Below are 103,797 nucleotides of genomic sequence, written 5' to 3' on the forward strand. Positions count from 1 at the left end.
ACATTAGGACAATCAATTATTATGCGACCCAATATGGACCCAAATATATATATATTTACAAATAAGATCGTGTAAGATATTTTCGAGGCCTTCGTTGTGTAACATATTATTGCAGGTAGGTGAGACACGTACCGCGTATATTTCGCCATGTTCGTAAAACGGAACTAGATTCTGGTACACTGCCATTTGCAGGTATATGCCATCGCGGCAATGTCGACCAAATTTTCTAAATTTCCGATTTAATTTAATACGCGCTTAATTACACTAGTACACATATTATTGCGCACGATACTTTGGACACTGACGTATTTTTAATTTTATCTACGATTACAGCAAAGGATATAAATCTAGTGACTAGAGTTAAACCTAGAATTGTCTGCAAAGATTTTAACGTCAAACTTCTATGAAATTACGACGCATAAATAACACTGGCACTGCTGTGTGCTGTCAAAATCTCTGCAGACTTTTCTTGGAACTCTATGTCAAAAATATGGGGGGACCGGAGGTGAGAAATATAAATTATCATATGTTGTAAGATGCCTGAATGTTACAGTCAAGGTTTTAAATATTGATACGGACAAAGTGCCAAAAATATGTAACAATTTTTCAATTTTTTATTTATTTTCGTGTCGATACATAATACCTTGACTGTACATACTTTCTTATGATGAGCATTCCCTACAATCGGACATCTAAAAATTTTGACTTATCTACTGTGGTAACATTATGAATTTTAAATACTAAAAGCGTTAGTTCACACCGTCACGCTTCATGAACCTAATTATAACTGCCTAATACCGCGATAACACTATTTATTCGTATACGTAATCCTTACATTACTGTGTCGGAAGCCATTATGATGGAGTACTGATTTGATATGCGTTATAACGTTATATACCGGGTGTGGCCTGTAATAAGAGCAAAAAATTAAACTGTAAGCTGTACTCCTCATACTGAACAACATTTGTTCAGCGACTTTTAAAAATAACTTATTGTTGGATTTTTAATACACTTTAAAGTTTATTCTAAGACGCAATGTATTGCGAATTTTGTTATGTTTAAGGCGTGACAAGCAAAGTCAATCACAATGATATGGCGTGGCGATGGCGTCCATTGAAGATAATATTAATTTTTTATGAAAAATAAAGATTCAAAATACTTCATAATTTTTAAAAGTTGCAGACCAAAAGTGTCACCGTTTGAGGAGTACAATCTATGTTTTAATTATTTGCCCATGTTACAGGCCACACCCGGTATTATGTAACCGGCGTTTAACAATAACAACAACACCAACAAATGACCGGAGCAATGGCCAAAGAGAATTATCAAAAATTGCAAAGTTCCCTTGAAAAGTTATCGATATTTTTTTCTGCACGATTAAGGATGACTCACGCTAGACTGGGCCGGGGCCGTGCTGGAGCTTCCGGCGCTACGTTTTCTATGGAAAGCACCACGCTACTACTATTTATCTTAAAATAAAACCAATACACGTGAGGTAATGTGGAGGTAGCCAAATACCTCACCAAATATCACCAAGGGGGAGGAGGGGTCGAAAAGTAGCCGAAAACACCTGTGATTTGTGCACAACCCCTTAGTGAACTCGGCGCCGTCGACTGGACAGAAACGGCTTTGGACAGAGTAGCATGGCGGTCTTTGGTGTCGGACGCAAAGATCCACTTCGGGTCATTGCGCCACAGCAGTAAGTAAGTTTACAATCGCTCACGTTTTATTGGTGCATTGGTGCATATATGCGACATGATGTGAAAGTCGTAGCTATGTGAATTATGCGACAATCACCAAAATGAGCGTCAAGGTCGCATCAAAACTATATCAAGTTGTCAAATTTGAACCAGCCCCATGACACTGCCACTTGTTATGCAATCACACCATTAGGTACCTATGTACAATTCTGAATTTTAAGTCTAAATGAAGAATTAAAATTAAGAATTCAGTCCAATTTTCTCATGAAAAGACATCCAGTATTATGGCGGCACTGGCGGCCAACTAAAACTTTAAAATATACTTAATCTTTATCAGTTATTGGTATGGATAATACCATATCAGTATACGGACGGGATGAACAGATCATATCATATATTAATCCCGTCCGTACTTATTTAAGATGCACAGATTTAGATGAGATTTTCAATCTCGGATACGACTGGACTTATGGACCAAGTTGTCCAAGAGACGTATCCGTTCATTAAAAAAATAGAAGAGCCAATTAAGAGAGCCATGAAAAGTTAAATTTATTCCATAAAAAAAATTCAAAAACCAACTTTTTTTTAGGAATAACAATTCAAGATAATATCCACCTTATAGCTTGGTCCTAATTAAAAGAGTTCCTCACCATGAAAACCGGAACCGCCGCCATCTTTAATCTTGAGATCACAAATCACATGAGTTACCAACCGTCCCGATCTAGTAACGAAATAAAATGTTGCACCGCCTTACCCGACCCGCTTATATACCCAGGCACATAGCACGCTATATGGTCATCGAATTAGCAATTAAGTATATGATTTGATTCATTGCAACATGTCCGGTGGACGTTTTGGGGATTTAAATATTTAGTTCGATTCGGTGGTTTTCTGGTCAATTAGAGCAAGATGCCCATTCATTTCCCTGTAAGGTCTGAACTTAAATAACGTGAATATATCAATAATTTAACGATAATTTACTTGCGTTTACATTTAGGTGTTACTGTTTGTCACATGAAATTTTTAGGGATTGTGGACTATTTGTTCGCCACGGGCACACTTACTCCTGCCTTTTTTGTGGTCGTTGTTGCCGCTCCCGAAATGGCTTATAGCTACAGCCATGAAAAACGTAGTCGCTCTGCCTGACACTGTATCTATAGTCTGCAATAGACTGAAAGGCCTATGATGATGATGATGTGGATCAAATAATATTAGTTGTTACTGCCTGCTATGGTTACATTTCACTGTTTAAAACTATTTGTAAAGATCTATATCGGGATTCCTAAAGATTTTTCTCCTATTTTTGCATTCCCTAATATTTTTTGGCCTAAGCTGGCAATTCTAGCGTGTTCCGGTTAGCGTGAGTCATCTGATCATTTGTCCTAACACTCATATGCCCTAGTTAAGCAGAAATTCTGATAGAAACGTCCTTATTGCAGATGAAGCATATTAAGGACGAAAAGTCACAGTTGTCCTAATATCCATGTGACCTAACATCGTTTAATTTTCTGGCAACAGTTCGGTGTCGTAGGGAACGCAGTTCTCATACCTAACCCACTTAGAAGAACTTTAGAAGAACTCTTGCCCCGAGACTAATCATACTCATACTCATATATTTTATTGCGCTACAATATTTATGATATACTTATACTCCTCCCCTTCGTCTTACCCCTCCTGACCTTCGCCGATATTTTTTTGGGGGTTTTGGAATTGTATACTATACGCGGGCCTGGGTTGCGGCGTGATGCGGAGGGAGGTAATGGCCAACTTGAAGCGAACGTCTATAACATCAACATGCTATGGAGTGGTTGCAGCCAGTGCTAAGCCTGTTCCCACCAATCACGGAACAGAGCACGTCACTAACACGTGCAATACGCAAAAGTTAAGGTGCAGTGGATCCGCCGCTTTTTCAAGCTTTTATTTAGTTTCACCTGACCGTTGTCTGTCTGTCTGTCTGTCTGTCTGTAATCAAATCTTGCAAGTTAAATTTGATACACTTCCCGGTTTCCGATTGAGCTGAAATTTTGCATGCATGTAAATCGGATGACAATGCAATATTATGGTACCATCAAGCTGATCTGAGGATGGAGGTGGCCATAGGAACTTTGTGATGATACAACGTAACCTAATTGTGTTAGGGGTTTTTAGAATTGTCTCGATGAGTATTAGTTGTCTGTCGTAAGAACAGGCCGCGTAGCCAAGATGCCAATCGCTTACGCTCCGTAGCGATCGAAACGCTAATGTCACTGTCGCACTAATATGGAAGAGTGACAGAGCGACATAATACTTTTCGTTGTCGAAGCGATAGCGATTGTAACCTTGGCTAGGCCGGCTGTACAGTCAGCGATAAAAGCTTGTACCAAAAATGAAATTTTTGTCACAAACTTATTTAGATCATACTTAATATCGGCTGCCAAAAAATATGAATTAGAATCTGAAAGGAGATGGCGGGAGGACTTGGACACATTCTACGCGGAATGGTGGGAACATACTCGTACCATTGACAGGGTCGAGTGGAAGAAACGAGCGAAGGCCTTTGCCCAGGAGTAAGACACTAAATAGTGTCCTATTTACGACACTTTATGTATCCCATCGTGGTATTCGTGATATTTTTCTTACCCCCCTAAACGATCACATGATTTCTGGACGACCCCTAACGTCAAATTGATATTGTAATGCCGCGCCTTTTGCGATAATTAAGAGGTTATAGGGACTTTTAGTGTGTGTCATTTATATGACCCGTTTTTCGAAGTCAAAAATACCATAGCTATATTTGACGGACCGATAAACGTATCATGGACACACGCCCCAGACGAAGGTATCCCAATCATTGCCCGCGCAACATATTTCGCGACAAATCAATCAATAATGCACGCAGGATTCCAGCGGCCGCCATTTTTGCCGGCGCGGTGACCAGCACGTCAGGGATTTTTTGGACCGTCTCGTTGGATAACGTGCCTTGTGCAGACGTTTTGCATAATCATTCATGATTTGAGGAAGTTACCTGTCCTTTTTACTTTTCAGTAGGCTTGGCCGGTCGAAATATTTTACAAATAGCGAAATTTTACTTTTTTTTTTAATTTTTCCTACAGATATATGCTTTTCAAACTCGAAGGGTAGGATGACCTGTCATTTCAATACTGCGAGATTTGGCGTTTTTAGGTTACCTATGTTATAAATTATATGGAGATGAAAGATCATCTTACGGCACGATTCGGGAAATGAATTAAAAATTGACTAGATACGATATTATTATAGTAAAGATAATAACTTTACTATTTCATATCTAGTGAATCTCTAATTCATTTCCCGAATCAAGCCATTACCCTTCGAGTTTGAAAAATATTTACAGTGACATATTCTTTCTTTTTTTTTTGAGTTTAAAGGGCTAGTTTAAAGGATGACTCACGTTCTAGACCGGGCCGTGTCCGGGCCGGAGCTTCCGGCGCATCGTTTTCTATGGAAAACATCACGTGATCACCTGTCATGTCATAGATAAGTAAGCGCTGGAAGTTCCGACACGGCCCGGTCTAACGTGAGTCATCCTTAAGTCAAATCTCATAGAACAAAACTAGAGACGGGCTACCTATTTATAAAACCCTTTAAGAGTCTCATGTGCGGATTGGAGAACACCTTAGTTTGTGAATTGTTAATAATGTTGGTATACCGTTTATGGAACTTGATTTGACTAGCTTGCTTAATTCATAGAAATTACAGCATCGCACAGCCGCGCTCCTGCCGACAGCTAATCGGTAGGTTTTAGTAAGTGCATAGGTAGTAATACAAGTATGTAGTTAATTTATTAGTGTTTAAGTACTCTAGTATAGTAGCTTGGTGTGTTAACTATTTAAGGTATCTATCATAGCTCGATATAGTGTTTAGATGACAGAGGTGTGATGTTAAATGATTGATTAATATAGCAAATATGGCATAGCTGCCTTACTTTTGCATTTCCTAGTCAAACCGTGGACTAATTGTATCTATGTGGCAGCGCATACCTACTATATACTGCATCTTTGAGCGGCAACGAGAGATTATTTAACCCTTTGAATGCCACGCGTATTATATTCTACTCGCCATTTTGAATCTTATTAGAAAGCAAGAAGGTTAATATTAAATTGAAACCGTGCGCGTTTGTGCAAAAGGTTAACTCTGAATTCTGATTCTGTGTGAAATCATAAAACCCTTTTACCGATCCCTGGGATATTTCGGGTAGGGTAGATACCTAGGTACGTATCTGCTAAAATTCAATTCATTGATTCTTAATTTTCGAAAATACATAAGATACATATTGTTTAGGGTTCCGTACGTACCCAAAGGGTATAGACGGGACCCTATTACTAAGACTCCACTGTCCATCTGTCCGTCTGTCTGTCACCAGGCTATATCTCGTGAACCGTGATAGCTATAGTTCGTTTTTTTTAGCATTAGAAAGAACTCCGCAGAAGTGAGCGTGCAGTTTTTATCAGGCTCGTTAATTGTTAATAATTATTGAATTATCTAATGTAGCATGGTTAATACATATAATTTACTTCAAATTGTTACCGCTAAAAGTGCCAAATTTAGAACCACAAGTGAACTTCTGCGAAGTTCTTTCTAATGCTAAAAAAAACGGACTATAGACAGTTGAAATTTTCACAGATGTTGTATTTCTGTTGTCGCTATAACAACAAATACTAAAAAGTACAAAACCCTTCGGTGGGCGACTCCGACTCGCACTTGTCTGGTTTTTTTGTTTCTATGCCCCCTACGTTGTAAGTGCTGCTAAAACTGTCAACGCACTGTCACCCTACTTTATCAGCGATCTTTGAGTAATGCCCAACATTTAGCACTCGCATTGTCAAACTCGTAAAAACCGTTCGATATTGCAAAATGCCGACGACCTAAAAAGGGCTTTATTGCCTTCTGTGTAAGCCTAATACAGATTAGGACAAATTATAAACGTTCCGAACGGCACAGGAATCGTCGTCATGTGCAAACTGCATTTACGCAATGGAGTTTCAAATATTTTGATCATAGCTTCATTAAAATTATTATTCGCGCATTAATATTTATAGAGAAGGGTAGATGTAGAGCAGCTTAGTTTGGAGATATATTAACCTGAATAGTATGATTGGATTCAGTCGCAACAGATCACCTTACGATTTTAAAATTTCAGGTTTATTAAGGTACGCACGTTTTTTTTATTTATAAAAGTTAAATGGGTCAAACAGAAAACTGTGTTACGTCTTTCCTGTAGACATACACAAAAGTTAAGGGCTATAAAGGTTAATTTTCTTATCTAACCCTTATCCAAATGAAAAGGTCCTCCGTTTATATACAGAACTGTTAACTATTGCCCAAAGGAGAGAAAACTAGTGTGTTCGCACGAACTGTACGTTTTTCTCTCCTGTGTGGCAATTAGTTAATTGCTTGTGGGCATGTAAGTAATGATTTTATCATAGTTCTCTAAATAAAAGGAGGACCTTTTCATTTGGATAAGGGTTAAATAAGAAAATTAACCTTTATAGCCCTTAATTCTTGTGTATGTCTACATGAAAGACGTAACACAGTTTTCGTTTTGACCTAAATCTATGTATAAAAGCATCTAAAGTATCATCTGACAAAGTATCAAACGGGAGGCGATGACTGACGATATTTTCTCCTGGCCCGCCGTCTAATAGTTTTCGGGTTCAGAACCCTAAAATGGAGGAAATTTATAACAAAAACAATGTTTCAAAACATTTCACACTTGTTTATTATTTATATTTAATCCTAGAAATAAATAACTTAATACTAATTACTTACAACGAACACACAGTCATGTTTTCACAATAAATAAGTACTTACCTACTCATAAACTAAACAAATCATACTAGCAATCAAATTATTCATAATTTCAAATTTACGTTTCAAACTAAGTAAATAAATAATCAATTTATGTAATTATTTAATTAAATAAATATGTAAGTCAGTCAGTTCTTTCGAGAATATCCTAGTATGTAGCTATGGTAGGTATAATTTCTATTGTCTTTCGGCAAACTAAAATAATATTATATATTATTTTAGTTATTATATTATATTATACATACTTTAGTCAAAATTCGATTTTACTCGTACTCCTTCAATAAGTACCCAGTATCATATCGCGTCGGCAGAAAACTACCTCTGCCTCCCAAAAAAAATTTATAATTTTTCTTTTTCGCTTTGCAATAAATGAATTATTATGAAATTTAAAAGTATTGTCAAGGAATATAATTTGTAATAATGTGCCACTTCGTACCCAGAAGTAATAACAATTAGAAAGCCGATAACATGTTAACATGCCTATTAACATGTTAACAGCTGTTGGATCTCCGAATAGTAATAAATAAATAAATAAGTCCATCCAAGGTAACTCTACACCAATTTGTACAGAGCAAAGTGTGAAAGTGTCGATAAAAGTCATATTCTTTCAAAAATACATTTATGATGACAGTTTCACTTTGTCATTGCTAATGTCATGTATCTACAGTGAGCTTGGTCCTATTATAGAGATTTCATTGCATTTGTAACAAGGTGCGAAGCGGCACAGAACAATGGGGTTGGCCGGTTGAAGTATTTTACAGATTGCGCCAGCATAGCTTGCCCTGTCAATCCCTAGAGTTGTGTCAAATTTTAGTATTTTCTTTTTTTTAATTTTATTACCTGGATGCCAGTTAAGCCAAAACAAGACTAGAGAAACGAAAGGGGCAAGCTATGGTGGCGCTATCTATGCAAACCTTTGACAGTTGCCAACCTCATACCTAGTTTTGCAAAGATGATGAATATGATGATGAGAAGTTTATGATCTACGTTTTTTAATGATGATGACTACTCAGTCTCATTTTCCTCACTAGGCTCCTTCGTGAGCTCCGTGGTAGTTTCCGTGGAAGTTTCCGTGACCTCCGTGGAGTTTGCAGCCTCGGCTACGGGCGTGGTCATGCTGTCAGGCAGGTTCTCGCACTGCCGGCCGCTGATGCCGGCGGGGCAGGAGCAGCGGAAGTAACCGTCTCCAGATTCTAGAGATTGGCATTTGCCGCCGTTCTTGCAGGTGTCTGGGTTCTTCTCGCAGTAGTTTAGCTCTGAAAATTAAATATATTTATTTAGTTTATTGTTTAGGGTTTTTTGAGGAGAATTGTTGCAGTAGGTAAATACTTTATTAAGAGCTGACCCTGAGATAATAAAATTCAGTAGAAGGACACGCCTAGGCGGCTTAGGACGAATTCTGTCCTGTACTGAGGGCCTACCGCGAACCACGTTCGGCGAGTTGTCTCTCTGTCGCTTTGTACGTAAATTCGTACGTAAGTGTGACAGGGAGGCAGCACGTCGAACGTGGTTTGCGGTAGGCCCTCTGTCCTACCTAGTTTTATAATCCTGCCATCGTTTGGAACTTTAGTTTACACTCAATTCGGAAAATAACACTGTCTCTGCAAAGTTCCAGGTTAGGAATAAAAATGCCGGCCAAAGGTTTCCTAATTGGTTTTAAGGATTAGCGGCTTTTGGATCTTCAAACTTCCAGTACGGATATGATGCGTGTCTCATTTTCTATCCCACGGTGTTCAAAGTGACCGTTATTTTATCATGTGGACAAAGACATCCGTAATACGCCTGCTGGATGCACAAACGTGTAACATTTTGTTATATAGATAACCCACCTTCATCGCAAAGCATGCCGCCCCAACCAGGTTCACAGGCGCACTCCCAAGGTCTGCTGCAGGTGCCGTGGACGCAGCCAGGGTAGGGGTGGCATTGGGCGCACGTGGGTCCAGTCCAGCCGACTTTGCAGCGGCACTCGCCGGGCCGGCGGCAGTAGCCGCGCTCGCTGTGGCAGCCCGCTGAGCATATCGCTGGACGGAAGAGAAGGACTAAGGTTAGGCAATTGTTTTGTCTTAATTTGTTTATTACTCATGAAAAGAAACATTGGTAACTAATCATTTGGTAATAATCTAAGTATATCTCCCTTTTGTCGCCATCGTCTCTGGTGATCGTTCACGCGGCCCTCATGTTAAAAAAAGGCCGGCGTTCAGGGCGAGCTATTTGCACCCCAGCGCCTTCATGCTCATAGATTGAGTAATGCCCCACGTTCGATGCTCTTAAAAAGTCAAGCAAAATCCGAAGCTCAGGGTGCGCTGCGTGCACTTTAGTAGCGGTGCCCTCATAGTAAAAAGTCAGGTGAATCCCGACTATCCGGGCGCTCTGCGTGCGCTCCAATGACAGGCTCCTCTGGCACCCTCATGCTAATTCTGCGGCGGCGGGACAAGTGGGGATACTCACGCGTCTGACACAAGAGTCCCGTGTAGCCAGGCAGGCACTTGCACTCGAGCGGCTTGTCACAGTAGCCGTGCTGGCAGCCGGGCAGCGGCTGGCAGGCGCGGCAGGTGGGCCCCGACCAGCCCAGCCGGCAGCGGCACTCGCCCGGCGACTCGCAGAAGCCGCGGGTCTTATGCTAATTCTGCTGGAAGGCACGGCAAATAGATACTCACGCGTCTGACACAAGAGTCCCGTGTAGCCAGGCAGGCACTTGCACTCGAGCGGCTTGTCACAGTAGCCGTGCTGGCAGCCGGGCAGCGGCTGGCAGGCGCGGCAGGTGGGCCCCGACCAGCCCAGCCGGCAGCGGCACTCGCCCGGCGACTCGCAGAAGCCGCGGGTCTTATGCTAATTCTGCTGGAAGGCACGGCAAATAGATACTCACGCGTCTGACACAAGAGTCCCGTGTAGCCAGGCAGGCACTTGCACTCGAGCGGCTTGTCACAGTAGCCGTGCTGGCAGCCGGGCAGCGGCTGGCAAGCGCGGCAGGTGGGCCCGGACCAGCCCAGCCGGCAGCGGCACTCGCCCGGCGACTCGCAGAAGCCGCGGGTCTGGTGGCAGTCCGAGCGGCAGATCGCTGGAAATAACACATACTAGGTATTTATTTAATTTTACGGTTTAATTGGCGTACCTATTTTTAGTCGTTTGTGCGACATGTGGGTTCAAACAATTTATAAGCAGAATCTGAAAGCGTGACTCTTTTTATTGGCAAATAATTATTGTATCTTTTTAAATTCATCATCATCATCATATCAGCCAGAGGACGTCCACTGCTGGACATAGGCCTCCCCCAAAGAGTGCCACAATGACCGGTCTTGCGCCACCCGCATCCAGCGATTCTTTTTGAAATTAAGTAAATAGAAATCTAAGAAGAATAAGAGTTACTTTTCTAATTCAAATAGATACCTATTTAAAATGTAACTTAAATAGTTATACAAGACTTACGGCGCGATTCGGGAAATGAATTAGAGATTCACTAGAAATGAAACAGCAAAGATATGTGACGTTCCACGGCAAAAGGTACCTTATAGCGGCTGGCGCTTACTCTATTTTTAACGCCGCTCCAATATTCAGCCCTTTTGCCGTGGAACGTCACATATCTTTACTATTTCATATCTAGTGAATCTCTAAATCATTTCCCGAATCGCGCCGTTAGAGCCATGGAAATTGACAGTAGAAAAGACGCCGTAAGGTATGTTTAATTCAAAGAGGGTACAGTTAATACGACTTTCGCTTTCGTACAACGCGTTCTTTATTTCTTTAAGTCACGTTCCTGAGTGATGGAGTGAGCCCATTTGAGTCCTAGTGTCGAAAGTATTACGTGTCAAAAGTTTCGGTTTTGAGGACCAGTTACGGGTAACAGGTTGTCAGTGACTCATGGTACTCGGACCAACCTGACATAATTATGTTACGCCAAAGAATAAATAATAGTATAATAGTACTAGGTAGGTACAGCTAAGACTCACTCTCTAACAAAACGCGTCTGTCACGATCAGCACAGATATGGCCGCTAGGTGGCGACCACAGATTATTAATATGTAGCTGTGGCGACAGCGCCACGCACGGCTTATGGCAAACCCCAAAATTGGGGTCGAACGGATGTACTTTTAGCTACCTGTAGTAAAGCGACGAAATCGCGAAGTGAGCCACGCCTGGTTACGCTAACGTCTACGTAGGTAATTTTACTTTCCATACATCCCGCTCGCACTAATTTCCGAGTCCGACTCGCACTGGGCCGGTTTTATATACATACCTACTTACTTATTAGGTTCGTAATTCTAACTGGGAATGGAAAGTAGGATAATTTTACACTTCAGTGGATTTTCTGAATTTACCTATTACGAAAAACTAGCAATGTAGTTCAGGCAGTTAAAGTATCAAATATAGGCATATCGCTTTTTATTAGTTAAATAAATAAAATAAATAAATATTATAGGACATTCTTACACAGATCGACTAAGTCCCACAGTAAGCTCAAAAAGGCTTGTGTTGTGGGTACTCAGACAACGATATATATAATATACAAATACTTAAATACATAGAAAACAACCATGACTCAGGAACAAATATCTGTATCATCATACAAATAAATGCCTAGTTATGTTGTTTTTGGACAATTTATTTATTTATGGAAAACTATCGACGGAAGTCTTTGTACTCTAGCAAGTAGAATGAACTCATATACCATTTTTTAAAGCATTAGTTTCACTAATAGTTATTTCACAGTTTTTGTTCTCATCACGCCTACGCCTCATGTCACGCAGTACTATCTAACTCGCATGCGTTCAACCATGCGTAGGTAATATATTATGATATTTATTGGTTTAAACGCAATTTCTAATAAGTTTTTATAAATACCAACTAATAATTAAGGAAATGAGTATTTAATAAATATGTAAGTGTTTTTTGTAATAATAAGGAAATTTGCCTTTTTATTTGTTTTGGAAACTTTTTAATAGGTATGTCAATCGTAATATTATCATAATTACCTACTTTGAAACTAGTAAAAATTATTAGGGAAGAATATATTATTCATAGAATTCTGTGTTACATTACAGCGGCTTATTTTTCTATTTGGGTGTTTTTTTTTTATTTAACAACAATACAAAGCTAATAGGTATTTATCCACCATTTCTTCCAACAAAGTTTATTAACAAAAGCTAGCTTGCAATCAGTGTAAAACCAGTTCAAATAGAAAAGACACGCATTAAAACAGATTATAACGGTGACATCGATCAACATCCTTTTATTGCTTTTAACAGTTTTAACCGTTTAGAGATCTCAAGAACGGGCCGCTAGTATGTAGGTCGATGCGCTGGACCAAGTTACTAAAGTAGATCTTGTTTCGGTGTAGTAAGATTGATATTTGAATGTATTATGTATGATAGTGGCTTGGCCGATAACAGATGCTTGAAACTTTGTTTGTCTTCTTCATTCCAAGATCAAGATTCATTTTATTTGTGTGCACTTTTCATGCAACGAGATTTCGTTGTGATTTCTTTTTTATTGTTTTTCAAATAATTATGTTTACATCCATTGATGGCGCTACTACGCCAAACACCCTTTTGGTACAAACCTAAAAATGCCACGTAGCTAGCGGTCTACCTCTTCCCCTTTTGCCTGTTGCTATGGAAAGGCTCTCCACGACATAATCGCCTGGTCGACGCATCACATACCACCATGATCTCTGCAAGTTCATCAGCAATCGGGGCGACTTTCAGGCTACCTCGAATATATTCATTGCGAACAGATCACATCGTGCATTAATGTTGCTTGTATTTCCGAACCACCACCACCAACTTCGTACCATCGCGCTCCGATTGTTACGCCATTTGTCCTAGCTAAATTGGTTGTTCCATACTTACGCTATGGAATGTCCAATTTAGCTAGAACCCTAGTCAATAAATAAAGGAAGAAACTCACGTTCAGAGCAGAAGAGTCCGTCCCATCCCTCCTTGCACACGCACTCGAAGGACACGTTACACGAGCCGTGCTGGCAGCCTGGTAGCGGGATGCACTTGTTGCACCGCTCGCCGTAGAAGCCGAGCTTGCACCGGCACTCGCCTGGCCGCTTGCAGTAACCTGATAAAGGATATGATTTTATTTTTCTATTTATGTACCTATAACATTAATGTCGATTTAGATGTTTAACTCCAATCGCATTTCAAGCTTTTCATTCAACAGACTGGCATTTGATCTCACGTTAGACCGGGCCGTGTCCGAGCCGGAGCTTCCGGCGCATCGTCTTCTATGGAAAGCATCACGTGATCGCTTGTCATGACATAGAAAAGTAAGCGCCGGAAGCTCCGGCCCGGACACGGCCCGGTCTAACGTGAGTCAACCTTTATAGTCTCTCGTTCTGTCACCCCCGATTGTCACTTAGGCTCGATCTAGTTCACAGTTTCACACACAGTGACTGTACCCCTAAAGGATGACTTACGCTAGACCAGGCCGGGCCGGGCCGAGGCTTCCGACATGTCATTTTCTATGAGGGCTCATCGGTGCTCACGTGGTGCTTTCCATAGAAAACGAAGCACCAGGAACTCCGGCCCGGACATCGTCAATCCCGTTATATTCATAATTTGTTAGGCACCTTGCAGAGGATCACATCCTTTCTTGCATATCGGCACGTCGCACAGGTCCCCTTGCCAACCGGGCAGACATTTTGGCTCGCCCTTCTCGTCGCACACGTAGTGACTGTGCTCGCTCTGCACGGCCGGCAGCTCGCATGCCTGCCAAATAAAAATAACACTGGTTAAAATACAATCAGCAGCGCTAATCCTTTTAATTGACATATTATATGGGTGTATCAACTTTTTCCTGCCGCTCGTTGCCGAGGTTACGTCCTCCTGGGTCTCCTATATGTATATACGCTAAATGCGCAAAAGAGATGTCATAATTTAAATAATATCTATGTACAACAAGAGACGACTGTTTGTCACTTGCGCGTCATAGTTAAAGTCCAAGGACTAAGAGCAAACTACCTACAAGCCTACAACCTACCTACAGTCTAAGTGCTTCTATTTTGGGGCGCCTAGAGCCGAATCTATTTATAGTTTTATAATATCAGTGCAAATTATTTCGAACGCCTGGCTCTGATCTAAAGGGTCCTACTGATTCCCAGTTCGCCGGACGATACCAGCCTGTCAGTTAAACGCAAAATTTGACAGCTCCGAACAACTGACAGGCATGATATCGTCCGGCGCACTGGTAATCTGTGGGCCCCTTAAGTAATATCAACCGGACTCTTCGAAAGCGCGCTTAGATATTATTGCCGCTTTGGCAACCTGAATATTTACTTTAAATACAAACCACGAGACAAGGAGCGTGTGTTTTGAATGAGTAGTGTTTTCACTCGGGTTTTCCTCGCGACCCGCTTTCATCTGCTTTCTCGCGTACATATTAGAAAGCCGCTGACTCACGAGATGCATCGCTCCTTTGCGGAGGATTTAAGGAGATATTAGCATCACTCACATATACATACCTACATACCTTTATTACTTGATTGCTTTGGATAATACTTTTTATTTGTATTCTTTGTATTTTATTAAGTTATTCCCTTTGAGCATTTCTGTTTTAATTTACCAGTGGAAACTGTTTTGGCTTGTGTATTAAATATTAATTCATATTGTGTAAGATTGAAAGCTGTTTGTTTCCCAATAAAAAAAAAACATAGGTGGTCCTATCAAAAGTCCTAAGTGTGAACAGATGGGACTAGTCCCGCGGTAAGCTCAATAAGAGTGACATTCCATTTCCAACTGCAGCTGCAATACTGTTCATTTTACTATGGAAACGCGTCGCTGTCATTGTCAATTGCCATAGAAAATGAACAGTATTGCAGCTGCAGTTGGAAATAGAATGTCACTTTAAGGCTTATTGTGTTGTTTGAAGATCTACACACAAAAAGAGTGACGACTGTGGCAACCGTAACCATAGCAACGAGTGTCAAGAAAAAGTTGGTTGACCCGGATAAGTATTACATTTTTTGCATAAATCTATTACAAAGTCAATGAGAACATTATGTGGAGTAAATGACTGCTTGTGAATTGGATCTCTAAGTCATATCCTGTGGAAATCGTTCAAGAGAACAAATCCAGACTCGCGCAAATGTCAAATTTGACGGGTTAGATATTAAACATATATCGTTATCGTATCTTGGTGACGTCTATAAGATATCTAATAGATGTCTATTTCAAAATCCGAATCGGGCCCACGATCTTATTTGTAGAGCCATTAAAGCGTTTCAGATTTTTCCGGCCTTCGAAGAGTACCTAACATAGTATTGCGGGTGACTGTACATTTCTATGTGTTTAAAACGAACGGCATCCCATAGGTACATTCACACTTCTCACGTTAATATGTCTAGGAACTGTATTTGTTTGATTCTACTTTATTAAAATTATTTATATTAGTTTACATTTATTCACATCAAATATTAATAATTTAAAGACTAGGTACTTATGTCAATAAATAAAACACATCTCAATAATATTTTTTCTGTTTGTTCAATACACAACACTAGATTAATACAAAATAGTAAAATTTTATCAGCAATATTTTTGTCAAATTTTTATACCTAAATATATTTGAGTTTAAAAACGAAAGTTTACCCGCGACTAGGGAATGCAATACCGGGATACCAGGATCCCGAAATACCGGGATCCCGCATGCAATTTGCGGGATTAATCCCGCTCGTAAATTAAGCGGGATCCCGCGGGATTTGCGGGATCGAAGAGCGACGTGGTTCTTACGTGTTACTACAAGGAACACAGGCTCGGGCACGTGCCTACTGGCGAAAATTCTTCACGGAGCCTAAATGCATCTATGGTGGAAAGGGGTAATGACATGGAAGAGCATTTTGCCCGAATTTGTCTATTTATTTCATCACACTTGCTCGTAAAAGTAAAAGGTGTTATTTTACGTAGGCGATGCGGTACGTTAAATCTTAAATTTGTACCCAGGGAATTTTGTTATGTAGGTACGTCCGAAATTAGGCATTTTTTTTATTGTTTTCCCTCTTTTTTCCTCACAGCTGTGATGAAAAACATTGTATGTGCCACGAGTGGTACAGGACTTACGAAATCGCGTTAATTAAGCCTTTACACACGTTCTTAAATTCTTGATTACTGTCATTATACCGTATTCTTTTAATACAAAATGTACTATTTCTAATTTTAGTTTACTTTTTGTTTTCAACCTTCAAATTTAGTACTAATTCGTAAAATTGTATACTAATTTGCGGGATCCCGCAAATACCGGGATCCCGCGGGACTTAAAATGGCAATCCCGCGGAATACCGGGATTGAGTTCCTCATGCGGGATTGCATTCCCTACCCGCGACGCACCACATTTATTTTTTCATTATGGAAATTTCTGGGGTACAATTTAGCAGGTTTAGAAATATGTATTTAAATTTCACAGAAAGTAAGTAGATTATTGACAATCTTATAAAAAATACGTAAAATAAAATAGGGTCTTTAAATAAGTAGGTAAGATAAATTTTAAAGTAGGTAGGTATATTATTTTTTAATTTGTGACTTGTTTCTTCTACTTTTGTTACCTTCTTAAGTTAGTTTAATTTACTTTTTAGTGCTTGGCTATTTTTTTTACATTTAATTATTCTTTCGTCTTTGAAATTTCGGCAAATATTTAGTTTTTTATTTAATAAAATTAATTTTCGTTTGAAAAAAAAATGAAAAATCGTTTATTGGTCACAATCATTGTGTTACAAATTGAGAAAAGGTTGGGACCTTCTAGTAAGTATATTAATACTCGTGACAGGAGCCCCGCTCTTCCAGCAGCAAGTTAAGAGTATACAAACCAGTACAAATATTCGTTATTTATGTAGGTACAAAAAGTAATACATTAAAATATAAAATTAGACTAAAGTTACTAAAGTAACAGTTGTAAACAAAACTTTAATAATGTACGTACCTGTTTCTTCCACTTGGGCATGTACTTGGCCGGCAGCACGGCCGGGGCCAGCGCGACCACACACAGCACCAGTGACAGCTTCATCGGTACTGCTGCCCGCGCGTCGCGGTGCCGCGTGTTGTTGAACTTGGACTTTCGCCGCGCACTGTCTTTTGGGGCCACTACACTAGCGGTATCGTCTTGAGTCCCATTCGTTTTTCGTCAAGTTCTTAAATTAGTCCTATTCTGCTTTCGTCGCCCATTCTACATTCGTCTCAATCGTCGGTGGCTTTTAATGTAGAATGAGTGACGAAAGCAGAATAGGACTAATTTAAGAACTTGACGAAAAACGAATGGGACGACCCAAGACGATACCATACTACGGTGGCGTTTTGATGTGAGGCGATTTTTTATACCACATTAGTGGCATGGAGAATCAAGAATCATCATAGGTAAGTATGCATAGATTTTAAAAATATTCTCATATGAAATTAACATGTCATAAATTTAATATTATTTGACTTCTATGAAGCGCAGAGCGCCCAGTAGTGTAAATATCGTATGCAGAAAACGAAACGAAACGCTAGTGTGTGATCAAGACCACTCTTCCAATAGGCGATAGAGGCAGCGTTTCATTTCGTTTTTCTGCGAATGATTGTCATGTTGACTAGGTCGATTTTCGCGGTTATAGCCCATTATGTCAGTTTTGTCCGTTTTTTTGTACGAGGGCGGCTTAAAGTTCTGGAACTCACACAGCTTATCCTTTCTAACGGGTGAGTAGAGTGACGGCACCAATCATGGACATGTTAAGCGCACTAAATTAGAATTTCGTTTAAAAATGGGATGTTTTTTGACGATACAAAAATGGTGATTTTTTTTTTCGGCACTCAAATACATGAGGAACATTTAAACAAAACCAAAAATTCTGTATGTTTAATACATAATTAATAAAAAATATATAAATTGAAATTTACGAAATCACCATTGATGGACATCAAAAATTCAGTAATGGACACCCAGTCATGGACATGGACCCAATTATGAACATCCATTAATGGACACTTTTGTATTGAACACATAAATGAAACAAATAATGTCACAAATCAACTTTTATTAACGCTATTTGAACTTTCATTTAGATTTCTAAGTTATACTATAAGAGTTCTAGGACTAATCCGGTTGCCGGCTGCATGAAACAAACCTGATCAAAAAATAGAATATACCTACCCTGTAGAGGTACCTGACATTTAGTACCTTCCAACGCACTTGGTCGGCCTAGGCTTAACCTGGCAGATTTTGTACAAATGGCAAAAACGTTGGACAAAAAAACATCAAAAAAATACCTCATCGAAAAATGGAATTAAACTTGTATGGTAGGATACCTGACCTTGGGGACAGTAAAAAAAAAAGTGGTCGGCCTCACCTTAGCCTGGCAGTTTTTGCAGTCCGACCAGATTTATTGGACCACATGACACCTACAATTTACCTCATAGCAAAATAGAATTGTTGACGTAAAGTCCATTCCAATAGAACTTGCAACCTATGTAAACAAACCGCCATATTGAAATTGTCTCTGAATGATGAATTTGCTAGTGATGGGCAAGAGTCTTACTTAGTCCTTTACTTAAGGCCCTAACACACTATCGCACTGCATCACGAACTTGGTGCGTCGCATCCATAAGTGAGAGCGAGAAACAGATATCTCTTAAATTCAATAACAAAGAAGTAAGATACGCGTACATGCCAAGAAAAACAGTGAACGAGTAAAATAATATTGAAACCGTCAATCATTCAACAGTCATTATTTTGTCAAATGTAGGGTAGATTTTTATTTATGAACAGTCCAAAACGACCAGTTATAATTTTCCGTAGTTTAAAAATAATGTTTAAAAATGGTGCGAAAGAATGGAAAAGGTTATTTAAAAAAAAGGAATTAAAACGATTAATCTGAGTTTACATATTTATTGAAATTAAAATTGTCAAACTACCGCGTAGTGTATATAACCGCGTTGGCAGGTACAGACCGTGAGTCGCGTAGTGTGTAGCGGCTTTACGAGTATATCACCAACTTTAGTCACAACACTACCCATCATAGACAATTGTAGAATGTAAAAGAAACAAAAACGTCATTACATCAGGGCCTAATAACCTAACTTATGAAACTATTTTAAACTTTTAATGAAATATCCAAGATACAGTTATATATTGTTGTATTTTACGGTAACGACCGCTTTAATAGTGTATAGTGTATGTGTTTCAATGGTGTTTGATGAGATGATGTGAAAATTCAAGGAGAAACAGTGACAAAACAAAGTTACGTATTTTGTTTACAAAGTTTGCAAGTTCTATTGGAATGGACTTTATGTCTTGGTCGGCCTCACCTTAACCTGACAGCTTTTGCAGTCCGACCAAATTTATAAAAAAAAAAACATGAAAAAGACCTATCGAAAAATCGTATGAAACTTGTATGGTACGATAGCTGCCTTTGAGGACAGTAAAACAAAATGGTCGGCCAAATCCTGTATTGGCCGGCCGATTGGCGATTGGGTCGATCAAATTTGTGGTACCACGTGAGAGCTACAATTTTCCTCATCAAGAAATAGAATTGGCAGTTTTTGCTGCCAGGCTACGAGTTTTTGCAGTCCAACCAAATTTGTGGTACCACGTGACAGCTACAATTTACCTATAGGATGAAAAAAACGGATTATAATAGCTAAAATAAACCTATTGACGTATGGCTTGGTCGGCCTCACCTTAGCCTGGCAGTTTTTGCAGTTCGACCAAATTTGTGGTACCACGTGACAGCTACAATCCCTACAATTTACCTCATCGAAAAATAGAATGAAAAAAACAGATTATCTTAGCTAAAATAAACCTGTTGACGTGTCTTGGTCGGTCTCACCATAACCAGTCAGTTTTTGCAGTCCGACCACAGTTTTAAAAAAATCATCAAAAAAATCTTATCGAAAAATCGTATGAAACTTGTATGGTACGATAGCTGCCTTTGAGGACAGTAAAAAAATGGTCGGCCAAATCCTGTATTGGCCGGCCGATTGGCGATTGGGTCGATCAAATTTGTGGTACCACGTGAGAGCTACAATTTACCTCATCAAGAAATAGAATTGGCAGTTTTTGCTGCCAGGCTACGAGTTTTTGCAGTCCAACCAAATTTGTGGTACCACGTGACAGCTACAATTTACCTATAGGATGAAAAAAACGGATTATAATAGCTAAAATAAACCTATTGACGTATGGCTTGGTCGGCCTCACCTTAGCCTGGCAGTTTTTGCAGTCCGACCACATTTATCCATCCATTTAAGACAAAACAAAGAGCCCAATTATGGACAACTAAAAATACCCAGTTATGGACATCGTCTATTATTGGAAAATAAAGAGCAATCACAAAATCAACCCAACTCAAATGTTTAGTGCAATAAATTAAATAATTTAACACAATAAACTAAAAAAGTAATAAAAAGCTTAAGCTTGGACACTTGTCCATTACTGAATTTCATAAAATATCGAATCCAGTAATGAACAAACCCCACAAAAAACTTATTGCTGTGATTAGACATATTCAACTTAGCTCAATTTACTTGCAATATAGTATTATTCAGTAAAAATAACATTAAATCTCATTACAACATAACACAAGATAACACCATGCACAAATATGTACTCACCTTCTTAACGATTTCAACAACAATAACGGATTTTTATGACCACCGCCCGCAACGAGATTTTACTTCGCAGCCATCTTAGAACAAAACGGCTGATTTTGGTGACATGTGTCAAAATGACAGCTCAAACGTCTATTGGTTATGCTTTAGTGTTGCCAGTTGAAAAATGTTGGGACAGTTGCTTAATAAATTCGATCAACGTAAAAAATGTCCATAATTGGTGCCGTGTCCATTACTGGTGCCGTCACCCTACCTAGAGTTTGCATGAGAGGAATAGGGATAATCGAACGTACAGCCTGGAAAAAAAAGTAGAAATTAAAAAGTGGCAACACTATAGTGTCGTCCCGTTTTCTTATATATTAAATTGGTTTGAAAGTGAGGACACTACAGTGTTGCTACTTTTTAATTTCTACTCTTTTTTGCCAAGCTGTAAAGTTGGCAAAATCAATATAAATTATTACCCGCTAGTTTTGTGGCCCCCGCTGGAAACTGGTATCGTGTGGCGGAACTCATCCTAGTCACGCTGCGTTTCAAGTGCGAACCCGTTCGTAAGGCGGTTATCCTCTAGCCGCCCATACGTCAAACCTTGCCAAGCAAAATGAAACTTTGATTTAGTCAACATAAAGTTTAAATTAGAATGGAACAGGAGACCTTTTCATAGGTCTCTGGGCGGCTAGAGGTTATCACACTGGTGCGGACCGCTATCGTCGGCTTGTGTGTGAACGAGACGGAGCTATGCACGTATAGGTAATTATTGCAATTCAAGTGCAGGCCGCGTAGCCAAGATGCCAATCGCTTACGCTCCGTAGCGCTCGAAACACAACTGTCACTGTCGCACTAATATACAACCTGTGTCTGACCATGGGGCTTTAAATCCAGGGCTTGATTTTACTCGCTAAACTGAGCTACTTTTACTATGGGACCGACCCTAAAATCGGGGAATTTTTTTTGGCTTTTCCATAGAAAACGTCGACATCTGATCAGCCAAAATATATGAAAAAGTAAAAAAATTTTTCGGGAATTCGTTGTTGGTGCCATAGTAAAAGTAGCTCAGTTTAGCAAGTAGAATCGAGCCCTGGATTTAAAGCCCTATGGTCAGACACATCCTGTAGAAGAGTTATAGAGAGACATAATGCTTTTCGTTGTCGAAGCGATAACGATTGTAACCTTGGCTAGGCCGGCAGGCCCGTTCGTAACGCCGTTATCACACTAATGTGGTCCGCACGCTGCTCGTGTGTGAATGTGACAGCACTATGCGCGTATTCAGGGTGTTTTTTCTACCCTTAGCCATATTTTTGAGTCTAAAACGTTCAAGAAAACCAATGTCTTTCCTGTGGACATTAGTTAACGATTTGTATATTTTTTTCTAATACTTACACAAATCATCATCATACAAATTATAGGAAATGGGTGGGGAAGCCTATAAATAAGGTACAGTGGAACCTCGCTAACTCGAACCTCGATAAGACGAAATCCTTGTTAACAAGAAATACAATGCCATTCCCGTCCCTTCAGAGCCTTTTTGGCCACCCTGTATAAGGATTAGGAAAAGTTGTATGGATCTTATTAACCAATAAAAACTAGGCAAGTAAATCATTTTTTTTATTTATATTACTTTCTTTCTGTCTTATGTACACTAGAACTATATACACACAATTTAGGTCCATGTTACACCACTTCAAAACTTTTATAAGCTCTGAACATATAATTCATTAAAATCGTTTACATTAAGAGCATTGGAATTTACAATCTTGTACGTATTAATAGATAAATAACTTACGTACAGTTTAACATATTATATATTACATATATAGTATATTACACACCTAGGGCAGTAAACTACGACATGTCTCAGATCACAGTCATGTATAGACCGACCGCTTAAATGAGTCCTCGCCTGCGCGGTACGGGGGCGACGGGGAGTGACGACTGCGGGCGGCGGGGAAGGTGCGGGCGGCAGGCAGACCGCGCAGGACTCATTTAAGCGGTCGGTCTATAATTGTCAGCCAAGGCGAAGCCGAGGTCGACAAACATGCGATCTGAGGCTTTTTTTACTGATCGAGGTGTGTATACTATTTTTCTGTTCGACGGAGCCGGAAAGCAGCAACTTCGTTTAAAGTGCCGAATGTTGACGCTTTCCGCACGGAGAACAGAAAAAATTATAATATCCACATAATAATTGATAAGATCCGTTCAGAGGATCCGGTCACCTACGGCCACTTTTTGTGACCGGCCACTTCCCGTGACCGGCCATTTCATCTATCGGCCATTTCCTTGAACGGCCACTTGTCTATCGGCTTCCTTGTACGGCCACTTCCCCATATGACCATCCATCGGCCATTTCCTTGAACGGCCACTTGTCTATCGGCTTCCTTGTACGGCCACTTCCCCATATGACCATCCATCGGCCATTTCCTTAAACGGCCACTTGTCTATCGGCTTCCTTGTACACCCACTTCTCCATATGACCACTTTGGATTCGTCAACTACGGCCACTCTACCCCTCTCCCCCTACTCCCACCTTCTCATCCCTCCTTCATTCCTTCTTTGCTTTCCTTTCCTTGAATGCCCACTTTTCTATAGCCTGCACCCACATTTCTTGAAAAGCCTGTCTTCTTCTCATTACCCCTTACCCTCCTACCGTTGCCATCAAGGATGACAAAATTAGGGTGAAGAGTTAAAATATGTATGTATGTACCTTTATTGTTTCTGCCTTAAGGTTTCACTGGAAAATAATACCTTCAGGCATTAGATCTGCCTTTTATGCTTTATGATTTTTCAGAATAAAGATTAAATAAATAAATATTATCAAGCATTATTCACGGTACAGTCAGCAGCAGAAGTAGCTAAGCGGTTCAGGTGCCCGTTTCTCGAAAGCTTGTAACTTGTATTACAAGCGGTAGTCTCTTTCTAACGAATAAAGTTAAAAAGAGACTTCCGCTTGTAATAAAAGTTATAAGCTTTTGAGAAACGGGCCCCAGGTGTGCAAATTGATCTACACGCGTTCTTTTTCTCTAGACAATAAAGGCGTGTTGACTTCATTCTGAACACCTCACCCACTTTTGCTGCTGACTGTACAACTATTAATTACTACCTAATCTACCTATTCGTTGTCGCCTACTTGAATGATGTGATAACTGGCCACTTAGACTTTCTACTTTGGAATTATATGGAAAATTGTCGTTATTTATTTGTTTATTCATTATGTCAAGCAGTAGTAATATGTAGTGTGAATATTATGATTTAATATGAATAGTGTTTAAATCCGTGAAAGGGACCCGAAAGTACTGAATTAAAATGGACGAACTCCAATTCACTACAAGCCGTAGAGGTAAACCTATAGCGTTTTACAAAGGGTACCGTTATAATTTACGCACGGGTAAGAAAAATAAAAATCATACAACTTTGTGGCGTTGTTCAGACAAAGACAATTGTTATGCTTCTATTTCTATCGATTCTAAAGGAAAAAATGTATTGCGAGAAAATAATAAACAGCATCAGTGCAGGCCTAATTATGTAAAAAAGGAAATCGAAATGTTATTAGATGACTGTAAGAAGGAGGTATGTACCAACTTCACATCTGTACAACAGATCTATGAAACTCACGTTGAAAGATTGATAAACAAGAAGGGACGAAAGTTCGCAAAACACATTCCCCACTTTTCCTCAATAAAAAACGGATTGTACGCCGCCCGGAAAAGATTTTTACATACGGATCGACTGAGCTTCAGAAAGTTAGAAGACGTTCACATTACAGGTACACTTGCTGACGATTTCTTAGTGTGCGAAGATGGCATTGACGACAAAATATTAATTTTTGCCACTGTCATGTGCAGAGACCTAATAAAAAACCTCGACGGTTCTTATTACGCAGACGGCACATTCCACGCAGCTCCACATCCTTTCTTTCAGTTATTTGCTCTCTCTCACTCGAGTGAAAATACAGTTAATATAGTTCCTGTGGTCTACGGATTACTACCGAATAAAGAAAAAAAAACATACACCCGATTTTTTCGTTTAGTGCAAGAAAAGCTTTTTGTGAATATAGTCCAATTCAAATGTGACTACGAGTTAGGCATACTGAATAGCGTTCGTGAAGTTTTCCCACACGCATTAATAACAGGCTGTCAATTCCACTACAGCACTGCAGTATGGAAAAAATCCAGGAAACTTAAGCTCAAGAGAACGCCGCATGGACGCACGTTGACCAGAAAAGCTGCTCATTTGGCATATCTGCCGGCAAACAAAATAAAAAAGACGTTGCTGGCCATTATACAAGACCACCCTCAAACGCCGATAGTAAAAAAATTCAAAAAGTACTTTGAAAGTTTCTGGTTCAAAAAAGTTACGATTGACACGTTTTGCTGTTCGACAGATAAGTTTTTTCGCACAAATAATGCCATCGAGGGATGGCATCATCGTCTGAACTCAATGCTACCAAAAACACCCAATATATTTCTGTTTTTGAAATGTTTAAAAAATGAAGCTAGACGAAGCGAAAACAAAATATTGCAACATATATTCCAAAATAAAAAGAATAGAAGGCAAGATATCATTGATTTCGATCGTAAATATAAGAGGCTTCTACAAAAACTGGACAATTCAGAAATTTCTGAAAACTCATTTTTAAATAAAGTCATTTATTGGAGACTGCTTTTAAAGCAAAAGAAAGAATAGACGACCTAGATATAAGCAATTATTCAATTTAAGTGGAACGTGTATTGTAACGAAGTGGAAACTAAAAAGTTAAGTTAATAAGTAGTAACGAGTGTTTTATGTTTTCTGTTCCTTATTTTAATTTTATTTCAATAATAATATATACATTTACTATACCATTTGTATAATTTACTTATACATATTGTAACCCTGATTCATTAGAATACAATAATCACAGTCCACTATGTCAGGGTTTTTGTTGAAACTAGCATTTGCCCGCGGGTTCGTATGGCCTTATTACTAAAAATAAAAATAAATAAATATTGGATGCTTCCATAAAATAAACCTTTTTTTACTGCTTTTTCTTAACCGTGGCTAATGTTGTTGTATAGTCTATGGTGCGGAACCATCCGTGCCCATTTATTTAAGTCTTTATGTAACCAAAAAATTAAGCAAAATCGTTAAAGTGATCGGTTTGTGTTGCAGCCTTTAATATTTTGCATTTTATGGTAAATACTGTCAAATGAAAACTGTTTATGTCATTTGAACCATCTTTCGGGGGCATTCCTAAGGTGTTTTGAATCGAACCACTAAAGTAGGCTGAATTTAGAATACTCCAGGTTTATATTTATATTTTTTTATGTACCGGAAGATTAGTACTTTCATTTTGGTATAACTCTCACCTTGCTACCGGAGATGAGGTAAATCAGACGACCCCTATTTTGGTACCCTTTGATCAGGCCGGATTCCGAAAGCTCCAGGTTTGGCTTATTAGGTTACAAAAAAATAATAACTTATATAGGAGCCGAATCTTGCTACCCGATGAGGTAGTGACTGGTATGCCGGCTCTCCGTCTTATGGTCTTTCGGGGAAACGGCTGAACTAGGAATTTGCACAGTGGTCTTTCGGGGAAATGGCCTTAGTAGGAATCTGCATTGTGGTCTTTCGGGGAAATGGCCTTAGTAGGAATCTGCATTGTGGTCCTTTGGGGAAATGGCCGTAGTAGGAATCTGCATTGTGGTCCTTTGGGGAAATGGCCGTAGTAGGAATCTGCATTGTGGTCCTTTGGGGAAATGACCGTAGTAGGAAAAGACCGAACAGGGATATGGCCGATGTAGAAATTTCCACGATGGCCGTAGAAGGAAGTGGCCGTAGGTGACCGGATCCGTTCAAGATATTTGCAGACAAATATTTAATCGGCAACTGATATAATGGAACTATGTAGATTATATTCCAGATACGAAAAAGTACCTCTCAGTCACAAGTTTCATACAAAATGTTTGAATGAAAAGTCAAAAACCCTTGTGACTTAGAGGTTTCTGAAAAGTGCTGGGATTTGAGGGGACACGGTGTCTAGAATATAATTATTGTTTTACAGACTTTGTACACCGAAAAGCACCCATTTACACGAAGGAAATATATACCTACTTAAAGATAAAAATCAACATATAACTTAAGATATTTTTTGAGAAATAAAACATAGTCAGGTGGGTTAAATATAAGACACGGATAAAAATAAGACGAAGTTATTAACATTGAAAAACTTATTCTATTTCATTCCTAACCCATTTAAAAAGAAGCCTTATTCATTTATTTAAAATTAATTGCACAAAAAAAGAAAAATTTACCTAAAAATGGCGGACTTAATGCCAAAAGGCATTCTCTACCAGTCAACCATTGGGTCAAACAGAGACATAAATGTTGGTGCAGGAGAGATTCATAAATTATAACGAGAAATTGAACCGAAAAGTCAAATATATATAAACATAATAAAACAAACCTACATAATTCAATACTAATACTTAGCCTTGTGTGTAGACTTCTTTTTAAATGGAATAGGAATGAAATATGTACCTATAATAAGTTTTTGAGTGTTAAAAATTTTGTTTTACATTTGCCCGTGTCTTGTTCACCCCTACCTAAATTTGTAAATAAATTTGAGCTCATACATAATTTCACTTTTTTCAGATCATATCAGATCGATAGACGAATAATCTCATATAATAGCATTCGGCCAACATAATAATGCATTCACACTTTGTTGCCAAGTTTTACATTGTGGCGTCTCCTGTCACTGGCCGTTGCCAAAATATTCTAACAGATGGCGTTAGCGCGTTCTAGATCGCGCTTACGAAATTCCGCATGTCAGTTACTCATGGTATAATAATATATTCCGCCTGGTACTCTCTTCCCGTCTTTTCCTTTCTGTGCGGCAATACTATTATTTATCCTGTGATAGAACTAAGATTTACAATACTTTACTTCATTAATTAATAAAATACAATTGTACAATATGCAACATATACATAGTATTTCACTCTCACTTTTCCAACATTATATTTAGTGAAAAATACTAAAACTTGAACATGTATACCTGGGGTTCTCTCACATTTAGTTAATAACAGTAAATAGGGAATATTCCTCAAAACTCTGCGTAGGGGGCGCCACTACCACAAACAGTAAACAAACCGCGTTAATGCTTCAATGTCATATAAATATGTATTAAATTTATTCGTAACAAACAATTTGTGAAAACTTGTCAAAAAATTGTTTGGCATAGTATGTATAAGTTGCTATGGTTCGCGGATTGTGCTAGTGCTGCCTCTGGTGACAAAACAATACCGTATTATTCCCTATTAGAAATAGAGAAAAGTTTAATACAATCATATTTCTCTTTTCATTACAGTCTTGATCAAATCAAATAAGAATGACTACCAGTACCGGACCAAAAATATGAAATTTGGAAGTTTCTTATAATCAAAACTAGATGGCGCTAGCTACAACACAGTTTTACGTCCAAATGGCGTTTATAGTACATTACGATACATGTGCGAAAAATAGGATATTCGCACATGTATCGTACAACGTTTTACAGTACATATGGCAATTTAAATATTCGAAATATGATGGTTACGTAATGTGACAATTATCGCACTAGTACAGTAAAGTAACACAATAATATATGTACTGTAAAAATCATTACTACTTTCTACATCTCATTCGTATTTCTACATTTTGTATACTTATCACCAAAGTAACGATATCGTAACATTTTTAAAGTCGACAGTTAGAAATTTAACCACATTCATAATTTTTGGTCACATATCGGTTTGATTCTTAGAGTGAAACCGAGAAAAATCTGCAGCGGTTTGGTAGGCCACGCAGTCCAAGTGTCATTTTAAACGTCAAATTTCTATGAAATTGGTGCAGACTTTTCTTGGTTTAACTCTATCCAGTTTAAAAATGCTTAAAATATGTACAAAGGAAACTATGGTAAGTAGATAAGATCTATGGAATTCCTATTGTATCACTTGGGGTCTTTTCTAGGCCTACGGTAAATATTGCACGAACAGATCATGTACACACTGTGTAACGTGAGGAAACCGAATAATTTTAACAGAGTATACCTGATCATATTTAGAGACAAAAATGTCCTATAAACTTTTTTTAAATTCGCCTGGTTTCAGAAATATTATTAATAAAAAAAAAGTTTTTATTGTTACAGTGTGAAAGGCCTTTTTGATGGTGATGTTGCTGCTATGGGACGTAGTCTAAATATCCTTATTGGTAGATGTCAAAAAGTGACAAGTAACACTTTGCAAAAAGTAGGTTCTACGAAAAAAAAATGTTAAATTCAATTTTAAGTGACAAGTTTACCAATAACATTTCTTTTTTATGTACAAATACATTCAAATTTTTGAAAAAACAAACCAAAAAAGATATTTTTTTTGACGAAATTGACTAAACTCATAGTACATTTTTTACTTCTTTTGACCTCAGAAATGCGTGGTTAAAATTATTCGGTTTCCTCATGTTACACCGTGTATTTGGGTAGGGTTAACATTGGAACAAGCCACATCACTACACCTTATAAAACCCCCGCTGCGTCTGACTGTTTGTATGTATCTATGCTATAAACACAAAAACTCCTGAACGGATTTTCATGCGGTTTTCACCTATCAATAGAGTGATTCTTGAGGAAGGTTTAGGTGTATAATTTGTTAAGGTTTACCCGTGCGAGTCGCTAGTAAGAACCTTTATAAGTTCCAAGAATTTAAAATTTGATAAATAAATAATATTTCTTTAATATTTGACCTAAATTAGGCGAGTGACCCGTTTTTAATGTTTTATCATATTGTTTCTAGCGCTTGTTTAATATTAAATTAAATTTGAGCCCATGAAAGTTAACGTTTTTGCCACATCTAGCGTGATCATCGCTTTAAGTTCCCACACCTTAGCAAATGGCTACTTGCGCGATTGTAGCGTCGTCCTGGCGGCATATTCTACATTAGAGATGGGCCGAATATGGACTTTGCCGAATATTCAGAACATAAAAAAAATTGTTTATTCGGTAAATATTCGGCAGTTCGAATCGAAAGTATTCGGCCGAATGAGAACATTGAAAAATATGCCGAATACCGAATAATTGCCAATTATTCGGCCCATCTGTATTTTACATATTATTTATTTGACAATTGACACATGTCAATTATTTAAAAAAATTGAGCCCTTTCATGTTCATATAATTTGTTAAGCAGTGCGTTTCGTATGAGTATAAATTCGTGAACCTAAATTCAACTTCTAACTCACTAACCGGTCTCTACGTCCCCACTGCTGGGCACAGCCCTTACTTTCTCCTAGTTTCGTGTCCCAATAATTTTATCGTAGAACATTCTTCAAATAAATATTTGACATAATTTTATTTACGAAAAATTCATAGTTATGCAAAACGCTATTTACCATTTGATTCACCCAAATGAAATTACTGTGGGTCTTTGTTTGGTGAGAATGCTTTCAATTTATTTGTGGATGGGATTTTAAAAAAATGTATACACGCATTGTATATTTTTTTTATTAAATTCCATCCGCAAAAATAATACCTTTTTATAATTTCTACTCAAAGTTACGAGCTCTTTTGATTTTTATGGGAGGAAAAATGTTCTAAGTCATCCATACATTTTTTATATGGGTTCATAGTCCACAGCAAAAAGGGGGGAGGGGGGAAGGTCATGCCAAGTGTGACCGTGCGTATTACATATCTATCTCTTTCCTTATCCTTGTTTCCTTTCTTTATGAAAAAGTGTGACAAGGGGGGAGGGGGTTCAATGATATCAGTTTATTTGATGAAACAACAGAAAAATGTACAAAAATAGGTTCTAAAAAAGAACATAAATTTAGATAAATAAAGAACATAAATTTACAAAAAAATAACAGAAGAATTCAAAAATATAAAAAATTATAAAAAGTAAACGTATTCTAAAAAAGGGGGTACTTAGTCAACAGGGGGTCTAAATATCTAAATTTTGTGTGATGTAATTAATGGATTAACCCTATCGTCCATTACGCTACCATCTTACTAACTATGATAAATGGTAACATAATTAAAAAAAGTTCAGATACATTTTCCTCTCATAAGGATCGGAAGAGCCCGTGTTTCTAAGTAGCTATAGAGACCGTGCGCGTTGCAGGGTCTGCTATCTTGTGGCCTGAATCGGAAACATATGTGCACATTGCCAAAGCAAGTGCTACCATCTACCGCTCTCGTCGGTACGTTTATTATGCAGTAGGTTCTGCCATCTTGTGGGCTACATCGGAAGCATAAACGACACATTTACGCCTCGCGCCAAAAATCTGACTGCTCAGATGCTGCCCCTTATAGTTCATGCACGGGGCCTATAACAAAAAAATAACGGATTGCACTCCGGGAGTGCCGGCAGAAGTGAAAACTCAATGACATTGTAACAGTTTTTCGATCAGGTCACGCGTCCGTCTTACGAAGCGTCTTACGTCTTACGCTCTCGCGAGTTTAACATTTTTTCCCCATCACAAAAAGTGCACAGCGCCGCTAAAGAAGTTTTCACTTCAAAAAAGTTGACATTTAAACCGTTTGGGCTATTAGGCTATTGAAATATGGCGGGGCCTATAAGTCCCCCTGCCTCGTGTCGTACAGGGGTACATGTTTGTACTCGGGGAAGGGGTACAGGACGAGGTGCTCCGCCGTCTTGTACCACGGGATCAGTCCGTTCTGAAACATTAAAAACATTGTTATATTTTTCACAAATTACGCGTCTTATTTGAACTAAACATATATGTGAACCTCCTGAGACATGTACATCTTTTAAATTTGACGATGCGTGTTGCGGATGACATATGTGAAAGTATGCATGTTATTTTGACGAAACCTGTGGTGGATGAGCTATCTGTATGGTGACGAAGCTTGCGCTGTGGATCTGAAGGTACCTATACTGTTATTATTACGTTTTTTTTGGGTCAATAAATTTCTGTATTATAAATTATAACTTTAATGTACATTACAATGTACATATTCGTGCAACATAATTTAAACCTTTCATAAACCAAATAAAGTAGCATTTCTTTTTCATTGCTTTTTTAAAACAAACGAAATTCGTTCTAATTTATTTACCGGATAAGGTTAAATTAAAAAATTGGTAATTTTATATGGTGGGTCTTAGGAGGTTAAACTAAAAATAAGCCCCCACAGTAGGGTAGTTGACTGCTTAGTCAAATCAGTTTCTTGTTTTGAACTGTCAAAACGATTAGCCACTATGGAATCTCTATGAAGTACAGAACAATGACGTCACGGTCACGTCACGCCACGGCCTATTCTTTATAGTTCTTTCGTATTTATTAAATAGAAATTGTGTCTGAAAAGTTAACAAGTACGTGTACTAGTGTCTTACCAAATTTGTTCTCTTATTAGTCCCCCGGCCGAAACCGTTCCAGTGGTTCCCGGCGATGCCTATTAGATCGCCGACCTGAAACGACATTTAATTCAACAATGAATGCAGATGTAGTGAACAATCCTTTGCCATCATATGTGACGCCCCACGGGCAAAGGTTACTTATGGCGGTTACGACGCGTAGCAGCGTATTCGTATAGGAGCGTCGTTAATAACAGCGTAAGCGCCTGCCGCCATAAGGTACTTTTTCCCGTGGAACGTCACAAATTGTCTCGGAAACGTTCGTATTTAGTAGTAGTAGTAGTAGTAAACTCTTTATTGTACAAAAAGACATTAAAAATAACATACAATTAACAAGAAGTACAAAGGCGAACTTATCCCTTTGAGGGATCTCTTCCAGTTAACCTTTGAGTAGATGAGAGGAGAGAGTGAAAAGAGGGTGACAAATGCAGCAAAATGTACAACAAGGTACCAGAAAGATAAAGGTAGATAGGTATTTATCATCCTACGAGGGTGGTCCCAGAAGTGACCGACCTGACACACTTAAAGAGGTTTTTATTTTGAGTAAATACTTTTTTAAAACAGAATACCTCTTTATAAAGTTTAAATTTGAAATTCGAACACATAGCGTCGTTTGTCTTTTGTTTAGTAGCCATCAATAGTGAACGCTGTGAACAAATTTTCCGACATGGAGAAAATTGGCCATCGTTATGTGATACAATACTTTCATTTGAAAGGTTTTAGTCCAACTAGTATTAAAACGGAGCTAGATTCTACTTTGGGGGAGTCTGCTCCATCGTTTACAACAGTAAAATATTGGGTGGCAGAGTTTAAACGAGGTCGCTCTAGTTGTGAAGATGAACATCGATGTGGTCGACCAAATGAAGTGACTACGCCAGAAACTGTAAAAAAAATCCAGAAAATGGTATTAGATGACCGTCGATTGAAAGTACGCGAGCTAGCAGACATGGCAGGTATTTCAAAAAGTGCTGTACATCGCATATTAACTGAAAATTTGGATATGAAAAAGATGTGCGCAAGGTGGGTGCCGCGATTGCTCACAGACGAACAAAAAATACATCGCGAAGATATTTCGACCGAGTGTTTGGCAAAATTTCACAACAATAAAGCGGAGTTTTTGCGGCGTTATATTACTATGGATGAAACGTGGGTGCATTATTTCACACCAGAGACGAAAGAACAGTCGAAGCAATGGACTCGAAGAGGAGAACCGGCCCCAAAGAAGGCTAAAACAGTTCCATCAGCAGGAAAGGTCATGGCCTCCGTTTTTTGGGATTGCCGTGGGATAATCTTCATAGATTATCTTCAGAAAGGAAAGACTATCAATGGCGAGTATTATGCCAACCTTTTGCATCAATTGAGTGAAAAAATCTGTCAAAAACGACCACATCTGGCGAAAAAAAAAATTTTGTTTCACCAAGACAATGCACCAGTACACACGTGTGCCAAGGCCATGACCAAAATCCGCGAGTTAAAGTTCGAATTACTTCCTCATGCACCCTATTCGCCTGATTTGGCCCCTTCCGATTATTTTTTGTTTCCTAATTTAAAAAAATGGCTTGGTGGTAAAAGATTTGCCAGCAATGATGAAGTGGAGGCTGCGGTTGATGGGTATTTTGAAGACCTCGACAAATCTCACTACAAACAAGGTGTTGAAGCTCTCGAACATCGCTGGGCTAAGTGCATGGAACTAAAAGGAGATTATGTAGAAAAATAATAAAAAAAAGTTTAGATTTTCTTTTGTTTTCTTTGTCAGGTCGGTCACTTCTGGGACTACCCTCGTACTTCAGTCTACCTCAGCACTTTATGTACCGAGACTGACTGAAATGGCGTAACACGTTCGTGCGTATCCGTGAAAATACGATGGTAAAGAATTTCACTACATCTGTAATAGAAGTTGACTAAAGTAAAATATAGATGGCGACTATTGTATATACGAGTAGATACTTTATGCATTAGTTTACCGAAATAAAATAAACTAGATTCTTTTTTACTAGCCTACTTTGGTGTCCCACTGCTGGGCAAAGGCCTCCCCTAGATAGTTACTGAAAATGGAACTCCCAAGAAATTGAAGTTCAAGCTTTATGACTTAGAGACACGTTGGTGTATTTTGTTCTACACAGTTAGTAAGTGTTGCATAATGAATATTATAGCTGTCTAAATCGTTATATATTAAACATTTCAAAATTCATAACAAAGTGTCATTCAAAACATAGACGTGTTGAAATAATTAGTCTGTACCTCTATAGCGATCTCCTGGTTGTTATTCGGTTCATGCGGCATGATGGCGGCACGATCGTGCGCGTTTTGGCCACCGAAGTAGTAGATGTCATCTAATGAGAAGAAACTGTTGGACGCGTCCACTCGGTTGGCCTGCATCATCTCGTACGCCACGCGGCCAACCTGGGAAAATAAATTTCGAAATTCATAGGACTGATAGAAAGTTTAAAGGGTAAATATGTACTACAGTGTAATGAATTTTTATTTAGCCAAATTAAACGAAAAGATAAACCTAATTGACAATAATTAACATTATTTCTAGTGGGTGGTTTGAAAATGTGATATCTACCCCAAACTTTTTCATACACTTTTAGTCGGGTCATTTGGCTGGGACATCAGTTAGCCGCGAGCACGGCCAGTGAAACCTGTGTCGAAACGTCGGTAAATAAAATAAATTCGCGATAGACCCGTCTATAAATGTGAGTTAATAAGTATTAGTAATAGTCAGTAATGTTGTTGTTTCTAGATGTCGCTAGTAGTGATTTAACCATGAACCGTGATACCTGACTACTGAAGGTGCACACGAGATAATCACACATGGCCAGCATGTGTAAATCCACCAAGAGTCCTGTGAGCGACACGGGGGTGTAGCGCCGGTGTGTGGCGGCAGTTTTGGCGATGGTCGGGTCGCCGAGGAGCTCGTATGAGGGGTATTAGTGTGTTGTATATTATACCTGACTACTGAAGGTGCACACGAGATAATCACACATGGCCAGCATGTGCAAATCCACCAAGAGTCCTGTGAGCGACACGGGGGTGTAGCGCCGGTGTGTGGCGGCAGTTTTGGCGATGGTCGGGTCGCCGAGGAGCTCGTATGAGGGGTATTAGTGTGTTGTATATTATACCTGACTACTGAAGGTGCATACGAGATAATCACACATGGCCAGCATGTGTAAATCCACCAAGAGTCCTGTGAGCGACACGGGGGTGTAGCGCCGGTGTGTGGCGGCAGTTTTGGCGATGGTCGGATCGCCGAGGAACTCGTACGACGGATATTTTTTTCGGGCGTCTTCTAGGACCTGTAAAAGAAAAATTGTTTCAAAATTGAATTGTCGACATATACATTATAAGAATAAAAACAATTAATCGGGACTTTCAAATATAATAACATGTAAATTCGGCAGAAAAATACAATAAGTATGCATTTAGAAATGAACCAAACACACCATAGCAGCCGGTGCTGGTCGACACAACACAAAGTTACATTATACAAACTGAAGAATATTGAAATAAAATAAAAGACAAGTGAGTCTCGTTTTTAGACCAGTTTTCTGACAAATCGGGGCAATCGAAATATCTTTTTGATATATGGGACATAAATAGAATAGAATAGAATATATTTTATTTGTATTAATTGTACATCGTCATATTCATAAATTATTTACAATTAGGGGAACAAACATATTATTATAATATTAAATGAATGTTACATTTATATACAAGTCAATTACGCTTCAATGCAAGTTAGATTAAATATAATGATTAATGAATTATACTAAACATAATTTCCAGCCAACATAATAGACTAAACTATACTAAATTATTCGCGTTGGTACTGTCAGTGGCAAGATAATTGCCATGTGTGGCTCGCTACCGTTCAGCCAACGGAGCGGCAGCTGACATACACGGGGTACTCACTTTGGCGTCGTCGGGTGCGAGGTATAGTTGAATCATCGAGAGCGTGGAATTGCATATGTAGTAGTATTGTTTGTTTACAGGCATTCTATATTTGAATTTTCTATTTTCTTGTACTATCAGCATACAAAGAGGTTGTTATATATATATCGAAGAACTAAAAACAAAAATAATGTCAGTGTGAAATTGTCAATATTATTTACGTTGTGCGTATATTTTTAACTCTGATTTGATTGTATTCTCAATTAATTATTGCGTCCGCCCGTACGACTACGAATAATTTTTATATTTTAAAAAAATATGGCTGTAAGTAATTTTGGTCCTATTGAGAGTCAAAGTAAGCAAATAATTTTCAACTGTTATAAATATTTTGAACTTGAACTGACGAAAAATTTAAACTTGCCTTACACCGCTGCCCAGTTAGTTGAAAAAGCTACAGGTGTTTGTCTCTCTACTGTTTATAACATTGTGACTGAGAGCAACAGCGAGAAATTCGCGACAACAAAGAAATTCACCTCCCCGAAGAATAAAAAGTTGCGTCCTTGTCCGTCATCAGCAGTAGACGATTTTGATCAGGAAGTCATCCGGAGAACTATATACAATTTTCATCTGTCCCATAAGCAATTTCCAACCTTAAAGGGACTCCACTCTGTGTTAAAATCCGATATAGATTACAAATTTGGCATTTCCACCTTACGAAAACACCGAAAAATATTAATGGAAAAACACAACATACGACTGCTAAGAATAAATTACCTTACCAAAATTGCGGAATATCGATCTCAAGATAGACCACTAGTTTATACTGATGAAACCTACATCCACACTTCACATGTGTCCGGAGAAGCTTGGACCGATGGAACAGAATTTGGTGTAAAAAAACAAATCAGTACAGGCCAGCGGTTAATAATAGTGCACGCAGGAGGAAAAGATGGTTTTATTCCCAACGCTTTGTTAATGTTTAAGGCAAACCAAAAAACGGGAGATTACCATGACCAGATGAACTTTGTCAACTACGAAAAATGGTTAAAAGAAAAATTAATACCGAACCTCAAACCGAATAGCGTACTTATCGTGGATAATGCGTCCTATCACAACAAACTTTTGAATCGTGCTCCAACGTCAAATTCTAATAAACAAGAAATGATGGATTGGTTGATAGAACACAACATTTCGTATAACCGGTTGATGTACAAAACCAGTTTGTATGAATTAATTAAACAAAATAAAGAGCGGTTTCGCGAGTACCACATAGATGCAATTTTAAAAGAACATGGCCACTCCGTATTACGATTGCCACCGTATCACCCGACATTCAATCCGATCGAAAATATTTGGTCCATGGTAAAAGGATATGTAGCAAAAAGAAACGTTTCATTAAACATGCAAGGCATTATGAGTTTAGCAACTGAACGAATGAATACCATCACTGCTGAGGACTGGGAAAAATATTTGCCACCACGTCGAAAGTGAAGAAAATAAATATCGATGTCAGGAAGGAGAAATGGATCAAATAACAGACAATTTTATTATCAATACTTGTGACAGCTCAGATGAAGAACATGATAGCGAATAAAAGAAAAAAACAGAGGACTACTACTTATTCCACTTCTTGGGTATGTCATTTTATTAAGTTAAGATAAAATTATTCTCCTTTTGTTGCAAACGGTACAACCACTACAAATGCAATTCCATCTTCTCGATAATTCAACTATACACCCGCCTGGTGCCGACATGTCGCGTCAGCTCGAGCCGGTCGTAGTAACTTATCACGTGCGACATGTACTCGTGTATGTGTTAAACACTGTTACATACTGGTACTAAAAAAATTAGTACCTAGTATGTAAAAGTGTTATATACTAAAATGCTACTTCTATTGGCCGTTCACGCATTGTTAATAAGTCTGCCCCATTCTAACTATATAGCGATTAGAGTGCGAGTAGTAGTGCCATCTCTGTCACTATATAGTAAATATAGCGACTAGAGCACGTGGTAATAGTGCTAATTTTGTCACTCTTGCGCGATTAGAACCTGATAGGTATACAGCCTAGGTAAATATATTTTTCAACAACAAATTTTTAATCAGGATATCTGACAAAGTTCTTCAACCCGCCAACGGAGCGGCAGCTGACGTACACGGGGTACTCACGTTGGCGTCGTCGGTGGCGAGGTACACCCGCCTGGTGCCGACATGTCGCGTCAGCTCCAGCCGGTCGTAGTAACTTATTACGTGCGACATGTACTCGTGTATGTGGTGGAAGGCGGCTTCAGTGCCAACTTTATCTGTTCTTCTTATGTGCACTCTGGAATAAAGGAAATATGATTTTAAAAACACAACGGGTTGCACTCCGGCAGTGCCGGCAAAAGTGAAAACTCAATGACATTTTAACAGTTTTTTGATCAGGGCACGTGTCCGTCTTACGAAGCGTCTTACGCTTTCACGAGTATATAATTTTTTCTCCATCACAAAAAGTGCACAGTGCCGCTAAAGAAGTTTTCACTTCAAAAATAGTACACGCCATTTTAAGATTTCTACAAAAAATTACCACGACGCATATTTCAGGATATGTTTACAAAAAAACTGTTTGACTTGGGTCTCAATTGTTTCTCATAAAGTTTTAAGTCATAATATATTGTTTGTCAGCGCATTTTCATTAGTCATAATTTGGTTTTTCTCAGAAACGCGTAACTTTTGAAGAAAACAAACCTGTTTTTTTTTGTTGATGGAGTGGTAAAATGCGTTACGCATTCCCCCGGCCTGGGGAGCCATGAGGGATATGTGGCACTCCCTCCTGCAGCCGCCCTCTCCTGTTGAGAGGGGGAGAGGAGGTATACCCACTAAAAGCCACTCCGACGAAGAAAACAAACCTAACCTAACCTATCTATAGGATTACCTTACGAAAATTCTGAAAAGATAACTGTTTCAGAATTATGACTAATGATTATCTGACAATCATTACATTATGACTTTCAATAATTATGTCAAACAAAGTGATCCGTTTTGAGTTTTACTAACGTTTGTTTTGGCGGAGCCATGGGTTTGCGAGGTCTACATCTACAGACCTCGCAAACCCATGGCTCCGCCAAAACAAACGTTAGTAAAACTCAAAACGGATCACTTTGTTTGAAATAATTATTGAAAGTCATAATGTAATGATTGTCAGATAATCATTAGTCATATTTCTGAAACCACTAGTATTGTTATTATAGTTGGTCAAACCAAACTTGTCGGTAAATGAGAACAAAATAATAAATAAATAAATAAATAGTATAGGACATTTTTACACAGATTGACTAAGTCCCACAGTAAGCTCAAGAAGGCTTGTGTTGTGGGTACCCAGACAACGATATATATAATATACAAATACATACTTAAATATATAGAAAACACCCATGACTCAGGAACAAACATCTGTATCATCATACAAATAAATGCCCTTACTGAGATTCGAACCCAGGACCATCGGCTTCATAGGCAGGGTCACTACCCACTAGGCCAGACCGGTCGTCAAAATTTTACCACTCCATCAACACAAAAAACTATGCTTATCCTTTTCTTGTGAAGATGGCCGATGGAGTCGAAAAGTTCTCGAGTGGAGACCACGGACTAGCAAGCGCAGCGTAGGACGTCCGCCCACAAGATGGACGGACGACCTTGTTAAGGTCGCCGGAAGACGCTGGATGCGGGTCGCTTCCAACCGGCACGTATGGAGGTCCAAGGGGGAGGCCTATGTTCAGCAGTGGACGTCTTATGGCTGAGATGATGATGATGATCCTTTTCTTTTGGGTGCTAGTACTAGTGTAAGACAAAGATAGTATGATTCTCTCTGTCTATATTTGAAATGAGACTGTCCTTTGACAAACTATATTTAGTATCCTGTGCCTTACCCGACTATGGGAGTATTGAAGTTCATCTTCGCGATGGTCTCGTTGACGGCTTTCTGCATGCTGAGCCGTGGTTTTAAGATGTATTTGAGTATTTGGCCGATCCACCATGATGACGGGTCGCCGTTGAAACGGATTATTCTGAAAATATACTGAATTTGTTAGAATTTAGAAGCAGTAAAAACATACACATGTAAACACTGTAATTTTTTAAATTGAAATTTCAATTTAAGACAATAATTCCAATGAATGGGACGTTATCACATTAAAAAACATTGTGTCGTAAATAGGAAGTAACATTCACTCAATGGGGTTGGCAACTGTCAAAGGTTTGCATAGATCTTGCTCCTTTTTCTATGAGATTTGGCTTAAAGAGCTGGCATCCAGGGCATTAAAAAAACAATTATTTGATACAATTCTACGGATTGACGGGGCAAGCTACGATGGCGCCATCTGCCTCATTCTTCGACCGGCCAACCCTATTAGAGTAATTCGCCAGTAACTGGCCACTGTTAGTATTGTTCTGTATGTGGTTATGTGTATTGGCCACCCTAAACTAAAAATGCATTCTATTCACCTATAAACAGAATTCATTTTAGTATAAGGCGGCTAATTATTGAAGGGCGGCCAGTTATTGAAACCTTATACTAAAATGAATTCTGTTTATACGTGAATATAATTCATTTGGTGGCCAATTACTAACAGTGGCCAGTTACTGGTGAATTACCCTAATTAAGATTAATTAGTCTTTGATAGTACACAATGACAATTAAAGGTTCAGATCCCGTGCTCCCAGGACTTTCGCCCTTCAAATCTACAAAAATAATACATCTTTTTATAACCCAATCGTTAGAATGTGTCGTCAGTACAATGATTTAGTTTCACAATATAGAGACATCGATATTTTCAACTCACGGCTAGCAGTTTTCAAGAGGCAAGTCATTAGTGTTCTTGGCCACCATACTACACAACAACAATAGTAAGCAATTTAACATGTTACGATCATTTCTGTAATTTAAAAATTTAGTATGTTTTAAGATATTTTGTGTTTTTTTTTTATAATTTTAGGATAGTTTTTGCTCGTTGTTACTTATTGTTCTTGCTGTGCTCACTAATTTTGGATGGCATTTTTATACAAAGCCTACCACTTTCATTGTAATCATGCATTGAATGTCGTCTGTATAGTGTGCCTTATGAATAAAATAAAATAAAATAAAGGTTAAATACGATAAATTAATTCTACTTACCTACCTATTATTTTGAAATGTGAACTCGTGCCTGATGGGCCCAAAACATGTCGCCAATAGCGATTGAAAATACGAGTGAATGTATAGTATGAATTATCTCAGGTGATTTTTTCGGGTTCGGACCCTAATCTGTTAAACAAAAGGTATTGTTTCCTTTAGGCAGTGGTTACAATGCTTACTGCTAATCGCCCCGACATAAGTAACGGGAACAAGCCCGTTTAAAAAGCAAACTTACCATTCTATTTATATGGTTCAAATTCATGAAACAGCCCATAACGGAGATAACCAACACGTTTTGTTATCTCCAAAAACAAGACCACCCTGATTGTTCTCTGAACAAGCTCTCATATGAATTTGAACCGTAATACACTATCACGATAGTTGCTTTTTAAAAGACATGGTTGCTTTGGCACGTGCTGTAGACCGCTCTTAAAAGAAACAAAGGCTTTTGTTTAACGGATTAGCAGCCTAACCCGAAAAAATCATCTTAGATAATTTATACTATAACCGTTATGTTCTAAATATTTTAAAGAAATGTCAATAACACACCTATGAGCGAGATCCTTAGGCACGGCTAGAGGTAGAAATTTAGGCTTCTGCGATATCGAATCTATGAACGGCAGCGATACCACTTTTGAGTCATGGGACACTGAAATAGAGAAATACACATTTTGTTAAAATAGCCGTAGAGTTACCAATCTGCCACGTATTGAAACTATAAGTCTTGGAACCTTATTTCATTCCATTACAGTTCAAAATTCGATTAGAATTCGTCCTTTTAAAAGGACATCGGGACTTAAGTGGATGTTTGTATAGGTAACTCTTGTTTTGGAAATGAAATCAGTGTTTCTAACAAAATAACTAAAGTCTGTCAAGCCCTTTCCGTCAGTAGAAAAGATCGGCAAATTTAAAAAATGTAGAGGCGAAGGGTTATCCCCATAGAAAATTTGAATTTCGCGCCCTTTCCTACTGACAAAGTTGTTTCACCGGCTATAGTTTAGACCAACGGCCGGCAATCTTTTAACAGGCAAGGGCCACATAGTTAACGAAGTTAACGCGGGCCGCACTTTGTTAATATTTATGACTTTATCAGACATTGTCGTTTGTCAATATTACATACAAAATAGCCAGGGAGGCTCGCGGGCCGCAAGTGTGAGGTTCGCGGGCCGCATGAGCTGTTGCCGACCGCTGGTTTAGACGCCTAACTAACAAGTATGCCGCCGAACGTTCATCTCAGCTTCAGTCACAAGAGCCCGCCTCTTCTCTCTGTCTCGCTCATTAAAGTACCATCCTTGTCTCACTCGCAGCTCACCCAGGTGCGCTTCTAAGACACCTCTCCAACCAATCACGGAACCTAGATTTGACACAAATGTTAATTCTATTATGAACTAGCCTAGATATTGGAAGCTATATAGATGGTTGGCAGTCTTCAAGTTTCAACCACAGTCTATAAAATAATATAGTCATTCGACGAAGCCGTCTAGACAGGGCAATCGTGCGGGGTGCGCGGGGCGAGGGGTGGGTCGCGTGCACCCGAGCTGCATACATCGCCATTGTTAGTAGCTCGGTACTATTACTCGGTACTCTGGGTACGCGGGGCTCCGTCGACTCAGGGAACGAGTCAAAGATTTTCACGTTTCCCGATATGCCTGATCTTACGATCGGCCGCCGACATATGCATTGCTTTGTTGTCCTGCATCGCATTTTGAGCAGCGCGCCATTTGTGTGGCCAATGATTATTATTTTACCTGTTACTATTAAGAGCCATCAAGTATACGTTTACATACTTAAGGGCTGACCATAAATTACTAATTTTTGACGATTTTTACCCCCCCCCCCCCCCTATAATCATCTAAAAATCATGCTTCAAATGACCCCATTTCCTCCTACTTCATGCTACCGTCATCCGATGTCCAGACCCCCCCCCCCTAATTTGAAATGACGTAATTAATGAATAGCCCCTTATTACAAGCACTCAATAGTTATTACGATTTTACCGATTTTATCAGTATATAACAATTTCTACAGCATCAATTATTCACTAGACCGTGTTTTAGATATTTATTACAAAAATAGCTTATATTTATTACCTATACAGATAATATACGTCCTTTGGGAATAATACGGTTGAAACACTGATTACAAAAAGAACTGTATTAAAAATTGGTCTTTAAACCGAAGGAGATAAGGTATGTTTTTAATTGACTGGCTCTTGCCGTAAAGAATAGACGAAATCATTAAGCAATGTTTTCATTTCATACGCGTAATATAGCATGGTTAAAGATTTTTCATTACCAGGTTTCTTATCACCTAATGACACATAATACACGAATAATGGGTTGATAGTGTTGATACTAATTAATCATGAAAGAGAACGGGTACGGTTAGTGTTGGTTAGGACTCTAGCCCTTTGAGTCCTCTGCTTCAAAATTCGACTCAGTTTTTCACTCTTAAAATTAAGCCTACTCGGACGGACTCCCAGCCCCTATTGTTGTATCGTCACCCCTTGGAGTCGAGAATTAGCGTCCGCTCCGTGGCGTACGCGAATATCAGGCAGTACACTATGTGGTGGGTGTTTACCTGACCACTGCACCACGGGGTCGTCGTACGAGCTGGTGCACGTGTCAGATATGGGGTGGAACACGGACTCCCAGCCCCTATTGTTGTATCGCCACCCCTTGGAGTTGAGAATCAGCGTGCGCTCCGTGGCGTACGCGAATATCAGGCAGTACACTATGTGGTGTTGTGTTTACCTGACCACTGCACCACGGGGTCGTCATACAAGCTGGTGCACGTGTCAGATATGGGGTGGAACACGGACTCCCAGCCCCTATTGTTGTATCGCCACCCCTTGGAGTTGAGAATTAGCGTCCGCTCCGTGGCGTACGCGAATATCAGGCAGTACACTATGTGGTGGGTGTTTACCTGACCACTGCACCACGGGGTCGTCGAACGAGCTGGTGCACGTGTCAGATATGGGGTGGAACACGGACTCCCAGCCAATATTTTTGTATCTCCACCCCTTGGAGTTGAGAATCAGCGTGCGCTCCGTGGCGTACGCGAATATCAGGCAGTACACTATGTGGTGTTGTGTTTACCTGACCACTGCACCACGGGGTCGTCGTACGAGCTGGTGCACGTGTCAGATATGGGGTGGAACACGGACTCCCAGCCCCTATTGTTGTATCGCCACCCCTTGGAGTTGAGAATTAGCGTCCGCTCCGTGGCGTACGCGAATATCAGGCAGTACACTATGTGGTGGGTGTTTACCTGACCACTGCACCACGGGGTCGTCGTACGAGCTGGTGCACGTGTCAGATATGGGGTGGAACACGGACTCCCAGCCAATATTTTTGTATCTCCACCCCTTGGAGTTGAGAATCAGCGTGCGCTCCGTGGCGTACGCGAATATCAGGCAGTACACTATGTGGTGTTGTGTTTACCTGACCACTGCACCACGGGGTCGTCGTACGAGCTGGTGCACGTGTCAGATATGGGGTGGAACACGGACTCCCAGCCCCTATTGTTGTATCGCCACCCCTTGGAGTTGAGAATTAGCTTCCGCTCCGTGGCGTACGCGAATATCAGGCAGTACACTATGTGGTGTTGTGTTTACCTGACCACTGCACCACGGGGTCGTCATACAAGCTGGTGCACGTGTCAGATATGGGGTGGAACACGGACTCCCAGCCCCTATTGTTGTATCGCCACCCCTTGGAGTTGAGAATTAGCGTCCGCTCCGTGGCGTACGCGAATATCAGGCAGTACACTATGTGGTGGGTGTTTACCTAACCACTGCACCACGGGGTCGTCGTACGAGCTGGTGCACGTGTCAGATATGGGGTGGAACACGGACTCCCAGCCAATATTTTTGTATCTCCACCCCTTGGAGTTGAGAATCAGCGTGCGCTCCGTGGCGTACGCGAATATCAGGCAGTATACTATGTGGTGTTGTGTTTACCTGACCACTGCACCACGGGGTCGTCGTACGAGCTGGTGCAGGTGTCAGATATGGGGTGGAACACGGACTCCCAGCCCCTATTGTTGTAGCGCCACCCCTTGGAGTTGAGAATTAGCGTCCCCTCCGTGGCGTACGCGAATATCAGGCAGTACACTATGTGGTGGGTGTTTACCTGACCACTGCACCACGGGGTCGTCGTACGAGCTGGTGCACGTGTCAGATATGGGGTGGAACACGAACTCCCAGCCCCTATTGTTGTATCGCCACCCCTTGGAGTTGAGAATTAGCGTCCGCTCCGTGGCGTACGCGAATATCAGGCAGTACACTATGTGGTGGGTGTTTACCTGACCACTGCACCACGGGGTCGTCGTACGAGCTGGTGCACGTGTCAGATATGGGGTGGAACACGGACTCCCAGCCAATATTTTTGTATCTCCACCCCTTGGAGTTGAGAATCAGCGTGCGCTCCGTGGCGTACGCGAATATCAGGCAGTACACTATGTGGTGTTGTGTTTACCTGACCACTGCACCACGGGGTCGTCATACAAGCTGGTGCACGTGTCAGATATGGGGTGGAACACGGACTCCCAGCCCCTATTGTTGTATCGCCACCCCTTGGAGTTGAGAATTAGCGTCCGCTCCGTGGCGTACGCGAATATCAGGCAGTACACTATGTGGTGGGTGTTTACCTGACCACTGCACCACGGGGTCGTCGTACGAGCTGGTGCACGTGTCAGATATGGGGTGGAACACGGACTCCCAGCCAATATTTTTGTATCTCCACCCCTTGGAGTTGAGAATCAGCGTGCGCTCCGTGGCGTACGCGAATATCAGGCAGTATACTATGTGGTGTTGTGTTTACCTGACCACTGCACCACGGGGTCGTCGTACGAGCTGGTGCAGGTGTCAGATATGGGGTGGAACACGGACTCCCAGCCCCTATTGTTGTAGCGCCACCCCTTGGAGTTGAGAATTAGCGTCCGCTCCGTGGCGTACGCGAATATCAGGCAGTACACTATGTGGTGGGTGTTTACCTGACCACTGCACCACGGGGTCGTCGTACGAGCTGGTGCACGTGTCAGATATGGGGTGGAACACGGACTCCCAGCCCCTGTTGTTGTATCGCCACCCCTTGGAGTTGAGAATTAGCGTCCGCTCCGTGGCGTACGCGAATATTAGGCAATACACTATGTGGTGGAGTTGACAGCCGAAGCCGCAGCCCTGGAAAGAAAAAAGAGAATACGTTTTTTTATTTCTTATGAAAAAGAATATCGCGTTAGTTTGTTAAAAGTTTTAATTGTTATTATAACATAATAAAACTGTGATGTTCCTCACATATCGCCTGGTTTTCCTGTTACTTTAAGGCAATTAAGGCCATACATCTCATAGCGCTTTGTTCTTTTTCTTTAATAATTGGAGTCTTACCAAACATTTACATGAAAATGTTTTGGTGGGATTTTGCCCCGTTTAGATTGTAAACAGTAAACACTAGCTATATATGACACGTCATAAAGTCAGATAACACACGAGTTGTTTTTTTAATCAGTTGTATTTTTACCTAAAGTGACGTTTGTACTAGTTAAAATTAATTGCCCTAATTCAGGGACCATTGGCGCTTTTTGGGAGCCGAATTAGCAGACTTCCGGGCCAAATTTGGAATAATGCTGATGCACTAATTTCATACATCGATCCATTTTTATTATTTCATATTATTATTGCCTATTATTATCTTGCCTATATTTCATATTATTCATATAAAACTCGTCGACATATGTATTCTGCCTGTCCTAACCTACGGTGCCCAAACTTGGTCATTAACAGAAGCCCAAAAGTCCCGACTCAAGATTTGCCAGCGAGTAATGGAGCGCAGTATACTCGGGAGTCCTTAGAATCGATCGGGTAAGGAACACAGAGCTACGCTCCAAAACTGGAATCGCAGATGTGGGTGTGAAGGCCGCCAAGCTCAAGATGGGAATGGGCGGGACATATCTGTCGGATGCACCCGGACAGATGGGCCAAAATAGCGACCAAATGGGCACCGCAGATCACCCGAGGCAGAGGCAGACCAAAAATGAGATGGCGAAACGACCTGGACTCATTTTGTGGCGACTGGCGGGAGCATGCACAAAGCCGTGACGAGTGGCGAAAGACAGGGGAGGCCTTTGCCCAGCAGTGGGACACAATATAGGCTATACAAAAAAATATTATTGCCATACGCGATAAATATAAACCACGTAGTTTACAAAATACGAGGAAAATAAACCGGAACTTAAAGTCACTCACAGACTATCGCTGTAGTGAACGTGTTAATATGTATACTAAACGTTATAAATTGTAACAATGTAGTAAACCGCGTCAATATTATCCGGTTTGATATCAGTAAACGTAGTAACTATAGTATTAAAGATAAATTAGTCATAGAACTCATAGATAACAGACGAATTTGTAAACAGGGGTCAGGGTTCAAATTGTGATGATGTAAACTAAAGCTTGAACACAGTAAAATGTGGGCACAAGTAAATGCTTATATATTTTTATTTATACAATATGGAAACTTCTTAGTATTATAAATAAAAACTATTTGATATCCTGAATAAAAACTATTATGACAGCATTCCACTTTGATCATTTGTTTTCACGATGGCGAGCTCTGAACACAAGAAACGTGAAATTATTTTGCGCAAACATACTGAAAATCCTCATTTAAGTTATAGGGCATTAGCAAAACTTTTAAAATTACCGCAATCTTCCGTATGTTTAGTAGACGACCGGTCTGGCTTAGTGGGTAGTGACCCTGCCTGCGAAGCCGATGGTCCTGGGTTCGAATCCCAGTAAGGGCATTTATTTGTATGATGATACAGATATTTGTTCCTGAGTCATGGGTGTTTTCTATGTATTTAAGTATTTGTATATTATATATATCGTTGTCTGAGTACCCACAACACAAGCCTTCTTGAGCTTACTGTGGGACTTAGTCAGTTTGTGTAAGAATGTCCTATAATGTCCTATAATAATATTTAGTTTTAAAAAGGTTCCGAGAACGATTGACAGTAGATCGCAAGCCGGGAAGTGCAGGTAAGCAAGGCGCAAAGGATAAAAAAAAAGAAGCCCATGTCTTGCGACTTTTTACAGCGAATCCGAAGTTATCGTCCCGTGATGTCGCAAAAAAGGTCAAAATGTCGCAGTCATATGTACAGAAAACTAAGTCAAGAGCTGGATTAAAGTCGTTCAAAGCACAAGCTGCACCCAATCGCGACGCTAAGCAAAATCTGTCTGCAAAACAGAGATCACGAAAGTTGTACGACAATTACTTGACAAAATTTGGATGCGTTGTATTGGGTGATGAAACGTACATCAAAGCAGACTTCAAGCAGATACCGGGGCAAGAATTTTATACTTCTAAGAATCGTAAGGATGCCCCAGAAGATTGCAAGATAAAAAAGAGATCGAAGTTTCCAAAAAAATTTCTTTTATGGCAAGCTATTTGTAGTTGTGGTAAAAGAAGTCGTTCATTCGTAACAACAGGCACAGTAAACGGTGAAATCTACAAAAAAGAATGTTTGCAAAAGCGTCTACTGCCCTTTTTACGCAGTCATAGCTCACAGCCATTATTTTGGCCAGACCTTGCGAGCTGTCACTACTCTAAAGCAGTAGTTGAGTGGTATAAACATAACGATGTCGCAGTGGTACCTAAAGAGTGCAATCCTCCAAATTGTCCTGAACTGAGGCCGATTGAAGAATATTGGTCAATTATGAAAGGGATTCTAAAAAAAGGAGGCGGAGAAGTTAAATCGGCAGCTGAATTGCAAAACAAATGGAAATGGGCTTGCAAAAGATATCCTGATAGTGCTGTGCAAGACTTAATGAGCCGGATTCGACGCAAAGCACGCAGTATGGCATATAGAAAGCAAATTTAATAATTGTATATATTTGTAAAAATGGTTATTAGTCTAGTAAATAAATGCAATAAAAATTTCCTTGAAATATGTTCAATAACATTTTTATTTTTGTTACTTTATGTGCCCATGTTTTACTGTGTTCAAGCTTTAATTTTATAACAAGCATATTGGCACTAGCCTGTGACCGCGACTTCGGAATAAACTAAAGAAGCAAATAATTATGGGCCTCCCACACTAGCGTGTTTTGAGCGTTAGCGTCTAGTCAGCGCTATGGAAAATGGCGTCGCTGCGCTGATGCGGCAACGTTTCGTCGAGCAGCAGCCATAGAGTCGACTAGACGCCAACGCTCAAAAGGGGTCATCCATTAATTACATCACACGTTTAGGGGGAGGGAGGGGGTCAAGAAAATGTGACATATTGTGACATGGGGGAGGGGGGACACAAACTTTGTGACGTCACTTTAACTTCATCAGTAACCGAAAATTTATTTAAATTAATTTATTTAGTCTGTGGCCATGAGTAAGCCCATTCATAAAAAAAAAATATTTTATTCGCTGTACATTTAAATAACAAGTTTTTAAAACGATAATCTTTTTATTCGTTTAATTTTCTTTCCTAAGCAGTTTTGGGTTATAAAATTACTAATATTTATATCATCAAAAATATTTTGATAAAATATTAATAATACTTAGGTACTTACTTAATTCGACTTGGCGATTTCGTAGAAAAAAATGTGACGTCACACTAGGGGGGAGGGGTTTGCCAAATGTGACCAAGTGTGACAAGGAGGGGGGAGGGGTCAAAAAACCTAGAAATACGTGTGACGTAATTAATGGATGACCCCGAAGACGCTATTACCCTGTTTGTATGTCTGTTACTTCTTCACGCTTAAACCGCTCTAATGAGTATGGAGATATATTGAGGCCCGAGAAATTACATAATTTTTATCAAACATCATCATCATCATCATTCCACGGTTGCAGGCTGAAGTCCAGATATAATTATATTTAATTTAATTTTAGCTATTGTACCAATCACAGTTGTAGTGAAAAGCTATACAAGCAAACTACGAGATTTGTTTTTTCCACGTATCCATAAACAATTCTTAAAAATATTTATAATGTGTTCACCAGAACTGATTCACACTATTGTGTTAATAAGGTTACCCGCCGACAATACCGACATGTGATGTGTCGAAACCGACGAATCATGTCGACACAGCGGGGACAATGACCCGAGCAGGTGCATTGATAGTGTAATTATAGCTGTGGGGCTAAAAATAGACTTGTTTATAAGTTAATTTGACGGCCGAGATGATTATGGAAGTTAATGTGAATGGGATAGGGAGATGAATGAAAGATTGTACTATAGTGCGATGTACTACGATGGCTCAAAAATAACTGCATTCCCGTTGCCAGGGAGGTTTTGGGATTATACTGAGCAACTTTTACTATGGGACCGACCCCGAAATAGCGAAAAAAACCCTCACATAGAAAATGGACCAAACAAAATGTATGAAACAGCCAAATATTTTTTCGCTATTTCGGGGTTGGTTCCATAGTAAAAGTTGCTCAGTATAATCCCAAAAGCTCCCTGGTAACGGGATTGCAGTTATTTATTAGCCACCCTGTATTCTAGACCAGGCGGCCTAGCCAAGGTGACAATCGCGTGCGCTACGTCACCGAATCGCTTTGTGTATCTCTATCGCTCTTCCATATTAGAGTGGAAATGACAGTTGCGTTTCATTCGCTACGGAGCCTTAGCGATTGGCATGTTGTCTACGGAGCCAGGACCTTTAACCGCGTAAGACCCGAGCCAATTTTTGCGCTTTAGAATTTGGAACTTTATTTTAATTCTATAAGAGTTCATAACTTGGTACAAGTACAAGTACGCGGGGATTTACGAGGCTAGAATTGTGCCATATGCATCATTATTATTTGTATGTCTTTCCATATCTCGGGACCATGTGGTCCCGGACCTTTGGGAGGCATGCGTGGGGCCGAAGCCAACAGCACAGAGGCCCTTTAAGACAAGTTTGATGTTATGTAATACACCAGCCAGAACCCATTCACGGGTACAAATAGATACCCGGTCCCAGCTGGCATAGGAGCTATTGTAAATGCAGTGGAGAAGAGTGCCGGTTATGGTGTTGAAGTTTGGCTGGTCAAAAGATTGGGCTATTGCCGAGAGGTCATTATTATTATTATTAGACAGATATAATTATTTCTTAGGCACGCTCTGAATTAATCGATAAACTAATTGTTTTACCGTTTTTATTGCCGTTTTCACGAGCACTTACATTCCGTAAACAAATAGCCGTTGCCGAACAGCTATAAAAACGGTTTTTACGATTTTCTCGACTACATATAAGCGATTGATATCAGAACTCAGCCATACAACGAATGGGCATTTGAAAATAATTAATGCATAATTTTAATAGTACATTACTACAGAGGCCGGGACGAAAGGGGTTGCCGGCCGAAGACATATAGACGGCCGAGCGAAGCGAAGCCGGATAGGTCTGAGCGCGGGCAACCCCATTTCCCGCCGAGGTATGTATAGTGCTTTTCTCAAACATGCAATGAAATAAATAAAATAAAAAATCCACGAAACTTAAGTTTTATTTATAGAAAAAACTAAAAGTAAACTACACCCAAAATATAACCAACACGTACCTATAACATTATCACGCATATGTTTTACACGAGTCGTGTATTTTTACTACCCGTATATTTTCATGTAGGTATCTTTGATTTTTTCGCCTTGTATCCGTCTGACTGTCGTTTTCGTCACATAAGTTTACATAGTCTTTCATGTTGATATCATGTTTCACATACATCGTTGCTTTATGCATGGAGTAAATAAGTATAATTTCCACAGTGTTGACGAATTTGTAGTTACATTCATTTAAAATATGCCACAAAACTGTTTCTAATAAACTGTAAGTCATTTTTCTTAGTTTCTCAAATAATAAAATTGCCATAAGCAACCATATACATACTTCGTCTTTGACTTGGCGGCAGAGGCAGCAAGTTATTTAAAATCAATTCTGCTTACGCTGCCAATTCCAACACCTACGATTACAATTAATATTAATTTCATTATTTCGTCGGAACTCATATTAAAGTAAAAAAATCAAGAACGCACCATAAATCCAATAAAACAGAATGAAAATTTTTCAACTTTACCTCTATAACAATAAAAAAAAAAACTACGTGTGTTTGAGTAGACCTTTTTACCGCTAACGTTTAGATGAAATATTTTAAATGTTTTTATTTGTGTAGTTAAATTTATAATTTAAAATTATAGAATTTGGTTAATAATGTATTATTTATTAAGTTCATGTTGATTTTATAAAATTACAACTGCAAATTATAGCAAACATTGTTTTTGTTTTTTTTTTTATAGGCGTAGTGGCAGAGTGTCATTACGAACCATAAAGCAAATACTGCCTCTAGTTTTTTTTTAATGGATGAATGCCAAGATGCCGTGTCACAATTATCTGTGAAATGAAAAATAAAAAAGAGGACTTTGCCGGCCTAGGCCTGCAAGATTTGTATGAAATTCCATTAACTACCTTTTGTCCTAGCCGCACCTGAAACGTCATACTTCGCAGCCTATTATAAGGAACATAACATCAATATTTCATTGCATGTTTGAGAAAATAATAATTCAGTCCAGAATCTCACCCTATTTAGACGGTTCAAGAACTTGCATGCGATTTTCGTTACATTGCGGTATTTAATCGACTGTACGGATATGATGGTCGTTCTTGTGATAAAACGGTGTCCGTCACTTTCTATCCCACGATGTTAAAAAGTGACAGTTATTTTATCACGTGGATAAAGATGGATAAAGCCATCCATAATACGCCGGTTGAATTCATTGTAGGTATAGTTGTTCGATTTTTAGCTGGCCGCGCCGTTTTACTTAATCCTTAGTCAAAAGGATTGTCCGTTCGGGGCCAGCTAGAAATCGAACGACTATACCTACTCTGTAATGTATCGAATATTGCATGCAAATTCTCGGTCCATCTAAATGGGGCTTAATGACTGCGTTTTACAGGACTTTTTAACCTAAAACATACCTTATTCAAATTACAGATAACTTTCCTCGCATCCTTGCAATCTGGTGTTGGAGGTGATACAACCTCCTCTGTATGAGGTCACTGACGTTAGCCGCCTCCGTTTTCCGCCATTCGTGGTAGCCGTCCAGCTCAGGAAGCTTCTCCTGGTCTGATAGGAGGGAGCTGAAGAGTTTTCTTAGGTTAAACATACCTTATTTAGATTACAGATGACTTTCCTAGCATCCTTGCAATCTGGCGGGTTCTGGAGGTGATACAACCTCCTCTGTATGAGGTCACTGACGTTAGCCGCCTCCGTTTTCCGCCATTCGTGGTAGCCGTCCAGCTCAGGAAGCTTCTCCTGGTCTGATAGGAGGGAGCTGAAGAGTTTTCTTAGGTTAAACATACCTTATTTAGATTACAGATGACTATCCTAGCATCCTTGCAATCTGGCGGGTTCTGGAGGTGATACAACCTCCTCTGCATGAGGTCACTGACGTTAGCCGCCTCCGTTTTCCGCCATTCGTGGTAGCCGTCCAGCTCTGGTAGCTTCTCCTGGTCTGATAGAAGAGAGCTGAAGAGTTTTCTTAGGTTAAACATACCTTATTTAGATTACAGATGACTTTCCTGGCATCCTTGCAATCTGGCGGGTTCTGGAGGTGATACAACCTCCTCTGTATGAGGTCACTGACGTTGGCCGCCTCCGTTTTCCGCCATTCGTGGTAGCCGTCCAGCTCTGGAAGCTTCTCCTGGTCTGATATGAGGGAGCTGAAAAGGAATGTTTTTTGATAGGTGGTAAATATAGGATAACCATAAGGGTTGGGACCAAGCTAACTCTGCGCGGCATATGCAACAGTGTGTGATAAAGTAATTATTATGTTTTTCTATGAAAATATGACGATTATAATGACACTGTTTCACTTTGTTCTATTCAAGTCGGCGAGATTTCTCAATAGTATGTATATTGTGTGTAAATTCAGGTCACAAGTAAAATACACGTGTACACGAAAACAACAGCTCGCTACAACAATATTTGCATAATATAAGCTAGTATTCAAAATACATGCACAGAGTTATTGTTTATTACTATACTATAGTTCGTTTATTTAGCATTAGAAAAATACTACGCGATCTTGACGCGTCTTTTAATTGAAGAACGCTTTTTAAAAATCAGTAACTATTACTTATGAAAGAAGACAGACAGACGGACAGCGGAGTCTTAGTAATAGGGTCCCGTTTTTACCCTTTAGGTAAGGAACCCTAAAAAAGAAAGTTACTTTCGCAATTACAATATTAGTACTGCTTGTTTACGTGTATTATTTCTTAGAATGCTCTAACGTATGGCGCCGAGTGCTGGCCCCTCAAAAAACAACAAGAGGATAGACTACATGCCGCTGAAATGAGGATGTTGCGCTGGGCTGGAGGTGTAACGCTGTTAGATCGCATCCGTGGTAGCTTCAGGGTAAAACCAATCCAAGAGAAGCTAGTGGAAAGTCGACTTAGATGGTACGGGCATGTAATGCGTCTCCCACCCGAGCACATGACCCGACAAGTACTTGAACTGTTTCCGGCGCCAAAAAGACGAAGAGGAAGACCCCGCCAAACATGGATATCCACCATAAATAAAGACATGAAAGATGCAAATGTCACATCTGAGACAACCCAGGACAGAGCGTCCTGGCGAAGAAGGACTAGGAGAGCCGACCCCAAATGATGGGATAAGGCTAGACGAAGAGAGAGAGAGATTTCTTAGAATACCCACGAATTAAAAGGTCATAATGATACAAACTATACTCTATATCTTTATTTTTAAGTACATATTTAAATAAAAGTAAACAAATAATTTGTACCTTTTCAGGTAGTTATAACATTTTTAGGCTAACCAACCAAATACAAAACCACCTGGATCAGTCACTGAACGACTTGATTTTAACCTACATTATTTGATCATGTAATGTTTTCATCTACTAATAGCAGGCGTGTCTCCGCGATTTCGTCGCTTTCCTACAGGTAGCTAAAAGTACATCCGTTCGGCCCCGAATTTGGGGTTTGCCATAAGCTGCGCGTGGCGCTGTCGCCACCTAGCGGCCATATCTGTGCTGATCGTAACAGACGCGTTTTGTTAGAGAGTGAGTCTTCTGTACTTAGTACTATTATTTATTCTGTGCTAATGGCTCATTAACCCCGTTGAGGGTAGATTATGTTTACTTTTATTTAAATACCTAAAGAAACAGACTATAAAAGGAATTGCGTAAATAAACAACGATTTTGCAGAAATGTAAACACATCTGGGCTTCGAGGAATCCTTAACGAAAGATTGATGGTATGCGATGCTTTGGTTCAATCGATTCTCGGTATTATCTGAGATTCAGCTGAATTGCGGGATCACACAGATATTTCATCTGAAGAATCTTAAGGTAAAAACCGCCTGTTATAATTATTTTGATAAAAAAAAAATACTATCATTCACAAAAATCTTATTCGATTAAATTCGAGTATCTACATAATACCAACCTTTGTCTATCATAAATCTAAGTTTAGTTTGATAAGTCTAATAAATATGTAATTAGATAATTTTATGGATATGTATGTCTGAATTAAATAAAGTGAATTTAATTAGACTAGCTTTTCTTCTATATTCCATGCACAGCTCTTTAGAGTTGTATAATATTCAGCTGATATTCTTATCTTCAAGGGTAAAAAAACGATAAAAAGTAATACAAACCTCTGTCTTTCATTTATCTGCTCCATAATAGCAAGTAACTTCTCTTCCCTATTCTCACTGCTTTTCATAACATTATTCAGCTCATGGCTTATATAGTACCCCAACTCTTTAGTGTTGGAGTGTATACGACGTCTGAGATTCTCGTCTTCAAGGGTAAAAAAACGATAGTAAAAAGTAATACAAACCTCTGTCTTTCATTAATCTGCTCCATAATAGCAAGTAACTTCTCTTCCCTATTCTCACTGCTTTTCATAACATTATTCAGCTCATGGCTTATATAGTACCCCAGCTCTTTAGTGTTGGAGTGTATTCGACGTCTGAGATTCTCGTATTCTTCGGTTGGGCCCTGACCTGAGTCTAGGAGCAGACTAGGGTCTAGGTCTTTGAGATTGCTGCGTAACCTGGAACAAGGGAGAGAAATAAAAAAAGGTAAGACCTTATTTCTAATATTTTAAATTTTTTTTGAGGCATTTTATACGATATTTAAAAAAAACTGATTTTTACGCGAATACGGGAAGGGTTACAGTTTTAGCATTTATGTACAAACGGCAATACTCTTTTAACTGTACATCGGTGGACCTTATTACATTAGTCATAAGGTGGACATTAAACAGTGCGGGGGATGGTACATTTGTTTGTGCCGTGTACGCGCAATTATGAACTTATATGATTTTAACTGAAATATTTGACTTAAAGGGTCTAGCCGCAATCCCATAGTGAAACTGCCCCTGGCTGAAATGTATACCTTTCTTAGGCGCGTTTATTTGTCTTATTATAGGATATCGTTTTACCAAATTTCAGGCCTAGAATCCCCTTGGTTTGGCATATAATTTTTTTTTAGATTGTTTACGAGTTTCAAAAAAATAAAAACGATTTATATAAAATAATAATTGACAAACCAAAAATTCTAGGCTTGAAATTTGGTGAAACGATATCTTATAATAAGACAAATAAACGCGCCTAAGAAAGGTATACATTTCAGCCCGGGGCAGTTTCACTATGGGATTGCGGCTAGACCCTTTACTGTATATAATTGATTATTATAATATTAAGTATATTTGCATGAAATAAGGTATTTTAATAGGTATGTGTATACCTAATCTCAAATTTGTATGCCTATCGGCGAAACATACTGTTTGTGCCAACACTGTTACCTATGTTTACAGATAAATCATTTGACTTTGACTTTGTACCGCAGCGTCGCAACTGCTGAGCCAATTTTGATTAATGAAATGAGGATCGATCTTTATATACAGCGGGGATGGTATTTTAATATTTTTGAACCGACGTTCAATCAAATAAGTTTGCGATTTCAAATTTAGTAATGTCCCTGCTGCTCTGCCGAACTGAATATTTCATTAAAATACATCTACTGCTTAACCTCGTAAGTCCCCGCGTACAGTCACCTGCAATAATATGTTACTCTTCGAAGGCCGCAAAAATATGTGACACGCTCTTATTTGTAGAGCCATAAGAGCGTGTCAGATATTTTTGCGGCCTTCGAAGAGTAACATATTATTGCAGGTGACTGTACTTGTACAAGTACCAATTAAATTCGAGTTATGAACTCTTAAGCCCACTTGCACCAATCCAGTAACCCGGGTTAACCGGTTAAACCTGGAGTTACCATGGTTACCAGTACAATTTGGCAGTGGGTTAACGGTTTAACCAGTTAACCCCGGGTTAGTGGAATGGTGCAAGTGGGCCTTATAGAAATAAAAGAAAGTTCCAAATTCAAAAGCGCTAGAATGACTTGGGTCTTATATTACGATGCTAATAGTTACAGTCGCCATCAGATATATTGAAGCGGCCAAGGTGCTCACAATATTTGAACACGCTTCTATTGTCAAGGCGTTAGAATGCGTGTTCAGATATTTTCCAGCACCTTGGCCGCTCGGATATATCTGATGGCAATTGTACCTACGCTTATAAATTAACGCTTATAATTGGGATCAAATCGATAAATTGGGTTCAATCGTAAGAGTAGTGAAGTTCAGTAATTGACAGGAGGATAAACAATGTTTCATGTAGACTAAACATAATCTAGGACAAACAGGATGTTTTTCCCTTAAAAGTAATATTGTATCTTTCAGGGAAGAAACACTCAAGAGTATTGAATACATTAAATAATTATATTACAGAAAACAACTTCAGATTCAACTCAATTTTCACTACAATTTCAAAATAATTAAATAAAAAAAAACGAACCAGCACACGAAATGAAATACGCGAAGTTAAGGACGGTAGATATTAAGTGGCATTATCACTTTAAATCGAATTTAATTGTTAAGTATTCCAAGTGTCGATAACAAGTATATATATTACCCGGACTGAAATAGGTGCTTTTAATTACTGTTGTTTAAGAAAGCACTTACAAATGCTAACAGCTCACAAAAGAGCAGCCTTATAACAGCACTCAATGAAATATTAAGTGAAACGTCTTTAGTATTCGTTTGTTATGCTTTATTTATTTGATAAATCGTTTCCACATGGCAACAATACGTTTTGTTCTGGCATTTTTGTAAATATGAAAAAAGTTTTTGGCAAAAATTTCATTTTTGGTACAAGCTTTTATCGCTGACTGTACTTTTCTTACGACAGGCAACTAATACTCATCGAGACAATTCTAAAAACCCCTAACACAATTAGGTTGCGTTGTTTCATCACAGAGTTCATATGGCCACCTCCTGTCTCCATCATCAGATCAGCTCGATGGTACCATAATATTGCATTGTCATCCGATTATATATTATACATGCATGCAAAATTTCAGCTCAATCGGAAACCGGGAAGTGGATCAAATTTAACTTACAAGATTTGATTACACACAGACAGACAGATAGACAGACAGACAGACAGACAACGGTCAGGTGAAACTAAATAAAAGCTTGTAATAAAACCGGCTAAGTACGAATCGGGCTCGAACATCATATTTTTACAGATAGGTATAACGGACGGACGGACGAACGTTTTTAAGAGCCAACAGGAGAGGTCATTTCTCCATACAAACGTAGTCCTAGTTTTCCTCCGTGGTTTTTGAAGCTAAAGCAATGGTTTTTTCAACACAGATTAATATTGTCAATATCTGTGTCGGACCGTTTTGCTTTTTTTGATATTTTTGTTTTTTAAGGCGCTAGAGCCCTTCAAAAATGGCCAAAATGGTCTAATTGACTATGCCGCAATGAGAGGCGTGGCATTCAAAACTGATGTCAATTAGCCAAAAAAGCAAAACGGTCCGACACAGATAATTTCATAATCATTTAGATTTCCAAATTTGGTTACGATTGGTTAAGTTTTGGAGGAGGAAACAGAGGAGTACGAAACCTCGATTTTTGAGATTTTTACGCAGGATTTTTCGCCTTGTCCTTATCGCACTACTTTTAGGTGCCGCTTCCGTTAGCGAGACGGGAATATTTACCTAAAATATATAAAACTCAGCTCCTGTTTCGTCTTAAGGATGTTTGAATGTTTTAATTTTTCCATAAGAGGTATCTTATCTTTCAGTTCGTGACATAATCTCCTGAAGCAGGGGTCTGGGGACCCGAAATACGGCCCGCGAGCCCTTCCATGCCGGGCCGAGAAAAAAGTAGCGGTAGAGACCCTTTAGTAAAGTTTGGACTGCTCTGAAACGGGCTAAAATGAAGGGTATACAAGTATGTACTCGTATTAAAGCTGCGTATAAAATCCAGTTTACCTATATCATGTATAAATTGATCTGCCCTGACAGGCTTTAATTTACTACCTACCTATTGAACATACAATCAGCAGCAGAAGTCGCTAAGCGGGCCAGGTGTTCAAAATGAGCTTGACGCGACTTTATTGTTAAGAGCATAAGAGCGTGTCACGTAGTTTTGAACACCTTGCCCGCTTAGCAACTTTTGCTGTTGACTGTACAAGCATATGGTATAGGTCCGGTTTAATGTCAGCCACCTAGTAACACCTGTCCTGTCCTACCTATATATTTACGTGATACAACTAGGTCGATAGCGCCATGTTCCAAGGTTAGCATCAATTATTCAGAGCTTGATAACGATATCGGTTGGAGGCTTTTATTGTTACCAATTGTAATGGGTATTTTTTAATTGCAGTAATTATGTAAAGGTTCATTTATATGTATAGCTCATGCCGCTGCTCGAGGTTGCGAGATGATTTTTTAAGGCGACATTTTTTAAAAATAAAAATGTCAGTAAAATATTTGCATTCAGCTCTTAGCGAAGTTTAAGTTACTTATTGATCTGGAAAAAGTTCTTAATAAAAATTGACCTTGTATATTTCTGGACGATTCTAAATTTAAATTCACATATAAAATGTATTTTCTATGTCAGAAAAAGTAAGTGCTAGAAAAAAAAACAACGGGTTGCACTCCGGGGATGCCGACAGAAGTGAAAACTCAATGACTAGTCCAAAATTTCTGCAGCACTATGTATAATTGACCCATCCTCCTTTCTATTGAAAAACTTTAGTTCCGAAATTGCTGGCCAGTGAGCTTAAATTTGTAGCGTTAATTGTTTAAAATTCGAATAGAAATTGTAAAGTTACCTTGCAGACCTCGCATCTAAATATATTTTCATGTCATGATATTTCGAGTTTTATTCACCAGTACTAGAGTTCACTTTTATTAGCGATTTCATCAAGATGTAGCTTTATTGAATTATATTGGAGTGATATAAAGTTATGTAACTGTGAGATCCTCGTATTTCAGCCCGTACAAGATTAGAACATTGAGCTTTATTGCTTAATATAAAAGTCCAGGTTGTATAATTGACCTGATTATGTGACTTTATGACTAAAGTTCTTTTGTGAATAACATTGTTCGTCACACATGACGTCAGCGCGCTACGCGTTACGCTGTCTCGAGTTTATCATTTTTTTCCCCACCTCAAAAACTGCTCAGCGCCGCAAAAGAAGTTTTCACTTCAAAAATATGGTCTTAGTGTTATATGACCATCTTGAAGAGCTAACTTTGCGTTGCCAATGGCACTAAGTTTAAGGCCGTTTTTTGTAAGCCTAGTGCGTTATTGGCGCGACAGTATCTCGCGGCGATAGACTTTTTCTAATTATGTTAATTAAAGAGGGATTAGGGAGGGACGGTCGTCTATCTCGCCGCGAAATATTGTCGCGCCAATCGTGTGCTAGCCCGGCAGCCAATCTATCACCGCGAGAGTGTGATGTAATGCAATTCAAGGTGCATAGCAGTTAACTTTTATGGAATAACTACGGAGCAACACTGCAACAGTAACTAGGAAAGTTATCTATCTAATGTTGCTCCACAAAAGTAAACTGCGGTGTTGATGCACCTTCAAAAAGAGGTGGAGAGTAGGGTTTCTGCTCGAGAATTCCCGAGGCGAGAAATCTCGAGAAATTTGTCCTAAGTCGAGACGGGAAAAAAATATTCAATGCCTCGAGAACTCGAGAAATAAATCTCTTGTGATAAGTAAAAAGATAACACGCGTATAACACATGATGTGTCTATAATGTATTTCTTTAGGTAGTTAAATAAATATGAACATTGTTTTTTTTTTACGTTTACATGTAGGAATCTACTTAAAACATTTATTACCAACCAAATAAAAACTACCTTGATCCGTCCCCTATTGTTCTAGCTTTAACCGATTTGAATGTTTTGAAACTTTTGAACTATCATGATTCATGACATTCATGTAGTGTCTTTTTATTGAAAAATGCTTTTAAAAATTTGTAACGAATTATAGGACCATGTAATACCTAAGTGTAATAACAAATATTACAAAACTAAATTACTATTGATAAATCGTCGCGAGACAAGCAAAAGTCACTAAGTACTTTAAAAAAATAAAAGTAACAATGCACTTTATTACACTTGTAACACGGTTTATTGTACAATAATTTCAATGGTGTTAGTTAGTGACTTTTGCTTGTCACCCGACGAAATCAAATCATCCCGATATATTCCTATTAGCAAAATATTACAATTTTAGCAGCTTTATTGTTACGTTGAGTAAGTACGAGTAATTAATATTACGTAGTAAAACTTCTGTAAGTTTTGTCACATCGAGTTAAATTTATTGACTTGAATATTGCTGCCTTATAAAATACCATATTGTAGTTTGTTTACATTTTGTTTAATACCTAAAGAAATACACTATAGCATAACACATCGCCGGTGCGCACTCCTGCACCTATAGTTCTTTTTGTTGTTGTATTTTTGATTATTAAATGCAATTTATGGTGACTAAAATGTACCATATGTTTGATTATTGATCTCACCTACGATTCCTACGAGTCTGATTTGTAAAATAGCAAAAAAATGTAAATAACATGGTGTTATTCGGAGCTTTCAAAATTTCTCGAGATACTCGAGAAACTCGAGAAATCTTGGTCGAGAATTCCCGTGCCTCGAGAAATTAAAAAGGTCGAGAAACCAGAAACCCTAGTGGAGAGTAGATACCTACCTACTTATGAGGTAAAAACAATGAAATTATATCGCGGCAGACCCGTTTGTGTAATTAAATATGTGTACAAAACGCGAGAGTACATTTTTATTCTGTTTAGTCGGAAAATTTGATAGATTACCAGTGACATCACCGCCATTTCATCAAATACGTTATTCAGCAAAACACTTCACCTAATACTATCTTGGATATACAAACAGTCATATGTGGTTACTTATATGATGTACTCAGTAATGATGGAGTACCCACTTGTATAATATCATTGACACAATTAACTGGTCAGTTCTGAACCTTATTTCTTTGAGATAAAATCGACAAATGATTATTTATTCTAAGTGTTGTTGTTATAGTATTGGCCATGACGAATTACAATTATTTATCACCTAAGTGTTATTTGTTAAATGTCTTTAGCTTCTACGTTGTGTAATTATGCAAATTATTAATGAAATGCAGACGCCTAAAGTTATATGTACCTAAATACTCGTATCAATGTTTGAATGCAAGTTTACGAAGAAGGTACCTTACCTAATGTACCTGGTTTGGTTACAATGTTATTTCGTCACTGAAATGCGACTTGCAAAATATTTGGCTTTTCACAACCCTAAATAGTCGAAAGGGATATTGCCATACGTTAGAAAGGTATATCATGATTCGACCCTGATCACCCTGAATCGCTGCCAAACTTCGATTTTGTAGGAAGTGTTCTTTTTGTACTATTAGTTATTCTGTGGTAGCGCTACGAGCGTAGTTCAGCAATATGAATGAATTAAACTTACCCCGGCGACTTCTTGATCTGCGCTATAAGGTTATTGTGCTGCTGTTTCAGCGACTCCAGCTGCGAGGACACCCTCTTCAGCCTCTGCTGGAACTCCGACACTTCGTCTGTGTTACCTGTGCACCTGAAACACAGCCTTATTTAATTCTGGTGCTCGTAAAAGGTATCGTCTTGGGTCGTCCCATTCGTTTTTCGTCAAGTTCTTAAATTGGTCCTATTCTGCTTTCGTCACTCATTCTACATTCGTCACAATCGTCGGTGGCTTTCAATGTAGAATGAGTGACGAAAGCAGAATAGGACTAATTTAAGAACTTGACGAAAAACGAATGGGACGACCCAAGACGATACCTCGTAAAATTGGGTTATTATTACTATAGAGAAGCCATACCAAACAATGACATTGTCACAATCACAACATATACCACTCGACTAAAACGTCGTAAGCGCCGTGAATTTCATTGCGCTTACGCGTTTAGGTCGTGAGATTCACGCGCCGCTTCTATGGTTTGTTGTCAAAACAACGTCAATTCATGGCGCAAAATACTCTGGTTCTCTGTGCCGGTTCTATACGTTAGTAATAAATAATCTTAGAGAATATAACCAACGGACAGGCGTTCCCGTCTGTCGAAAATAGGCGGCCACTGGTCAACGACATGTCAACCACATGTATGGACTGACGTTTAACTGACATGGCTATGTTTACGTTACGTATACATTTGATGTGCCCCTCCCCCGCAAAAAACGGCAGACTATTTTGTACCGAAAATTATAGACATGGCGTCTCCGTTTGTTATATCCTCTAAGTAAATAATAGTTCAATGGCTCGTAAAATTTGTCTTTATGCAGAGATCGGAGAAACAAGGGTCTTTAGATGTACAATCAAGATTATTTTAGCATTACAAAAAGTACATAAATAGGTAAGTATATTTTTTTAATAGTCAAAATTTCGTCGATGTTTGAGATGTCCATTCGAATATATAACCACATCCCCCAGTATGTAAAAAATGAAAATAAATATGATAACTTTGTAAATAAGCTCAAGACTTACCTTTTAACCGAATGCCCATACACTCTGCAAGAGTTTATGGACAGTTAAATAGATAAGTTATGTGTAATAAATTGCAACATAGCATATTGTGACCTACGTATTAATTAGTTTAATTAGATTAGAAGATTTATTTCATGAAAGACAATTACATAATAAGTTTGCATATGTCAAAAATATAAGAATTTCTATCATGTTTGAATCTAGATAGATAGACAGTCAAACAAGTTTGTCCGTAGAAAAAGGCAAAAAAAAATTGAGATGAGAACTCTTCGCGCCTAGATTTTTTTTAAACTTACCGCTCTTTTCTACTGATGGAAATGGCTTGACAGATTATACATAGGGTACATCGCCAATTATTAGCCAGTTTTCAATTACTGGCCACCTATACTAAAATGAATTCTGTGTATAGGTGAATAGAACTCATTTTTGTAAGAGGCGGCCAGTTATTGAACGAGTGGGTTGTGGATAAATTTCAGTTACTGGCCATTTTCCTTATACTGAAAATGAGTTTTATTTATCTGTAAATAGAATTCATTTTTGGAATAGGTGGCCAGTAATTGAAAACTGGCTAATAATTGGATTTTCGTACCTTATATACTAAAATGAACTTTGTTCACCTATAAATAGAAATCAAATTAAGTGGCCAGTAATTGGGGGGTGGCTAGTAATTGGCGATGTACCCTACATGCATAAATTTTAAATATCTGCTTTTTCTATTTGTATTATATCCTATTTATTATATGCCATAGAAAATTGTGTACCCTATGTACGTATAATATGTTGCCACGCCCTTGTAGGGTCCACGCTGTACTCAATTAAACTTAAAACATCTGTGCTGCCCTGCTAAGCCGAGTGGCGCTATCTCAAAAGAAAATGCATTGCTAATTTATACTTTAGTTTCTATAACTGAGAGTTCCATTTTCAAAATCATTTGTTTTTGAGATAGCGCTTTTCGGCTTAGGAGGGCAGTGTAATACCATGGATTGCGACGAATAAGGGCTGATTTAGACATTGCGAGAACTCCCAAGCGAGTTTCATACCATTGCGGGTTTTGATCGGTCGGTTAAATTGGACGTAACCAACAGTCCGCAATGTAGCTAAAATCGCATGAAAGTTCGCACGCCGTCTAAATCAGCCTTAAATAACTATGATTTAGTAGGTAATACAGGTTGGATTCTCAAAAAATTGGCTAAACCTACTATAGCTAATGAAGTATATAGTGAAGTTAGCCAAAGGCGCCTCTTAGAATCCAAAGGCCTACCGCGAACACCGAAATTCCCAAAATGAGGGCACGATTCTGTCACTCTAATTACGCCTAAATTGGAGTAAAAGAGAAAGATGCCCGCAATTTGCGAACTGTGATATCCGCGGTAGGCCCCCCGATGCCCACTGAAGGATTCGGTCATTTTACAAACAGTACATTTCAGTATTACTTACTGCAGATTTTGATAATCATAAATAACAAGTTTCACATCAACATCGAACACATCGTGATGGCTCCTCTACACGATGGGCCAACGACGCCAATCCAAGGGACGCATTTATGCGTTAGAGGGAGCAAGTGATATTGCTATCTCATTCTACCGCATGGCTGCGTCCCTTGGAGTGGTCGGCGCTGGCCCATCGTGTAGAGGAGCCATGAGGAAACTGGACTAATCCCAATAAAGCCTAGTTTCCCCTCTGGGTTGGAAGGTCAGATGGCAGTCGCTTTCGTAAAAACTACTGCCTACGTCAATTCTTGGGATTAGTTGTCAAGCGGACCCCAGGCTCCCATGAGCCGTGGCAAGTGGATGACGCAAGGAAGAAGAAGAAATAACAAGTTTCACAATAAAGATAGTGTACCTGAGAGGGGCTATAAAGAGGTATGTGACGACGATCCATATGACCAGTAATACCACTGCCACACGCTTCCATCGTGCCAGGTACATCATCAGATAGTCGTTCAAGGTCATGTGGCCATTGGAGTAGTGTTTCATCGCCGCGCAGCGTGGTCACAGCATTTCTGGAACAAAATACCACTATACCACTATAGTCTAATAAAACATGGTCTTCTCTTCCCAGAGTGACACAAGCCTACGTCACAATAACATGGCCGCTATATATCGCGCTATCGCAAATTATCATATAGCGCTGTCGCATGATGACGTAGGCTTGTGTCAGTCAGGTGACCTAGAAAAGACGGGAAGAGAGTACCAGGCGGAGTATATTATTATCCCACCAAAAACATTCTGTAAAAAACTAGCCAAGTCTCGATGGAGCTGCTTGTTTATCTCTAAAAAGTAATGAAATCTAGACAAAGTCGTGCCAAGTCTAAGGTTCCTTACTGCGATTTCTTTATTATTATAGTTAATGTTGTGTGACTTGGCCGTTGAAGGGTACACAAGGGTACAAAACCAGGTGCTCCATACTTGGCAATCGCACATAATGCTTTACTCGTACCGTACTCGTAAATATGTGTAATGCTCAAACTGCAATTAGCGCTAGCGTTATGTTCAATTAGAATTATTTTTAATAGGTGACGATGATCCTTTTGTCATTATGCAGCCGTGCGATGGCCAAGTCATCATACGTATTACAAATTAAAGATATCTTATTGATACGGTTTTAACACCCCCTGGCACTGATTAAAATAACCGACTTGGTTTCACATTACATCTCAAAACTTTTTTGTAGTAAAAGCGTTACGAGACTTGCACCTTTTTACATGTAATGTTTTTCATGGGATCTCATCTCTTTTTGTAGGCAGTCCTTCTTTTCGGGTACTCATACCCATACTCAGGGCCGGATTAACCCTAAGTCAAAATAGGCAACTGCCTAGGGGCCCCGCCTCGGCTAGGGGGCCCCGGCGGCTCAGCGCGCACCAAATAAAATTTTGTTCCATAGGGTCAAAATTCATGAGTAAATTTTTTATTCTCATTTAATGTGTATGGTTTGTTATTGTTTTTTGGATCCATTTTTTTAAATTATTGAAATTCTGTAATAAAATTGAAGGAATACGTTACAGTTTACGGGGCGTATTCTGCGTACCTGTTGTAATAATAGGGATTTTCAGGAAAAATGGTTCACTTTTTTTCGAACAACTAACAACTCTTCGGTTATTTTGACTCGGAATCACGAGGACTATTGATTAAAATAAAGAAAAAGAAAGCAGACGAACGTGTCCCCAGTTTTTCACAGGAATGCTGGACCGTCAGCTTCACTTTTTGCCTCAATTTTACCATTGATTTGTGTTCCTCACCTCCTCTACTTCAGCTTAGCCTTTGGCTTCGCTGCGCCAACCTCGGCCTGCGGTGTCGCTTTTTAATACAATGGACATTGGTTCGCGTCTGTGCTCAACTATTTATCCTGGAGCCTAATGAAGCACGGGTTTGACTTCGCATGAAAGCTCGCCTCACTGGGGCACTTTGAACTTTTAGGCGCAGATGAAGATCGATACCTGGCCCTTTAACACGCTTTCACAATTTGCTATATTGTTAACAAAAAAATTCGCGCTCGCTGCGCTCGCGTTTATTTTTGGTTCTTTAGTTGACCCTGTGTCCTCTACTTAGATGTTAGCTTGACTGATGAATGAATAGAGTTAGACCAAGAAAAGTCTGCAATGATTCTGATAGCATACGCAGTGCAAATGTTATTTATACGTCATAATTTCATAGATATTTACAATAACACTTGCACTGCGAGTGCTATCAAAATTATTGCAGGCTTGTCTTGGTCTAACTCTCGTAATTTAAGTCATTTTAACATATGGATTTCGTTTGTTATTGCAAAATATTAACTCTTAAAAATCAACTTTGCGGCACTAGTTGAGCTTAGTCTTTAGCCTCGCTTAAAATTTGCCATTAGAGGTAGATAGGAAAGTGAAGCTGAAGCTTACAGTTTTGGTATTCCACTGGGAATTGGCCTTAAGCCTAAAAGGCTCTCCCCACACTTGACACGACGCGAAATCGGCAAAAACCGATAGAATAAAGCTTTATGTCCAATTGTCCACGCAATAAGAGCGAAAAAGATATCGTTTGATTTGAATCGGCTCGGCCGACGCCTGAAGATTGAAATTAAAAACGCAAACTTATTTCCCTGTACTGAATATGCTGTGTGCAGAATTGACTGTAGGGGGCCCCGAGCCTCGCACTGCCTAGGGGCCCCGACATGCTTAATCCGGCCCTGCCCATACTATGTATACACATATCATAACTAAACATATCTTCATTCATACTCACATCGTACATCGTAGTGTACCTTTACTTTACTTTACCTCCTATTTGTAGGAACTGCAACAGTAACTTTGTAATATCATATATTTATATGGGATTACAAACTTACTTATGCCGTTCTTAGATCTTTAAAACGTGACTGATATTGCAATATTTTTAGGTTTTCCCTTTATGTGGCCATTAAACCCTAACTCTGTACCAAATTTCAGCTCTCTGAGTTTATGGGAAGTACTAGTTCTATTCTGATGATCATGAGTGAGTTTCATAAATGCGAAACTTTGCTTTCGCTTAACTTCGGAACTAAATGACCTACAGACTTGAAATTTTGGATTTTAAGTATGTGATTATAGCTTACTGGATGACCAAAATTTCTGCGTTCTGGTCTTATCCAGAGGTTCTCAAATAGGGGCCTGAAAATGCGGCGAAATGGTTCCAGTAAAGGATGGTACGGCAGTGTTTGCTTCGCGCTCGACTTGGCGGGGGCACTGCCGTGCCCCCGATACCATGATTACCACAGAATATAGATATCCTCCCCCCTATCTACTTTTAGAGATGGTGTGGTATGGGGAATGCCCTGACTGAAACTTTGGCGCCCGCCCGTAACAAATGGGGTTTTCTTAACGGAAACCGCGCAGAGGGTGGTATATTCCACCTGTCCAATTTCTTTCTCCAATGTCAGTGGGTCTCACTCTCTCATGAACGCAATACACATTGGACAAAGAAGTTGGATAGGAGGAATACCACCCTAAGGCAGAAGAATGTCGGAAATTACGCAAAACTGAACACAGTATTTAAATAAAGTCTAAATATAACTTGGTCTTACAATATCCAATTTTTATTGAAAGAGAAACACTTGACCTTAACTTGGTCTTATATTTAAAGTCCTGGAGTTTGCCTTAGTAAGGGTTAACACAGGGGTCACCAATTTGTTTCTTCAGGGGTTTTCAAAATAATATCAGCGCGGTCCATTATAACAGCGCCATCTAGTCTGCAACACTATGTATAATTGAGGTTAGACGACGCCACGCGGTAGAAAGAGAGGGTTACGCCTTACGTCTTACGCTGTCTCGATTTAACATTTTTTCCCCACCTCAAAAACTGCACAGCGCCGCTAAAGAAGTTTTTATAGGTTGGCGGTTACCTTAAATATCCGCTCCTGTACTGTACTGCCGGCCTAGCCAAGGTTACAATAGCTATCGCTTCGACAACGAAAAGCATTATGTATCTCTATCACTCTTCCATATTAGCGCGACAGTAACAGTTGCGTTTCGATCGCTACGGAGCGTAAGCGATTGGCATCTTGGCTACGCGGCCTGGACTGTATACCTACCTAACCTGCCATTCATAGAGTAGCTAATACGTAATAATAAATGCTGAAAAACAACCCAATGGGAAACAAGACTTACGGGCACCCCACTGAACCTATATATATGAGCTGTTTACTGCCCAACTAAAAAACAAGCGTTGAAGCTGTTTAAAATAAATGCAAATGTCATCAACAACGGAAAACTTCGTCATTATGTATCATCACGGTGGATTATCACTGACTACCGAAACACATTGTAATATAGCTTTTATTGTTATAGTATTAAAGTCAAATTTGTAACGCACATGGTTTTGATCTATTGGAGACAGGTCACACTTCAGAGAACATGAATAAAGGTTACATATATTATTCTAAATAATGATAGAATACTTTCATTATAGTTTTTATTCAGCCGTAATGATTTTTTTGTATAACAGCTGACCACTGAATAATCTTGTCTGATCTACTTTGAAGAGATGTAATTCATATTTGTCAGAGTACATAGTCTAATAAAACAGTCTTCTCTTCCCAGAGTGAAACAAGCCTACGTCACAATGATATTGCCACTTTATATAGCGCTATTGCATATTATTATATAGCGCTGTCGCATGATGATGTTGGCTTGTGTCAGACACGTGGTCGGAAGAGAGTACCAGGCGGAGTATATTATTATACCATGGTCAGAGTACTTGTATATGTTGGCAACATTGTATATTCTGAACAATTCAATACTGATAAGAGATTACTAACAATCAATAATCCTTGTTATATATTTAACTTGAAATTCATTAAATATGTCAATTAGTTAGACCACTTAATGTAAAGCACTTATAGATATGAGAATATGACTAAGTGCTTCATTTAACATTAACAAGCATACATAAATAACTGCAATTATTGCACTTAAAAATTATTGTCTTACTCATGGATTGTTATTTATGTTGTAGGTGTAGATAAAAATCTAACGAATAGCACTTTACTGTACTTGTGTACAAAAATGATATGGAGTTAAAATAACATTCAAAGGTTTATATGCATTCATGAGCAATCTTAGTTTATACCTACCTACTGTTGCATTACTTTACTCTTCTAATACCCGAGGTCCTTATAACCCTTATAAAAACTGATTAAAATTGTTGGTTTTGTTGAAAACAATATTACCAAATATGTGACGTCACACCAGGGGGGAGGGGTTAGCTAAAAGTGACCAGCCGGCCTATTATGGATGGCTTTATCCACATGACAAAATATCCGTCAGTTTTTAACAGAGCATGATTAAAAGTGAGGGATACCGTTTTATCATGCTGTTACATAGACAAGAACACCATCATATCCGTACAGGTGTGACAAAGAGGGAGGAGGGGTCAAAAAATCTTCAATTTTGTGTGATGCAATTAATGGATGTCCTATAATATTATGTCCAACAAGAAAAATAAAATACCCTACTATTCTAAGTCCCTAAGCTACCATCTAATTGAAAATCAATTGCCTCACCACAACAACAGTCTGATTTAAGTGGCAGAGTTATAAACATACTAGCTTTTGCCCGCAACTTTGTCTGCGTGTAATTAGTGACAGCAGCTAAAGTAGGTATAGCGCCTGGATAATGATAATTGCAATCATTCGATTTGCGCATTACTTACTTCAATTGTTAGGCAATTCATTAACTTTTTCAAATGCACTCTCTTCAGGGATGATTTCTGAGATATAAACTATCCTATGTCATTCCCCAGGAATCAAACTACCTCTATACCAAATTTCAACTAAATTGGTTCAGCGGCTTAAGCGTGCAGAGGTAACAGACAGACAGGCCCACTTTCGCCTTTATAATATTAGTATGGATAACATGCAATACACAACCAGTATGTTAATCAAGTATTTCATAAACATAACAAAACCTATTATATGTTTTATAAAATATACTCGTTTATGAATTCTTTTGAACAACAAAAAAATTAAGCTTAACCTTTTGGCCGCCGGACCTAGTCCGCAAAGACGCTCACTCACACGCCAGAGCAAATTTTAAGTAAACAACTAATAAAAAGTTTAGGGATTGCAAATAGTGATATCGATATTTACAATATTATGGTAAAAATCTTTTTAATTTAGCTTTGTTCTTATCCTGTTTTAATTTCATTCCAAATTGCCAAAATTAAACATATGTTGTACACCCGAAAATGTTTAAAATATAGGGATTTAACATAAAAAACAACCACTAAACAATGTCGATTCAAGACGTGATATCGCCGCACTAGGCTGTACGAGAAGTCTTTTATACAAGACAACGGCGCCCATGGACTGCCCGCAATGCAGACCGACAAGGACTGTTTCCGCGCGGATCAAGTAGTAATAGTCTCTAGGTCAACGGCGTAAGCGCTTGTCGGTACGTAAACTTTATTGGCGTAACGTTAAAGCTGCGCATCATGTGTCGATAAAGTCAATATACCGGAACTGTTTTAGTGAAAATTACACGTGGGTTGAATTTTTAATGAGTGAAGATATTATTCCGGAATTAGAATCTATCATTATAATTTCAGTTTGGTTTACATTAATCTATAGGTAAACTCTTATCAAAAAAACGTTCAACGACTTGTTACAAAAAAATTACACATTAACTTCAATGTTATAACAATAAAGTAAAGTCTGATAAACAGGTATGTCCCTGTACCACACTTGTGCGAAGCGGTCGCTGCGGTGTATCCCTTCCCACTAAGCTATAAAATAACATCATTTTTTTTTTTATTTATCTCTTCTGCAATTAAATAGTCCACAATCTACAATGGCAAATTTACTTGTCTGACTCTACTTTATAGAGCTAAAGAAGCTACCTGAACTTTAAATATAGTTATGCCTATCTGACTCTCGTTCTACGTATTCTAGTAAGTAGTTACCTACTATTCGTTGAAAAAAATTGGCCATTAACAAGTGTTCGAATACTTAGATAAAAACATATTTCTGACTTTATATTTACGTTAAAAATTCCCATATCGAGTTAACATTCCCATCCCTAGCTGTCTTTTATACAAGACAACGGCGACGAGGAACATGAAAAATGTTGAAAATTGGAGCAATTTTTTTAAATGCCTTATTATAAAAGAAGGGATTTATATAGCGGCTTAAAAAGCAAATAAATGAAAAAACAAAGACCTTAAATATGAACACGAGTGTAAATGAAATTGCAATTGTTATTATTTTCACATTAACTCAGTGGTTGAATTTGTGTCTTGTATACAAGACGACGGCGCCAGCGTATCGTTCTATCGTTGTCTTCTATACCGGACAACGGCGGTCAAAGGGTTAATGACTTTAGACATGGTCTACCAGTCAAAGCTTCAAAGTCAATTATAATTTTAATGTTATGACTTTATATGCATTTATTAATAGCAGATTATATTCCTTATCGTGTAACATTTTTGTTTTCCTTCTTGTAACCAATTTATGTGTATAAAATAACATAAAATGTAGGCTTAAGACTTCTTCTAATCTACTTAACCTCAAGTTGCATACTAAATAAACATAAACCAGCAAAATGCTGGCTTTATGACATGCAAAAGATTTGTCACCTTCGTTTTGGTCCCATATTATAGCGCCGTGATCGAGTTGTGAGTGTAAAATGAATAAATCTAGTAGGCAGCTGGGCTAACGACAACTCCCTGCTGAGCGGATATTGACAATTTAGCTCGAATCAACACACTCCCGTGATATCTAGGTGTTTACCCTCGCTCTAACCGAGATTCAGCTCCTCCACGGTCATCCGAGCAGAACTCATCGCATATCCAAATAACAGTTAACTCCAAAACCCGATTACTAAATTACAGGAATTATAAACATACCTCGTCTCACACACTCGTTCACTTATTACTCATGAGAGTTTATCTTATTTGCCTATTTTGAACTGATAAATCTACTAATTTAAGTTATGTTTACCGACTGTTACTCAGAAAGAAGATAAAAAGAATAATTTAGAGATTTATAAGTCGCGAAACACAAACACTACAGCTCGCGCTGTCATATCATCGCTGACTGACTGACTGAACGAATGATATGAATGAATGTAATAACAAGTGAAGAAGGTGAAGAACGATTGATTTCGCCTGTTCGAGCTACATTGAAAATCGTTGCAAAATTTACAATTAATAAAGTTAAAATTTACTTTTGTAGATAAAAGTTGGATAAAAGATAAGTAATCACATCGCAATGCATAGCATATGCATAAGTTTTGAAAAACCATTCAACAGTAGAAGAAAAATTGTTGCCTTTGTCTACACTAATTTATAATAATTTTTATAAAACAAACGGTGTTTTTGACAAGTTGACAGATCAAATCAAGGCCTGTTCACTTCCTAAGAAAGTTATGTCCCCAAATAATTGCGCATGTGTGCGCCTGAAGCTTCTATGTGTGCGTTGGCCTCCGAGAAAAAGTTGCGAGTAATAAAAATAAAAACATTTTTCTACAGCAACATTGCTCCCAACTCTGATTTAAATTATCACGAATTTTATACATAATTAATCATAAAACGGGACTTAAAACGCTTAAAACTTAATTACACGTGATTAAGTTTTATAATGAAGATTTGCTTCCAACTGTCTTTATCAATATTCATAAAATATATGGAGGGTAGGTACGTCTACCCACCATAATAAAATAAAAATATTTGTCAATGACTCTGTCCAACTGCTGTGGTTAAAGTTCATAACGAAAATTTGATTTATTAAATCTTTAAATAATAAATACAACGTAGCGGTACAACCACTTAAGACTGTAAGTCTGTACCAAGGGCCCAACCTTTTCTGTTCTCTTTCAAGGCGCAGCAACTAGTATCATTTCTCTCTCCTCGCTCGTTAAAAATGTCGTTTGTCAAAAAAGGACAACCATACTGTTGACAAGGTGGACTTCAAATCAAGTGTTGCCTTTCTTGATGCGCCCAGTCTGTATATGTGTGCGTACAAGCGTATATGTGTGCTCTTTTAGGGATGCGAAAAGTCGATTTTAATCATGTTATATATCGATAAACGCTACACAGCGGAACAAAATAGCGATTAATTGAAGCTTCAATATCTTCGTTAAACATAAACATAATTGAAATGCTAATGGATAATGAATATATTATAATATAATAATATAATTCAATTATTGCGGAACACATATTTTAGGAGGTATTTATGTATTTTAATTAAATATCTGAACTTTCCCTTGGTTCCCTGCTGGGGCGTGACTATAAAATTGTAATCTGATAACCACAATAAAGAATAAAAGCGTTTTTGGTCATTTTAGGTATCGTTAAGCCTTTGAAGTAAAATTAAAATTGCAAGAAATGTCGATAGTTTATCGATATGACTTTATCGACATGGCTACAGCAACGTGGGCCTCATTGTTAATCGTACACTAAACAAAAGTGGCAACAGTGACAGCTGGCTGAGACTACGTCTCTATATATCATAAGTCTATGGTCTGTACCTACATAGATTACAGCAATGCACATAGAAAATGTGCTAAATGCGGATCAACGGCTGTTGAAGCAGCCAGAGTGAAATTTATACAGCTTTAGTGGGTTCAGAAGGAACCGAGTCATAACGCATCTGGAAAGCGTATTAATTAACCGTGAAGAAATGTATGAATGAATACAAGTTAGAAATCTGTGTAAAATGCCGTGTGTAAAATGTAGTGTATCTGTGTGTAAAGTGTAATAGGTAGGCATGCCTAATGTTATTTGTATAATACTGAAAACTTTGTGAATGCGCTTTATTAATGTCTATTTTTATTAAGTTGTCAGGGTTTAATTTTCAGTGTATATTTCTATATGTAAAACATAATACAATGTTATAAACATAAATATGCCTTTTATTTAAATCAATAGATAATACCACAAACAAGGGGTAATATTTGCATCTTTCATATATTTCGTGATATGAAGATAACAAATATGTTTATCAACATAATTACTATATACCTATAATACCAATACCCGCCAGGCTAAACCGGTTGTCAACTTTAGTTCCATTGGTACACATCGAGGGCGCCAGTAGTATAAACTATATGTTTATAGTGTAAAAATATATGTTTAAATATTAGGTGACTTCAACGCGCACCCGGGTGAGTTATTTTGGGACGAGATGTTTAGTTTTTGTACGGAACAAGGGTGGATTTGTGCCGATACCGTAAAACTAGGCATAGACTCGGGCGCGCATACGTACTTAAGTGAAACACACGGCTCACAACGATGGCTAGATCATTGCGTAACCACAACAGCTGCGTGGGCAGTAGCGTGCCTAGGGTTTTGGAGTAGGGCAAGCCGAAAGATATGTTTTCGTAATAACTGTCCAATCTTCACTCTTCGGGGTCAAATGCATCTGCTAGCGTGACGAGGCGAGCTAATCATAGCGCACGTCTGCTACGGAATGAATAATGTCATTTTGTATTTTGTTAGACAAATAGCTCGAGCTTGGTTTGTCGCTTTGAACATGTTTTTGTAGAACGCCGTCATATTTTGATAGCAACGATACAAGTTCCAAAAAATTGCCCCTATTTAATGAAGTGTTTGACTCATCGTGTCCTCTAAAAGGAAGTTCTTGCTGTGCTAAATGGCACACAATATCGACTAACCTCTGAAAAACACTACGATTGTTGTCAACACGCATGTTATGTTTTGATATTTCTTCTGATAATTGTCGCGACAAAGAGGCCTCGATCCTTTGTTTCCCAAAATTGCTAAAAGAAATCACTGCACACATATGTTTACCGGAATTCATGTGCCTCTTTATTGCTCCAGATAAATTATTTAAATCGTTATAGCCAGAAGTATTCCAAACGTTAATATCGTTCGAAAAAAATATGCAACACCAGCAATACATCTTATTTGTATGGGAACAACCAACAATCCAATGAGTCTTGTAGACGGCCCTACAGAAATTTCTCTTACGCGACTGACTTGACTGAGAAATACACAAGTCGGGTGTTGGTTTTGCCGCGGAAATTAGGTCCCGTTTTTCGAAAAAGGTCAAAGACTTTACCTTGTTTTGGTTGACTAAAACGTGGACGCATTTCAAACCGTCACAAGGAACCACTTCTTGATCCATTGTTAACACTTATTAAACTAAGCGCCACAACAATGAACAAATTCACATTCACTATTTAATCAAATTCACTTAAACAAACTTTCGTTACTTTCGACTCGACCACTGACTCGGCTCAACTAAATAATAATACACTTGAAGTAAACGCGAACGCGCGCTGTGCGAACTTATGCAGCTAACTTCACACAAAATCCAAGCATAAATCGTCTTATAAAATTGCTATACATACCAACAAATAGTTACATCGTTCTTTGACGATTTGTAGGCTGATAGTGCCCAGAGCGGGACGAAAAAGCAAGCACGGTTGCAAGCCAACGAGTGCGAGTTCGAGCAGGATAGCTAGAACATCCTCCGCCTGATTTAGTTCGCGCGGACGAGGCGCCACGCCGCGGCATAATTTTGCAACACGCTCGTGCCGCGGTTCGAGGCCGCTGTGGCTTGAATTTAATAATACGGGTTCGTTTGGCGCGCGATTTTCAAAATAATCTTTATTGATCTTATCACTACGTAATTTCGGTAAGGCAATTAGTTGCCTTAGGGCAAGCCCGGCTTTTGGGCTTGTATGGAAGTCCCGCCACTGTGCGTGGGGCACTATTATAGATGTTTACATCGACTATGATGTGTATTGTTCAGATCACTATCCCATTGTAATAAAATGTAATCTTGACTTGGTTAAATCTAAGCACATATGTAATAATAATAAGGATAACAGTGTCATCTCGAATAAAAAGAATATTGTTTGGGGGGAGAGAACTTCCCATGAAATCGATAATTATATGAATAAATGTAATGAACTATTAAAGACTATTGATTTTCCTTCTGAGCTTTCGGACTGCTGTGACGGATACTGTATGGACAACCATGAGCATTGCAAGATACTTGACAATATGTACCTCAAAATAATATCCTCGCTATGCGAAGCTTCTTCATACAGTAAGGCCGTCACGAGCGGACCAGGCAATGGTAAAAAGAAGGTAATAGGATGGAATAAGCATGTTAGCGATGCGCACAGGGAGGCGAGGGCTAGATTCCAGGAGTGGGTCTGGTATGGTAAGCCCAGGGGGGGACCTGTTTTTGATGTTATGTGTCACAGTCGGAAAGTATTTAAATCGAGATTAAGGTGGGTCCAAAAACATCAAGAACAGATTAAAATGGATTTGCTTGCCACTCACCATAGAAATAACGATTTTAGAAACTTTTGGAAGTGCACAAAAAAGTTGGAATCTAGGCCTGGTCTGGCTGTTAGTGTGAACGGTATCTCGGATCCTAAGTGTGTTGCTAATGTGTTTATGGATCAGTTTAATGTGAGAGGCTCTTCCACCGACGTCGGCGGGGCCGGGCCGCTGCAGGTGCCCGATGCTGGCAGACTGGACGGGGACTCACAGACCCGTTTTAGCGTTAGTGACGTAAGTAAAATAATAAAATCGATGAAAAGGGGTAAATCACCCGGTCACGACCACTTGAGCATCGAGCACCTGCAGTTTGCCGGGCCCCACCTGCCTCGAGTACTAGCAATGTTGTACAACTTATGCATATGTCACTCTTACCTACCACCGCTTATGACAAAAACTATTGTAATACCTATTGTCAAAAATAAGGTAGCTAACACACTATCGCACCGCACCAAGATCATTGAGGGACGCACCCATAAGTAAGAGGGAGAAAGAGATATCGCTTTCTTCCTCTTACTTATGGGTGCGTCCCTCAATGACCTTGGTGCGGTGCGATAGTGTGTTAGCTACTTAAGACGGGTGACATTTCGGATAGTGCTAACTATAGGCCTATTTCTCTGGCAACAATCGTAGCGAGGGTGCTCGACGGCTTGCTCAACGTACAATTAGATAAGTACTTGAAATTGCATGACGCGCAGTTCGGCTTCCGTGCAGGCTTATCTACCGAAAGTGCTATTATTTGTTTGAAGCAGGCTGTTGAGTACTATACGCGTAGAAAGACACCTATTTATGCGTGTTTTTTAGACCTTAGTAAAGCCTTCGATCTCGTTAATTACAATTTACTTTGGAAAAAACTTGACGAAGTGCAATTTCCTCCAGAACTTACACGCATATTTAGGTGTTGGTACTCTGGCCAGAGAAATAGTGTTCGCTGGGGAGACGTGATGTCCGACGAGTATGGACTCGAGTGCGGGGTGAGGCAGGGGGGGTTGACCTCCCCAAAGCTTTTCAATCTGTACATGGACGCCCTGATCGGTGGGCTTAGTAGTATGCATGTTGGTTGTCACATAGATAGGGTTTGTTTTAATAACATTAGCTATGCTGACGACATGGTACTGCTGAGCCCCTCGGTTGGTGGTTTGCGTGTACTGATTGAGAAGTGCGAATCCTATGCCCGAAGTCATTGCCTGAAGTACAATGTGCTCAAAAGTGAGTACATGGTATTTAAGGCGGGGAACAAGTGCCCATCTCATGTTCCACCCATTCTTTTGAATGGTGAGCAATTAAAAAGGGTTTTTTCATTTAAATATCTCGGGCACCTGGTTACCGATGACTTGCGTGACGACGCGGACATGGAACGCGAGCGTAGGGCACTGGCCGTCAGGGCCAACATGATAGCCCGGAGGTTCAGCAGGTGTACAGCGCAAGTTAAAATAACACTCTTTCGAGCATACTGTACTTCGCTGTATGCCTGCAGCTTATGGACTAGGTACACGCAAAAGGCTTTTAACGCCATGCGTGTACAATACAATGACGCGTTCAGGGTACTGTTGCGGCTGCCGCGGTACTGTAGCGCGTCGGGTATGTTTGCCGACGCGCATGTGGACGGATTTCACGCGACGCTGCGCAAGCGCTGCGCCGCGACGCTCCGCAGGGTGCGTGACAGCCGCCACAGTCTCCTGGCCGTCGTGGCTGACAGATGGGACAGTGGCCTGATAAGGCACTGGTCCTCTCTGCACCTTTCTTTAGTACCTAAGATAGTTATTTAAGTTTATTTTAAGTTTATTAACCTTAGCTATAAGTTTTAAAGTGTAAAATGTACGTACTAACAAAATATGGACTATGTTTGTCTGAAAGAAATGCATTTTATTTTATTTTATTTTATTTTATTTATTATTATTTTATTTATAAACGGTTGGGGACATTTTTTTGTATGGAGTTACCGTTCTTCTCCTAGTGAGTATTATATTCTTTGGATCAAATTCTTGTGTAAAGCCCCATTTAGACGGTTCAAGAACTTGCATGCAACATAATATTCGATACATTGCTAACTACAGAGAACAATGAATTCAGTCGATCGACCGACCAAATACCGCAATGTAACGAAAATTGCATGCAAGTTCTTGAACCGTCTAAATGGGGCTTTAGCTCAAGGGCCCAACCTTTTCTGTTCTCTTTCACGACGCAGCAACTAGTATCATTTCTCTCTCCTCGCTCTTTTAAAATGCCGTTTGTCAAAAAAGGACAACCATACTGTTGACAAGGTGGACTTCAAATCAAGTGTTGCCTTTCTTGATGCGCCCAGGCTGTGTATGTGTGCATAAAAGCGTATATGTGTGCTCTTTTAGGGATGTGAAAAGTCGATATTAATCATGTTATATATCGATAAACGCTACACAGCGGAACGAAATAGCGATTAATTGAAGCTTCAATATCTTCGTTAAACATAAACATAATTGAAATGCTAATGGATAATTAATATATTATAATATAATAATATAATTCAATTATTGCGGAACACCTATTTTAGGAGGTATTTATGTATTTTAATTAAATATCTGAACTTTCCCTTGATTCCCTGCTGGGGCGTGACTATAAAATTGTGATCTGATAACCATAATAAAGAATAAAAGCGTTTTTGGTCATTTTAGGTATCGTTAAGCCTTTGAAGTACAATTAAAATTGCAAGAAATGTCGATAGTTTATCGATATGACTTTATCGACATGGCTACAGCAACGTGGGCCTCATTGTTAATCGTACACTAAACAAAAGTGGCAACAGTGACAGCTCGCTGAGACACCGTCTTTATATATTATTAAGTCTATGCTTTAGCTTCAAATTCTTGTATCTTGTATCACCTTGTATTGTATTGTATTTCAATTTCATTCAATTCAAATCATTCATTCTCCTTCCTATGCCGACTGGCGGACGCGGTCGCGGACGGTTCCCGGAAAAAAAACTGTTTAGCTTTGATAAAAGATTATTTTCTAGGAGTAAAAATGCCGAAAAAGCCACCGCAAAACGCATACTACTTTTTCATGCAAGATTTTAGAGAAGAGCAGAGGAAGAAAGGCGTCAACTATGGAAACCTACAAGAAGTCGCAAAAGCTGCGGACCCGTTTTGGAGGGTATGTTTACTATGTTTTAATTGTATTTACATTAAAATATGGTTTGTTGGCTATTACAAACTGTTTTGAATAGTTCTATATAAACTCAAAGGGTAAATTTATTCATGTTTGAGATTAAAGCAAGTTCATATCACAGGCAAATATTGTTGGGTGACATGTTACTATGCAAAAGATCGTCTGAGTCTTATCTAGAGATGCTAAAGTATGGGATTCTAAAAAAACCGGCCAAGTGCGAGTCGGACTCGCGTTTCTAGGGTTCCGCACATAAGTCCGACTCACGCTTGACTGGACATTTCTAATAGATTTTCCTGTTATCTATAGGTAAAGAACTATATTGTGTATTTTTTTCAAAATTTTGGACCCAGTAGTTTCGGAGATAAAGGGGGGAATAGTCATTTTTTGACTATTTTCTTAAATAACTTTGAACCTATATATTTTATATTTAAAAAAAAAATACGTCCATCTTTGGGTCACTAATTTACATATGTGTACCAAATTTCAACTTCATTGGTCCAGTAGTTTCCAAGAAAATAGGCTGTGACAGACGGACAGACAGACGAGTGATCCTGTAAGGGTTCTGCTTTTTCCTTTTGAGGTACAGAACCCTAAAAAGGAGTGTACAGGTTTCAAAACTACCAATTTAAAAAACACTGTTCACAGACCTGGACACACATTTGTGTGGTATTACTAATAAGTTCAATGCAGTCGATTCAGTATGGGAAATTTCGTTAACACGCATTTTCTAAAACAATACAGTCTCCTGCAATAATATGTTACACAACGAAGGCTGCAAAGGTTTGTAGAGCCACAAGAGCATGTTACATATTTTTGTGGCCTTTGAAGAGTAACATATTATTGCAGGCTGTACATAATTGATATAGTCGCACCAAACAAAGTCTGCAGCGGATTTGATAGCCCACGCAGTGTAAGTGTTATGTATACGTCATAATTTCATAGAAGTTTGACGTTTAAAATGACACTTGCGCGTGGGCTATCAAAGTTGCTGCAGACTTTTTACTGTCTGTCTATAATTTCTTTGACAAAGCAGCAACAGGTTATAATTTCAGCAATAATAATACTGAGAGCTAATTTGTTTTGTCTATGCATGCATCTATTTCAAATGGAACCTTGGAAGGATTGGCGCTTACATCGTTATTAAAGAAACCTCAATACAAATGCAATGATTCATATTATAAGCGCAAAGTGTCCTAAGGCTCGTTTTTGTATCATATCATATCATATCATCATTTATTCAGTAATGGTCATACATGTTATTTATATATAATTTGGAGTTATGTTACTTATGTTCAGCATTGACACCTAACACCACAAGCTTTTATAGATTATGATTACATTAGATTAGACCTTTTTTTTTTAACATAGTTATCAGAGTCCGCCAGACGCATTGCGCATTGGACAAAGAAAAAGTTAAAATCAACTCTATTCCCTGACTAAAGGTTCAAATTTAAGTGGCAAATTTTTAGTGTTCCTTATTGATTTACATTTGTATGGAAATTTAAAGATTGTAATCTGTCAACGCCTCTGCGAAGTAGGTACAAAAATGTAAGTAATTTTAAATCTTTATCAGGAAGCACCTCCCCCCGTCCGAGCCAAGTTCGAAGCCATTGCGAAGCAGGCCAAACAGAAGAACAACGTGCCCGAAAAGAAGTACACATCCACAGGCATTTCCTTGGCTGAGATAGACCAGATGCAGATGGAGGCGCAGAAAGCGGAAGAAGATGAAGTTAGTGACATCAAGAGCTTCGTCAAGCTGAACTCTTTCAGCTCTAATGAAGGTATGGTTTTGTGTGGTACAGTCAGCAGCAGAAGTTGCTAAGCGGGCCAGGTGTTCAAAATGATCTTGACGCTATTTATTGTTAAGAGTATAAGAGCGTGTCAAGGTAATTTTGAACAACTCGACCGCTTAGCAACTTCTGCTGCTGATTGTACTATACCCTCTTCTTCTTTATATTTAACAGCTGTGTTCTTGTCGGTACTATACCCTCTGGCCACCCACAAATGAAAACTTGCCAAGATAAATGAAACCTTGCATTGTCAAAATACAATGGAATGGAAGATCCATGTTCCTCTTGGGGCAAAAATAAAAACAATGTCCCGAAGAATTTGATTTTTGTAGCATTTCGTACTTTGTCACAGAAACAATAGATCAGAACCGTTGCAGGGCTCATCAGTAACCAAATTGTTGTATTTTTTTCAGCTCTGATCCACGCTGACATTTTCCTGATGGATGTCAATTTCTACTGTCAGGCCGGGACCGAATTTATCATCGGAGAGAGCACTATCCTCCGATTCAACTTAATAGATGGCATTAAGGACAATTACCATGAAATCATTAATCCAGGTAACCAATGAGATATTTCAAACTTTATTTAAGTATATATAGTCCGTTTTTTTAGCATTAGAAAAAAGGTAAACAATCTTGACGTGTCTTTTTATTGAAAAACACTTGAAAAGTAAGTGACGGCAAATATGTAACATTATTTTGGAAAAGATCTGATACACTTCAAAATGCTGGATCAATTTCAATCAAACATAGCTAAGGGCCACGGCAAGGAAACTCGCTTTCAAGTTAATAAAACCGCATGGAAATCGGTCTATCCGTTGGAGAGCTGCGATGCCACAGATACAGATATTGGCTCTTGCGTCAGGGGTTATAAAATAGTGATCAAAGCTCTCATAAGCATGTCGCGCGAGTGACCAAAAGTACATAAAATTAGTCTATGCTAAATCAGGCGTGGCTCACTCCGCGATTTTGTCGCGTCGCAACAAGTACATCCGTCGCACACCAATTTTGGTGGCTAGCCATTAGCCGCGCGTGGCGCTTGCGCCGCCTAGCGGTTATATCTGTCCTAATCGTAACAGACGCGTTTTGTTAGAGAGTGAGTCTTCTGTACCTAGTACTATTATTTATTCTGTGGCTAAATATGAGTTGTATACTTCACAGATCGCATTCCTCCCGGCTACATCAGTGACATCAAGATCGGTTGTGAAGATTATGGACTAGATATGCCAGACAGTTCGGTCCGGCCCTCAAACTACCTTCAAATCCTAGCGCACACTATAGACTACCTGAAACAACAGCATCGGGGTAGTCAGAGGAAGACCTTACCGCCTGTGTATACTATGCCGGATAAGGTGGCGCCTGTGACCAACTTCATACAGCAAATGTGCAGCCGAGCTTGTAAGTAGATAAGATAGTTTAAAAAGACTTGTTTTTGTACCATATATATGAATAAAGTAACGTTTTGAAAAAAAAAAAAAAAGATTAAAAAGACGTTGCTTTAAAATGAAAGCGTAACTACATATGGAGAACCGAGCCTGCTGGGGACACTTAAATGGCTGGGGCAGAATAAAAATGGTTCGTTTTTTTAGCATTAGAAAAAAGGTAAACAATCTTGATGTGTCTTTTAATTGAATAATTGAAAAACACGTTTTAATGTATCGTAAATAAGTCACGGCAAATATGTAACAATTATGAATCTAATACGATTATTTATATTCTTCTGCTGTCATAAGTAATAGTTACTAATTTTTAAAAAGCGTCTTTCAATTAAAAGACATGTCAAGATAACTTATTTTCTTTCTGCTTAAAAAAAATCGAAAAACTCGATCTGATCGTGTTAGCTCGCGAGCCAACCCGGTATCCATTGCACGCGGCTGCCTTGCGAGCCAATGTTCGATAGTTTGCCGCGCAATATGGAGACACGCCTTAACGCTAACTATACGAAACACATTCATTATCACGCATATCATTCAGTCATTCACAGCTTCAATAATTCGACTTCATTTCATAACCCATCGCATTTTCAAACACCATCAGGGATGGACCCAACCCTTGAGTTACGAGAACCAGATAACGTTATTCCCGTGACCGACTTTATTAAGGAAATGTGCATCAGGGCTTGTAAGTAGATCATCTATGCAGCTTGACTGATCTATACTTCGTTTTTTTTAGCATTAGAAATAAGGTAAACAATCTTGATGAGTCTTTTAATTGAAAAACACATTTTAAAAATAAGTTACGGCAAATATGTAACAATTACGAATCTAATACGATCATTTATATTCTTCTGCTTTCATAAGTAATCGTTTTTGATTTTTAAAAAGCGTTTTTCAATTAAAAGTCATGTCAAGATCGCTTACCTTCTTGCAAGTTCTTTCTAATGCTAAAAAAAGCGAACTATAGAAGAATGCTGCTTGTGCTTTAAGTAGGTATTGGAAGATTTGGAAGCACCTACATCTATTATCCATGACGACTATAAGTTAGAACGCACTGCGATTAATTTCTTGCGGTTTCAGGGCTATAACCACGAAAATCGAAGTTCGCAAATTGCGGGCATTTTTGTCTGTCACACTTATTACGCCTTCATTGGAGTAAAAGAGAAAGATCCCCGCAATTTGCGAATTTCGGTTTTCGCGGTAGCCCCCCAGAACCGTAAAAAGTGCGTCATAGGCCCACGCACTTGCAAGACTGAAACCGCATGAAATTAATCGCAGTGCGTTCTACTATGACCTATTATAATTTTCACAATGTAGTTATTATTAATTAAAATTTTGTGTGTAATATTGTTATTTTAATTTGGTTTGTGATTATTTATGGTGTTTGTTTACTTACTTTTTTGTGTTTTGCGCTTTTATTTAATTCAGTCTCGGTGTTTTAGTCATAGCTAAATATATAATATTAACCCTTGTCACTCATGTATCATCGCACGGGTTATATCTACTTTATATACGTGAGTGACCAAGTCTAATTTTATACATGGTGGCTAAAAAGCAACTGTATTCCTGTTGCCAGGGAAATTACCCTCCCATAGAAAATGGACCAGCCAAAATGTATGAAATCGCCAAATTCTTTATTCGCGATTTCGGGGTTGGTCCCATAGTAAAAGTTGCTCAGTATAATCCCACAACCTCCCTGGCAATGGGAATGCAGTTATTAAATGTGTGACTATTTTTCAGCTGAAGACGACCGTCTCTTTCGCGTGTACAAGCTCGACACCCTCTTCTTCCACATGATAAACGCTCTCAAGTCCCATCAGGACGAAGGCTTCCCCAAGCAGTCTCTGGCCCTCACGCAGCTGAAGAAAGACCAGTTCAAGTACAACCCCGGGCTTGGGTGCGAGGTATGTTCAACATTGTCAAAACTGGCACGATGTTCCAGTCCAAAGTAGTTAAGTCCCATCAGGACGAAGCCGCTAAAAGAATTTTCTGGCCCTCACACTGCTGAAGAAAGACCAGTTTAATCAAGTACATCCCTGGACTGGGATGCGAGGTATGTTCAACACAGTCCATGAAGCTAGATGTCCTGTTCTACCACACAACGCCCTCAAGTCCCATCAGGACGAAGCCTTCCCCAAGCAGTCTACTCTGGCCCTCACACAGCTGAAGAAAGACCAGTTCAAGTAAAGTCCAGGGCTAGGGTGTGAGGTATGATCTACACATGATCAAATTATAGTCTGGTCGAACGTGTAAATCGATGAAACAGATTATCATATATTACGATAGATATATTTCTTAGATTATTTACCGCCTCCTAGCCTAGTCGGTAGTGACCCTGCTTACGAAGCAGGAAGTCCCGGGTTCGAATCCTGGTAAGGTTGTGTGTTCATCACAAATATTTGTTCACTGAGTTATGGATGTTTTCCATGTATATAAATATGTATATATAATAATATATATCGTCGTCTAGTACCCACAACACAAGCCTTATTGAGCTTACTGTGGGACTAGATTGATCTGTGTAAAATTGTCCTATAATATTTATTTATTGTTCGCAGTCTCACGAGGAAAAGGACAAGTCGGTGGAATGCACGCTGTCCCGCACGCAGCGCTGGGCGTACACCATCCTCGACAGCATCTGCCCCGTGGCCGGCATCGAGGCCCTGCCCGGCTGCCACGTGCCCCGAGAGTTCCATGTCGATGTGAGTATCGTCTTTAGTTGAACTGAGCTCGTCAAAAGGACAATAGTCTTTAGTTGAACTGAGCTCGTCAAAAGGACAAGTCGGTGGAATGCACGCTGTCCCGCACGCAGCGCTGGGCGTACACCATCCTCGACAGCATCTGCCCCATGGCCGGCATCGAAGCCCTGCCCGGCTGCCACGTGCCCCGAGAGTTCCACGTCGATGTGAGTATCGTCTTTAGTTGAACGGAGCTCGTCAAAAGGACAAGTCGGTGGAATGCACGCTGTCCCGCACACAGCGCTGGGCGTACACCATCCTCGACAGCATCTGCCCCGTGGCCGGCATCGAAGCCCTGCCCGGGTGCCACGTGCCCCGAGAGTTCCACGTCGATGTGAGTATAGTCTTTAGTTGAACTGAGCTCCTCAAAAGGACAATAGTCTTTAGTTGAACTGAGCTCGTCAAAAGGACAAGTCGGTGGAATCCACGCTGTCCCGCACGCAGCGCTGGGCGTACACCATCCTGGACAGCATCTGCCCCGTGGCCGGCATCGAGGCCCTGCCCGGCTGCCACGTGCCCCGAGAGTTCCACGTCGATGTGAGTATAGTCTTTAGTTGAACTGAGCTCGTCAAAAGGACAATAGTCTTTAGTTGAACTGAGCTCCTCAAAAGGACAATAGTCTTTAGTTGAACTGAGCACGTCAAAAGAATCTTTTTAGTATTGTCAGTGGGGAGACACCAGCGAAATGCTATACATGGAAGTATTCTGTCCGCTCAATTATGACCCAACGCAAACTACCCCGCGATAGGCGGTACTTACAAACTGCTCGATTGGCAATCTCAGTACGACCGAGATGACAGTCAGTGACAAATGGCTAAATTGATTTCTAAAAACAACGTTTTTTTGTAATTAAAAATATATTCATGTGTCGTGAAGTGGTGCAGAAGTTATTTTAGTTCATACCAAGGACAGTGGAATCACTTTTCACTTGTAGTAAACAGTAGCTCTACTATCAGTTGGCAGAGTATTTTTCACTTACTTTCAGTGAATAAACGTGCCGTGAGTCACGTTTTACGTTTCTTTACGGTCTTATGTACCTAACTTCACTCCACTCCAAACGATGCTGTCCCTTTCTAAGTATACTAAAAAACAGAGCAAGAGTTATCGGAGTTTTATACAGCGCCTCTAGGATTCACCTAAAGAACTAAATAACAAAATTGACACATTTTCTCACGTCTACGTAATTTACTATCTATGCATCTCGCTCTCGCATATTAGTGCAAGTGAGATGCACAGAAAGTAATGTTACATATACTGATGGTAGCCGTGAATATGGAGGGTAGAGGTAAGGAGAATCCTTTATGACTTTATGAGAAAACTCCTTTATGGGAGAATATTTGCAAAAACTGGGCACGCTGTCAGCTATTATAATTTTTCTAAATCTCTCCAGAGTAGCGAAAAAAAGAAAACCCATAAACCTAGTTTTTCGTTGTATCAATACCGTACTAAAAATCATGGGGAATGGAAGATACTCGTATTTACAAGTGGAAAAACGTTTTCTCTTTTTGTATGGACGATTACGTAGTATACTTCCCTCTTAAGGTTTTTGACGGACACTTTTTCATTATTAATTACATGGAGATTGTATTCCTTACCTCTACCATCCACTAAGAGCATTTAGAAGGGAGATGTCATCGCTGTCATTTTCTTTACAAAACAGTCTGCCGATTTTTGCGGGGGAGGGGACGTCAAATGTATTGCTATTTCTACATGATTTGTACGTAACGTACAAATAGCCATGTCAGTCCATACAAAAGTTTGCACAATTGTGCAAGTTTTTCGGCAGAGGGGTAAGTAATAATGTCAGGAAAAAAATAAAGAGTATACCTACGAGACTACTACGACTATGATATTTGATTTATTCGGTTGTCAATATAAAACAAATGTAGGTGTTCTTTCTTCTCGTATGAGACGCCATTACTATGTAGTCTTGCTTGAGATTAATAAACATTACCAATATGGTGTTAAAACAAGCTTTTCTTTCCTGCTTGGAACCCTAATCCTAAATCCTAACAGTAAGCACTCAATGGCCACTCCAGTTATTAAATGCTCTAAGACCAGTTTTGTCACTTTGTTACTGACTCAACCTTCATTCTACAATTTTTTAAAGATTTGACGTTGCCATAGTTACGAAAATAATAAACACATCACTGTTAGTAAACAATGTATAAATTAAAATATAATTGTATTTAAGACAAAAATTGCAAAATATGATAATTACGTAAACATCATTAATAATCGAGTTAAAATTATGACATTGCGTGTTAAAAAATAGGAAGCAAAATATACGGCGCGATTATACAGGCTACTTTTGGCTACATATTTATTACCTATGATGAAAATAATACACACATGAGAAGAAATCTTAAAATATTAAAATAGGTATGTATTATAATGGTCCGCTTCAGTCCGCATCATGACAGCGGCCGTCTCCTACTGCTAAGTAACATTATCTAATAGAGTGTCCGGAAAGAGAAAAGTCGTGAAATTTAGGGGAGCCCATACATTATACCTACGACTCTTCTCTTTCCGCACAGACCCTACGTATGACCTTAATAGCGATTTTAATTTTATAGTACCTATATGATCTCGAGTATATTTCAGTGCCAAGCGCCCCATTTCCAATACAAAATGAACCCACGCAGCGGGTTTTTGGCAATAAATGTGTTTAAATCTTATTTAAATTTTCAGATTCAGAACCACCAGCAAAAGTTTTTGAAGAAATTTTTATATTTCCTGTTACCAAGTTGACATGAAAAACGATTACCTAGGTACCAAACACAATAATTTGAACAACGGAAAATAAAATAATACTTACTTAGTAAAGAAAAATAAATAAACCCACAGAACATTTGTATGTTTTATTTTATTTAAGATAATAATGCTTAATAAAATACGTAGCAATTCTTGTGTAAATATTATAATAGGTCTTGCGGTATGTCTTATTCTTACTATGTGTTATGTGCACCCAGCAACAAAAACAGCAACATGTCTATGTACCGCTCCTTGTATTGAGCCTTAATTCTTAATACATATGTAACTTCTACATGCATACATGATGCAATCCGGGTTTTCATGGAAATGTTGTTTTCAATCAGCTTCTTGCCTAAAACCAAAAACTGCTCGTAAGCAATGTGATTTTCGCAAATGTAGCAGTAGAAATAGGAAAATATGATGTCAAGTATAACTCATTACCTTTGTACTAAATCAGCCTTTTATCGAACTATTAATTGATTTATCCCTTAAAGTTTTGCTTGAAGTTCACATACTGTTATAAATTTATACATATTACGTTGAAAATTGCATTGATATTCGTGAAAAATCTGCGTATTTGTTGTGTTTACAAGTTGACAGAAATGTCACGTTGGAAACGCACGTATTTTTCCATAACATCTGTCACGTTTACTCGCGTAAAGTATTTACGCAGAATAATTCTGGCTCAGATTTCATTATATAATTGGAAAGAGAGCGTTTTAGGTGTGAAGTTAGGCAAGTATGGAAAACTCGCGTAAAAACGTTTGTAACTCATGGTACAAATTGAAATTTTTAGTTCTTTACGTGACCGGTAGAGGCACTGTACAATTACTCCATACATTTTCCTTAACTTTCTCACTATCTTCACTTCTCACTGTCATTCACGGAACTCATAGTAGAGCTACAGATAATTTCAGTAGAATTTGGAAAAAACATGACGATTTGTTTTCAATACTACCGTGCTAAGCTAAAACGTAACAACTGCATACGACTTTCATAACAACATACGACTTTTTAAATTGCGAGGATAATAGGGATGGTGTTATGCTAAATGAAGTAGACTATTTTATTAACTTGTGTTTGGTTTAGGTATTTTCTATATAATTATAAATGTAGTAATAAATTCCTTCTTACAGATTTGTATTTTCCTTTTTTATTTCATGAGATGGAGCTATAAAAAAACTACCTAGTTATTTCAAATTAATAATCAAATTAGGTATTGTCATTTTACATTACTTTCCATTCAGATTCCCACAAGATGCTATTCGCAGAGAACTATGGAAAAAAACTGTCCAATTAAAGAGACATGAAATTGAGTGGATGCCTGGCAAGATATCTAGAATATGTTCTATTCATGAGATATAACCCGTGAGATAATCATACTCGGTCTCCTATATGTAGATACATTTTTCCTATCATGCTTTCACTGAATTAATTTATCAAATACACACATTATCTGAAAATGTTGATCATTTGAATCCACCCTCTACTGTCACATATATGTAGGTTCTCTCTCAAGCCATTTCCGTCAGAAGAAAAGAGCGGCAAACATATTAACTCACATTATAGACGGGTCTAACGCGAATTATATTCAATTACCTTGATTTACCGACGTAAATCAGTTTCGTTTCGTATAATGTGAGTTAATATGTAATCAAAACGCGAAAGTTTAAAATATTATAAGAGCGGCAAATTTAGAAAATGTAAGCGCGCGAACGGCTGTGGTCCTATACAAAATTTTAATTTTGCACCTTTTTCTACTGACAAACTTGCTTGACCGGCTATATACATATAAAATATTCTGAACTGAAAGTGGGGATTTATTGTGACTCCGTCTGTTCAAATATTTTTGACCCGATTCGTGTACCCATGTAAATTTTGCAGACTGTACGAGGGTCGCACTGAAATATTCGGGAATGGGACACTTAGAAATAACATAATAGAAAGAGGCATATAATTTATAAAAATGTAACTCTTTATAAAACTTTTAAGGTATATTTCATTTGGTTGTCATTTGTATTTAAGAATTACTGGCAATTTGAAAATTGTATGTCGAACATTATTTGAATTTTTGGCAAAGTGATTTTTCCGATCAAATTTTTAAACGGTTTTCAATATGCCCTCAGCGAACAAATAAAAGTTACAATGGGCTTCTGTTATTTTTTTATGAACTAGACGCTCACGCTTCGCTCTTCGTTCGTTCTTTTTTTTCTTTTGTCGCGCTTTTTCATCGTACGCTCGTTTGCGGTTAAAATTAAATATGAAAGTCACTTTCATTTTATCCCATAGATGATCTTAAAGAAGCATGTCATTCCAAAGCGACGTCAAAAATTAAAATCGCATTTGTGCTGTTAATTAAAAAGACTGCCAAAAAAGTTGCATATCGGCAGATTTCGACATTCCTAAATATTCATATGACAACAGTAAAAAAATATTATATATATATATATATATGTAAAAAAAACTTCAATTCCGTTGGCTACTCCACGAATTTCATACAAAACCACTAAGGCTCCAAAATCGCCATACAAAAAGGACTTTGGGATTATGAGCCGTGTGCATTACAGAATGATTACTTTCAAAAGAAAATTTATATGCGTGGTCAGTTTGAGATTAAGTATGCATTAAAATAAAGATTGACTGTCTAGATGCGACAGTATTCTCTATTCCCGACATTTTCAGTGCAACCCTCGTATAGCCAGTCCGATTTCTAAGATCAAGTTCGCCATACATTTACTATGGCGTACTTGATCTTAGAAAAACGGACAGACTATACCTGAACGTGACTGCCATGCAGATTGATAATAAAATATACAAAATACTTATTATAGCGGAATACATTTATACAACAATGATATATTTACTTATGTTGAGTTAGTCTGTCATGTCATAACAACATTTTAACTAGTTATCTTTTAATCTGCATTAAATTATTATACGTGTATTATTTGACTGGTTCTTCACTGTATGGCATAAACCTATCCCTGTCTAAGTCATATTCTAATCAAATATGAACCGCGAACTCTCAGCGGCCAGTACATACAGCAAGAAGGTTATTAGCGGATTAATGTCGCTGATTGGTAGTTATTGACATTATATGCATTTCATCTACACTTAGCTATGTACCATTAGTGTAATAAAGATGACTATTATTTCGTTTACCAGCTTTGATTACAGGCTCTGTAAACGCGTCGTCTTATTTGAATGTAGGCGTAATTGTGTATGTGTGCTAATTTGGCCCGAGAATATGAACGGTAATGTTCCTAAAGGCGGTATCCATGGTTATATATGATCGCAGGGAGACACTCCTCCTTTTGATGGTTCACACCAGGGATGTTGCGAATATTCGCATCCGCATCCGCGGAAAATCCGCTTTATTTTCAACATCCGCATCCGCATAAAATCGATGCGGAACATCCGCACGATGCGGATCTCGACCAAGTCGGTGACAGGAACGTATTAGCGGCGGCGCCGGCGGCGTAAGTGCTAGGTAATTTCGTCATTACCTATAACGAAATCGTCTATATCCCAAAAAGTCGGCCAAGTTACTGTTTATTAAATAAAACGCACCTATATTCTTGCTCAAATACTAAACATTTGGTTTTTTTAAATAAAAAATTCTAAAAATGTAATATTTGACGTTTTTTAAGTACCAAATCTTGACATCTGCATCCGCAGATGTGAGGCTTTAAATATCCGCATCCGCATCCGCAGATGTCAAAAAATCAGCATCCGCAACATCCCCGGTTCATACACAGATTTGAAAAAATGTCACCCCTGTGGACATTAGTTGACTCCTGGTTGAAAGTACATAGCTCTACCTTTAGATTTAATGTTCGTTTTTTTTTTCAGAGCATCCTCAACTTTAAGGAACAGAGGAAGGACCGCGTTGGGCCATCCGTAGCTGGAAGCAGCGCGGTAAGTGTCAAACAATTTTTTTTTGTGCAAGTGGACAGTCTATACATTTAATAAATGATATTATGTAACCATATAAGGTTATACATGGTAAGCACAAAAAACCGGACAAGTGCGAGTCGGACTCGCCCGCTGAGGGTTCCGTACTTTTTAGTATTTGTTGTTATAGCGCCAACAAATACTTCTTCCGTGTAAAATTTCAACTGTCTAACTATCACGGTTCATAAGATACAGCCTGGTGACATACAGACGGACAGTGGAGTCTTAGTAATACTAAAAAATATTAAATTGTATATGAAATGTATTGTTTCAGGCGATGATATCATTCAACAGCTCCTTGAGCGAATCATTCGGCGAGGCCACTCTAGTCAACAAATCTGATAGCAGTAAGTTTCAACTTTACATTAAACTTATTAAATTTTAACCGCCAGCAATTTTTGATCGAGCGTGCTCGTGTCGCCACCGACAGTGTGGTACCACGCAGAGTAAGGTTGGCATAGTTACGGGAGTTATAAATATGCTGTAAAAACCAAATCAGATCTTTGTCTTATATGTTATATGTCAGACTCTGGCGGTTAAAGGGTGAATAAAATGCTTGTTTTCAGCTGCAAATTCATTCAAAACTGCTTATCAAAAAGTTGATTCGCCCATTAACCGTGAAAACGATGTATGAAAACAAGTTGCAATGAAAAATGGCGGATTACTGCTGCAGTTGAAACACACTATTTTTTAAATTCAATATCCAATGAAAAACCTTTCAACATTTTTATTTTTGAAGAATATTTATTAATAAGAAGCAAAATGAGAAAAAAAACTAGACGTTGAAATTAAAACTAAACTACTTATAACAAATCTTACAATCATGGTATAATAATATACTCCGCCTGGTACTCTCTTCCAGTCTTTTCGTGGTCACGTGACTGACACAAGCCTACGTCATCATGCGACAGCGCTATATGATAATATGCGATAGCGCTATATATAGCGGTCATGTTATTGTGACGTAGGCTTGTGTCACCCTGGGAAGAGAAGACCATGTTTTTACAAGCTTTTATTTACTTTCACCTGACCGTTGTCTGTCGTTCTGTAATCAAATCTTGCAAGTTAAATTTGATCCACTTTCCGGTTTCCGATTGAGCTGAAATTTTGCATGCATACGTAAGTCGGGTGACAATGCAATATTATGGTACCATCGAGCTGATCTGATGATGGAGACCGGAGGTGGCCATAGGAACTATGTGATAAAATAACGAAACCTAATTGTATTTGGGGTTTTTAGAATTGTCTTGATGAGCATTAGTTGCCTGTGGAAAGAAAAGTACAGTCAGCGATAAAAGCTTGTACCAAAAATGAAATTTTTGCCAAAAACTTATATTAGACTATGCTTACAATATTACATTATTTTCTAGGCATCCGCTCGAAGACGCAGCCGCCTATGCGCATGCCGAAAACAGATTGTAAGTACATATATGATTTATTAAAATATTAAACGGTTGGCTGTTCATAGAGGGGTGTTGGTGCCTACACTTATGTATGGTAGCGAATGTTGGGTATGGCAGAAGAGGCATCAGAGCCAAGTGAATGCAGTGGAAATGAGAGCGTCGAAAAGTGTGTGTGGCGTGAGATTGTAAGATAGAATTAGGAACAGTGTGATAAAAAAGTGTGGACTAAATGTAGATGTAGTGACAAATATTGAGAAAGGTATGTTGAGATGGTTTGGACATGTGGAAAGAATGAGTGAAAGAAGGCTGACAAAGAGAGTGTATGAGGGAGAAGTGGAAGTTGGAAGGGGTAGACCTCGGCGGACTTTCTCTGATCAGATCGAGGAAATACTGAAGAAAGGCCAGGTCAAGAGCACCCTAAACCGGCGAGCGTGTATGAGGAATGTTATGAATGTGAAGGAAGCGAAAGAGGTATGTCAGGATCGTAGCAAGTGGAAATCCGTGGTCTCTGCTTACCCCTCCGGAAAATAGGCGTGATTACATGTATGTATGTATGTAAAATATTAAAAATAACTCATTATTTATAGCTTAGATCTCGAAAGTTATTTTATTTCTATTTCTACTATACTGTGTCAAGCTACTTCCGTCAGTAGAAAAGAGCGGCATATTAAAAAAACTTAGAATATTTGAATTTCGCGCCTTTTTCTACTGACAAAAATAAAAATACACGTCAAGATTCTTTACCTTGTTTCTAATGCAAAAAAAAAACTATAAGCTTCAGATTTGGCGAGTTTTCTCACTGATTTCTCTCCAACTACATCGTTTCATGTATTTACTTACAGTACATATCGTCAGGTGACAAGCAAAAGTCACTAAGTACTATCAAAAAATTAAAGTAACAATGCACTTTATTACACCTTTGTAGCACGGTTTATTGTCCAATAATTTCAATGGTGTTAGTTAGTGACTAGTGCGAGAAATAGCACTTTTCGTGCGTATGTCAAAAGTTTAAAGGGCCATACGTACTGTAAAACGTTGTACGATACACGTGCGAATAGATAATTCGCACTTGTATCGTAAATAACTATTACTAATTTGGAATGTGTGTTTAGACTCGCAGGCGCTCCGGCCCGCCCCCGAGCTGACGGAGAGCGACCTGCTCACCGCCAGCTTCGCGCAGGCCACCATCGCCGGCAGAGGTAGGCCACTGGGTCACCACGCTGTGTGTCCCGTCTGACAGTCGATACACTCAAGCTGGTGTGTGTTATGAATAGAGCACACGTGTTTCAGACGACCTTTTTCAACACACTTGCGAAAAAAAACAAGAACTTATACAAGGTGTAATCGTTAAGTGTGGCCAGGCCATAATTCCGTAAATATAACAGATATCAGAAAACTTCCAACTGATATCGAAAGTGCGTTACCCAATGAGTAAAATTACATTAATAACTTTTTTTAAATAAAAGCAGAAATATCCCAAATATTAACTTCAAACCCTTCCATACATTTAGTAGGTAAGCCGTTGTAAATAAAATTATTTTTCATTTAAAAATAAATGTTAGATTAATTATTTCATAAACGGTAGTTTTATTATTTTATTACAATTTATTCGTACAAATAACGAATCTCAAACAGTTTTATCTCTTACGACACCCGACTTTCTTTGAGGCTGTAAATCGTCATACTAAATGTATGGGAGTGTTTTAACTTAGTATTTTTAATATTTCTGCTTTTATTAAAAAAAAAGTTATTAATGTAATTTTACTCATTGGGTAACGCACTTTCGATATCAGTTGGAATTTTTCTGATATCTGTTATATCTACGGAATTATGGCCAGGCCCCAATTTCACATCGGTGACAGGTGCGACGAATTGTAAAATCACTGTTGCTGACGTCACAGGCATCCATGGGCAACGATTACCACTTACCATCGGGCGGGCCGTATTCCTGTTTGCCACCATCATTGTATTATTTAAAAAAAACTTTATTATATCGGAAAAAAACAGATATTTCTCCTGCGAAGTTTCTGACAGTTATAATAATATAATATAATATTTAAAAATTATCAAAGATTTAGAAGAATTGTAGGTATTTCTTGACAGGTAATGAGTTATCCCACCAAAAACATTCTGTAAAAAACTAGCCAAGTCTCGATGGAGCTGCTTGTTTATCTCTAAAAAGTAATGAAATCTAGACAAAGTCGTGCCAAGTCTAAGGTTCCTTACTGCGATTTCTTTATTATTATAGTTAATGTTGTGTGACTTGGCCGTTGAAGGGTACACAAGGGTACAAAACCAGGTGCTCCATGACCCATGACACCATTGCACCAATCTGTCGCCAGATTACGCTACGCTACCAATTGCCACTTTGAAAATATTGATTCAATAACCAGTCAATTGTAGGCTTGATAAAGCTGCGTATTTCAATAATACTTATGTATGGGCGACCCTGAAACAAACACTTCTTTTTGGTGCAATGGTGTCATGGAGCATCTGGTTGTGTACCCTTGTGTACCCTTCAACGGCCAAGTCACACAACATTAACTATAATAATAAAGAAATCGCAGTAAGGAACCTTAGACTTGGCACGACTTTGTCTAGATTTCATTACTTTTTAGAGATAAACAAGCAGCTCCATCGAGACTTGGCTAGTTTTTTACAGAATGTTTTTGGTGGGATTTCACTTCTTTTTGTAGAAACGTGGGCATATTGATTTATTTTATTAGATTTTCTTATTTAACACATTTTTTTTCTTTTTAGGAGTAGTTTTTTTATTATTACAAATCTTTCTTTTCTTTTTTTCGGTTCTGATTCTTGTACAGTAGCAACAGTTTTTCGTATTGCCCATTCATTAAATCTAATAATTAAATAATAATCAGTAATCCGTCACTAATCATCATATAATGACTTGGCAATCGCACATAATGCTTTACTCGTACCATACTCGTAAATATGTGTAATGCTCAAACTGCAATTAGCGCTAGCGTTATGTTCAATTAGAATTATTTTTAATAGGTGACGAATATCCTTTTGTCATTATGCAGCCGTGCGATGGCCAAGTCATTATACGTATTACAAAACAAATTAAAGATATCTTATTGATACGGTTTTAACACCCCCTGGCACTGATTAAAATAACCGACTTGGTTTCACATTACATCTCAAAACTTTTTTGTAGTAAAAGCGTTGCGAGACTTGCACCTTTTTACATGTAATGTTTTTGATGGGATCTCATCTCTTTTTGTAGGCAGTCCTTCTTTTCGGGTACTCATACCCATACTATGTATACACATATCATAACTAAGCATACTCACATCGTACATCGTAGTGTACCTTTACTTTACCTACTATTTGTAGGAACTGCAACAGTAACTTTGTAATATCATATATTTATATGGGATTACAAACTTACTTATGCAGTTCTTAGATCTTTAAAACGTGACTGATATTGCAATATTTTTAGGTTTTCCCTTTATGTGGCCATTAAACCCTAACTCTGTACCAAATTTCAGCTCTCTGAGTTTATGGGAAGTACTAGTTCTATTCTGATGATCATGAGTGAGTTTCATAAATGCGAAACTTTGCTTTCGCTTAACTTCGGAACTAAATGACCTACAGACTTGAAATTTTGGATTTTAAGTATGTGATTATAGCTTACTGGATGACCAAAATTTCTGCGTTCTGGTCTTATCCAGAGGTTCTCAAATAGGGGCCTGAAAATGCGGCGAAATGGTTCCAGTAAAGGATGGTACGGCAGTGTTTGCTTCGCGCTCGACTTGGCGGGGGCACTGCCGTGCCCCCCGATATGTCGGAATTTCGTGACTATTGTAGTGTTTCTTGTGACAATTGTCATAAACATAGCAAGAGAAATATCTGTTTTTTTCCGATATCATAAAGTTTTTTTTAATAATACAATGATGGTGGCAAACAGGAATACGGCCCGCCCGATGGTAAGCGGTAACCGTAGCCCATGGATGCCTGTGACGTCAGCAACAGTGATTTTACAATTCGCCGCACCTGTCACGTTGGTGAAACAGGGGCCTGGCCACACTTAACGATTACACTCTGTATATTAGTTAAATTTGAAAAGCAGTAAGAGTACAAAAAAAATCAACATACATTACACACGATAAGTTTGATCGAAAAAAACTCAAGTGCGAGTCGGTCTCGCGTTCTAAGAGTTCTAAGTGAATTTTTAACAATGTATTATTTTGTGTGGAACGTGAATGAAATATCTTTAATAAACCCGTAGGGGTCGGATCAAAAACTAAGTAGGTAAGTCCGACTCACGCTTGACTGCATATTTCTAATAGGTTTTCCTGTCATCTGTAGGTAAAGAACTATTTTGTGTATTTTTTTATTATAATAACCCAGTAGATTCGGAGATAAAGGAGGGGGAATGGTCGGACAGACAGACAGACTCACGAGAGTTACGAGTGATCCTATAAGGGTTCCGTTTTTTTTCTTTTTGAGTTACGGAACCCTAAAAAGCACGCGGGTTTAATATCTAGGATTATGATATTTGGCTAAAACTGGTTCAATACGTTCTAAAAAAATCACACTAAAAAATCTAGGTGGTTAGTATATTCTTAATACATTTTTTTATCTAAAATCCCCGGATGTAACAATTATATATTTTTTTACAGGACGCGGCCGTGGTCTTCCAACTAAGAAGAAGTAATTTAACTAAAATTACTATACTACAAGATTATAGAACGAGACGGATGTTATATTTTGTCTTTATCACGTGATAGGTGACAATAATAGGGGGATATTCATAAATTACGTCATTTCAAATTAGGGGGGGATGGGTCTGGACATCGGATGACGGTAGCATGACGTAGCAGGAAACGGGATCATTCGAAGCATAATTTTGGATGATTTTAGGGGGAGGGGGGGTCAAAATCGTTGACGTAGTTTATGGACAGCCCCTAGGTCCGCCGATCTATATTACTTTATCGTAGTCTAGTATAAAGACTTGGACTTGAAGGGTAATCAGCTCGGAGTAATTAACAATGGAGCCGCCATTAACAGGCGTTCCCCTCTGTCGAAAATAGGCGGCCAATGGTCAACCACATGTCAACCATATGTATGGACTGACGTTTATCTGACATGACGTACCTATACATTTGATGTGCCCCTCCCCCGCAAAAAACGGCAGACTATTTTGTACCGAAAATTTTAGACATGGCGTCTCCGTTGGTAATTACTCCGAGGTAATCAGTACTATATCAGTAGGTTAAGAAAAATTACACATTTTAAATGACCTATAATGAATCTCTTGGTGTTATAGAATAAGTGACTAAGTGTATTAAATTTTCCCTAAGAGTTTATGTTCATTTGATTTTTTGGACCTTCTAATGCCTATAGTAATTATGGGTACCTATTATTAATTACTTCAATGTACTTAAAACCATATTCGATTGGGAAAAACAATTCTTTTGTGTATTTCGATTTCAAAACAAAAGAATCAATCACATTTCCTACATTATTGATTTCAAAATAAACCGTCTATTTTTTGTACGATGGGCCTAATGAGGTTAAATATCAATATTGTCTTGGAGATAGGACGTATTTAAAAAAAACATTATAAATATAGGTTTTCTATAAAGAAAGGACGCGAAGCACGAGGAATTTCATACATTCACCCGCCTGTTCCTATCGATCTCTATCGCACGCGCATAATTATATTGCTGTCCCGCTCGCACAGTGTCATTGACCTCACGAGCGGAACAGCAATATAATTACGCACGTGTGATGGATGGACGCGGACGGTGAGGTCGATGTACGTCATTCCTCGTGCTTGCGTATGCGTATCCGTTATTTAGTACAAAATGTACTACATACGAGTATTGTCTACATATTTAAATTTGACTTGAATTAAATTGCCAAATAACTATAGTTTATACCATTTATCAACAAAAAAGTACACTTATATAAATAATATCCGTACACGGCGGGAAGAAGTTGATAACTCTCGGGAAAAAATGGAAGAAATTTGAACCTTATGCAGTTTGAGTTTAAGTTCAAATTTCTTCAACAAAATTCCTTGAGATATCAACTTCTTCCCCCCGTGTACCGATATAAGCTAAATTTATTGCATTTATGTACTAAGGAGCTTATAGGATAAGTCTAAGGAACCATTGTCATTTTGAACCAAACCAGTAAACCCTATAAGGGTATAAAATTGAAATTCATATTTTCAAAATTATATGTCTGTATAAGTACAGTAGATATATTATTGTAAGAAATTGTTGTCAATTTACGTCTATATCAATAGATTAAGAGTAGGTAAGTTTCATGTTGTAATGTGTAGTAAAATGCTTATAAAGTGTTTCTTTTTTCTTATTATTTGTTAAAAAGCTACCTTCCTACGCTTATCTTTATTCTGAGATTTAACAAATGTCACAACGTAATACAGGGTGAAATTTAATTCACTGGCCAAATTGAAACAACCGAAAGAACTCGAAAAAATATTAAACACGTGTTTTTTCTTTTAATACCGCTCAGTACATTTTTTTCTAAATAACTCATCATCAAGTTGTCCTAAAAACCTCGTACGTTATGGCGAACCGACAACTACCCACTACACCCGCTTCTCTCTTATCAGTTAAGGTCATTGACACCCCGCCCCTCCCGCTGTTTACAATCGCGTCACCAATTATGAACCCTATTGCAGCGAGATTACCTACATAAGTTGCTAATTTTTCCTTTCATATTAACGGGCTTAGAACCGTCAAAATGCAAAGGCAACCCATTTTTAATCTAAAATGTTATTTCTGACTAATGATTATTAACAAAACGTCCGTGGCTTAAAAACAATGAGTAAAAACTAGGTCAGGAATCTTTGCATTCAGGCGTATTTAAAAAATTGAATCAACTTACGTACATTTGATTAAAAATCGACGCAATTAACGAAAGTCCCACGAGATGGTACTCTTGGATTCAATCCTTGTCTGCGAAGGCGTGGAACGGATTCCATTTCGTATAATCTTTGTGCACCACGTAAACACTCACCACTTAATAAATAACACCGTACCACTTCGTAATATTCCCGGTTCGAAAACATTTTTTTTAACCTTAGTACGCGCGCGATTATTATTTTAAGGTTGGCGAGTGACGAGTGACTAATCATTTATGCTTACCGTTATGTTTACCACTAGCGCGGAATGGTTTAGTTTAGACTACCCTCGAAATTGATAAACCTGCCTACCATCGCCAACACTAACTGGGTGGACCCTATTGCAACGATTATAAGGTTTAGTGAAGGTCAGATTAGGGTTTTGCTGATGTTGTTGTTAAAACCTACTATTAGGTTTGTTTACATTTGTGGTAATAGGGTGACCACGACTCGTGGAAAATATTTAAAAATTGAAAAATGAAAATTAAAAAAAAGTGTACTCTTTTTTTTTCGCTAAATAGATTCCTTAAGTGTAACCTAGTGCCGGGAATGAATATGGCCAGTGATTTAAATTTCACCCTGTATAATTGTCTTGAAAATATAACGTTATACCCAGGTGTTACCACAAAACTAATAAAAAATCCCAGTAGTTACCACAAATTCACTTTCTCAATTGTAACCACTGGGTAAAAAGCAAGGTTTTTTTTATCAGTTGTTAACTTTGGTTACTAACTACTTGGTGGTAACATCTGGTAATATCCCCAATAATTAGTCGAGTTCATATAATAACGCAATTCAGAGAATGACAGCGATCTGCCATGATGATGGAAAACAGAATAAATACTAGAGTTACACCAATAAGTCTGCAGCGATTTTGATAGCCCACGCAGTGCAATTGTTATTTATACGTCATAATTTCATAGAAGTTTGACGTTTAAAATAACACTTGCACTGCGTGGGCTATCAAAATCGCTGCAGACTTTTCTTGGTCTAACTCTAAAACCTAATGTCACATGACTTATAAGGTAAATACTATGCTTTTCAAAATATATGAGTCTAAACGTATTACGGCCTGGGGCCTAGCCGAGATGACAATCGTTTGCGCTACAACGAAACGCTATCAAATATCAAATATCAACATTTATTCAGCAAATAGGCCACAAGGGCACTTTTACACGTCAACATTGAATTTACATAAAAGCAAAAATAATAACATCAACAATTTTATAAATTAAAACTAACAATTCAATCTAACGTATTACAATTACTAAGAGTATCTGTCTCTATCACTCTTCTTTATTGGAGCATTTCGTTATCGTAGCCATCCTTGGCTACGCCCCTAATACTATTTAAATTCTTTCTTGTAGAAAATGATTGTGATCGGAAATTCCCGTCCAAGTTACTGTCAGGACTGATTAGAGTAGGAAAGAAAGAATATTATTATTATTTATTATTCATAGCCCACTGTGCCCAGCAGTGGGACACAGT

General features: G+C 38.7%; 4 protein-coding genes and 2 long non-coding RNA genes across 6 annotated transcripts in view; 3 read left to right on the forward strand and 3 right to left on the reverse strand.

Moving 5' to 3' along the window:
- LOC134671450 (BCL-6 corepressor-like protein 1) overlaps positions 1 to 2,448 on the reverse strand; it is a 9,233-nt gene extending 6,785 nt beyond the window's left edge. Inside the window, exon 1 of the mRNA XM_063529309.1 lies at positions 2,351 to 2,448. Coding sequence (XP_063385379.1) covers positions 2,351 to 2,374 — 24 coding nt within the window. The 5' untranslated portion in view covers positions 2,375 to 2,448. The remainder of the gene's footprint in view (positions 1 to 2,350) is intronic.
- A 6,024-nt stretch (positions 2,449 to 8,472) lies between these two features.
- Positions 8,473 to 17,607, reverse strand: LOC134671130 (delta-like protein 1). Its single transcript, XM_063528900.1, has 6 exons — positions 17,442 to 17,607; positions 14,101 to 14,239; positions 13,431 to 13,589; positions 10,393 to 10,584; positions 9,356 to 9,547; positions 8,473 to 8,782 (listed from the first exon to the last, which is right to left on the reverse strand). Exons 1-6 carry the CDS (start codon positions 17,523 to 17,525, stop codon positions 8,532 to 8,534), a joined length of 1,017 nt encoding a protein of 338 aa, XP_063384970.1. The 5' UTR covers positions 17,526 to 17,607; the 3' UTR covers positions 8,473 to 8,531.
- Positions 17,608 to 30,590: 12,983 nt separating this feature from the next.
- On the reverse strand, positions 30,591 to 73,960 carry LOC134671514 (alpha-(1,6)-fucosyltransferase). Its single transcript, XM_063529379.1, has 13 exons — positions 73,778 to 73,960; positions 66,270 to 66,429; positions 63,381 to 63,503; positions 56,359 to 56,574; positions 53,663 to 53,828; positions 46,521 to 46,707; positions 42,075 to 42,174; positions 40,282 to 40,419; positions 38,543 to 38,696; positions 35,604 to 35,777; positions 34,720 to 34,881; positions 32,458 to 32,532; positions 30,591 to 31,781 (listed from the first exon to the last, which is right to left on the reverse strand). The coding sequence occupies exons 2-13, from the start codon at positions 66,401 to 66,403 to the stop codon at positions 31,677 to 31,679; spliced, it is 1,734 nt and encodes a 577-aa protein (XP_063385449.1). The 5' UTR covers positions 66,404 to 66,429; positions 73,778 to 73,960; the 3' UTR covers positions 30,591 to 31,676.
- LOC134671520 (uncharacterized) lies at positions 35,261 to 35,651 on the forward strand. The gene is made up of 3 exons (XR_010099228.1): positions 35,261 to 35,367; positions 35,416 to 35,538; positions 35,587 to 35,651. It is a non-coding gene; the product is annotated as an uncharacterized LOC134671520 (long non-coding RNA).
- Positions 47,978 to 49,007, forward strand: LOC134671522 (uncharacterized). The gene is made up of 3 exons (XR_010099230.1): positions 47,978 to 48,246; positions 48,508 to 48,825; positions 48,861 to 49,007. It is a non-coding gene; the product is annotated as an uncharacterized LOC134671522 (long non-coding RNA).
- A 7,143-nt stretch (positions 73,961 to 81,103) lies between the features above and the next one.
- On the forward strand, positions 81,104 to 101,744 carry LOC134671451 (protein maelstrom homolog). The gene is made up of 11 exons (XM_063529310.1): positions 81,104 to 81,319; positions 82,908 to 83,115; positions 83,538 to 83,681; positions 84,285 to 84,521; positions 86,300 to 86,463; positions 87,118 to 87,261; positions 93,904 to 93,969; positions 94,280 to 94,352; positions 95,376 to 95,423; positions 96,521 to 96,607; positions 100,055 to 101,744. Exons 1-11 carry the CDS (start codon positions 81,191 to 81,193, stop codon positions 100,087 to 100,089), a joined length of 1,335 nt encoding a protein of 444 aa, XP_063385380.1. The 5' UTR covers positions 81,104 to 81,190; the 3' UTR covers positions 100,090 to 101,744.
- The last annotated feature ends 2,053 nt before the right edge of the window (positions 101,745 to 103,797 follow it).

Source organism: Cydia fagiglandana, chromosome 15 (genome assembly GCF_963556715.1).
Source record: "Cydia fagiglandana chromosome 15, ilCydFagi1.1, whole genome shotgun sequence".
NCBI classification, from domain to species: domain Eukaryota; kingdom Metazoa; phylum Arthropoda; class Insecta; order Lepidoptera; family Tortricidae; genus Cydia; species Cydia fagiglandana.

What these genes read in the sequence shown, in the direction of transcription:
- LOC134671130 (XM_063528900.1), bottom strand. Translation starts at nt 17,525, where the DNA reads ATGAAGCTGTCACTGGTGCTGTGTGTGGTCGCGCTGGCCCCGGCCGTG. An exon ending in CGGACTCTTCTGCTCTGAAC is followed by an intron (nt 10,585 to 13,430) that starts GTGAGTTTCTTC and finishes TGTTATTTCCAG; the next exon opens with CGATCTGCCGCTCGGACTGC. An exon ending in GGGACTCTTGTGTCAGACGC is followed by an intron (nt 9,548 to 10,392) that starts GTGAGTATCTAT and finishes TCTTCCGTCCAG; the next exon opens with CGATATGCTCAGCGGGCTGC.
- LOC134671514 (XM_063529379.1), bottom strand. Translation starts at nt 66,403, where the DNA reads ATGAAACACTACTCCAATGGCCACATGACCTTGAACGACTATCTGATG. An exon ending in CAGATCAAGAAGTCGCCGGG is followed by an intron (nt 56,575 to 63,380) that starts GTAAGTTTAATT and finishes CCCTTGTTCCAG; the next exon opens with GTTACGCAGCAATCTCAAAG. An exon ending in CTAATAAGAGAACAAATTTG is followed by an intron (nt 31,782 to 32,457) that starts GTAAGACACTAG and finishes TTAATGTTTCAG; the next exon opens with AACGGACTGATCCCGTGGTA.
- LOC134671451 (XM_063529310.1), top strand. Translation starts at nt 81,191, where the DNA reads ATGCCGAAAAAGCCACCGCAAAACGCATACTACTTTTTCATGCAAGAT. An exon ending in CTCTTTCAGCTCTAATGAAG is followed by an intron (nt 83,116 to 83,537) that starts GTATGGTTTTGT and finishes TATTTTTTTCAG; the next exon opens with CTCTGATCCACGCTGACATT. An exon ending in GGCCACCATCGCCGGCAGAG is followed by an intron (nt 96,608 to 100,054) that starts GTAGGCCACTGG and finishes ATTTTTTTACAG; the next exon opens with GACGCGGCCGTGGTCTTCCA.